Below are 143,818 nucleotides of genomic sequence, written 5' to 3' on the forward strand. Positions count from 1 at the left end.
CCTTTTCAGAGATATACTAGGTGTGTGACTGGTCAAGTCACTTAACCTTTCTCAATGTTTCCTCATTTGTAAAACAGGAATCATTATTATGATAATATAATTATATTATATAATTATTATAACAGATATCTATGTGGAATCGAATTTAGAATAAATATTACACGTGATTATATAATTATTATGGTAATATAAGCAGCCACCTCAGGATTGTGGTGAGGTTCAAGAGACATGTGTTTCATGCATATTTATAGTTATATAATGTTCAATAGTAATGAATGATAAATACGTATGTATAATTTATACTTATGTATCTATAATACAACACTTTGCCAACCTTCAAGCTCTGTAAAAATATGAAATGTTATATCCTCCTCTGGGTCTCAGTTTCCTCATTTGTAAATTGGGGAGAGGGGGGACTAAAGTAGTGCCCTCTTAACTTTTTAAATTGACCCTGCTATTGGTAAAAAAATCGAGCCCTCCTCCCAATATGTGTATATTTATCACTTATAAATCACATATGTGAACTAAAGAACTAGTAAATATGTACATTATAAAAGGATAAGATAAAGATGAAATAATATCGATTCAAGAGCCATTAGAGTTTACTGAGTAGGGGAGTGACATGATTAGATCTGCCACTTAGGAAAATTGCTTTGGCATCTGTGGATGGGTTGGAGAGGTGAGACTTGGCATAAGGAAATCAATTAAGAGCCTATTGCAGTGGTCCATGGGAGAGGCGATGAAGAACAAAACTGAGATATTAAAGAGCTACAAGGGGCGTTTTGGCCATTGATTGGGTGCGTGGGGTGAGGGAGAAAGAAGAGTACAGAATAACTGCAAGGCTGTCGTAAGGACGACAGTACCTTCAAAAGACAGGGAAGTTTGGAAGAGGGGTGTATTTGGGGGAAAGGTAATGAAATGGAAAAGATAATTCAAGGCTCATCCCGGCCATAAAGAGTGAAATAGGGGGCTCACTCACTGGCAACACTCTCAGAATGGAAGAGTCCTCTGTTGAGGGGTGCCTGATGCAGCCACAAGGTGCCAGCTTGAGCAGTGGGCAAAGTGTGGAAACCGTGGGAAGGTGGAGGGACCAGGGGAATTTCGCCTGCCGTTGCAGATATTTAGATCACCAGTGAGTCAACTAATATTTATTAGATTCACGCCTAGTGTGTGTTTAACGCTAGGGATGCCAAGGAAGAAAAAAGACGGTCCCTGCTCTCCAGAAGTTCACAGTCAAATGGGAGAGATAACATGAAAACACCTATAGACAAACAAGATAAAAGATAAACTAGAGATGACCTTCAGAGGAATGGCACTAGCATTAAGGTGCATGGGAAAGGATATTTGCAGAAGGTAGAACTTGGAACTGAAATATGAAAGGTTCTCATCCTATTTAGAAAACATATATGTATGTGTATGTACATATGCACCTAAATAAACAGCTTCAACACAATTGGGTTTTTTTGTAATTCTGTTTATTTTCTGCATTTAAAACTTTGTTCAGAGAAGGGGCCCATAGGTTTCATCAGACTGCCGAAAGGGTCCTTGACACAGCCTCTGCAGTAGATTCTAACAGCCCTAAGGAGCCCACGCCCCAAGAACCCAGGAATGTCTGTGGTTGGAGGGGGGTGGAGTGGGGAATTATTTAAGAGGATGGCGTGGTTGTGTGGCCCAGCTCAATATCTTCTAAGAGGTGTGGGGAGGCTGGGATTTGAATCATCTTCCCGCTCTCCCATTGGTTGATTACAGACCCCTGGGGGTGGTGTCAATCCAGGCACTTCTGGATTTATTCTACCGCCTCCCACTTTGGAAACCATTGGACCATAAGACTCCAAGGTTCCTTCCATATTCAAACCTCTGAGACCTGGATGCCAGGTATGTGACTACTTACTGGCCTCACTGTAATGAAATGCCAAACTTTATGGTATAACACTCACTTAAACTATGTCAAAAGAAGCCAATATCGAACAGTAGCGAAAGGAATAATAAATACAAGGGACAACATTGGTACTACTTTTACAAAAATGAATGTGTCTCTGTGACTTTTATTCAGCAATAAATAGCAGAAGGATATAGTTGCAACCTTTTTTTAAGGTTGTGCTAATTTGTTTTGGGGCTTTGGGATTTTTGTTTTATGTTGTTTATAATTAGTTTTGTTGGAGGAAAAGGTAGTAAAATTTTAAAAAATGTACGGCATGTATGGTACAATGGAAACTGCACTGGCTCTGGACTCTTAGGACATGGGTCAGCTGTTCGTTTAAACATTTACCAGTACCCCTACTCCCCCCTCCGCCTGAATTCCCCACTCCCCTTTTATTTGCATGCTGCTTCTCAGGTAGTAGATGCTGAATAAATAGTTGTTGAATTAATTAATACTGGCTGGGAAATATTGGGAAAGGTTATACTGAGGTGGAGGTGGGGCTTTCTTCTAGATTGAAAGACAGGTAAGGTTCGGATAGCTAGAAAGGAGGAAGAAGGTCACAGAAGCAAGAATGAGCACTCCATGTAGAGGAGTCAGAAAAAATATGGGAGAGTAGTAGTTTAGATAGTTAAGATGCAGGTTGTAGAGAGCCTTGAATGTTAGTCCTGGGTGGGTGGGTGGGGGTGTCATTTTGGATTCTTGAGAGGGCTGGGGTAATATACTTTCAATTTAGTATAGGCTGTTTTGAAGTTGCCCATTATAAAATAATGAATATACATGGGTAAGAAGTTTCAGCAGCTAGGTGACACAGTAGATAGAGCATCTGTCTTGGAATCAGAAAAACCTGAGTTCAAATCCAGTCTCAGACACTTGAGACCCTGCGCAAGTCACTTAACCTCTGTTTGCCTCAGTTTCCTTGTCTGTAAAATGGGGATAATAATAGCACTTATCTCCCATGGTTGTTGTGAGGAACAGCTTAGCAACAGTGCCTCGAACATAGTAAGTGCTATACTTCCTTGTGTTGATTATCTCCAGTTTATCCTATATAATCTTGTTTGTACGTTGTTGTTTGCATGTTGTGTTCTCTTAGACTGTGAGCCCCTTGTGAGCAGGCACTTTTTGCCTTGTACCTTCCAGTGCTGTTGTTGTTCAGTTGTGTTCAACTCTTCCGGTTGGTGTCTTCTTGGTGAAGATACTGAAGTGGTTTGCCATTTCCTTCTCCAGCTTGTTTTTACAGATAAGGAAACTGAGGCAAACAGGGTAAAGTGACTTGCTCAGGGTCACACAGCTGTTAAGTGTCTGGGGTCAGATTTGAACTCAGGAAAATGAGTCTTCCTGACTCCAGGCCCAATACTCTATCTACTTTGCTACCTAGCTGCTCACACCTAGTACATAGCAGGTACTTAGGTGCTTATTGACTGACCAACAAAGCAAACTTTTGCCACACCGTGGGAATCCTTCAGGATACATTTATTGATCTGCTCCTTCTCTGAACTGAGCTTCAAGCACTTAGGAATATATTTGTGGTAGTGAAAAGGGGACCAGACAGGCTTTCCCCCCACCATGAATGTAACTAATGATGTTGGTCATACTGTGAAAGAGGTCTTAAAATGGATTTTTGCCCTTTTTTGTGTCTTGGAAACTTCTGATTTTTGGTAAAACAAAACAAAACTTTAGGTAAAATCCATGGACCCCCTTCTCAGTCAGTCAATAAGCATTTCTTAAGTGCTTACTAAATGCTAAGCACATATTAGAGAAAACTGGTAGTCCAGTGGATTGAGCACTGGGCTTGGAGTCAGGAGGACTTGAGTTCAAATGCAGCCTCTGACTTGTCCTAGCTCTGTGACTCTGGGCAAGTCTCTTAACCTCTGTCTGCTTCAGTTTCCCCAACTGTAAAATACAGATTATAACAATAAGTGTTTAGCATAGTGCCTGGTACACTGTAGACATATAAATGCTTATCCCTTCTCTAAGACCCTCTCTTCCCCCTCCTTCCTCTCCAAGTGCTGGGGCACAAAGAATGGCAAAAACATAGTGTCCGCCCTCAAGGAGCTTACCTTCTAATTCTCAGAACAACGTTTTTTGCCTACTTTCATAACGAAAGGAAATGCATATTTCAGTTAGAGGTTAGTAAAAATGAAGATGTGGTTTTTTTTTCCCCATCCAAGTTCAATGACCTCAGGTTCAGTAACTCTGCCTTAACAATATAATCTCATTATTACAATCAAGAAAATTTTCTTGGTGCCATTACTGTATTGCGTTATTGAATTTTTTTGGTCTTCCTTGATTCATTATCTTTTTTTGTTCATTCATGTGAAAAGACTTTTAATCTGCAGCCAGAGGTCACTCACATTCCTTTTCAAGGTTAGTCACACATGTGGCCTCAGGTAAATTATTTGACCTCTGTGTCTTATCTGCACTTTAAAGTCCCAGTCACCTCAAGCTCCATTTATAGACTCTTCTGCTGGTTAACTTTAGATTCCAAAATGTTCCTGAGATCAGGCCTCTGTTTTTGCTGGAAACTTGTCAATGGTTCCTACTGCTATTGATAGGGGTGGGAAGGTTTGCTAGTGTTGACTATCTCAGTACTGTGGATGGTTGGGATTGGGAGAAGGGTTAACTGCTGAATATAGCCCTGTCCTGGGATCAAGAATAATAGCTAATAATCTGTCACTCAACTAGCATTCATTAAACAATTACTGTGTAACAGGCACTGTGTTAAGTGCTGGGGATACAAAGCAAAACAAAACAAAACAAAATGAACCAAAACAACACAACAACCCAGTCCTTGGTTGCTACTCATTTATGCAGCCTTTAAGTTTTGCAAGTTGCTTTACATATCTGATCCCTTCCCATCCTCACTACAACCCAATAAAGTGCTATTATTATCACTCTGGTTTTGCAGAGGAGGTCCCTGAAACTGGGAGCTATTAAGTGACTTGCTCAGGGTCACAGAGCTAGTTAATAGTATTAAAATCGAGGTCTTCCGGGACTCCAAATTCTGTGCTCTAGCTACTATTCTATCTACTAGTCTAAATACAAACTTGGCTTTAAAGCCCTCCTTTTATTTAAGGATTATTCATGGACTTCGTGGGGGAGGTGGGGGTGGGGGAATGATTCCAAACCCAGGTAAGCACATTTTACTCCTCTCTTAGTAACTTCCACTGACTTCCCCCTGCTGCAGGGCAATCCCTAGGTTTATCTCGGCATTCCTCAAATGGTGCTTCCGTGTTTTTTTTCTCTAACCTTCCTATCTAATCTCTAGGCTCCAACTAGGTTCCTACTATTCGCGGCTGCTGTGGGCATGCCCCCACCCGCACCCTCCGCCCGGCTGCACACAGTAGGTAGTTAAAAATGTTTAACTGATAATTTTGACTAGTCTCGCAAACATGCCACGCACATTCTCACTTTCGTTATCTTTCTTTACCTTTGTGATTGTCCTACTTGGAATGTCCCCTCCTGCTGCGCTCTCATAAATCCCATTTTCCTAGGCTCATTTCAGTTCTTATCTCCATGAAGCCTTATTTAATTACTCAGGATTGCAGTGCTCTGTCCTTCCCCTGAATTCCTATGGAACTTATTGTATGTTCATTTGGCATGTGTTGCATGCTATTTGATTTTCCAGTAGATGGTTTTACTTACATCCTGGTTTGCCAAATGGATTGTAATCTCCTTGAGGGCAGGTACAATAAATAAATTAATTCATTTCTGTACACAGTCCCTAGAAAATAGTCCCTGCTCAATAAACATTTGTTTTTAAGGCTAATGGCACAGGTTCTCAAAGATCCATTAAACGGAGTAAACAGGAGGTGAAGGAGAGGGGCCCCTTACCACAGTAAAATACTACAAATAGGTAGGATTCCAAGGATGGTGGCCCTTTTGTCCTAACAGTTAAACATGGTAATTAGACTGAAAAGCTTTTGCTTTTCAGAGCCACACCCAGACTGCGACAACCTTCCGAAAGGGGGAGGAGTGTGCAACCGGAGACTGGTAGAAGAGCTTTAACTGCCCGCTGACCCTAAGAAATAAGAGAACCTAGTGGGCGCTAGGACCTAGCGAGCTGGCCTGCTTTTGGCGAATGGAAGCATACCCCTTAGGCACTTTTATGCATGCTTATTTTAATGTGCAAGTTTGCCCACTTACGCGAGCTTGTCTTAAAGCGTATTCAATTTACTAGGGCATAGTTTATTCGCCCCCCCCCCCCCAACTCCCAGTTGCAGGTCTCTAGAAGACAGGAACCTATCCTAATTTAGCATTGTATCTTCCCGGAGTTCATCCCTTCGAGATGCTTTATATCCGTTCGGTACACGAATGAAAGAAGTTTTTCTTCTTGAAGCATCGCTGCATAGAGGCTGGGAGGCAGGGGTTCTAATCCTGACGCTTGTCTCTAACGTGGACCTCTGTTTCCCCAGCTGTCAATTGAGGGGTTGGATTCTGACCTTCTCCACCAGGCAGTTTGCTAGCCTTAGCTCATTAGGGCCACTTCCAGGCCCTCCTCCAAAAATGACCCCGGGACCCAGAGGTAAGGAATAAGGTAACTCCGGGTGTCGGGCTCCTAAGGGGAAGCGCGCCGACCGCGTCCCGAGGAGCTGCAAGTTGGTGCTTCGTCAGGGTCCCGGGGGGCGCGCGTGTGCGCGTGTGCACGAGTGCCTGGGTCCGTGTCCGGAGGGGCGGGGGGCTGGCTCGCGGCCCGGGAGGGAGCGCGCGCGGCCGTCGGAGTGTGCGCAGCCGGGCCTGGCTCCCCAGCGTCCCCGGCGGCGGCGGCGGCTGCTGGCCGGGGCTAGGGCCGGGGCAAGGCGGAGCAGGGCGCGGCGCCGTGCAGTGCGGCGGGGCGGCCGGGCCCAAGCGGGCAGGGCCGGGCCGGGCCACGGCATGGAGAGGCCGGGGCCCAGGCCGGGGGCGGCCCCTGCGCGGCTGAGCAGACGCCGGGCGGCCGGGAGCCCCGGTTGGGAGTGGGCGGCCCGCCCGCCCGCCGGCCTGCCTCCCTGCTGCCCTTCATCTCCCCTCCTCCCGCTCAACGTCCCTCCCCGCCGGGCCGCCCCAGCCAGGGCCCGCCGCCCGTCCGGCTCCCGCCCCCGCTCCGCCCCCGGAGCCGCAGCCCCGCCCGCCACCGCCGTCGCCATGTTGTGGCTCCCGCTGCCGGCGCTGGGGACTTAGTGAGCGGCCGAGCCCGGGCCTGACGCCGCTGCCGCCGCCGCCGCCAGGGTAAGTGGCCGCGGGCCGGGGGGCCGGGCGCGGGGAGGGGGAGAGGAGCACGCCGCCGCCGTCACCGCCGCCCCGGGTCCGGCCCCGCCGGGGAGCCCGCCGAGGCGCGGCGCTGCGCCGCGGCCCGCCCCGCCAGCAGGACCGATCCCGCTCGGCCGTCTTCCCCGCCGGCGGGCCTGATGCCCGACCGAGCCGCCCCCGGTCCGCCGGCAGCCCCGTGCTGCCCCCGAGCCCGCGCGCCGCCGCTGCGGGCATGCCCGCCGACCAGCCCCTTCCCTAGCCCCCACAGCACCTCTGCGGGCGCCCCGCGGGCGGCACGGAGCGCCCGCACACCGACCCTGCCCACATGGACCCCGGGGGGCGCCCAGCCGGGCAGCGTGCGTCCGGGGCAGCCTGGCATCGGGGGGCCCCGAGGGGTGCACGGCCCTGCTGGGCTGGGAGGAAGTCACCGCCTCCGGGGGCTCTTCTGCTAGACCTGGGATAGACCGACAGACAGACTGCTCCTAGGGTGACTTCGGGAAAGGCAGCGCTGTGTCAGGTAAATCACATCCTGTTTCCAGATGCCAGTGCTGCTCGATCCGGGTGGGCCCAAGAGTGGGGAAGTGAGTGGTGGGGCGGTGCATGTCTGCCTGCCTGCCTGTCTGTCTGTCTGTCCGACCGTCTGTCGGGGTGGGGGGCACTCTTTCAGTTTGGAATATTGGCTGCAGACCCAGCCTGACCTGACGGAGGTCATCGCAGAGGCTCCTCTTCACACACAGATTTGGCCATTTCTGGGGCTGCTTATGGGGGTTGGAACAATTCTTGGGTAGGCCAGAGGGGGCACCAGATTTCTGGACAAAAAACCCTAAATCTCCACCAACTACCTAGAGAAGGAAACCAGACCAGCTTCCTTAGGGCCAGGCCCGAAGGTCATGGTCCTTGGGCAGTGGGGTTTTGACTTTGTCCCAGGTTGCATTCACTTCCATTTGGGGCTCCTGTGGGCTAGGAGTACTGTTTCCTAATCCTCGAGTCAGTCCACTTAAGCACATAGCCTGTCACGATAGCTGGAGTTTCATCACAGTCCTTTACAACCTTTCACCAGAAAGTAGAGGTTTGAGGTGATGGTGAAGGGCGTGTATCGATGTCCATAAAATGTGGGTCATACATGAACATCAGTACAAGCTCATGGCAGCATCTTGGATTGGAAGAGGTAAGGTGAATGACCACCTACTCTACTCTATCTCTTGTGGACTTGCTTCCTCACCCAACTCTCAGGATCCAAACTCTATTGGTAGAGTGTCCATCTTCAGTGGGCTTTTTGACTGGTCTGATTATTTGGATTGTCTTATTGCCCCTCCCTAAGGTGACAATGTGCAGCATACAGAGATCTGGGGGAGTGGAGCATGATCTTGTGGCAGGACAACCAAGGTTTAGGGAATTTTAGTATGAACTCTTTCTAGGAGCTAGTGTACATTGAGGCCCATTCACTTCTAGCTGGGATTGGATTGGGCAGGTGCAGGTCAGTGTTGAGAGGAGGTATTTAGAGCTTAGAGAGCTTGGGTCAGTGGCCTAGCGAGTTAGAATTTTAGGGGGCTATCCAATTCTACAGACTTAGTGAATCTTGGTTTTGTGGAAGTGTTTTTGTTGGGGGAGGAGGGATTTGGTCGCTTTTTTTTTTTTTGGCTCATGTTGGGAGCCAAATCTTCAGTGGATGTGAAGAAATGGTTGGAGGGTTTGGTAGTGTAATTAGCGCTAATGTAGAAGGGGATTGGACTTTATTAAAATAAATTCAATGAAAACGTTTATTTACAGGCTTTTGTATGCAAGGCTCTTTAAGATTGATTTGATGCAGGTATTTGAAATCTTTGGTTTTGGGATGTGATTTAGGTGATAGACCATAATTGAAGGACCAGCTTAGCTAAGGCTGCAGAGGCTTATTGGTAGAAAGTTGACAGGTAAATAACTTATTTTGGTAACAGTAACTTATTTCTATGATTCTCTATAGGTTTCTATCCTGGTTCTCCTCTTACCTGTCTAAGTGACTCTTCCCTGTTTCCTTTGCTAGATTTTTGTCCAGGTCATGTTGGCTCACGGCAGGTGTCAGTCCCCTGGCCTCTGCCCTGGGACCCCTTCTCTTCTCCCTTTATACCATTTCACTTGGTGGTCTTGTTAGCTTCAGGTGATTCAATTTTCATTCACTTGCTGATGATTCTTTTTTGGGGGGGCGGGGTTTGGCAGGGCAATTGGGGTTAAGTGACTTGCCCAAGGTCACACAGCTAGTACATGTGTCAAGTGTCTGAGGCTGGATTTGAACTCAGGTCCTCCTGACTCCAGGGCCTGTGCTCTACTCTCTGCACCACCTAGTTGCCCCTTGGTGATTCTTAATCTGCAAATCTACATATCCATTCCTAACCTCCCTCCTAATATCCAGTCTCACATCTCAGACCCTCTCTCTGTTTATTGGACTAACGGAACTGGAACTAGATGTCATATAGACATCTTAAGCTTTAACATATCTAAAATGGAACCCTTTTCTTCCATGCCCTCCTTCTCATGTCTTCTGAACTTCTCTGTTACTGTTGAGGACACTACTGTCCTACCATTCACCTGGATCACAACCTAAGTGTCATCCTCAATCTCAACCTACTCCCCTCCCCCCCATCTTTTGGTTTTATCTTTGTTATATCTTTACTATATATGCCCCCTTCTGTCTTCTAACTACTGCCACTCTGGTGCATGCCCTTATCACCTCACACCTGGACTATTGCAGTAGCCTTTTGGTTGGTCTTCCTGTCTCATGTCTCTTCACTTGAGTCAGTAAGTAAAGATTTATAAGTATCTATGTGCCAGCTATTGTGCTCAGAGGTGGAGATGTAATGAAAGGCAAAAGACAGCTGCTACTCTCAAGGTGCTCTAATGGGGGAGACAACATGTGTAAACATCTATGTACAAACAAGATACAGGCATGCCTTTGAGATACTTTGTATTCAGTTCTAGACCATTGCAATAAAGCGAATCCCACAAATATGTTGGTTTCTCAGTACATATAAAAGTTACGTTTATACTATACTATAGCCTAAATCTGTAATAGTAGTATGTCTAAAAAAATGTACCTACCTTAATTTAAAAATACTTTATTACTGAAAAATGCTGACCATAATCTGAGACTTTATCGAGTCGTTATCTTTTTGCTTGTGGAGAGTCTTTCCTCGATGTTGATGGGGAGTGGTTTTTGCTAAAGGTTGGAGTGACTGACAATTTCTTAAAATAAGAAAACAATAGAGTTTGCCTCATCGATTGACTCCTTTCACTTGAACACTTAGAGACCATTGTAGGGTTATTAATTAGTCTAATATCAATATTGTTGTGTCTCAGGGAAAAGGGAGGCCCCAGAAGAGGGAGATAGACAGGGATGGCCAGTAGGTGGAGAAGTCAGAACACACATAACATTTATTAAGTTTGCATCTTATATGGGCATGCTTTGTGGTACCCCAAAACAATTAGTTGTTTTCATTTTGTCTTCCCTATTAGATCTTCAGCTCCTTGGGGATGGGGACTGTCTTCTGTCTTTCTTGTATCTCCATCGCTTGGCACAGTGCCTGCCACATAGTTGGTGCCTAATAAATTCTTGTTGATTGACTTATCAGAGAATTTTAGGATTGGAAAAGATTTAAAATATATAAACCTTTTAATGTTTAAACCTTTTTTGCATCATGGACCCCTTTGACAGTCTGGTAAAGTCTGCAGACCCCCTTATTGGAATTATGTTTTTAAATACACAAGATTTCAAGAGAAACCAATTCTGTTGAAATAAAGATGTACTTTTTTTTTTCCTATCTAATTTCATGGAACCCCTGGAATCCATCCACAGACATCTTGGGGGTTAAGGACCTTATTCTGTTTGTATCTCCTCATTTGACAGATGAGATCCAGATTTGCCCATGGTCTTGGACAGACAGAGAGAGATAAGACCAAAAATCCAGACATCTTGCCTCTTAGTCCCTACTTTGTTTTCTGTACCAACCTGTAATGATACTGTTTGGGATTGAAATAAATGAATGGTTAAGTGGTTGTGAGTACATGTGTTGTGGAAGAGGTTGTTCAGAGATCAGTGACATCGGGGACAACTGGAGAAACTTAGAACTGGAACTTGGGAAAAAAGATTAGTTTGAAGCAGATAGCTTCATAAATAAATACTTCAGAATATCTATGATCTACTGATGGCAGAAGCACCACTCTTCCATGCCTTAGTGCATTATAGACTACAACTCATAAATGAATTGCTTTGGCTAGAATAAATTACTAGACAGGGAAACATGTGGTAATAAGCTATTCCCCTTAGTTAGACATATCCTTGGTTGACAGTTCCTCACCAGGCCCATATTGGAAGCCATCCCAGTTTGGTAACATCTGGCATAGCTTCTCTGCTGGTGTGATGTTTGATTCCTCACTGTGGTGTGGAGGTGAACGCAGGTTCTTATAGTGAGACACTGGAGGCATAAATAAGCACAAGATATTTTCCTTCTGGAGAGACTGGAGGAATCTAATACATGGCATGAATCTACATCTTTACTCACTCTTGGCAGCTGCCCTCGGCAAGACCCTAATAGCGTACATGGAGCTTGAAACCAGGAGGCAAGAATTGGATTCTGTGAGTGACAGCGCCTGGAGAACCTGGTGGAGCTGAGCTGGAGAGAAAGTCCTTAGGTTTGAATGGGGCCTGAGAACCTATAGCAGCTGGGTGAGTCCTAGATAGAGATCTTGTTAATGTTAATCCATATTCCTTGAAGTGGGTTAAGCATTGTAATGTTCTAGATGAAGTTATTCCAGTTTCCTTGTTTTCCATATTAACAAGTAATTCATTATGACTGTTTTCATGTAGAAAATTCATCTACAAAATTGCAAATAGTCATTTTAGAATCATGCAATTTGTCGTTATTTGGGGATTTTTAAAAAATTTCTCTTTTGCCTTCCTCTTTATTTTCCTGTGTCTCCGTTATTCTTTCTTACTCTCTGTAGTGTAGTGGAAAGAGCAATGGGCCAGGTTTCAAGATTCAGGTACTATTCTAAGCTCTGCCACAGAATAGCTGTATAATTCTGAGCAAGTTGGTTTCCTTTTCTATGTCTGTTTCTTCCTGTGTAGATGATCTCTCAGGTCCCTTTCCAGATCTAAAGCTCTCTTATTTTTAGTAAGTTCTGAACCTTGCTTAAGAGCAAAAATCTTTTTTTTTTTTTTTTGGGTTGAGTAGAATCCTCTTTTGCATGTAGGCTGGCAGTACTTGGCCTTCTAAAATGTGTGCTTTCAGAACTTTTAACTATGGGCATTATTTGTGTTGGAGTTTGGTCCTATTCTGCCTTTAGATCCTTTGGGTTAGATCTATTATGAGGTCCTTAATAAAACAGTGACTTCTATATTCTAGGCCCTATTTCTCATTTTGTCATGCAGGGTTTGGTGTTTATCTTTTTATAGCAAAAGGAAAAGCTCAGCAGTCCAATTTTTGACAGATACATGAATGTTGATGTTTCTCTTTGTGTGCGATATGTGAATTACAGCATTTGAAAAGGCCACTTGTTCTGTATGGGTTTCTATTTGGGGGTATCTTGTACATTGTTTTGCCATACTGCTTGCAATAAATATGCATTTTGTGATATTTATTAATTAATTTATTTTGAGGAATATTTTCAGCAGAACAGTAGTACCATCCAGCCATGTGTTGGCTTTATTTGAGAATGGGGAAGTAGTGTTGGTGAGGCAGAGGAAATAGATTTCAGAGTTGCCGTGAGCAAACAAGTAAAATACCATAGATAGTGGTCAGGTTAGAGGAGTTACACTCCCATCCTATCACCTGACTCTTCCATCACATTTTGGCCTATTAACTGTCTCCCAGATGTAAAGATAGAGGCAGTTTCATTTGTCATTTTGATGTCAGTTGCCTGGCATTTAAAAATAAAATAGAATAAGAGCTTACTTGCCTAAGAGAAACTGGGAATAAGGACGCCCCCTGACTCTCAGAGAGATGATCGCTTGTTTAGAATTGCAATATTTGGGAATGCCCATAGATAGCCATGGTTTTAGAATGTGTCACTTTGTTGTGATGTTTCTGTTTAGCTGGTATTTGTTTAGTTGGTGGATTTGGAAGTCTTTGGGAAATAAGGGTTCCCATTCAAAGGCCATATAGTTTTCTATGTGATTTCCTTGATTGGTGACTAATCAGGACAGATACTACAGGTTACTTTAGGAAGGAGTCACCACTTTATAATGCTTTGTTCCCTTGGCACCTGAATACTCTTAGACTAGACAAGGCTTTTCAGCTAGGGTGTGGATACAAGGCCAAAGTCTTTTCTGGACCAGGTAAGTGGGTCTGAAATCCTCTTTCCTTTTCTTCATAGTTTTCGGCTGAGAATCTAGCATCCAAACTGCTGCCTGCTCTGTCTGAAGGTACTCCCTTAGAAAACCTTTTTTCTCAGTTGACATTGATTGCTGCCAAAAGTCAGGTTTTAAGGTTTGAGGGAGAGGGTGCATCATCAGCTGCAAACCATCTCCCTTGGGATGCTTGCTGAGTCATGGGATCACTGCTGGACAGGATTTGAACATTTTTAAAGAAGAAAAGGAAATGGTGATGATATGAAGTACTTTGACCCATCTCACTTTAAAGCCTCTTGAAGTTTTGGCAGGGCCAGGCAACAGCTATCTCTGGGTTATGGATACTCTGCATTCTCACCTTGCCATATATACCTTTCAGACTTTTAACCAAGCTAAGTTTGGTCATCAAAGTTGTTTCCTTGCCTAAATACATCGTTAAGGCTATTTATAAGCCCTAAAATATGTGTTTGATTAGTATGGTAGTTATCTTTAGCTAGAATCCTTGATTATTTTAAAAATCACTCATAGCACAACTACTTGAAACTGCTACTTATCAATCAGTTCATTAGTTATTTATTCAGTACTTGCCATATATATAGATTCCCAGCTTTGTGCTGGTAGATGTTAGAAAGAGGGAGCTTATAGGATGAGGGATCTTGCCCGTAAGGACCTTGTTTGGGGAAACAAAATTAACTCTTAGAAACTAGAGAGCAATTAAGTGCTAAACTGGGGTTTTCTTCTTTTTTTTTTTTTTTACTTCCTGAGAGAGAGAGAGAGAGAGAGAGAGAGAGAGAGAGAAAGAGAGAGAGTGTGTATGTGTGTGTGTGTGTGTGTGTGTGTGTGTGTGTGTGTGTGTATGGATGGATGGATGGATGGATGGATGGCTGGGCGGTGCAGTGAATGGGATGGTAATCGTAGTACCTACCCATAAATTTATACCTGATTCCACCTCCACCAAACCCTTCCTTTTACTCCTTAGTTTTTGAGGTTTGAGGCAGCTTTCTTAGATTGCACTCCCCCATTCTCCTGTCTTTGGCATAGTTTCATGATCCTACTGGTCCTTCAGTCTCCAAAAGGGATGTGTAGTTCTCTCAGAGAGATATGGCAGAAATTCACCCCAGGAATTAATTGGCAGTCAGCTAAGGACATGCTTGGGATTCAGTATAGCCCTTTCTATGGTGGTTTTGGTGGCAGTAGGGGCAGTGACAGAAGAGAGGAAAGTAGCTTTAATTGGGGGATGTTGGGAGGCACCAAAGACAAACTTTAATAATTTTGCCTAGGACTTACTCTGGCTGTACCATCTTATTTCAAAGATGATATATTTTGTTGCTGCCAAATTGTGGTACTAACTAAAAGTGCTTACAGGCTCTTTACTGGTGGTGTGAGGTGAGCAACAGGCTACTCTGAAACATTCAGAAGGAAAACAAGTAGAACTTAGTGCTATGATGTTCCCTCAATTCTACTATTTTTCATGCCTGGTTGGAGCTGTCTGTTTTTCAGCTTCGTAAGGTTAAAGTAGTTTTCTTTGTAACACACTTGAAAATAAATAGTGTTTGTTGATGAATTTTTTGTTTAGCAGAGTACCAAAAATTTGTAGCGTTCTGATCTCTTTCAAACAAGGTGATATCCCGTAGTTAGTAGCGTAAATCAGGGATACTTTCTTCTTGGCCTGCAATGAATTTTTACCTATCCTATATGAGTGATTCTGTACAGTTATCAGTACCCTCTGGAATTCTTTTGAATAGAAACCAAATCTCATATCAGAAATCTATTGCTTGAGATCACTTTATAGAATTTTATCCTTTTTCTTTCTCCATCATCTTATCTACAACAGAACAAAATTCTTTAGCATCACACACCTATTTGTAATTTGATTTACTGACAATAAACATTTTCTCCAATGGTTTGCTGTTTCACTAGCTTGATTCTGAAAGAGGTTTTTGCCAAGACAGAGTTGGAGAAGCATCTCTGATATAGTCAGCAACTTTTTTTTGGGATTCTTTGGCTGGTATCTCTTTGAATTTTTCTTCATATCTGGTTGAAAGGAGAGAAATATTCTTCTGCCCCAAGAAGTCTGGGGAGAGCTGAGGTTTCTGAGACCTCAGAGGAGAATGGCTGGAAGGAGCCAGTCCTGATGTCTTAGTTGCCTGGTAGTTGCGAATAGGAGAATCATTGAAACTTCTGCAATGTACCCTGAATTTCTGTGCTGCTGCTGCCCTGCCCTGCTCACTGTGTTGAGAGACAAGGTTTATGGAGGTTTTGATGAGGTTTGAGGGAGACTTTCTGGAACTCCTCAAGGACTGAAGGAGAGACTAGTCTGGAATGAATTCATGGACTCAAGCATTCTTTAAGTGAAGGTGGCAAAGATTTATTGTTACACTTTTCAATGGGCAAGAGTATTTAAGGAACCTGCAACTTAACAGGAATGATGCTAAAGCTTATATAGGAAAAGTAGTGGATTATCTGGCAGATATGCTAATTAGGTGATAACTTACAACCTTAGTCACAGGCATCATTCACTACTAGAAACCAGGGGGAGGGATTTCTCGGGTGTACTTTTGGTCTGTTATGTCAGTAGTGAGAAAGCTTTGAGAGTTGACGTGGATAGCTTGACCTCAGGATTGAATATGACGGCTTTGGAAATCAATACATGATAATTCTGTGGTTACAAGATAGTCTTGTTTTTGCAGGAAAATTTCTTCAGAGGTCAGCTTGTTCTTGTCATGGGGAAAAATAGTTTATTTTACTGGGGACCTGCTTATGAGTTATTGGGAGAAAAGGTAGTTTGTCTTACTGGAGCCCACTCATGAGTTATTGCTAGGCATAGTGTCCTTGGGCTGGGGAGAAAACTGTCAGGGATTGTGTTTTGAGGCTAGGGAGAAATGTGATGTTTTTAAAAACTGAGGTCGAAGCACAAGCACCCAAGCACCCCATCAGTTTCAAACTCCGTGATTTCTTCAGCAGCACAGGAGAAGGGAGAGCATGAACAGAGATTGGTCTCCATAACAGGAGGTGGGGAGATGGTGATTTGTGGTCAGAGTGAAAATTCAAGGACAGAGAAATCAATGAGGAGGTGACTAGCTTTCCTTCCCTGTCCAGGGGCAATCCTGACCTTGGGAAGGATGTTGTGTCTGCTGTAGTTGATGCTACCTCTCCTGGCTGCAGCTACATGTCTTCCCTTAATCCTCCAGTGCCAGTCTTGTCCTTAGGAAGGATATTGTGTCTACTGTAGTTTATACTTTGTGGGCCACCTGCTTGCAGTTCTCATTCTTTTTAAGATTAAACCATTTTGCTTATTATGAATAAAAAGTAAGGGTCCAAAGCAGTCAATAAATATATATGGAGCACCACTGTAACTTGCACTGTGCTATATTCTGTGGGAGAAACAAAGAAGCAATGGTTATTTTTAAAAAGGAGCTTAGTTGGGGGAATGAAAGACTAACAAGCATACTAAGAACTAAATACTAACATGATGTTTGGAGGCTGTATGTGTGTTTGCATGTGAGCAGCTGTGGTTTCTAAAGCCTAGGGAAGACCACCGGAGCATATTTGAACCTTGGAGTAGAAGTATGACCTAGAATGCTCAAATCTGAGATCCTTACATGAGCAGATTTATGTATGGGCTAAGGGTTATTTTATTTTCCCCACATAATAGTATTTTATTTTTTTCCAATTACATGTAAAGATAATTTTTAATATTCACTTTTATAAGATTTTGAGTTCCAAATTTTTTTCCCTCTCTTTTTTCCTTCCCCCTTCCCCAAGACAGCAAGTAATCTGATATAGGCTATACACTTAAAATCATATTAAACATATTTCCATGTTAGTCATGTTGTAAAAGAAGAATCAGAACAAAAGGGAAAGCCCATGAGAAAGAAAAAAACAAAAAAAAAGAGAGAAAATAGTAAGCTTCAATCTGCATTCAGACTCTATAGTTCTTTCTCCGGATGTGGATAGCATTTTCCATCTTGAGTCTTTTGGAATTGTCTTAGATCATTGCTTTGCTGAGAAGAGTTAAATCTGTCATAGATGATCATTGCACAATGTTGCTGTTACTGTGTACGATGTTCTCCTGGTTCTGCTCACTTCACTCAGCATCAGTTCATGTAAGTCTTTCCAGGTTTTTCTCAAATCTGCCTGCTCTTCATTTCATATAGCACAATAGTATTCCATTATATTCATATGCCACAACTTGTTCAGCCATTCCCAAATCGAAGGGCATCCCTTTAGTTTCCAGTTCTTTGCCACCACAAAAAGAGCTGCTATAAATATTTTTGTACATGTGGGTCCTTTTCCCTTTTTATGATCTCTTTGCGATATAGACCTAGTAGTGGTATTGCTGGATCAAAGGGTATGCACAGTTGTATAGCCCTTTGGGCTTAGTTCCAGATTGCTTTCCAGAATGGGTGGCTTAGTTCACAACTTTACCACCAATGCATTAGTGTTCCAATTTTCCAACATCTTCTCCAACATTTATCATTTTCCTTTTCTGTCATATTAGCCAATTTGATAGGTATGAGGTGGTAACTCAGAGTTGTTTTAATTTGAATTTCTCTAATCTATAGGGATTTAGAGCATTTTTTCATATGACTATATAGATAGCTTTAATTTTTTCATCTGAAAACTGCCTGTTCATATCCTTTGACCACTTAACTATTGGGGAATGACTTGTATTCTTATAAATTTGACTCAGTTCTCTATATATTTTAGAAGTGAGGCCTTTATCAGAAACACTGACAGTAAAAATTGTTTCCCAGCTTTCTGCTTTCCTTCTAATCTTGGTTGCATTGGCTTTGTGCAAAAACTTTTTAATTTAAAGTAAACAGAATTATTCATTTTGCATCCATTTTGCATTTTACAATGTTCTCTATCTTTTGTTTGGGCATAAATTCTTCCTTTTCCTTTTCTTCTCCATAGATCTGACAGGTAAACTATTCCTTGCTTTCCTGATTTGCTTATGGGATCACTAGGTTATTTTATGGAGAGAGGCTAGAGTTGGCAGTTTAGGAATGGGTTAATTCCACCCCCTAGGTTAAATAGGCTTTGCTTAGCCTTGGCAAGTCACTTAACCTATCTGAGCCTCAGATTTCTCTTTTGCAGTAAAAACAAAAGGGTTGGACTAGATGACGTTGAAGTTCATGCAGGAGGGAACAGTGGAAAGGGCTCTCTGGGTTTGGAATTAAGGGCTGTCAAATCCCAGCCCTGCCATTGCTACCTTTCTGGCTGTGGCAAGTCCCTTAACTTCTCTGGGCTTCAGTTGCCTAGTCAGTAATTTGAGGGAATTGGACTAGATGGCCTCTAAGATCCCTCCTGACTATAAATTTGTGGTCCCTTTATAGCTCTGAAATCTAGGATTTTCCTAAAACTGGGGTTATAGCAGTCTTAACATCATAGTGGTGTTCCATATATTTAAGAGACTCGTTACTTAAGTCTGTTTTCTGGTTCCAAACTTGTTTTTGTGATATCCCAGGTTTGCAGTATTATCTCAAGGAGTATCATAAAATTGTTCAAGCTAATTTTAATTTTTGTATTTATTGTCTAGCACTCTCTTGAATTATAAAAAAACTGAAAAGTAAAATCCTCGTGACAGATACACAGTCCAACAAATCAAAATTCTACATTGGCCATGTCCAAAAATGTATGTTTCATCTTCAGTTCTCTGGACTTATAGTTTGTCATTGTATTGATCAGAGTTCTGAAGTCTTTTAAAATTGTTTTTCTCTATAATGTCATTATTTAAATTGTTCATCTAGTTCTCACTTCACTTGGCATCAGTTCATAGAGATCTTCCCAATTTTCTCTGAAACTCCATTTTTTTAAACACAGTAATATTTTATTAATTCATATACCATAATTTGTTTAACCAGTCCCCAGGTGGATGGTACTCCCCTTAGTTTTTAGCTACTATGAAAATAACTGCTTTTTTTTTAATTTTTATTTTTCTCTTTGGGAGATAGGCCTACTAGTAAATGTATAGCTGGGCCAAATGATATGCATAGTGTAGGAGATTTGGGGGCACAGTTCCAAATTCCTTTCCAGAATGGCTGGGCCAATTTATAGCTCTACCAACAGGGCATTGGCCTACCTGTTTCCCCCCATCCCCTCCAGCAGTAGATGTTTTCTTATTTTGTCATCTTTGTCAATCTGATGGGTGTGTGTGGGGGGAATGATTTTAAAGTTACTTTAACTTGCATTTCTATAATTATTCATGATTTGGAACATTTTTTAATGTAGTTGTTGATAGTTTGGATTTCTTCTTTTGAAAAGTGCCTTCTCATATCCTTTGACCATTAGTCCATTGGGGAATGACTCTTATAAATTTAAATCAATTCTGTATGAATTTTGGATATGAGCCATTATCAGAGAAACTTTCTGCAAAAAAAAATTTTCCCACTTAATGGTTTCCCTTCTGATTTTAACTATATTAGATTTGTTTGTGCAAAAATTTTTAAATTTTATATTTTCAAAATTGCCCAGTTTATTTTTTGTGATGCCATCTATCCCTTGTTTAGTCATCAACTCTTCACTTATTTATAGATCTGAAAGGTAATTTCTTCCTTGCACCTCTAATTTGTTTATGATTCACCCTCATGTGAGGGAGCTTATCTTCATATACTGTGTGAAATATTGGTCAATATTTAACTTTTGCCGAAAAGCTTTCCAGTTTTCCTAGCAGTTTTTATCTAGTTACTGGGGTCTTTGGGCTTTTCAGACGCTATGTTTCTTTATGTTATGTAACTAATCTGTTGTACTGATTGACCTCTTTTTTAAACAGTATCAAATTGTTTTTAAGGATTATTACTTTGTTATATAGTTAGGTATGTTACAGATAGACACTTTTTCTTTCTAACTTTTTTCATTATACTTTTGCAATTTTTGACTTTTTCTTCCTCTGCATAAATTTTTTCTGGTTCTATAAAAATAATCTTTTGGTAGTTTGTTGTGACGTTGAGTAAGCTAACTTAGATAATCCGTTTTGTCATTTTCTATATTGGTTCTACACCCTAAACAATTAATATTTCACAATTTTTTTGGTCTGTACTTTTGCAAAGAGTGTATTTATAGTTGAATTAATATCATTTCTGAGTGTATCTTGATAGGTACACATCCAAATATTTTATTGCTTCTCCAGCTACTCTGAATGGGATTTCTCTTTCTAGCTTTTCCTGTTGAGTTTTGTTAGTAATATACCGAAATACTGATGATTTCTGTGGATTTATTTTATATTCTGCAACTTTGTTAAACTTATTTAAATTTTAGTTGATTTTTTTTAGACATGTCTCAGTAATCATTATTATCTGCAAAAAGCAAGAATTTTGTATCTTCTTTGCTTCTGTTTATTCCTTTGATTTTTTTCCTCCTTGTATTATTGCTACAATTTATTACATTTCTACATTTCTACTGCTCTACTATTGTACTACTACTATTTCTGCTACAATACAATTTCTAGGACTATGTACTAGTATTAGTGATAATGAGCATCATTGCTTTACCCATGAGCTTAGTAGAATGAGTGCGCGCACGCGTGTGTGTGTGTGTGTGTGTGTGTGTGTGTGTACGTGTACTGATGTATTCTTGTGTCTCTATCAAATCCATCTCAAAGATGGATTCTTTGATTATTTATTCTCTCTCTCTCTCACACACACGCACACACATAACTTGTTCAACTATTCCCCAGTTTAGGGACACCCCTCCCCCCTTTGGATTCCTATTTTTTGCCACTTCATAAACAGCTATAAATATATTTTTAAACATTCTTAAAATTTGTTTTGCTTAAGACTGATCCCTCCCTTAATCTCCCTTCTGTCTAATTCCCCATACTCCCTTTTTCCCCTTTCCCTCTTATTTCCCTGTTGAGTCAAATATATTTCTGTACAAACCTGTGTGTGTATTTTTCTTTTGACCAGTTCAGTTGACAGTGATGTTCATATATCAGCTGCTCCTTCCTTCTTGTGTACTCTGATTGTGTTAGGTGATATTCTTTAAACCTTTTTTTCCCTTCCCGAGTATTCCTCTTTCCATTCTTTTCTTAAGATCATCAAGACATAACCACTCCCATAACCACTGATGATGATAGGATTCAGAGGGAACATGTATCATTTCCCATATTTGAACGTCAGCAGTTTATCATTGTTTATTGTGGTTACCATTTTATGTACTCCTGTGTTGAAACTTAAAAGTTTCTCTGCAACTCTGTTCTTTTCATCAGGATTGCTTGGAAGTCCTCTTTGTCATTAAAGGTCCATTTTTACCCTTCTGTAGCATAGTACCCTGTTTTGCTGGTTAAGTTATTCTTGGCTATGAGCCCATAACCTTTGCCTTCCAGAATATCATATTCAAAATTCTCAGATTCTTTATAGTGATGGCTGCTAAATTATGTGTGGTCCTGACTGTGGCTCCTTGATATTTCAGTTCTTTCTTTCTGACTGCTTATAATATTTTCCTTAATCTGGATATTCTGATTTTGGCTGTCATATTCTTGAAAGTTTTCATTTTGGGGCTTATTTCAAGTAGATTTTTTTCTGTTTCTGATTTGCTCCCTGACTCTTAAGAGATCTGGGCAGTTTTCTTTTAAGAGTGTTTGAAATATGATGTCTAGGTTCTTTTTTGATCATGGCAGTAGTATAGTCCAATTCTTAAATTTTTTCTTCTCTATTTGTTTTCCAGGTCACTTGTTTTTGCTATGAGATACCTTATATTTCCTTCTATTTTTTCAGCTTTTTGACTTTGTCTTTATTGTTGCCTCATAAAGTTGTTGGCTTCTGTTTGGTCCATCTTAGTTTTCAGTGTTTTTGTTGCTTGGGCAAGGTTTTGTATGTTTTGTGCCAACCTGTTAATTCCCTTTCCAATTCATTGTTCAATAACTCTTATTTCATTTCTTATTTTTTCCTCAAGCACTCATTAAATTAATAAAAACATTTTAAACTCATGCTTAATTTCTTCCAGGAATTGTAGTCTTTTAAGCCCAAGCTGTGTTTTTCCTTTGAAGTATTGCTTCATGTTTTGGAGTAGTCATTTTTTTCTGTTTGTGTCTTGAGCTTCCCTTCCACCATAATAGCTCATTATAGTGGGGTTCTTTTTTTGTTGTTCATTTTTCCATCCTACTTCCTGACTTCCAACTTGATGTTAGGGCTGGGCTTTGCAGCACTTCTAGAGGGAAGGTCTGGTCCTGTTGCTGCTATCTTGGGGTATTGAGTATAGTATTATTTCACAATTTCAGGGACAGACGTCAAGCTTTCAGTGCTCCCAAAGTGGTTTGATCCAGGGCAAAATCTGATTGCTTAGCCACTGTTTTAGGCTCTCTCTGACCTGAGTTTTGGTCTGATTGAGACTTGCTAAACTCTGCCCATATGAGTCAGTTGGAAAGCTCTCTTGGTTCAGAGTGGCAGAAGTATAGGCTTCCCTTTGGTCTGGGATTCCTACTCTGGTTATTCCTTTGCAGATTGGGCCAGATGCTTTAAATGAAACCCTGCACTCAGCTTGGGGTCTGAGCCACACTGCTGCTGCTGCTGACAACTTGTGAACTTCCCCCTTTTTCTGTACAGTCTAATAAGACTTCCCTAACTGGGGACCCCATTCCCCTGGTCAAGTTTCCTTCTCTATCCTAGCATTTGGTAATGGGTGACATAGTTGCCAGTTGGCACCTATCCTTGTTGCAGTGCCTCTGTATGGGTCTAGCAGTGCTACATATGAGTCTGGATTCTCCTGTAGCCTGGTACACAGCCTCTCTTGACAATGCAGTCCTCTCTACATATAGTGCACTTCTGGCCTGACCTGTTGCCACTGTCTGCAGACTACCTTTTCTGATTCTCTATACTAAGCTGGGCTAGACAAAGGACCCACTACAACTTTTTCTGGATTTCCCTATCAAGATTCTGTCTGGTACATTTTCTAGATTTTTTGGGAAGAATTTTGTGGAAGGGATCTTGCTGCCCTGCTTTTTTTTTTTTTTAACCACTTGGCCATCTTGGCTTCTTTGATCTGAATTCTTTATCCTCACTTCCTGGTTGCTTCCCAGTCCACTTCCCTCTGATGCTTAATTCATTTTAATTCAGCAAATATTTCTCCAGGTCTTACTATGTGCAAGATATTATTGGGGGGAGAGGATATGAAAAGATTGATCATTGAATCAAGCATTTATTAAGCACCTACCATGTTCTGACGTTATGCTGGGTGCTGGAGACTTAAAAAAAAGGAACAATTCTTACCCCCAAGAATTTACATTTTAATAGGAAAGACAAAGAGTGCATGTGACTAAATCGATACATATGAACTAAATATATAAATACATATACAAAGGGGTTAAATACAAGATGGCTTGGGAGGGAGGACAGTAGCAATTGGGAAAAGCTTCATGAAAAAAGATGGTGCTTGAGTACTATCTTAGAGTGACTCTAAGGTAGAGGGAATGCATTCTACTTTTGGGGGATGGCCAGTGCAAAGGAGTAAAGATGGGAGATAGGGTATCACGTATAAGGAAGAGAGATGCCAGTTTGGTTGACTTGAATGGGGGAAGGGGAATAATGTGAGTGAATTTGGAAAGATAGTTTAGGGCAAGGGTGTGTGTGTGTGTGTGTGTGTGTAGGTAGAGTTTTTAAAGCTGAGGAATTTGTGTTTTATCCTAGAGGCATTAGGAAGCCACTGGAGGTGACATAGTAGAGAACTCACATAATCAGAGCTCTGTTTAAGGAAAATTACTTTGGCAGCAGTGTGTAGGAGAGATTGGAGGAACTCGAGGCAGGGAGACTAATTAGGAGGCTGTTGCAATAATTGAGGTGAGAGGTGATGAATGCCTGTCCTAAAGTGGTTGCTAGTGAGAGAAGAGGTCAAACTTGAGAAATGTGAATGAACTAGATACTGCATTCCTTCCATCAACGAGTTTATAAGAGGGGATAAGACAAATACACAAATAACAATACAAAGCAGAATGTGGTAAGTACCTCAGGAGAGATATACAATTATATGACAGTTTATAAGAGGGATCACATCTAATTGTTGGGGAGGGAAGGATCAAGGAAGGCTATGAAAGAAGTAGTGTTTGAATTGGACTTTGAAGGATAGATGCAGTTGGAATGAGTTGGGAGTTGGTGAGTATATTTGAGGTAGAAGGAACAGTATGAGCAGAGGAGTGTTTAAGTGTTTAGCTTGATATTCAAGGCCATCCATGTTCTAGACCCAGACTCCCTTTCTATCTTCTGTTTTCTCTTTTTTTTTCTCTATTTTCTGTTTTCTCCGAATGTAGTTTATTTCCATTACTGAACTATATGCTTGGATTTCCCAAATTAGAAGATGAAATATGGTTGTTTTGAGGGTTTCAGTCACTAAAGTTCTTTGTGGTCTTCTATCTGCCATGCATTTTGCTGTAACTTTTTTCCTTTAGAGAGATATTTTGAGTAGTCAGCCAACTGGTGTGTCAGTCACCAAACAAAAGAACTGTTCCTAATTAAGTCTTGGCTCTTTTTGAAATTGGTGGTCTAATGGGAGAGAACAACAGGGGGAAGGGGGAAAGATAATAAATCTGTATGTCTTTGCTCATATTGGGAGCCTGCTTTAGTTTTTTTTGTTTGTTTGTTTGTTTAAGGATTGTTCTCCATGACAGGCTATAATACTTGGAACATGTTTACTATTTTCTCTCTCCCCCCTTTCCATCCCTTGCTTTAATCTTTCTCCTTCAGGTTTGCTAAAAGTATATATTTTTCTTTTTTTTTCTTTTCCCTAGGAGATATTTATAAACTAGATGATGTGCCTGGGTAGACATTTTTACTTGGTTTGCTGCTTCATACCTCCAGCTGTGCTCACTAAATCCTTCCTCTTATGAGAGCCTCACTAAGGTATGCTATTTGGCCTAAAATGAACTGTTCCTATATTTACCTGGGAATGTTTTTATGTAGACAGACCTAGTGTCTGGTACTTGACCAAGAAATCCAGTTCTGTGTAGAATGAACCTATTCCCTTTTTTCTTCTGTTACTCAGATGTTTTAAGTATGATTATCTGGGGGCCATTGTTTGAGATCTATTTTATGGCCTTTTTGGATCAGTCTCTTGTACAGGTGGGAAACTTGGTATAGAGAAATTGTGACTTACTCATAGTACTGAAAGGTGTCTTTGTTCAGGCTGTCCTTTTCCACCATCACTTCCCCAAACTCCTACCTCTAACAAGGAGTAGATATTTTTGCTGTGGATTGTCTGAGGGAAAATATGGCGTAAACATTTTAGGATCATCTTTTTAAAATTCCTCTTTGAATATGGTTAGAATTATAAATGAGAAGATTGGATAGTTTTCATGTTTTTTAGGTTGAATATATACACATGATGACAAAGCTCCTTTGCTCAATTACCATCTCAGTGCAGAGAATTCCCAAATTTGCAGCCTCATTCCCTTTGCTGAGCTCCATTTTCATTTCTGAAACGGTCTATTGGTCATTTCCAATTGCATGAGATATAGGCATTTCAAACTCTGCATGTCCAAAAGAGGACTCACTGTCTACCCCGCCCCTCTCGTCCCGTCCTGTCCCGTGTCCCCGTGTCCGTGTCCCCCCTCCCTCCCCCCCCCCCCCCCCCCCCCCGCCCTTGCCGTCTCTCTTCCAAACTTTCCTACCTCTGTCAAGGATGTTGTTGTTCATTCGTTCAGCTGTGTCCAACTCTTCATGACCCATGGACCATAATAGCATCATCCTTTCATCATCCATGTTTGTAGCCTCAGTTACCCTTGATGCTTCGCTCTCTCTTAGCCCCTCTCCACTCCCTCCCAGAGTTACCTACTCTTATTGATTTTAACTACACATCTTTCACATTTTTTCCTCTATACCCACACAGCCCCCTGCTCTGTTCCAGCCCCTCATTACCTCTCATCTGGACTACTGCAATGCTTTTCTACTTGGTCTTTGGTCTTTTCATTTTCTAAGCCAAGAGTGGGGTCTAGGAACTTAGAAATATTTTAAATACCTATATTCCAATTTAATTGGTTTCCTTTGTAATCTTAGATATTTTGCTTTATTTATTTCAAAACATTCTTAGAAGGGGCTTATGCGCTCACTGAACTGTCAGAGGGATCCATGTGCCAAAAAAAGTTTAAGGACCTCTTCCATACTCCTTGTAGCTGTCAAAGCAATATTCTTAAAGTACATGTCTTACACTCCATGACACTCAAGAAGTTCCAGTTACTTGCTTTTGCTTCTAGGATCAAATGCACACTCCTTTGTTTAGTCTTTAGAACTTTCCTTTCCAGGGGAACCTCCCCTCCCCTCTAAGCTCTAGCCAAACTGGCCTTGTTTTTTCTCATGTGTGACATTCTATCTCCTATCTTTGTGCCTTTGCAAAGGTTATCTCCCATGTTTAGAACTTAGAACGAACTCCCTCCTCATCTCTGACTCTTAGAATCCTTTGATTTCTTCAAGTACTACCTATTTCATGAGGTCTGTTCTGATTTCCTGATAGTGCCTAGCATCACTTTTATCAAAATTTCCTTGCATTCATTTTATTAAGTACTACATCTTTGTATAGCTCTCTATCTTTATATAATTCAGCTGACATAATGCCCTCCTTGAGGGCAGGAACTGTTTTATTCTTTTTTTTAAAATTTTTTTTTTATTTTTAGTTTACAACACTCGGTTCTACATAATTTTGAGTTCCAGATTTTCTTCCCTCCCTCCTCCCCTTCCTCCCCAAGACAGCATGGAATCCCATATAACTTCCACGTATAACTTCGCATTGAATTAGTTTACACACTAGTCAAGTTATGGAGAAGAATTGTGATCAATGAAATGAATCATGAGAAAGAAGAAACAGGACCAAAAAAAAAAACTAACCCCAAAACAAAAAACAAAAGAGATAAAAAGAAAAAAAAAGGGGGGGGAAAGGCTAGCATGAAGTGTGCCTCAATCTGCATTCATACTTCATAGTTCTTTCTCTGGATGTAGATAGCATTCTCCATTGTGAGTCCTTTGGAGTTGTCTTTGTACCTTGTGTTGCTGAGAAGAGCAAAGTCTGTCAGGGTTGGTCCTCACAGAATCCATATATCTGTGGTTGTGTATAATGTTCTCCTGGCTCTGCTCTACTCACTCAGCATTATGTTGTGTAGGTTTTTCCAGGTTGTTATGAAGTCCGTATCATCCCCATTTCTTATAGCACAATAGTATTCCATTACCTTCATATACCACAGCTTGTTCAGCCATTCCCCAGTTGATGGGCATCCCTTTGATTTCCAATTCTTAGCTACCACAAAAAGAGCTGCTATAAATATTTTTGTACATATGGGTCCTTTTCCCACTTGTGTGATCTTTTTGGGATACAACCCTAGAAGTGATATTGCTGGGTCAAAGGGTATAAACATTTTTATAGAGGAACTGTTTTATTCTTGTCTTTGTTTTCCCAGGGCCTCACATAGTGCTTGGCATTTAAAAAAATGCTTGTTGATTAATTGGTTATGGGTCCCACACTTATACACAAAAAAAGATTGCTATGGAGTCTGTATTGCTTATGAGAGATTATTCTGACTGCGTTTTAAAGGTTCATCATAGACCTACCTCTCTGCTAAGATTTGACTGTCTACCCTTAGGCTATTCCTATAACAATCAGTCACTAAGCATTTGTTAAATGCCTACTATGTGCCAGGCACTTTTCTAAGCACTGGGGATACAAAAAGAGGTAAAAGACAGGCCCAGCTCTTAGGGAGCTTACAATCTAATGGGGGAGACAGCATACAAACAAATATGTACTACGCCGACCTATATACAAGATACATAGGAATAATTAACAGATGGTAGGTACTAGAATTAAAAGGGGTTGGTGAAGGCTTCCTGTAGAAGGTGGGATTTTAGTTGATACTTAAAGGAAGTGAGGGAGGTCAGTAGTCAGAGCAGAGGAGAGAAGAGGATTCCAGACATGGGGGCAACCTGAGAAAATGCCAGGAGTGTCTCGTTTGTAGAAAAGCCAGGAGGCTGTTGTCATTGGATTGAAGAGGTAGTATCTGAGAGTAAGGTGTAAGAAGACTGGAGAGGTAGGAGGGGACTAGGCTGTGAAGGGCTTTGAATACCAAGCAGAGGATTTTGTATTTGCCCCTGGAGGCAATAGGGAGCCACTGAAGTTTATTGAGTGCATGTGTGTTTGGGGTGGGGGTTGGGGTAGGGGTAGAGGCAGAGGTAGAGGTAAAGGTATAGGTAGAGGTAGAGGTTGTGTGTATGATGACCAGCACTTCAGGAAAATCACTTTAGTGGCTGAATGGAGGATGAATTGGAATAGGGAAAGACTTCAGACAGGCAGACCCATAAGCAACTATTGCAGTGAACCAGGTATGAGGTGATGAGGGCCTGTAGCAGGGTGGTGGCAGTGTCATAGGAGAGAAGGGGGCATATTTGAGAAATTTTGGCAGTAGCTGAGATATGGCGTTGGGGGGGTGAGAGAGAGTGCAGAATACAGGATGATCAGTAGGTTGCAAGCCTGAGAGACTAAGAGGATGGTGTTGCCCCTATAATAGTTGCCCTCTCGTAATATGGAAGGTAAAAGGGGTAGGAGGGTTGAGGGGGAAAGACAATGAGTTCTCCAGTTCTTTTAGTCAGTGACAGAGTACTTAGACTTCTGGTAAGAACATTTACTCTCACATAGCCAGCTTTGAGACTCCTGATTACTCAAGAGAAATCTTAGATTGGCTAACATTTCCCTTATGTACCCTAAGAACCTCTTAGATATTGAAATCACTGTGGTTTTAATTTGCCCTGAGAGACAAATAAAGCATATATGTGATTAGTAAGGCCAGCTTAATTCTGGGTGAGGTCACCAGATGCATGCATACCAAAGATATGGAAATGATCACAGCCCAGAATTATTCCCTTTCCTTCACTGTTGTTCCATATCTCTAGTTCCCAGGAAGCAGCAGCTTTTTTTGCTGTGGGCCTTAGGCTGCTTGGCTTCTCTCTGCATTTGCGATGTCTGTATGCCAAAAATTATGTTCCTTTTACTCACTTTTGCCTAAATATCCTTAGCTTTTTCTTACTCTTTCCATCTAATATTACAAAGACTGTTAGACTACCTTTCTGGCTTCTAATTATAATAGTACAGTGAAAATAAGTGCATCCTAAAGATAATTCTTTTGATCAAAGGTTTAGGAAAGCAGAGTGTGATTGGACTGTTGCTTGGGTATTACACTAAGGCACTTTTGACCATTCTGCTCCTCTGCCTGAATATCCTAGGCCCAGAAGCTAATCTGGCTCCAACCAAACCGGTTGATCCTTAGCTCAAGTGTTTTGGCATTAAAGTCATCTATGCTCATTGTTCTGTTCCAACAATGTTCCTGGGCTCTAGTAATTAGGCAACTGCTAGCTTTGGCCATATGATCAAGCCTCTTGCTTTGTATCCCAGTCCCAGGAACTCAGTCCCTTTTTCTTTCCTCTGTGCCAAAGGCCCTATTTTAGTACCTTGCCCAGGACCCCAGGTCTTCTCGGACTAGGATTCTGTTTATTTCTGCCAGTTTTCCAAGGGACTGGCACTCTGCCCTGAACCATAGTGCCTATGGCAAAATCCTTACTTCTTCCTGCCAGATCTCTATAGTGCTTATTGCTTGCCTTCCTGGATCTCTGCCTGTTGCTTGCTTCCAGACTACTTTGAGGGCATTTGTCTTCTGCCACTGTCTTACAGACTACCATCAGACTTTTTTGAGGCCAGTTGCTTGCCTGTTGTCATACTCTTCTATCTTTCAAACTGCTTGTTTTAGCTTTCTTCCTATGTCTGCTTCTAGGACCTTCTTAGATTAATTGTCTCACTGGAGAGAGCTCTCTAATCTCAGGGATGTAGGTAGTCACTGAAAATAGTACAGATCACAACTCGTTCATGACTTCTCATCTTGTGCACCTCTTGTCCTTGTCCTACTAAAAATCTTCCATAGGTGTTCCATCCAACGTGTTGAAGGTATTCCTCTGGCTCTCTTGACCTTAAATGCATACCAGTGGAGCATTCAGGCCTCACAGGTTGTACCTTGCTCTTAAAATATGATTGGCTCATATCCTTTTTTGGTCCATATCACTCTGACAATATCCTTTATGGTATTTGTCCATTTTTTGGTTGGTGATAATGTTGTAGCCCTTGACTACTATGTACCTCTCTAATTGCCTTTTGGGCGACCTGCACTTTTTCTTATTCAGATATTATAGTGCTCCATGACTTGCAACCGTATATCATTATTAGAAGAATTCTGATATTAAAAATGCTGGCCTTTGTTTCAGGAAGAGAGGGTGCCTTATGATTCCCAGACCTGGTCTATCTTGAACTTTTACAAGCTTGTATCATCAACTGCCTACCGGATGAAACTGGATGCCTCAGAGGCATCTCACGCTCAGCATGTCTGCAACAGGACTCATCTTTATGCCTAAACCCACTCATCTTCTGGACTTGCTTATTTCTGTTGAAGGCACTGCCATTCTTCTAGCCAGCCAGATTCACAGCTTCAACATTACCTTGATTAATCATTCTCTCTCACCTCATATATCCTGTCATTTACCAAATCTTGTTATTTCTGGCTCCACAATCTCTCTTTCATCTGTCCACTCCCCTGGTTCAGGCCCTCATTGTCCTTTACCTGAACTATTGCAGGAGCTTTCTTATTTTCTTTCTTTTCCTTAAGACTGCCTCAAGTCCCTCCCCCCCCCACCCCAGTCCATCTGAATTGTAGGTCTGTTCTGACTACATCATTTCTTCTCAATAAACTCCAGGGGCTCCCAGTTATCTTTAGGATCAAATATAAATTCCTGTTTGGTCTTTGAATACTTCACAGTCCGTCCCTAACTTCTTGTTTCAGACTTGCTAAGCCTTGGCTGTGCTCTAGTCAGACTGGCCTCATTACTCTTCCTCATATGTGGTATTCCCATTTCCTACCTCCCTGTTCTCCGTGCCTGCAATATACTCCCTCCTCTCTCTTAGAGTCTCTAGGCTCCTTCAAGGATGTAGCTGCAGCAGCACTTTCTACCTTCTGCAGGAAGCCATTCCTGATCTCAGCTGCTGTCATTCTGTCAAACTCCCTTGATAGAATGTAAATTCCTTAAAGGCAGACACTGTTTAACTTTTGAGTTTCCAGTGCCCTGCACAATGCCTGGCACACAGTATGTGTTTAATAAATTACTGCATTGGTTTTAGGGAGCTACCTGTGTGGAATCTCCTACCAATATAGATGTGTAACTGTTGCAGCTTATGGACTTAGTCCTGGGACACAGAGAGATTCAGTGAATGAACCTAGTCACACAGCTATGCCTCAGTGTTAAGGATTGTTAAGGGATCCCCTGAACTATTTTTTTTTTGAGTTGCTATATTTTCCAGAAACACTGGATCCAGAGCATGCATGAGGCCCCAAATGAGTTAAGGATAAACCGCCTTCCAGCTGACAAAATTTGTTGCTCGCATCCTGAACTGGACTGGGTATGTTCTTCGGAGTCAAGATAGGCACCAGACAGTTTGCACTAGGCTTGTGCAGCTGGGACCCTCGCGCATAAGGAGACCATCATATCTTAATGGTCTAGCAGTTCCCAAGGGAAAAGAATGTGCTGTTGGCTTCTTTTGCTGTTGCTGTTGCCTTCTTTCTCCCCTTCAGGAGGGGTTTTGTCTTTTTCACACCTTCATGGCATCTTTCCCCTCACATGCCATACCCCTTTAGGTGGAGATCTGGTATTTCCTCCTTCCTTTATCCTGGTGTTATGAAAATGCAAACTTTTGTATGAAAATGCAAAGTTCTGTGAACTCTTTGGGTTCCACATGCATGTTCATTTCTCTTGTAATAAACCTACTTTTCACATAAGTTTCGTAAAGTTGTGATTGCCTATTGACATAAGACAAGACCTAAACCCAGTTCGTCTTGACTTTGAGACCAGCTCTCTCTGCATAGTGCCCTGCTGTCTTTCTTGCAATCTTCTCTAGACTACCAGGAAGGGTTCTTCTTTTGATGCCATTTCCCAAGACAATCGTAAAAGTTATGTCCACCTTTTATAACATATCTCTTAAGTATAGAGGGCACATCTGCCCTTCTGTTTCTGCACTGTTCCCCCCAACAGCATGCTAAGTTAGAATAGTGCTCAAACCTGTTTACCATTGGTGAAAGGGAGTGAAGGGAAGTAGCCGACAAACTGTTGGTGCATGTCTAAGTTCTTTATCCTGTGTGAGTTGTGTTGGTAAGTTTCTGGTCATGCTCACTTGGTCCTCTTTTAGCTGAGTGTTAATACCAGTTTCAGTCATAATTGTGACCTCCTTCTTTACTAATCTGTCTGCCTGGATACCCCATCACACCCTTTTTCTTTCTCCCTGGTGTCTGAGCCAACTTCTCTTGAGTTGGTTGTGCTAGACAAATTTTCACAGGTTTAACTCTTGCAAACAAGATTATCTTTCTGCAAGGACTATGGTTGCTAACTAGACATTCCTGCTTTTTACTCTGGTAAGATTAACTTAATATATGTTTGCATGGGAGAGAATGAAATTCTTGTCATCCTTATTCCCCTTCTCCCTTCTCTTTTCTCCCAAACCCAATTGGAAAAGGCATGCCACTAAAAAGATGGAAGCTATATAACTGTGACCTTATGGATAATTTTAGAATCCATGATTTCTCCCTGCCCCCCTCCAGCAACAACAATAACAATGCTACTTGCAGCTGCTGTGGAGGTGTAAGACCAATAACACCAGCACACAGGAGGGCTGCTAGCACAGGTTCTTTGATCCGCTTTTCTAAAGGTGTCAACAATTTTACTTTAATTGAATATATTTATCATTCACTTAGTTCAGGGGAAAAAGTCAGCACCCTGAACTTCAGAGAAAATACAAATTACAAGCAGAAATTACAAACAGAAATAAAGACCAACAGACAGGGTGTGTTGGTAAACAAAATGGGCTCTTAGCACTCAGTTCAACCAAGTGCCCTTGAAGAGTTTGGCCTTTGTTTCCTTGATTAGATTTTGGAGTCCTTGATGACCTCCTTGCCTCAGGGGAGGGCCTAGTTTACACATGAGTTTGAGTGACCACGTGGGTTTAGGTCACCTCTTTGTGACGTTTCTAGGTCACATGGGTGAGTCGAATGTGTGACTCACCCTTGACCCTGGAAAAGATATAAAACTAGGGGTTGGCTTTCTATTTTTTGAGCTCTTAGCCACAGCAGTGGTGGTGAGCATGACTCTGGGCTAGCCCTTGTTATGAGCTCCTGGGCTGAACCTAGATGTTGGTAACTATGAATTGTATTGGGTCTGTCTGTCAATGTTTGTAATTTGTTTGTATTTGTTCCGAAGTTCAGGGTGCTGGCTTTTTCCCCTGAACTAAGTGAATGGTATGATGTATGCTGGATTAAAGTAAACTTGTCAACCCTTTAACGTTGCTTTCCTTAGTGAAGCAGATAAAAATAACCTGGGCTTTTGCAGCATACTGGTAGCGTTCTTGTTGTTGGGCTTGTGTTGGTTTTTCACCCCCACAACAGCTGCTAGCCAAATTGTTGAAACACAGGGCTTCTAACTGTCTGAAAAATTAGCACAGATCAACAGACATATCCAACTGTCTGACCATACATACATAGTTACCAGAGAGAGAAACACCAACATCTGAGTTTTCAAAGTCGGTACTCCTTAACAGCTAACCAGAGTCTCACCTGGCCAAATCACAGGAACGCTCTTCCAATAAGTGAGCCTCGAAGCAAAATGCTAACCTCAGAATACACTTCAAAAGTACACACTTGACCCAGTACCTGATTAGAAATTAGCCAAAGGTGTGGGCCTTCCTACAAAACAAGCTTCCCTTAGTGGGCTCTACATGAGGCCTGTTAATGGACGGGGAAGATCTTCAATTACACTAACATTAAACCCCCCCCCCTCCTCATGATTTCTTTGTTAGGGGTGTTTTTTTCTGCCATTGAAGATCATTACCCTTCTATGCTTAGAATCTTTGTGAGTTGCTATGGCCAAAAAATGAGTCATTTTGTGGTTATCCTTTTATTGATAAGCTTCTCCAAACTTAGTTAATGTGGTCCTTGGGCAGCAAAATGAGTTGATGATATAAATGAAGATTTGGCTTATTATAGGAAGTCTTTCCATCTGGGTAGGACCTGCCAAAGCTTATGCCCCCTTCACATAGGTTTCAACAACTCAGGGTCACTTCCATGATATAATGAGACATACAAAACTGTAGTGGAGGCTTTCTCTTCTCACCCTTTGAAAATCTGTTAATATCTCCAAACATTCCTAGGTTCTGAAACAAATATTTTGTTAATTGTTTTGACTTTGCAATGGAAAGTGGTAACATATCCTTGCTCTCCTAACCTTAACTGGTGTTGCAAATGCGTTTAAGTGGTCATGACAGGGCCTTGCCACAGTTTTCTTGTTACTCTGGAGCCCCAGGGAGGATAGAGTGTTGTTTCTAACCTGGGTCAGTTGAATTCTTCTGTTGTGTTTTGCCTGCATTCAGCCTCTGCTCTAATATTTCTCAACTCTTTTCATCCTGTAACATTTTTAGATGTCTAAAATTTCCATAATGTCTTATGGGCTATGGTTGGTGGTAGTCACCTGAAAAAAATGTGTTTTGTCTGCTAGCTGCTGCAGAGAATAGCAAATTGGGAAAATAAATAAAGTAATGGAGAGAAAGGAAGGTCTACTAGGATGGAGAAAATAAGACCAAGGAAGAAATATTATAACAGTACCAAATTCTATTAAACCAGTGAGCCATTCATGCTAGTATTCTTTCTCTTGATTATGGTAGCAGGGAACATATTATGAGAGGATTGGTTGGTAGACTGTCAGTCTAGGTTTAGGAGCATGCGATGGCTAGATTCCTTTTGCTGTAATTACTAGAGCTCTTGAGACTTATCTCCTGCACCTCCTCAGTAGCAATTTGTCCACAGTAGCATCTTCTCAGGCTACATATTATTAATGGTTGCTTTACCCCAGGTAGGATAATATAAAAAGGATTAAAAACTACAGTCAAATTCAGTTACTGGGGGGATTCTCTTGCCACTTGCACGTGATGCCCCTTGAAAATGCATAACTGAAGGCGTTAAGTCTGTGGTGGTTCTGTGTGGTTTCAGGCAGTAATTTATGGGCATCTCTTTGCTGGGTTTTAAGAGAGAGGAAGAGGATGGGGTATCAAAAGGTAGGAGGATACCTTGGGCAGTCTCTGCCATTTCCCTACTCCAAGAGAATGGAGAAGGATTGTGGTCGTAGAATGTTTAAGCTGGAAGAGTCAAAGACCCTAATACGAATAGTTTTTTGTCATAGCAAACAGAGACTCGAAGAGGAGAATCCACTTACCCTAGGCTGCAACTAGTTGGTGGTAGAACTGGGATGAGACAGTTCTGCTGACCCCTGCTCTACTGCTTTTTCAGCCCAGGGACAGTAAAAATGCCTGTTCTGTTTATAATTCCTTGTTTACTATAATAATGCAATGTTCAAGTCTTTTAAACAAAAATCAACTTTTGCTTTGTTTTGATTCATTATAAAAGATGTTCCTTTGAAATGATTCTTCTCTCTGGAAAACGGGACCCAAGAGGGAGAGTAGGAACCCTATGGTCCACCAAAGAATTTTAGTCCTGATATGAAATGTTAGGGCAGCAGTTTTTGAAGACCCTGATTAAGTTAGGGGCAGGCCTCTTGTTAAAAAATATTTCCTGTGCATACACTACCAATTAGATACTTGTTGGGCTAACAAACTTCATTTAAAATGCATACGACAAAGGGGATTACAAAAAGAAGCAATACATTTGGAAATGAATGTGATGTTAAAAGGCATCAGCAAAAGCCAGAAAACATTTTAAAAATACATATATCTCCATGGGGGTGATTAAGTTCAAAAACTAAAAGCTCTTCTGGAATGGGAGTTTTGGCTAGTAACATTTGGGAGGGAAGAAAAAAGGTATAGAGAGGTAATTTTGGAGTATGAAGCATTTAAGAGGTTTGTTGACTTGTACGTAGTGGAAGGTTTGGGATCAGAAGACAGTAGAAGGGTGTTGGGTGTCTAGGTACTAGAGAATGAGCACTGGTAGAAGAGAGAGAAGTTCATAAAGCTTGATGGGAAGTAGCCAAATGTTTTGGACTTAGCATTTTGCCTATAGGGTGTTGTGTCACTCCTTGATTGTACACCATGAAAAATGGCACCTTGGTGTAGTTTTCAGATGCTTGAAATACAATAGAAATGTGAAACTGTATCTTGTGAATTGAGTCATGGAACACACTACACTGCAAAGTGCCTATGTGTGTATGAATTAAAAGAAATTTTAATTGGGTGGTCTGACCATATGGGGAGGGAATTAACTATTGATATTATAAGGTTAGAAATTGGTTCAGCTTTGTCCAGCTTCGGAAACAAACCTTATATATTTCATCTGGATACGTCTCTGTCCATTTACTGTATCTAGTCAGTTCCCAGACCAGGTCTTTTCTTGGTGTTCCCAACATACCTTTGTCTTCTCTCTCTTGATACAACTAGGATAAGAAAGAGTATTCAACTGGGAAAAATCTTTGGATCAGATATTTCTTTTAACAAACAATTCCAAAAAAATTGAAAATGTATTAACAATATGTGAAAGAATGCTAGTAGTTATTAATGAGAATGAAAATCAAAACAGCTCTGGGGTTTTACCTCACACCCAGCAAATTAGCAAATGTGATAAAAGTTGGCAATCATTAATGTAGGAGGGGTTTTGGGAAAATAGTCACACAAATGCACTGTTGATGGAGCTGTGCATTGGTCCAGTCCTTCTAGAATGCAATTTGGAATTGTTTGTTTTTCTTTAAAATAGTTTAGAATCTTAGAATTTTAGAGCCGGAAAAAAACTTTGAGGACATATGACAGTAGAGCTAGGTGGGGCTTTAATCAAAATCTAAATAACCTTCTGAGTTTACAGATGAAGAAACTATGCGCCCAAGGTTACATAGTAAGTTGGTGCCAGAGCCAAGGCTAGAGCCCAGATCTTCCAACTGCTAGTCCAGTGCTCTTTGCTCAATACTGTGCTGTATAGTGCTTGAATTTTAAAGTTAATTACTTATTCCCCTGCCTAAAACATTAAGTATTGATGTAAGCTCATTATTAATGAATATAAGTTATTATACTGGGGTTATGTGACTTTTAGGATCCTACACCATTCCAGTTTTGGAAGTATTGAAGGGCTTAGCTTGTGCTCTTTTAATGCAGATTCTTTCCTTCACTCTTACTGTCATCTGTCACTTAGTGTGTTGGTTCTCCCACAGGCCTCTCACATGCACTCTCGCTATAACTAGCAACAGCTAAATGTTGCCAGACAAACCAGATAATCACCCAAACTTATTAAATCAGTAAGCTAAGATTTACATAAAATTCAAAATCAGTAGACTGGCTCAAGTTAGAAAATGCATGGATTTTGTGATTCCCCCCTCCCCCTTTATCATTTAGAATCCTTTTTTATTTACTTCTGATTTCAAGGTAGTGGATCATGAGTACATTTATATTGTTAGCCTTGATTACTTCTTGGGGCAACAAGTTCCATAAATTTGCTGCCAAGATTGCAAAATTATGCTTTTATTTGTTAAAAGACAACAATTTATTTCCATCCTCTAAGAATGTGTTCCTTTTCAAATGTTTTGGCATTTGTTGAACAAGTTCATGTTTTTTCCTTTTTGGCTTTTCTAGAATATCTTATAGATGGTTGTGTTTTTGGTTTCGTTTGCTTTTTTTTTTAAAGTTTTTCTTAAAATAAAGTCTCTTATCTCCTTGATCATTTTAGTTCCCTTTCTCTGGACTTCTTCAAAATCTGGTATATCTAAAGGTTGTAGAATTATAGAAATTTAAAGCCGAAGGGAACTTTAAGAGACCATCTAGTCCAATTTCCGTTATCTTAAAGATGATGAATCCAAGACTGAGAGAGGATGTCATTTTTCCAAGATCTCAGAGTTAAGTGGTGAAGCTGGGGATTAAGAGCCCAGGTTTAATTGTACTTAGTTAAGGGTATCTGTAATATAGTGAAAAGACCTGGGTTCAAATGAAGACTTTGTCCCTTTCTAGCTAATATGATCTTAGGCAAATAGCAAAAGATTTCTGACCATCTCTTTCCATATCTGTAAAGGAGAATAATGATACACAAGACACAAGGGCTGATTGTGGAACTCTCATACTGGTCCATTCAACCCACAAAGAGTCAGAAGCCATCCTGTGATCAACATTGCCTATTCACAAATACACCAGAAAAACGAAGGACTCCATCTTGTTATACCACTTTTAAAATATAAATTAATAGCTCCTGAACTATTGTAAAGAATTAGTTGTGTTCTGGTATCTCCTTTTCGTTTCTGATTGTAATTTTTGCATAACTTAAGTGGTTTCATTGATTTTCATGATTTGTTACTTCTCTTTATGAGAAATGTTTTTTAAAATGTTGGCTAGTTCCCAGTGGGTTATTTACTTTTCTTTGTTATGGTTGTTTTTCATTTCCCTTCAATTTTGCTCCCTTCACTAATTTACATGATGGATTTCTTTTGTTTCTTCACTCCTGGCAGAATGTAGAATTTAGTTGTGTTCTTCCACTGTTTGGCTTCATTTAAAAAGTTTAGATTTATAAGTTCAGTTTTATAAATGTTGAATGTTTCTCACGAGTTTGGATGACATGAAATATACTTGCATAGTTAGACAGGCTAACTCTAGGTAGACATGCTTAACTGGAAGGAAAAAGGTATGTAGCCCAGATCTACTTAATTATGCTTTTTAAAAATAAAAATATAACTTTATGTAAGATAGTATAGATATTGATTTCTAGTTTCTACTTTTAAACAACATGATACGCAATTTAGAGAAAGTTTAAACATGTAGTTACTAGGTATTTTACTTGCTTAAATCTAACGGTTATTAATTACTGCTTAGTTTAACTCTGGTTTTTCTTAGTGGGTTCTTAGTAGGTCCAAGTAGAAAATTTTTGCTCACTCTGACTTTGTTTCTTAGAACTTGAAGCCACCGAGTGTTTTTGTCCAGCCTAAGCTCATGCCCTGGATACTAGGTATCAGCTCTGCAATTAAAAATCCTTACAATGCTTTCTACTGTTTAATAGCCAAGATTGTCCTGCTCTTCCGTTTAATTTCCGTAGTAACTGATCATTATCTCTAATTGTTCTCTGCTTATCCTAGGAACTTCAAGTCTCTGTATCATCTTTGCAGCAAGAAAGTTGCCTTTCTCCGTATAGCTTTGTTCTTCTTTCTAGCCCTCTATTTTCTTGTGTCTTAGAGAAAATTAGGGGAAAAATAGACACATAGCTCACTAGCACATGGCTCCCCAAGATGGTCTTTTCCCAAGATTATTATATGATGTACTTCTGGAGTTTCCCAGTTGGAAGATTATTTTCCTACATTCCATAAGAGTTGCTGAGCAAGAGATTAATTCTTCTTTAAATTTAAATGTGTTCTTTAAAACCTGAAGGAAAAAAATCTGTCAGTATCATAGGATTGGCATTATATAAATCTTCCCTTGGCCTTACTCTCTTCATAGCCCCTGCCCCACTTTATTCTCCCTAATTCAAGTAGATTTTTTCATCTTAAATTTGGTCTTAAAATATATGAACTCATAAGGACCTTATGATACTGAAATGAATGTAGGAAAAAAAAGACAGAACAGGTAATGAGATGGCTTTTTTTTTTAACTGCTGCATATTTGAGCCAGCTGGTTTTGTGGTTCGTGTAAATGTGGATCATAGTCATTTGTCTTCTTGGGACAAAGGTTCCCTCCATATGAACAGTTCAACAGCTTCTCTTTTTCATTTTTAACGTTATTATTAATGCTTTTCTCTTTTTATATATACATGTATATATCTCTGTCACTTCCTACTGACTCCTCCCTCTTTGCGCAATAGAACATTCCCCTGCAATAAATAAGTACGGTGAAGCAAAACAAATAAACACATGGGTCATACCTGAAAAATCTCTTCCTGTAATTCACCACTTCACTGTCAAGAAGCAGGACCTGCACTGAAGAACTGATTTCTTACTGTGTTGATCTCTTCTGAAGTCTATCAGTGTTGTCTTATTTTGTTGTGGTCATTGTGTAAATCCTTCTCTTAGTTCTACATCAGTTCATACAGGTCTTGCCAAGTTTTGTCCTTTCTTTTAGTGCAAAAGTACTCTGTTCTGTTCACATAGGCTACTTTGTTTATTCACTTTGTTTATAGTTCTTTCATAGCTTTTCTTAAAATCATGCTAAAACAGACACAGTTTCTTTCATTGGAGAGATTTTAAAAACTTAATTTTGTTTTTTTTTCATTTAACAAAAATTATTTTCTATTTCTTTCGCTTCTCTTCCCCCCCCCAATAAAAAAAGACAAAAACTAAACCTTTATAACAAATATGCACAGCCAAGTAAAACATTTTCCCTCATTGGCTGTGTCCAAAAATTTGATATTCTGCATCGAGTCTGTTACCTCTGTGTCAGGAGGGTAGGCATCATGCTTCATCATTGGTCCTCAGGAATCCTACTTGGTCATTGGTTTGGTGAGAGTTCTTAAGTGCTTCAGAATTATTTGTCTTTACAATGTTGTCATTGTACACATTATTCTGGTTCTGCACATTTCAACCTCGAGGTGGTATGGTGGATAGAGGACTGGGCCTGGGTTCAGGAAGTTTTGAATTCAAATTTAGCTTTAGACATTAGCTAGCTGTATGACCTTGGGTGAGTCACTTAACCTCAGTTTTCTCATCTATAAAATGGGGATAATAATAGTATCTACCTCTTAGGGTTGTTTTGATGATCAAATGAGGTAATATTTGTAATATGCTTTTAGCACAGTGCCTGGTACATAGTTAGTATTATATAAAAGCTGACCATTATTATTATTAGAAAGTAGGTGCTTAATAAATGTTTAGTGACTGATACACAGGAGTTCCTAGGTTTCTTTGAACCATTTTACCATTTCTTTGAGTGCAATGGTATTGTTTTACATTCATATACCATGATTTGTTCAGCCTTTCCCCAGTTAATTTGTTTTCAGCTCTTTGCCACCACAAAAAGAACTGCTATAGATCTTTTTGTCCGTGCGTGTCAATTTCTTTTTCCTTTGTTCTCTTTAGAGTATAGGTATGGTGATAGGATATGATTATTGTTAAGTAACTTTTGGATCAGAATTCCAAATTGCTTTCCAGAGAAGCTGGACCAATACACAACTCTACTAACAGTGTGCTTAATGTGCCTGTTTCCCCGCAGCTCTTCCAATATTTATCATTTTCCTCTTTTGTCAACTTTACTAATATTGTGTGCTAGGGGGACTTTCAAAGTTGCTTTAATTTTCATTTTTCTAATTATTGGTGATTTGAAATACTTTTTCACATAGTTATCGTTAGCTTGGATTTCTTCTTAGAAATCTATCTGTTCATGTCTTTTGACATTTATCCATTGAGGAATGCTTCTTAAAATTTTGAATCAGAAAATGAGCCCTTTATCAAAAAAAATTTGCTGCAGAGATTTTTTTCCTCAGCTGTTTCCCTTCAAATTTTAGCTTAGCTACATTGATTTTATTTATTCAAAAACTTAGATTTTATGTCCTCAGAATTTTCCATTTTATTTTCTTTAATGCTCTCTATACCTGTTTAGTCATAAACTTTTCCTCATCCATATATCTGAAATGCAGTTTCTACCTTGCTCCCTTAATTCGTTTATGATGTCACCCTTTATATCTAAATTATGTATCCATTTGGAACTTACCTTGATATAAGGTATGAGATGCTAGTCCATGCCTAGTTCCTGCCACACTACTTCCCAGTTTTCCCAGCATTTTTTGTTGAATAGTGAGTTTTTAGCCCCAATAGCTGGGGTCTTTGGGTTTATCAAATTCTAGACTACTGAGTGTGAACAAATTCTTAAAAGTCCAAGTCTAGGATCAAAGACTTAGAATTAAAAGGTATTATCTAGTCTAATTCCTTCATTTTATTGGTTAGAAAAATGAGGTTTAGAAGGAAAGAGACTTGTTACATAGGTAGCATAACTGAGACTTGACACTAGTACCTATAAACTACAAATATAGTATTCTTCTATATTATAATGCCTCTCAAGTCTTTTTGAGACGTTTATATTTTGATTAGTCCTGAAAACTGTGTGTGTGTGTGTGTGTGTGTGTGTGTAAGTATACACACATATGTGTATGTGTGTGTGAGTATACATACATACAAATGCATATAGATATATACACATATAGCCACTTTGCTACTTATTTCTGTAACCTTTTACCTATAAAACATTTTGAGTGAAACCAGAGAGATTGAAAATTTCTACTTAGCGGGATTAAAAAGTACCCCAGAATGTGCTACTGTGAAGGTGATTTGTTGAATAAGAATAGCAAATTACATTAAATACTTTTAGTATTGAATTTGGGTGATAATGTAATAAGCCATGTAATTTTTTTGGTTGGGTCCTCCGATTTCATTGGTATTTAGAGTTGTTCTGAAGAAAACACACTCTCCCAATGCAGATCTGCAACTGCAGTCACAAAGTCTGGTAGTTTTGTAAAGTGAAGTAATTTGCCTGGGTCTTACAGCCAGTGTGTGTCTGAGACAGGACTTTAAACCCAGATCATTCTGACTTGAAGCCAAGTTCTTATCCACTATGTCATGTTGTACTTCTACTGATATAATTAATAAGAATAAATTAGCATGTGATAGCAATAACTAGTTTTAAAATAAGAACTAGACTTTTTCCTGAGAAGAGAAGGTGCCAAATCATAACTTTTTCTTAAGGGTGGAGTCATGTACATCTTTGGAGTGAATGGTTTATTTCATATTGGAATTTGGGTCTCCTTGAGAGAACAGGAAAATATAGTATGAGCACCCTTCAGTCTCACGCTTAACAACCTCCCCTTTGGATTCAGGATCCGTTTTAAAAGTAAATATATTTTCCCCAGCTCCTCTTTTCCTAGGAAGCTCATAAAAATGGAATTACTGTGTTTTATTACTCAGTCTTGATGAGTGGTTGTTTGCTAGTTTGTTTTAGATAGATATTCTAGTGTCAGTATCTAAGTTATCCTGACTGCTGAAGCAAACACTAACTTCATTCTTTGTTTATGTTATAGCTGGCATCCAGCATCCAGTCATGGGGGACATGAAAACCCCAGATTTTGATGACCTTTTGGCCGCCTTTGACATCCCAGACCCAACCAGCCTTGATGCCAAAGAGGCAATCCAGGCCACCAGTGAGGAGAATGAGAGTCCTCTGAAACCAGCAGGAATGTGTATGGATGAAAGTGTGTCCTTGACCCATTCAGGGTCAGCTCCTGATGCCCCAGCTGTGAGTGTCATTGTTAAGAATACCAGTCGTCAAGAATCATTTGAAGCAGAGAAAGGCCACGTTAGCCCCAGCCTTTTACATAATGGATTCCGGGGCCCTGAACTTCCCCCGGATCCCCATGGCCTGGGACACAACTATGGGAAATTTGATTCTAGTTTTATGAATGGAGATAATGGTAGGAGTTACTCTGACAAGTTGGACCCACCCAAGTCAGAGCCTTTACCAACATTTAGTCAGTTCAGTCCAATCTCCAGTCCAGAGCCGGATGATGCTCTCAAAGACAATGGATTTGGAGAGAAACAGAAGCATTCTGAAAGCCCTTACTTCCCCCCACCATCTGTATACATCTCCACAGGGACTTCAGCCCTAGAGGTGCTTGGGAAGTTTCCTGTTCCAGAACTGAGTATGTTTGATCACTATTGCAAGAAAGAAGAAAAGATGGAACTCCAGGACCACCAGGAAAGTGATCTGGTTGCTAGTGAGAAGGAACATGATCAAACCATTGAGAAAGTGGTAGAATGTAAGAAGGAATTGGTAGATGAAGATGAGTTCTTTGGAGAAGCTCTGGCATTTAATAATGTCCCTGGCAATAAAACTGGGGACTCCAAAGGTCTTGTCCCTGAGCTCAGTACTTGCTCATCAGTTCCTCCACGACAGCGCCTTAAACCAGCTCATTCTAAGTTGTCCTCTTGTGTTGCAGCTTTGGTGGCCCTTCAGGCCAAAAAAGTGGCTGGTATTTCAAAGGACGATAAGGCTAGTATTACAAAAGAATATTTAGGGTCTATTAGAGAAGGCTCTAAGGGTAGCCCCAAAATGCCTAAATCACCAAAGAGTCCCAGAAGCCCAACAGAGACCACAAAAAAAAGTATCAAGCCTCCGGACAGCCCTGGGAGTATCTGTAGTGACAGCAGTGGCAAAGGATCCCCATCTGTGGCAGCCAGCTCCCCACCAGCAATTCCCAAAGTGAGAATCAAAACCATTAAGACATCATCAGGGGAAATTAAGAGAACTGTCACCAGCATCTTGCCAGACCCAGATGACCTGAGTAAGTCTCCAGTTGGGTCCCCCATGGGCAGTGCCGCTGCAGAGGAGACCAGTGTTAGATTCTCTCCATTAGTGGCACCAAGGGACTTGCCAGAGTGTGAGACCTGTAGTATCTCTACCCAGACTGCAGATGATCTTTTGTCAGGGTCTGTTCTGGATGCAAAGAGCCCCCAGGATGATGGGAAAGGAGATGAAAGCATGAGCAAGCCCAACGAAACTTTATCACCTTGCCTCAACTCCAGTAGTAGAGTTACAAAGGTGACACCTGTGGTCTCTCAGCCGAGCAAGAAGCAGCAGCAGCAAAACCTGACAGTGCCGGCATCTCCTGTGGCCCCTGCCAACCTCCTCCCCAAAGCTGTGCATCTGGCAAACCTGAACTTGGTCCCCCATAGTGTTGCTGCATCTGTTACTGCCAAGTCCTCTGTGCAGAGGCGGAGCCAGTCTCAGCTAACACAGATGTCAGTGTCTCTTGTACACCAGGTGAAAAAGGCTGCTCCTGTGGTGGTGGAGGTCTTTAATAAAGTTCTCCATGGTGCCAACCCTGTGCCCATATATGCCCCAAACCTCAGCCCCCCTGCTGACAGCAAGATTCGATTGCCATCCAGTGGTTATTCCTGCCTGGAGTGTGGGGATGCATTTGCCTTAGAGAAGAGCCTGAGCCAGCACTATGGCCGGCGTAGTGTCCACATTGAGGTTCTGTGTACCCAGTGTTCTAAGACCCTGCTCTTCTACAACAGGTGCAGCCTGTTAAAACATGCCCGTGACCATAAGAGCAAGGGACTTGTTATGCAGTGCTCCCAGCTGCTTATGAAACCTATCTCTGCAGACCAAATGTTTTCACAGCCCCCTGCAAACTCCCCAGCACCAGCACCCCAGCCTCTCCCTGCCTCTCCTAAATCCAGTCCAGTTCCTGGGAACATCAACCCTGCTGCCCCTGTGATGCCGCTCTACCCAGACCCACTAAGACTTGTCCGGTATGGGGTCAAATGTCTTGAATGTAACAAGCAAGTACAGGATTATACAGCCCTGGCTTCTCATTACCAGAGGACGGCCGAGGAGACTGAGGGTCTGGTAAGTGAGCTCTACAAATTGGGCTTCCTGGCTCATCTGCAATAAGTGTGTGAATAAAGGCTGCAGTAATAAGCAGCTGGACATGTAATCTTGGTTTATGAACCCCTGGGGAAAACATCAAGGCTTTAGAATGATGGGTCCTAATGTGGTTGGCTTTTCTTGGGAAAAGTCACCTCTGTGTGATTAAGGAACATCCCTGGAGTAAATTACAAGTACAGGTTGGTTGATTGTTTCTATCTATTTAATTAAGATTAGTAGTTCTGCTCCAATCCAGGACAGTTTTTGATGTGACAGGAACAGTATCTTGGGCACTGCCTCACTTGCCAAGAACCAGCATGGAGCTTCTTCGCTGTAGGGACGACCTGTCTCACCTTAGCTGCATTCACTGCATTTCCCACCTCAGCTCATAATTGCAATAACCTTTCAGCATAATAATGAAAATCTCATTCTTTTGTCTTCCAGCTTTGTAGTGGATGTGCCTATTTTTCAAGAAGGGAGCACCTTAGTCTAATGTGAATGCTGATAGAATTTGTGTAAATAACCTGTTGCCTTCTGAGTTCTGAGGCAAAGGCTTTTTCAGGCTGCTCTTCTTCACTGTGGTCTGAGCAAATTATCTTCTCATGTCACCCACAGAAGCAATGCTCTGTCACCTTTTTTCCCATTCTTAGTTGTCGTTGATTTGATCTGGGGAAGAAGCTCTTTGAATGACAATGAGTTCATTACTGTGATATCCTATCACAGGCTTCTCTGTGAAGCAGGGTTCTGGATTGACCATCTGAGGGCACTTGAATGTGAATCATTGTGTGTGTAGGTAATCAGCCATTTGTATTTTTTTTTCCTTTATCCCTTCTCACTAGGGCATGGTTCCCCTCCATTCCTTATCTAGGAATGGACCACATTCTGAGCTGAGGTTCGTGTATCCCAGGAGCAAAGATAAGATAAAGCTATTTCTTCTTCATCCCATAGGAATCTGTTCCAAATTCTTAGTAAACTTTTCTGGTTCTTCTAGTGGAACTGAAGTTTTGTGAGACAGGCAGTACAAAGTGTGTATGTTGAGGGGGAGGGCAAAGGAAGGTAAAGCCATATTGATCTTGTATCTAGATCTTTCATTTCTTCCGCTCTTTTCCTCTCCCAGATATTTAGTAGACATATTTCTTGTCTCCCAATGTAACAGCACATACTCATTTACTATTTATTTAGTTCCAGGCACGTTGCATACAGAGACAAAAATAAAACAGTTCCTGCCCTCAAGGAGTTTACAGTCTGCTGGGAAGTTATATAGCCCATATATGATAAGCATAGTATAAAGAAAATGTAGGAAGGAGTGAGCATAGTAACTAGGGAGATCTGGGAAGGTCCTATAGAAGGGACACTTGAATTGAACCTTGAAGGGAGAGGTGGACATTCAGGATTTCATTCCAGCTGTGGGGAATAGTTTGTGTGAGTGCCCCCAGGAAATCTCTGCTAGAGGGTTTTTCCAGCCTGGTACTTACTGTACATACTCTCCCTCCTCTGCTCATCATTGACTTTTCTATATTCAAAGGAAGGGAAGATTCCATCTCGGGAACTGAAGGCTGAAGCTGATAGCTGTTGGCTTTGGGTTTTGTGAGAGAGTGTCTCAGTTCTCGATTAGAGTATTTAGGTAGAGATTCAGGCCCAGCATTAGAGGCAGGAATGGATTGGTACCTCTTTCTTCCATTCTGGGGGCTTCCAGATGATGAGAAGGTAACTCCTGGAATGAATCCATTAGTGATCTCTGTCGGTTTTTATGTTTCCCCTAAAACTCAAAGGCACCTATGTTGAACAGGGATATTAGTAAATTAGTTTCCCAGTCTTCTTGTATGCTAGGAATAGGTTGATCCTTTGCTGGTTCGATTAGTTTCTCTTCAGTGATTCTTCTACCTGGAAGGATAGAGAGTAGGACAATCACACTGGCCCAGCAACTTCAGTGAGTTGTCTGTAGGTCTTTGTGGTTGAATTGGGTAGCTTCTAGATGTTCTGACTTTCTTCAAGCTTGTGTGAGGAAATCAGATTCAGGGAACCTTCAGGGGGAGAAATGGTACTTAAACAATGGAAACTAGAAAGGCTCTTGGATTTAGAAGAGGCTAATAGAGAAATCTGGAGAGAGGGAATAAGTCAAGCAGTAAATATATTGATTGTCTACTCTGTGTCTGTGTTAAGTATTATGGACCAGAAGCTGCCCTGAAGGTCAGGCCAGACCAGGAGCTTGAGGGATGGAACATGAGGGCGCTAAGGTCTAAAGAATCATTTTCCCTTTAAGTAGGGAGATCACAGAATTTCATAGTTGGAAGGGATTTCAATAGCTATCTCATCCAAACCATATGTGAAAAAAAAATGCCCAGTACAAGACATCGAACAAATTGTCCTCCAGTCATTGTTGAGAGCCTCTTTGACTCTGAGGTGTTCAAATTGTTCGAAAACTTTTTCCTGACATCAGACCTAAATTTACCTCTTTGCTCCTGGTTCTGGGGAATTCTGAGGCTAAGGAGAAGTTACATTTCTCTTACACGTGGGTCTTTCCAGGCCTTGAAGCCAGCTAGCATGTCCTCCCTGAGTCTTTTCTTTAGGCAAAATATCCCCATTTTCCCTCAGCTGTTCCTCATGCGATACGGACTTGAGTTTCTTCAGTATTCCAGCTGCTACCCTTCGTATATATTTTAGCTTATCAGGGTAGTGTCTAGAGCGGAACACAGTGCTCTACATCAGTGGTATCAATCTCAAATAGAAACAAGGGCCACCTATTGACTTAGAAAACCGCAAGTTAACGTTATCTGTGCCTTACTGAATTTTTAATTTGTTAAACATTTTCTGATTACATTTTAACTTAGTTAGGGCCACTTGGGAGTGTGGTGGGCCTGGTGTTTGACCCCTCTGCTGTAGATACTGTCTGACCTGGGCAGAATACTCTGGGACTTTCGCTTTCTTTTTCTTATGGCTTTCAATATAGTCTTAGATTGAAATAGATTTTTGGTATGGCACAGCACACTGTTGACTTATTGAATAATGATGATGATGATGATGATAGCTGACATTTACATAGTGCTTAATACGTCCCAGGCATTGTACTAAGGGCTTTACAGATATTTTCTTGATCCTTACAACAACCCAGGGAGGTAGGTACCATTATTATTTCCCTTGGACAGATGAAGAACTTGAGGCAGACAGATGTTAAGTGACTTGCTTAGGGTCACACAGCTAGCGTCTGAGGTTGGATTTGAACTCAGGCCCACTGCTCTTTCCACTGTACCACCTAACTGCCCAGCTTGCTTTTTTTCTGACAGATTGCTGTCTAACCAGGCTTTCTCATCTTGTGCTTTTGAAATCAGTCTGCCTTACGTGTGATCCTATGGAAGCTCTTCTCCTAGATTCAGCCCCGTGTCCCAGCCTGTCATGGTCTTCTGGGATCCTAACTCTGTTATCCACTGGGTTAGGTATCTGATAAATTTACTGTCCATGCCTTTATCGAAGACACTGCTAAAAATGGTTTTAAAAAACACAGGACTGAGCACAGATCTCTGGGACACTATGCTGTTAGCCTGCTCCCAGGCTATGACTGTTGTTTGAGTCCAGACATTCAGCCAGTTCCAAATGTGTCCAAATGGACTATCACTTAGCACACATCTCTTCATCTTTCTCACAAGAATAGCATGAAATGTTTTATCGAGTGCTTAGCTAAAATATCCACAATGTTCTCTTGCTCTACCAATTTAGTGTGTGTTCAGTGGCTGATAGTTAGGTCTTAAGTTCAGCACAGTGCCTCAGATCTTTATGAAATCCAACAGAAAAAAGGAGAAGTTTAGGAATGGCTTTTCCCTGTGCTAAGTGGGAAGAGAATCTTGCTCTACAAAAGTCCAGGCTACTCTTTTACGTTTTTAAAAATTAATTTTATTGGTATCTTTTGTTTTTACATTATCTTTATTCAACTACTCTTAAGGGAAGTGCAATCTAGTTTTATCCCTGATTTTGATCAGTAAATCAGGGAGAGCCACAATTAGAAGACAAGAGAAGAAATTTTGAGCTTGGCATCAGAGTGGTGAATCCAGGCAGACTGATTTATATTTTGTTACTTTGTCTCAGATGGTGTTGAAGCCCACTCATTCAGACTGGAACACAAACTCTCTACAGATGCCTGACTTTTGTGATCTCCTCTCTTTTCTTTCCAGACTTGTCAGGTGTGTCAGATGATGCTGCCCAACCAGTGTAGTTTCTGTGCCCACCAGCGCATCCATGCACACAAATCTCCTTACTGCTGTCCAGAATGTGGAGCCCTCTGCCGCTTGGCCTATTTCCAGACCCATGTGAAGGAGAACTGTCTGCACTATGCCCGAAAAGTGGGCTTCCGGTAGGTGCTGCTGGACTTTGACAGCTCCTTAACTTTGTTACTGTAGCTTCTTTCTAAATGTGGGCCACCTTTCACCTTTCTGGGACCTGGATTTGAGAGATGCATTAGGGTCTGACTCTAGAGATGTTGCATTGCAGGTGCCTTCATGTTTGGCTGATGAATGACATCTGATGGGAGGGAGGGATCTGGAGCTAGGGACAGACTTTTTTCTTGGAAGAGAGGGTGGTATGTGAGGGAGCTCTTCTGCCCAGTGTAGTTGGGATATGCAGCCACTTATACTGGAGAATGAGGTTTCTACATATAACTGACTTAATTACCTAAGACTCTGCCTTCGATAATCCCCCTCTGGACTGGGCATACTCTGCAATAGTAAAACATTTTTATTTTCTCAAGAGGAGGAAGGAAAACAAAGAGGAGGGAGATGGGTATATGTGGAAATATTTTAGCCTTAAAGGACATTTGTTGGGAATATTGAAATACATAACAATACTTTGAAATTTGCTCTTATATATCTAAAGTCACTTTGTTGCTTTACGTCGATGCATTGCGTACAACTTAGTTTGCTTATAAAATTATGTTTGACGTGTAATAGTTTTAAGTACAGTCTATCAGAGCTCTTTTAGGTCTTCTGACAACTAGCCCAGTGTTCCTTCCAATATATTGTGCTGCATTCCAAGATAGCCTTTTATAGTAACAATTCATTGTGTGGCAATAATGATTCTGACAATAGTCACAAGTCTATTAATGTAAATGGAATTGTAAGCTACTGAACGCTAAGGGCCCTAGTGTCAATTTTTGCCACTTTATCAGAAGTGAGCAAAATTCTGAATAGAAGAAAATCCACATTCTCTAATAAAACAAAACTGCCTTGGTTTTTTTAATTCCATTTTCTCACATGTTGATAGTGGTCTGCCATGAAGGAAAGCAGATACAGATGCAGTAGTATTCATAGGCCTTTTAGAAGAGCTTAAGTATGTGTTAAGCCACAGAATGAGCTGAGGCTAGTGAGGAGGGCAGCATTTGACAGCTAGGAGATATACTAGATAGACCAGTGGACCTGAAAGCTGGGAAGACCTAAGTTCAAATCCAGCCTCAGATACCTACTAGCTACGTGACCCCAGGCAAGTCATTTTGCTTCTGTCTGCCTCAGCTTTCTCATCTGTAAAATGAGGATGATAACACCCATCTCTCTGAGTTGTTGTGAAGCTAAAGCGAGATAATATTTTTAAAGTGCTTTGCAAACCTTAAGGCTATATATAAATTCTAGCCATTGTCTCTTATTAGCATAACAAAATTACCTGGTTTTTTTTTTTTTCCTTGAAAGCTCTATCAGGGAAAAAAAAGAAGAGTTAGGAGGCATGCTTGAGGTAGATTGGTGATGATAAATCTAAAGAAGTCAGAGCTGCACAGCTCTTTTTTTTTTTGTCTTATATTTTCTTTACCAAGGAAAGTATGGTCTTAGGACTGGAAAGAACAGAACAAAAGTGATTATTAAGGAATTCATATCCAAAATAAGTAAGGAGATAGTTAAAGAGCTTCTAGCTTTCCTTGATGAGTTCATATCAGCAGGTCCTGAAATCAGCTACATCACAGGGTACTGAAAGAACCTTTGGATGTGATTCTGAACCATTGTCAATGATCTTTAAAAGATTGTAGTATCATCAACAGCTGTCATCTATTAAATGCTTACTGTATACTGGGCACAGTGCCAAGTACTGAAGATACAAAGACAAAAATGACATTGTCTCTGCCCTTTAAGAGCTTGAATTCTGTTCAGGGGAGAAAGCATGTTCTTCTGAGAGTAATTGTATACAAAATAAATACAAAGTTGTATATGGAGAATAGGATAAGAGAAAGAAGAATTTTTGCCCTGATTTTCAAACAAAGGAAATGGATGGAGTCTGTAAGCTACAGCCCCTTGAATATGATTTTGATTCCTAAAAAGTTTTAGAATGTATTTCAAGGGATGGCAAGGGAAAGCAGTGATCACAAAGAGTGGGCATGGCCTTATTGAAAACAGGTCCTGTCAGACTAACCTTGTCTTAAAAAAATTTTTTTTTCAACTTAACAAAAAAATTTTCTTTTCCCCCCATCTCCCTCCTACCCCATTGAAAACAAAGAAAACCAAAACCCTTGTAATAAATATGCTTAGCCTTGTAAAACAAATTCCCTCATTGGCCATGTCTAAAAAAATGTCACTCTCACCTTAGTGCATCAGCTCTTTGTTAGGAGGTAGATAGCATGCTTCATCATTGGTCATTGCATTGAATAAAGCTCTTAAAGTCTTTTAAAATTGTTTGCCTTTGAAGTGTTTTTGTTATTGTATACATTTTTCTGATTCTACTCACTTAACTCTGCATCAGTTCCTATGTCTTCCTAGGATTTCTTGAAGCCTTTCACCATTTCTTAAGAGTTTAGTAGTATTCCATTACATTCATATACCATAATTTGTTCAGCTATTCCCCAATTAATAGGCACTCCCTTGGTTTTCAGTTCTTTGCCATCACAGAATGAGCTGCTTTAAGGTTTTTTGTTCATATTTGTCAGTTTTTTTTCCTTTGATTTCTTTTGGGTATAGACCTAGTGATGGTATTGCTGAGTCAAAAAGTATCATGACTGCTTAGTAATTTTGGGAGCAGAGCTCCAAATTTATTTCCAGAAAGACTGAGTGAATATACAGCTCTACCAACAGTGCACTGATGTGCCTGTTTTCCCTCAGCACTTCCAATATTTGTCATTTTTCTCTTTTTGTCAGCTTTACCGATCTGATGGGTATGATGTAGACCTTCAAAGTTACTTTAATTTTTATTTCTCAAATTATTGGTAATTTGAAGCACTTTTTCATATGGCTATGGATAGCTTAGATATCTTTTTTAGAAAACTACTTGTTCGTATCTTTTGGCCATTTATTCATTGGGAATGCCTCTTATTCTTATAAATTTGAATCAGTTCCTTACATATCTTGGAAATGAGCCCTTTGTCAGAGTAGTTTGCTGTAGGGATTTCCCCCCCAGTTAACTGTTTACCTTTAAATTTAGTTTAGCTACATTGATTTTATCTGTGTAAAAACTTTTAAGTTTTATATCATCATAATTTTCCATTTTCTGTGATGCTCTCCATTCCTTATTTAGTCATGAACTCTTCCTCTAATTTCTACCTTACTTAAAGAAAGGTAATTTCTTTATGATGTCTCCCTTTATGTCTTAATCTATCCATTTGAGGCTTATCTTTAACCTTATTTTCTTTTTTGACAGGGTTGCTAGACTAGTAGATGAGAAATGCTTTAAATTTACTTTATCTAGATTTTAGCAATGCATTTATCATAGTCTCTTAAGCTTTTCTTGTGGAGAAGATGTAGAAAAGTGGGCTACACAGTAGTACAATTAGGTGAAATTTGAATTGGTTAACAGGAAGACCTAAATGGTAATCATTTGTGTAGAAGGAGAGCTATACATGGAGTTATCTTCCCACCACCACCACCCTCTCCACCCCCCACCCTCCCAATAGCTGGACTTAGCCTTGGGTAGCTTGCTTACCTTTTGATTAATCAGTGACTTGGATGAAGGCAGAGATTGCATGCCTATCAGATTTGCAGGTGATACAAAGCTAGAACAAAAAGTCAGAATCCAAAAAGTTCTTGATAGAAGTGAACATTGGGCTGAAGCTAATATAGTGAAATAAAATAGGGATAAATATAAAATTTTACACTTGTATCTTTAAAAAACTGAACTTCACAAGTGCAAGATGAAGGAGGCTTAGCTAAGCAACTATTTGATCTGAATAAAATCTTAGATCTTTAGTGGTCTGTAAGTTCCATATTAACCAATAGCCTAACGTGACAGGCAAGAAAACTAATGCAAGCTGCATGGAAAAGTGCGTTATGCAGTAGTCTTGCTTTACTTGCTCTTGTCCAAACACTTTGGGAGTATCATGTTCAGTTCTGGATTCTACCTTTTAGGTAGGTTTTTAATATGCTAGAGAGGACTAATATCCAGAGATGTTGAAAGGCCTTGATTTCTGCTATTTGATGGAAGGAACCAGGAATATTTTACCTGGGAAAGGGAAGACTTAGGAGTGTGAAGAAATGGTAACTTCAGATATTTGGAGTGCCATTACGTGGAACAATGACTCTGACCTCTTAGGCAAGATCTCAGAACAGTGGGTAGCAGTTGCAAAGAGGCAAATTCAGTTTTGATATAAGAGAAAACTTTCTAACAAATTGTACTGTTTAAAGGTGGAATATATTGTCTTGGAAGGTAGTGCCCCTTAACCTCATTGGAGATTTTCAAACAAAGACTTGAATGATTTTTTCTGTGGTGTGTCATAAAAGAGGAGGTTTTTTTCAGGGACGGTTTGGACTTGATGAACTTGGAGACCATTCCAATTCTAAGATTCTGTGATAATGACAGCTAAATCAAAGGACATGTTGACAATTCTCCTTGAAAGAATTAAGAAGTTGGCAGAGTTGGTTTTGTTTTCTGCCCAAAGGCAACAAGAAGAAGTTTGATTTCATGGGGTATTTGATTATCTTGCCAAACCAGAACCTTCAGAGAACATTTGCACATACCATTGGAAGGGCAATCATAAATACAAAAGGACAGCCTAGATTTTTAAAATCAGTCTCTTTTGACTGATTATGACGGTAAGTTTGTATATCTGCACCGAACAACAGAGTACCTCATGTACTTTGTAAGGAAGCAGTGAAAGCATTTAAGAAGATGAAGCTGGAGTATGGCTGGGCCTGATATGTAGAAGTGATCTGTACTAGAGGCGACACCAATTTAAAGGCATGCAGGGGTGTTATTCTAAAATATCTCAAACTGGAGAAGATTATAAAAGAAAGGAAAAAAATCACAGGTGGTGGTTCCGCTGAAAAATCTCAAACAAGATGACACTAGCAACTTCCAACCCATATGTCTACTGTCTCGTTTCTCTAAAATATTTATGATAAATAACTTATGCATGATCAAGGGGTATCCTTGAGAACATAAGACAAACAAACAAGTTTTCATAGACAGTTTTCTGTAGTAGAGAAAACATTTTAAGAAGCTGCATGGAGTAATGGTTATTTTTGGACATGCTGTCTAACAGACTTCCTCCCTTAGCCTCTGTTTCCTCATCTGTAACAAGAGGGCATTAGATTTCTTGGCCTCTGAGTTCACTTAGAACTCTGAACTGATGATCTGTCATCTTCCGAGTTGTATTCAAATCTCATGTCAGGCATCTATCTGCTCCGAGATCAAACAGCTTAACCCAAGAAGTTCAGCTTGCTTTTCTGTAACATGGGGCAGTGGTGAGGACAGCCCTTTGCAAACTTTAGAATATCATATAGATGTGAAGGATTACTTATTAGCTTCATAAAACTTTCTGAGAAGTCTATAAGTCTGCAGTCCATTTATTTATTCATTTATTTGTTTGTTTTTTAACATTTGCCTAACACAAAGTAGAGAGTCTATGTGGTTTTCATATCTATGTTCAGTCTATACTATGACAGATGCCCCTTTTAGTAATTTTGTTCACTGATTTGTCAGGGGTTGAAATCAAGACCATTGTAAAGCAGGGGGAACATGTGCTCACCCGTTTTTTTTGTCAGTTTCATGGTAGATATCCTGTACAGAAACCAAACAAAGGAAGGGATTTCCTGTCGATGGCGAGATTCTCTAAATGGACCAGTTGATACATGGCCCTAGAACAATTATATTAAACCCTGGGACTCAACACCTTCACATTGTAATGTGAAATAGATCATTTTAACCATCTACACTGCAAAATGATGGATAAAAAATGCCTGTTGCCCAGACTATGACATACATTTGGGTGGGCAACCTGTTAAGAGAGAAGAGAGTTATGTATGCGCATTCATCTGTATAAAATCTTGGACAAGTGCTACAGATGGACAGTGAACTGGATCTGGAAATCAGTAGGAAAGGAAGAGAAAGGAAGGCCCTTGGGAAATTTTACACTGCTTTTAATGATCCCAAACTTCTCATTGTAGCAAAATCCTCTCTTCAACACCAGTTACTCTCTCAAGGATGCATATTGCTGAATCATGGAACACATGATCTTGGAAGAATCAGAATGAAAAATATCCCAAAGAGCAAGACAAGGCATGTTGCCTAGGATAAGTGGTTTAAAAGATTTCATTGAGGACCTTAACTTCCTCATCTGTAAGTGCCTTTCCAGGTCTAACATTCTGTGAGTTTTATGTGGCTATATGTATCTACTTGATAGGAAAAGGAGGTAGGCTGGTTACAGAGGACAAGAGAAAACAAATAGCCCAAGCACTGCTTTGGTACCTGGAGAGATTAAGAGGACTGAGAAGGGCTTCCAACATACTGGGGTGGATCCCCTTTAGGGCATGTAGGGATATAAAGGTGAGAAGATGGGAAACAGTTGTGATCTGCATGTGTGGAGGGCATACTCACCCAGATAAAATTGTGGATTTATCAGTTTTTAGTTGTGTGACTTTGCACCATGAGGCAGCTTGATTGTGGATAGAGCACCGGGCCTGAAGTCAGAAGGACCTGAGTTCAGTGGGCCTCACCCACTTAATAGCTGTGTGACCCTGGGCAAATCACTTAGCCTCTGTTTGCTTTGATCCACTGGAGAAGGAAATGGTAAACCATTCCAGGATGTTTGTCAAAAAAACTCCACGGACAGTACTGGTGTGCTGTGGTCCAAGGGGTCGCGAACAGTTGGACATGACTGAACAACAACAAAGTTTGCACTATATCCTTAGTACTTTTAGGCCTAATCAGGAGAACAGGAATGTATTCCCTAGCCCCTAGATCAAAAGATTACCAGAGGAAACAACAAAAGAAAAAATGACTGAATACGTGTTCCCTCTTTTCCAAATGTCCATTCCTCTGGAAGTAAAATTAATATTTTGTTGAGAGGTAATATGATATAGTGCAGAGAACACTGGACTTAGACACAGGAAAAGCCTGGGTTGGAATCTTGCCTCCAGTACTTAATAGTTGTGGTGATGGAGGAGACATTTACTTTTTGAGCATACCTGTGGTATGCACTTACTTAGAGAAGGCAGCATGACAGTGGATCAAGAACTCACCTTGAATAGTTATATGAGATTCCAGGCCGTCTTGGGGAGGGAGGGGAGAAAATCTGGAACTCAAAATTATGTAGAACCGTGTGTGGTAAACTAAAAATAAATAAATAAATTAAAAAAAAAACTCACCTTGAAGTAAAGAGTCTGTCCTGCACTGGACATGTACTAGTGATATGACCATGTGACTAACTAGTCTTGTGCCTGAGACAGAAGACAAAAATTACCAACCTTCTTTGGAGAAGGAAGTTTGTACACCATGGAGTTCCTCATTCTGATAAAACTACAGATCCAAACCTCCTTGCCTATATCTATATCTATATCTATATCTATATCTATATCTATATCTATATCTATATCTATTTTACGAGGTTCTCATGAGGGTAATATGTGTAAAACATTTCAGAAATCTTAAAATACTATTTCAGCTGTCATTATTTGAGTCATTTTTGTGGGCTGAGGACAAACAGTACAGGAATTTAATTGATTTGATACAGTAGTTTAACATAAAGGGTTTTTTTTTGATACTATAATTAATTATTGGGCCAATGCTGATCCAGTCTGATAGTCATCCAAAGAGTGGTTATAGTTTGAACCACTCTTGAGGTAAAGCCTGTTCTAGGCTCCCAAGACAGTGACTGGAATCCCTGGAATTGAAATAAATTGAAGCTAGTTTGCTGTTTTGCTATCCTGTACTGGCCCCACCCCTTCAGACCTCCAGGGGAACTAAGAACTTGAATGTTATTGTGTTTGTCCTTCATTCTTGAAGAGGACCGTGGCATCAGGGAAATGACGGCATGACTTGCAGTTGACTTTGATTTGAGTGAGGGAGGGCTGTGCAAGGTCACGAGCCTTCTGGGTCCAGGGGCCTGATATTCATCAGGATGACTGGAGGTGGCCCAGGATGCAGTGGGAGACCCTGGCCCTTTTAGGCAAAGGCCTCTTCAGGTACTCATTTAGAGTGAGGTAACACCCATTCAGTGCTGGCCTAGAGCATTTACTAAGCAATTACTGTGTCCCAGGCACTGTGCTCAGCACTAGGAATGCAAACACAAGCGAGCCAGCTTGCCCCTGCTCCAGAGAAGCTTGCATTCTAAAGGAAGAAAACAAAACCCAAAGGGAAGCTAGAAAGGGAGTGGGAGAGGGCACTCACAAGGGGGCAACGCAGCTATCAAAAGAGAAGTTCAGAGAGTTGAGTGGGGAGTGAAGAGGAGCAAGGCTGGGACCTACTGTGAAATAGCAACAGCGTGCAAGGTAGGCAGTCACCAGTCAAGAAAGAGAGCTCTGCACTTCACAAGGTTGAATCTCTCAATGACCTCATGATGTTGGCAGGGCAAGTATTAGCTGAACTTAGAGCTGTAGAAACCAAGAGCAGGAGTCATTAAGTAACCTGGCAGAAGTCATACATAGCTAGTCAGTGCCTCAAATAGGGCTTCAATCCAGATGTTCTGACAGACACTTCAGTCAGTACCCTTTCCACTAACACCCCATACTGCCTCTAAGAAGGCATTTGTCTCCAGAGATCTCAGATTCCTCTGTAAGCAGCTATTGTATATACCTTCTGTTAAAGGGGACTTCACAGTGTCAATTAGTTATTCTGAATTTCAGTTGATTTACTGAGTGAATCGAACCAAGCAACAAACATTTATTAAACTTCTACTTTGTGTTTGTGTTTTAAGTAGGAACCAGATCAAATTATCTCTGTATGCATTCCTTTACTCATAAATAAGACCCAAGTATGTATATTATCAGTCAACAAACAATAACCAACAAATATTTATTGAGCACTTTTTTTTTCTATAGCCCCATATTTTATTATTTATGTAGAAAATGGAAAATTGGTAAGATTGCCATGTGACCTGTTATTTTGTGGAGCCCCATTCTCTAATGGTGGCTTACCAGTGATTGGGGGAACAGTTATTTAAAGAGAAGGTGATATTGCTAACTGTCAAGTAAAAGATTGGAAGTTGTTCTTATGCACACAAACCTCAGCACCCTCCCCTAAGAGAGATAGAGGAATAGAAGAACTCTTTCCCACTCTTACAAACACTCACCGCTCAAGGCTGACCTTGTTGGGGGTTAGGGTGGGGCTGTCAATTTAGTATGATCCTGGGTTCTACATGCCCTCAGTGCTGACCTTCTATGGAGATTTTAAAAAAAGAATTGAGTAAATAGTTCTTTTATGGTCTCTTTAGGAAGACTAGATGTGGTACACATCAAAAGATAGCAATATGGTAGGCTTCAGATGAATGGCATAGATAATTGAGTACAGTAAACATTTATCAAAAGATCTACTGTTTGTAAAACATTGTGATAGGCACTAGGAGATAAAAAGAGAAATGAGATAGTTCCTATAAAGAACAAGCAACTTATTGGTAGAGAGCTCATATGTCTACAAAACTACAATATTAAGTTAGAACATAATAAGTACATAAAAGTTTAAAATGCTTTAAAGAATTCTGAGGAAGGAAAACCCTATTTCCAACTGAGAAAATGGGGTGACTAAATAAATGGGTATCAATATGTATCATTTTTTAAAAATTCAATTTTATTTTATTTTCGGTTCTGTATTCTCTCCACTCCTCTCCCTTTCTCACCTATTGGGAAAGAAAAAAAAAAACTAAACCCCATTACAATTATGTGTAATCAAGCAAAGCAAATGCCCAAATTAGGAATGTGGTGAGGAACTCCCCCCACCCCAGTATTCTTCGGTATACACTCCTGAGTTCATTGCCTCTCTTTCTGGAGGTGAGTAGCCTGTTTTCATCACGAGTCCTCTAGAGCTGTTGGTCAGAGTTTTTAAATCATTCACAGTTGTTTGTCTTTACAGTAATATTGTTATTATATAAATTGTTCTCTATACTTCACTTAGTATGTATCACTTTCTGCTCTGCCTGGAGAATAGTAGGCCCCTTCACCTTATTTTCTTAAGATATGGCCATCTGGAATTCCATTTCTCATTCCTTTATTCCTTTTTACAGCTTCTGGAGAAACATAGAGGCCTCAGGAGGGGCTCATCAAGTCAGCACATGAGGTGCAAATTCTGAGGCCTGTGTCCTGAACTGTCTTTGCATACTTTGAGACTTCAAAATAGACCTCATCCATCCACGTATCTCCTCCAGAAACACAAATCACAATCTGACAACACTCTTTGTGCACCTCTTTTTTTTTATTAAGATATTTTATTTTTAGTTTACAACACTCAGTTCGTCGTCATTCTGAGTTCCAGATTTTCTTCCCCCCTCCCCCTCTCCAAGATGGCATGGAATCCGGTATATCTTCTACATATAACTTCACAGTGAACTTATTTACACAGTAGTCAAGTTGTAAAGAAGAATCATTACCAATGGAATGAATTGTGAGAAAGAAGAAACAAAACAAAAAAAAAAAAACAAAAGAAAAAAAAAGGAGAGCAGTTTGCCTCAATCTGCATTTAGTCTCCATAGTTCTTCTTCTGGATGTAGATAGCTCTCTCCCTCGTGAGTCCTTTGGAGTTGTCTTTGAACATTGTATTGTCGAGAAGAGCGAGGTCTATTAGGGTTAGTCATCACAGAATCCATATATCTGTGGTTGTGTGTAATGTTCTCTTAGTTCTGCTGTGCTCACTCAGCATTATATCATGTAGGTTTTTCCAGGTTATTATGAAGTCCAGATCCTCCCCATTTCTTATAGTACTCCATTACATTCATATACTACAACTTGTTCGGCCATTCCCCAATTGATGGGCTTGCCCTTGATTTCCAATTGTTTGCTGCTACAAAAAGAGCCGCTATAAATATTTTTGTACATACAGGAACTTTTCCCACTTGTATGATCTCTTTGGGATACAACCCTAGAAGTGGTATTGCTGGGTCAAAGGGTATGAACATTTTTATAGCCCTTTGGGCATAGTTTCAAATTGCTCTCCAGAATGGCTGGATCAGTTCACAACTCCACCAGCAATGTAACAGTGTTCCAATTTTCCCACATCCTCTCCAGCATTTCCCATTTTCCTGTTTTGTCATTTTGGCCAATCTGACAGGAGAGATGTGGTACCTAAGAGTTGTTTTGATTTGCATTTCTCTAATCAGTAGTGATTTACAGCATTTTTTCATATGCCTATAGATATCTTTAATTTCTTCCTCTGAAAACTGCCTGTTCATATCCTTTGACCATTTCTCAATTGGGGAATGACTTGTATTCCTATAAATTTGGCTCAGTTCCCTGTATATTTTAGAGATGAGGCCTTTATCAGAGACACTAGTTGTAAAGATTTTCTCCCAATTTTCTGCTTCCCCCCATCTTTGTTGCATTGGCTTTTTTTTATACAAAATGTTTTCAGTTTAACATAATCAAAATTATCCATTTTGCATTTTGTAGTGCTCTCTATCTGTTGTGTCATGAATTCTTTGCTTTTCCATAAATCTGATAGGTAAGGTATTCCTTGCTCTCCCAAATTGCTTATAGTATCAGCCTTTATTCCTAAATCATGAACCCATTTTGACTTTATTTTGGTATATGTTGTAAGATATTGGTCTATGTCCAGTTTCTGCCCTACCATTTTCCGATTTTGCCAGCAGTTTTTGTGAAAAAGTGAATTCTTAGCCAAGAAGCTGGATTCTTTGGGTCTATCAAAGAGTAGATTGCTATAGTCGTTGACTACAGCGTCTTGTGTACCTGACCTATTCCACTGATCTATGACTCTGTTTCTTAGCCAGTACCAGGTAGTTTTGATGGCTGCTGCTTTACAGTACAGTTTAATATCTGGTATGGCTAGGCTACCTTCCCTAGCATTTCTTTTCATTAATTCCCTAGATATTCTAGACCTCTTGTTCTTCCAGATGAATTTTGTTATTATTTTATCCAGCTCTGTAAAATAATTTTTTGGTAGTTCTCTGGATATGGTGCTGAATAAATAAATTAATTTGGGTAAAATTGTCATTTTTATTATATTAGCTCAGCCTAACCATGAGCAACTGATATTTTTCCACTTATTTAGATCTGACTTTATTTGTGTGAAAAGTGTTTCATAATTGTATTCATATAGGCCCTGTGTCTGTCTTGGCAGGTAGATTCCTAAATATTTTATAGTGTCTACAGTAACTTTTAATGGAATTTCTCTTTCTATCTCTTGCTGTTGGGCTTTGTTAGTAATGTATAGGAATGCTGAGGATTTATGTGGGTTTATTTTATATCCTGCAACTTTGCTAAAGTTGTTTATTATTTCAAATAGTTTTTTACTTGATTCTCTAGGATTTTCTAAGTAAATCATCATATAATCTGCAAAAGGTGATAATTTAGTTTCTTCTTTGCGTCTTCTAATTCCTTCAATTTCTTTTTCTTCTCTTATTGCTACAGCTAACATTTCTAGTACCAAATTGAATAATAGGGGTGATAATGGACATCCTTGTTTCACCCTGGATCTTATAGGGAATGCATCTAGCTTATCCGCATTACATGTAACTCTTGCTGATGGTTTTAGGTAGATGCTATTTATAATTTTAAGGAAGGCTCCGTTTATTCTTGTGCTTTCTAGTGTTTTTAATAGGAATGGGTGTTGTATTTTATCAGAGGCTTTTTCTGCATCTATTGAGATGATCATATGGTTTCTGCTAGTTTTGTTGTTGATATGATCAATTATGCTGATAGTTTTCCTAATATTGAGCCAGCCTTGCATTCCTGGAATAAATCCTACCTGGTCATAGTGTATTATTCTCGTGATAAGTTGCTGCAGTCTTTTTGCTAATATTTTATTTAAATTTTTTGCATCAATATTCATTAGGGAAATTGGTCTATAATTTTCTTTCTCTGTTTTGACTCTTCCTGGTTTATGTATTAGTACCATATTTGTGTCATAAAAAGAATTTGGTAGGACTCCTTCACCCTTTTCCCCAAATAGTCTGTAAAGTATAGGAATTAATTGTTCTTTGAATGTTTGATAAAATTCACATGTAAAACCATCTGGCCCTGAAGATTTTTTCCTAGGGAGTTCATTGGTGGCTTATTCAATTTCTTTTTCTGAGATGGGGTTATTAAGGTATTTTACTTCCTCTTCTATTAACTTGGGCAATTTATATTTTTGTAGATATTCATCCATATCCCTAAGGTTGCCAAATTTATGGGCATACAATTGGGCAAAATAATTCTTAATTATTAATTTCCTCTTCATTGGAGGTGAATTCACCCTTTTCGTTTTTGATACTGGTGATTTGATTTTCTTCTTTCTTTTTTTAAATTGGTTTTATTTATTAATTTAATAGTTTTCTTGATTTCAATTTTATTAATCTCTATTCAGTATTTCTAATTTGGCATTTAATTGGGGACTTTCAGTTTGTTCTTTTTCTAGCTTTTTCAGTTGCATGCTTAATTCATTGATCTCCTTTTTCTCTATTTTATTCATGTAAGCATTTACAGATATAACACTTCCCCTAAGAACTGCTTTTGCTGCATCCCATAAGTTTTGGTATGTTGTCTCATTATTGTCATTCTCTTGAATGAAGTTATTAATTGTTTCTAGGATTTGTTCTTTGGCCCACTCATTCTTTAGAATTAGATTATTTAGTTTCTAATTAATTTTTAGCTTATTTTTCCATGGTTCTTTGTTACAAATAATTTTTATTGCATCATGATCTGAAAAGAATGCTTTGACTACTTCTGCCTTTCTGCACTGAATTTTGAGGTTTTTATGCCTTAGTACATGGTCAGTTTTTGAGGATATGCCATGTACCACTGAGAAAAAACTATATTTCTTTTTATCCCCATTCAGTTTTCTCCAGAGGTCTATCATATCTGCCTTTTCTAAAATTCTGTTCACTTCCTTAAATTCTTTCCTGTTTATTTTGAGGTTGGAGTTATCAAGTTCAGAGATGGAGAGGTTGAGGTCCCCCACTAGTATGGTTTTGCTGTCTGTTTCTTCCTGTAACTCCCTTAACTTCTCCTCTGAGAATTTGCTTGCTATACCACTTGGTACATGTATGTTAAATAATGATATTGCTTCATTGTTTACAGTACCTTTTAGCATGATGTAGTGTCCTTCCTTATCTCTTTTAATTAGATCTATCTTTGCTTTTGCTTTGTCTGAGCTTAGGATTGCTACCCCTGCTTTTTTTTACTTTAGCTGAAGCACAATATATTCTACTCCAGCCTTTTACCTTTACCCTGTGTGTATCCCCCTGTTTCAGATGTGTTTCTTGTAAACAGCATATTGTAGAATTATGGATTTTAATCCATTCTGCTATCTGCTTCCATTTTATAGGAGAGTTCATCCCATTCACATTCATAGTTATGATTACAATCTGTGTCTTTTTCTCCATCCTATTTCCCCTGTTTATGCTTTTGTTTCTCCCTTTCCCCTTCCACTCCTCAACAGAGTTTTGCTTTTGACTGATGCCTTCCTCCGTTTACCCTCCCTCTTGATTCCCCTATCTTATCTTACCATTTTCCCCTTGCTACTTCTTCCCTCCCTTCTGACCACCCCCCTCCCTTTTTCCGCTTTCCCTTCCTACTGCCTGTAGAACAAGTTAGATTTCTATACTTATCAGGGTATGTTATTCCCTTCTTGAACCAAATTTGATGAGAATAAAGCTCAGATACTGCTTTTCTCACTCCCTTCTTTCCCTCTACTACAATATATTTTGTGCCTCTTCATGTGATGTATTTTATTCTTTTCTACTACCTCCTTACCTCTTCTACCAGAACCATCCCTTTATATCTCTTAATTATATTTTTATCATTATATCGGTTATTTTATACTGATACCCACGGTCTATGAATATCCTTTTCAGTTGTCATAATAAGTAAACTATTCTTAAGATTGACATACATATAAAACATATAAAACCAAAATAATCCAATATCAGGATGTAACGAATTAGCCTTATTGATTAACTAGGAGTTTTTTTCCCCCATTTACCTTTTTGTGTCTTTCTAGAGTTTTGTATTTGGAGATCAAATTTTCCATTGAGCTCTGGCCTTTTCATCAGGAAGGTCTGGAATTCCCTTATTTCACTGAATGTCCATCTCCTTGCCTGGAAAATTATGCTTGGTTTTGCTGGGTAGTTGATCCTTGGTTGTAGTCCAAGCTCCTTTGCCTTTCAGAATATCATATTCCAGTTTCTCCTGTCATGTAAAGTAGAAGCCGAAAGATCCTGTGTGATCCTGACTGTAGTGCCGTGATATTTGAATTGTTTTTCTCTAGCTGCTTGCAATATTTTCTCTTTGACCTGGTAGTTCTGGAATTTGGCTATAATATTTCTCAGAGTCTTCAATTTGGGATCTTTTTCAGGGGGTGATCGATGGATTCTTTCGATGACAATTTTACCCTCTGGTTCTAGGACCTCTGGGCAATTTTCCTTAAGGATTTCATGGAAGATACTGACCAGGCTCTTTTTTTCATCATAGCTTTCAGGTAGACCAATAATTCTTAGATTGTCTCTCCTGGATCTGTTTTCCAGGTCAGTTGTTTTTCCAATCAGATATTTCACATTTTCTTCTACTTTTTCATTCTTTAGATTTTGTTTGACTGATTCTTTTTTTTTCTTTTTTTTCCTTTTTTTTAAATTTATTTAATGTATTTAGTTTTCAGCATTGATTTTCACAAAAGTTTGAATTACAAATTTTTTCCCCATTTCTACCCTCCCCCCACTCCAAGATGGCATATATTCTAGTTGCCCCGTTCCCCAGTCAGCCCTCCCATCTGTCACTCCACTCCCCTCCCATCCCCCTTTCCCTTCTTCTCTTGTAGGGCAAGATAAATTTCTGTGCCCCATTGCCTTTGTATCTTATTTCCTAGTTGCATGCAAAAACTTTTTTTTGTTGTTGTGTTGTTTTTGAACGTCTGTTTTTAAAACTTTGAGTTCCAAATTCTCTCCCCTCTCCCCTCCCCATGCACCCTCCCTAAGAAGGCAAGCAATTCAACATAGGCCACATGCATATCATTATGTAAAACCCTTCCACAATACTCATGTTGTGAAAGATTGACTATGTTTTGCTCCTTCCTAACCTATCCCCCTTTATTGAATTTTCTCCCTTGACCCTGTCCCTTTTCGAAAGTGTTTGTTTTTGATTACCTCCTCCCCCCATCTGCCCTCCCTTCTATCATCCCCCCTTTTTTATCTTCTTCCCACTTCTTTCCTTTGGGGTAAGATACCCAATTGAGTGTGTGTGCTATTGCCTCCTCAGGTCAAAGCCAATGAGAGCAAGATTTACTCATTCCCCCTCACCTGCCCCCTCTTCCCTTTCTGCAGAACCACTTTTTCTTGCCACTTTTATGCAAGATAATTTACCCCATCCTATCTCTCCCTATCTCCCTCTCTCAATATATTCCTCTCTTATCCTTTAAATTGATTTTATTTTTTTAGATGTCATCCCTTCATATTCAACTCACCCTGTGCCCTTTGTGTGCGTATATATATACCTACATATATACATACATAGACACACACATATGTATATATATGTATACACACATATATATGCATATTCCTTTCAGCTACTATGATATTGAGGTCTCATGAATCATACACATCATCTTTCTATGTAGGAATGTAAACAAAACAGTTCAACTTTAGTAAGTCCCTTATGATTTCTCTTTCTTGTTTACCTTTTCATGCTTCTTTTGATTCTTGTGTTTGAAAGTCACATTTTCTATTCAACTCTGGTCTTTTCACTGAGAAAGCTTGAAAGTCTATTTTATTGAAAGTCCATATTTTGCCTTGGAGCATGATACTCAGTTTTGCTGGGTAGGTGATTCGAGGTTTTAATCCTAGCTCCATTGACCTCCGGAATATCATATTCCAAGCCCTTCGGTCCCTTAATGTGGAAGCTGCCACAATATTCAAATTGTTTGTTTCTAGCTGCTTGCAGTATTTTCTCCTTGACCTGGGAGCTCTGGAATTTGGCGACAATGTTCCTAGGAGTTTTCTTTTTGGGATCTATTTGATGAGGCGATCTGTGGATTCTTTCAGTTTCTGTTTTACCCTCTGGCTCTAGAATATCAGGGCAATTCTCCTTGATAATTTCTTGAAAGATGATATCTAGGCTCTTTTTTTGATCATGGCTTTCAGGTAGTCCAATAATTTTTAAATCATCTATTTTCTAGGTCAGTGGTTTTTCCAATGAGATATTTGACATTGTCTTCCATTTTTTTTCATTCCTTCGGATCTGTTTTATAATATCTTGATTTCTCATCAAGTCACTAGCTTCCACTTGCTCCAGTCTCATTTTTAAGGTAGTATTTTCTTCAGTGGTCTTTTGGACCTCCTTGTCCATTTGGCTAATTCTGCCTTTCAAGGCATTCTTCTCCTCCTTGGTTTTTTGGAGCTCTTTTGCCATTTGAGTTAGTCTATTTTTTAAAGTGTTGTTTTCTTCAGTATTTTTTTCAGCATTTTTTGGGTCTCCTTTAACAAGTCATTGACTTGTTTTTCATGGTTTTCTTGCATCATTCTCATTTCTCGTCCCAGTTTTTCCTCTACTTCTCTAACTTGCTTTTCCAACTCCTTTTTGAGCTCTTCCATGGCCTGAGACCAATTCATGTTTTTCTTGGAGGCTTTTGGTGTAGGCTCTTGCACTTTGTTGACTTCTTCAGGCCGTATGTTTTGGTCTTCTTTGTCACTAAAGAAAGATTCCAAAGTCTGAGACTGAATCTGGGTGTGTTTTCTCTGCCTGTCCATGTTCCTAGCCAACTAACTTGACCCTTGAGTTTTTCGTGGGGGTATGACTGCTTGTAGAGCAAAGAGTACTTTGTTCCAAGCTTGAGGGGATGCGCCGTTGATTTCAGAGCTATTTCTATATAGCCAGCTCTGCCACTCCAGCACTGCTCCTTCCTCAAGAACCACCAACCCGGACCTGACACAAATATTCAGCAGGCTCTTCACTCCTGCTCTGATCTGCCACTTAATTCCTCCCACCACATGGGCTTGGGGCCGGAAGTAACTGCAGCTGTAGTTCTGTAGCTGCACCTCCCCCGCTGCCCCTGGGGCAGTGGCCCAACCGTGAACTCTGTCCCCAGCAGCTTTTCCCACTAACCTTCTCTGTTGTCTTTGGTGTTTGTGGGTTGAGAAGTCTGGTAACTGCCACAGCTCACTGATTCAGGGTGCTAGGGCCTGTCCTGTCCGGCTCCTCATCTGGCTGGTCCTGCTGCCTCCCACGCTGAGCTCTGCTCCCCTCCACTCTGTGCATGATAGACCTCATCCAGAGACCATCCAGGCTGTCCTAGGCTGGTTCCCTGCTTCCCCCTGCTATTTTGTGGGTTCTGCAGTTCTAGAATTTGTTCAGAGCCATTTTTTATAGGTTTTTGGAGGGATATGGTGGGGAGCTCATGCAAGTTCCTGCTTTCCAGCTGCCATCTTGGCTCCACCCCCCACCCCCATCTGTTTGACTGATTCTTGATGTCTCATAGAGTCATTAAGTTCTACTTGCCCAATTGTAATTTTTAATGTTTTGTTTTCTTCCTTTATCTTCTTGATCTCCTTTTCCATTTGGTTGATTTTACTTTTCAGCAAGTCATTTTCTCCATTTATATTCTGATTTTCCTTAACCATTTCCACGATTTTACCTTTTAAAAATTTGTTTTCCTCATTGAATTTTTTAAATTTTTTCTTTTACCTCCTTAATTTGGTTTTTAAAGTCCTCCTTGAAGTTCTTCCAGGAATGCTTTTGGTCTGGAGACCAGTTCACTTTCCCTTTTGAGGTTTCAGATGTGGGTGTAGTGCCCATGCTGGCCTCTTCTGAATTGGTATTTTGGTCTTCCCTGTCTTCATAATATGAATCAATCATCTTTGACTTCTTAGCATGTTTTTTCATGGTGTTTTTTTTTTCCTCTTGGCTTCTAAAGTGGATCTCTGTTTTTGAGGCTCAGGGGGCCTCTGTCCCAAGTCTCTTGTGTTGGAATCTGTGGGTGTGCTCACTGGCTTTATATTCTATGGCCTCTGATTTCATGAGTTGTGGGAGAGGGGTGATCTGGGTGCTAGGGGGTCTCCTCTTCCCCAGGACTGTTCTACAGAATAGGTAGTCTCAGCTCTTGTCTGTGTTGGTGTCCGCGACTTCCCCTGGCTGTGCAAAGCCAAGTCTGGGGTCCTGGCATTGATGTTAGTTAGCTCCACCCCCTGGGGCTCAGTTACTCTTGTTGTTCTGTTGAGGTTAGGGCTGCTGGGACACCTCTCTTCCTGTACTAGTTTCCTTCCACCACCACAGGAAGTGCCCTCTCCCCCACTTCTCTCGCTACTGAAGCCCTCCTTTTGGCTCCTCTGTTTCTCCTGAGGTATTATTCTCTCGGTTTATTCAAGGGAGGGACAAGAGCCATTTTACCTGCACAACATGCGTCCCGGAAGTTCAAGAAGGAGAGTTTCAAACCTTTAGACTGTGGGTTGGAGGCCTCCGGGTTAGGTGTTTCTGTGGGTGCAGGCTCTGCACTCTGACAGACTCCTGTCCTAGGCTGAGAGGCCTGGGGCTGGATCGCTGCGGGCCGTAGCCAGTACTTCCACCCTGGGCCAGTTCCTGCTCCAGTGTTTCGCTCGCCCAGTGCTCTCCCAGACCCGCATGCTGGCTGGATTCCTCTGCTGTTCCCTTTTGGTTTGGTCTGGTGCTGCTCGCCTGGCACTCCTACCCCTCTCCGTCTACTAGTGGCTTCCAACTCTCTCAAATCTGCTCAGATTCACTTTTTTAGATGTATCTGACAGAATTTGTGAGAGAGCTCCAGTAGTTCCTTCCTTTCACAGTGCCATCTTGGCTCCTCCTCCCTCTTTGTGCAGCTCTTATTCATGTCCTTCCAGATTTCCTCCATTCGATATGCTGATATTCCGGAGCCCATCATCTAGATCTCTTGACATTGGGGGGGGGGGGCGGTAAAAATAGTACCCTGTGGTTGTCTACCTGTAATCCGTCACTCTTAGTAAATAACCAGCTGCCTCCTCTTCCAGCCTTAGTTTAGTTTTTATACCATTCCTTCTAACTAACTCTTCATTATGACTACTTGTATCCCCTTTTCTCTTCTTTCCTGTCTAAAGATTTTTCTCCTTCTCTGAGAAAACAGAAGCAGCAGAAGCAATTCTGCATTCTCTCCATCAGCATTTATCATCATCCTGCCTGCCCTGCACAGATGCCTTGCCCCTATGTTGATTCTCCTCTTCTCAGAAGAGATTTGTTTTTAAATCCCTTTTTTCCAGCCTAGCTAGCTCATTCTAAGCTTCAGAACTTCTGACATGGTTCTTAAAGGACAATGGAGTGCTATTTGTATTCATCTGCTATTACCTATCCTTGCTTTCATCTTCTTTATGTAACTTTTAAAAACTTGGATTGGTTAGTGAGTGCCCTGGGCCACATGAACAACTACCCTTTTTCCTCTCCTCTAGAATTGTTTCTTCTCTTTGTATCTTCAGAATTTCATTCTGAGAGCTTCTCATCCCTCCTGGGGTTATTTCTCTGATAGAATTTTAGTTCAAAGGATCCTGCCTCTGTTTTCTTTAAATCCTAAAAAGTTGTTCTCCCAAAATGTCAGGTCATGCCATATCTGGATTTCTCCGTTAAAAGGATTGAAGGGACCTGGATGGCCCAATGAAATTTTCTTTATCACAAATTCTGAGATGGAGTAGGTGCTCTTCTCCCTAACCCTGCCCAGGCTGTCTTCCCCGCCTCGTCCATTCAGAGCCCATTTTATTGTCTATGCATCCTTAAGTTATATGTAATGGTGCTCTGGCTCTACACACTGACCCTCCAATTGCATGTCATAGTCTAGAAAATAGACATTCTTTACCTCCTTGATTTTTTTTGTGAGGTTAAGTAGGCTGAACTCTTTTGAGTGATTACAGATCTCATTTAGGAAATTTTGCAATGTTGCACAATGCCATCTGCAAACAGGAACATCTGGAGGTCTTCAGCTTTGATAGAGAATCCCTCTTCTATTTGGACTTTTCTTTAAACACCCTTTGCCTGTGGTAAATACCTTCATCTCTTTTTCTTTCCTGGTTATAATCAGTCATCAAACAATTGTTGCTTCTTGTCGATCTTTCATGGAATTTTGTTTAATTTTCCTTTTGCTTCATGCATGGGATTCACTTTTTTGAAGGAGAACCTTTAAGGTAGTGTTTTGCTATACCAAATCCATTTTTTATAGTTAACAAACAGTAAGTCCAGTAAAATCTTGCATTTTCTTCATATTTCATTCGTGTGTCTATAAAGATGTCCTTTGTAGCATATTGCTTTTGAAAGCCCACCTGTTTTTGTAATTCATGCTTTCCAAATGGGTAAAGATTATTCTCATAAAATTCTTATAGAAATGGGAAAGTAGAGTAGGCATGTAGTTTGGTAGTTATCAATGTTTTCATAGTTGCCTTTTTTCTTTTTTACAGTTAAATTGCCAGTTAAAGAAAAAAAAGATGGATATCATCCCTTCTTTGAGATAGTTGAGAGTTGGTCCCTCACACCCTCAAAATTGTGACACCTCCTTTGTGCCTACAAGTCATGCAGCCTGTCAGGAGCTGAAATGTTGTTGTTTGTTGTTCGATTGCTTCTTAGCCATATCTGACACTATTTGGGGTTCCCTTGGCAAAGATACTGGAGCGGTTTTGCCATTGCCTTCTCCAGCTCATTTTTCAGATGAGGAAAATGAGACAAACAGGGTTAAGTGACTTTGCCCAGGGTCACCCAGCTAGTAAGTTTCTGATGTCAGATTTTAATTTAGATCTTCCTGACTCCAGGCCTGGCACTCTATCCACTGTGCCACCTAACTGAAATATTAAGAATACAAACATGGTGAGCTCTGTTGTCATTAATAGGGAAAATGGTGTGAGAAAACTGCTGAGTTTTTGTTTTTGAATACCTAATGCGGAGCACAATGCCATTCACATAGCAGGTGTTTAATAAATGCTTGTTGATTGATTGATCACATAGAAATCGAGAAAATCTTTTCCATTTTTCATTTGTTGTCCTCATAGAGTCATCGTTAATTGCTTTTCATTGATCTGGCTTAATTGGATCTCTTTACCAGGTTTTATCTATAAACTAACAAATTTAGTTATTTCTTAATATTGAGCCATATCGTCCAACATTTTTTTTGCTGTCCTTTTCTATATATTGTTGACTTAGTTTGGAGGCTTTATGAAATATTTTAAAGAACATCTATACTTCATCTGCAACAGAAGGAGGGAAAGTCTCTTTATAGATTCTAATAATGGGTACTATAGTTATCAAGTGTCTCATGAAATTGTGTTTGTTGCTTTCAAAAAAGTAATGAAGCCAACTTGCCAACACCTTTATTTGCCTCTTCAAGGAAGAGCTGTGAGCCACTCTTCTATCTAACTTTGTTTTCCTTTTTTCTTTTGGTGTCATTTATAATGAAAATATCAGCATTGATATATTTAGTTCCTCTAATAGTGTTCATTCTTTGTTCAGTGAACAAGAATCTCACATTTAGAATTATATTCAGTAGTGGTTTAAAATATGTAATTCTTAGCACTCTGTTCTGCTCTTTCACCATTCTGTTACTGGTGCAGCAGTTGCATAGTGCGCAGGACTGATGGTAATGTTGTATTTTTCTTTGTCTAATGAGTTGCTGGGGTCAAGGAATTACCATCTAAATTCTCTATTTTCATTTACAAATACTTACAAAGTGCCTGCTCTGTCCAGTTCAGCGAAGTTGATAAAGTGGCTTCAAATCCAGCCCCAGACTCTTAGTAGTAAAATGGGGATCAGTGCTGTTGTGAAGCATGTGCAAAGCCATCGGCAAACCTTAAAGTGATACAAACATACATAGACACACATGTACATGTGTGTGTGTGTGTACTGCAGTTACTGCTGTAACTACTACTACGATGATTACTACTTCTGCTGCCACCACTAATAGAGCAGTAACACACCACCTCCTACTGCTGCTGTTGCTGCTGCTACACTTGTGACTATGACTCTACAACTATGATGTGCTTGGGGCTGCAGCTCTGTTGCCGGGCAGAGGAGATAGGACGTACACACAGATAACTTTAGTGTGAGCCACCATGTTGTTGGTGCCGCTTGTGTAGAACAGACCACAGGAAGCACCGTGGAGGCCGGAGGCTGGAGAGACGGAGCAAACCACGTGCTGTTGACACCGGCCGATCCCTGGGACTATTTTTTTTTATTTGTTCTGATTTCTACCAAGTCCATTGTCCTTCAGTATCTTCTCCATTGCCAGTCCCGTTTCTCCCCCCCCACCCCCTGCCAATGTGGACTCAGTTCCTAAGCTCCATCTGAAAAAGCATTTGGATTAGGTGTAGAGAGCTGGGAAATCAGAACTGTGGCCTGCTGATGAGTGTTCTTGACCTCGCCCTTTGATGTCAGAATTTCGCTGTGAATGTGGCTGGTGGCTGGAGAGCTCATGCTCTTGATGCTTTAGTTGGGGGAGGGAGGAGAAGGTATTCAGCAAAGTTCTGGGCCTTTTCTCATCTCTGCTTCTGCACATCCTCTGGGCCTGACTGCTCTTGTCTTTGCTACCCAGGTGCATCCACTGTGGAGTCGTCTTCGTGACCTTAGCCTTGCTGAAGAGGCACATCCAAGAGCGGCACTGCCAGGTTTTCCACAAGTGTGCATTTTGCCCTATGGCCTTCAAATCCGCTAGTGGCACTGCTGCCCACAGTGCTGCCCAGCACCCTGCCCAGCCACACAAAGCCTCTCAGTAAGTGCATATCCCTGGTAGGGGGAGGCATGGCCAAAGTACCATGTGGGACAGGGGGTCATTCTGGGTGGAAGTGTCTGGAGCCTTGGGAGAGGATGGGGAGAACCATATAGGGGCCAGGGGCATTTGCAGGTATGAAAAGAATTTAGAGGGAAGAGGTTTTTATCCCCAAATGTCCTTCTGGTTCTCACATGGCCCTGAGGTAACCTGTACCTAAATTCTCCTACCAGCTGTTACGTAATCCTTCCTTTGATATAAGTAGTTCATGCTTTGTGCCTTTTGGGCCTCTCAGGGTCCTGCAGTCCTTTACGTAGAGAAACGTCATCCTCCTGGTTTTGTTCTCATTCCCCTAGACTGATCTATAAGTGTTCTTGTGAAACTGTCTTCAACAAAAAGAAGCTGATGCAGCAGCACTTTTATCAGAACACCAACAAATTGCTGGTGGGAGTTTTCAAGTGCCCTGAGTGTCAGCTCGTGTTCACGCAGAAGCAGCTGCTGATGCAACATGTCAAGGTGGGTCAGGAGACCTGGGTGGGGAGGTTCACAGAGAGCCAATGCAAGCATGGTACCCTGCATCCATCTCCTCGCTCAGTCAGTAATCACCCTCCCCATCCCTAGAATGTCCACGGTGTCCCACGAAATGTGGAAGAGCTGCCCGGCCTACGGTCTACGACCGAGACACCCTCTGGCCGTCCAGGCCCCGGGAGCCCCGCCGAGCCATCGGCCACTAGTACTGCTGGGCAGAGTGGTGCCCGGACCTCAGTCCGCCGGGATAGGCCTGGGGAACGCCGTGCTGAAGCCCAGAACGAGGCTGAGATGAGGCCCAAATTGAGGAGCACCGGCTGGACTTGCCAAGATTGCCATGAATGGCTCCCTGATCGTGAGAGCTATGTATCTCATATGAAGAAGAGCCATGGCCGGGTAAGTGTCCTGCAGCTAGGTTTGGGGGCCCGGAGAAGTGTGATCAAGTCCCATCTGTGCTGAAATACAGCTTCATAACAACAGATATACCTGAGTTCCTTTAATGGGTTGAGAGAACAGGGAGCCTAGAGAGCAGAATATTCTGTCGTTCTTAGTTCTCGAGCTCCTTTGGTAGTAGAAGGTCCCAAGGAGAGTCAGAGGGATTCTGATGCCCAGACCCAAGCCTTGACTACCAGGTCCTGAATTCCACACAGTCCTCAGTTTCAGCAGCTTGTTTCTGTATAGTCAGAGCCCCTTCAAATCCTTCACAGTGTCAGCTTTGTGTCCCGTGGATGAGTCCTCTCCTTCTGGGCTGGGTTGGATCCTCAGATATATGAGGGTCTTAGAATACACAGGGGTCACTGGGTCTAGAAAAAGCACACTTGTCTTCTCTCCCTCTCCTTCCTCCTTTTAAAAACAAATCTTCATCAGCTCTCCGGGCTCTGATGCTTTGTGTCCTGCTTCCTCTATTCAGATAGTGAAGCGCTTTCCATGTCGGCAGTGCGAATGCTCCTTCCATACCGCCATTAACCTTCGACGACATAGCCGAAACAACCATGACACAACCAAGAAGGTTTACACTTGTTGGTGAGTTCCCTGTCAGGTAGCTCTTGGCTAGCGGCCATGGTTAGAGGATTCCACGAGTTGAAAGAAACTATGTTGATGGCATATAGGGACCTGTTGTGAGAGAGCCCAGCGGTTCAGAGCACCTTGGAGAGGGCAGAGAAGAAACCCCTGATTGTGCCATAAAAGAGAACTGGGCGTCTCTGTTCTCTCCCCCAGCATGGTCCATAGTTCCTAAGCTTTGCTAAAGCCTGTTACTGGATGCTTGTTTGCTATTTCTTAGGAAGTCCCTTGCCCATTCAAAGTGACGCACTTGGATATTCTTTTAGCTCTCAGAGCATCCCTGGTTTTTCCTCTGAAAACTACCATCACCCCTCCTCCTGGGCATCCAGTGGCCAGGAGCAGCTGGAGCCTGGAGAAGAACAAGACTCGCTCTTCAGTGTGCAGTCCGCTATGAGACTGAGTGTTGGCCTGGTTGATGTTGCTATGATGCTTTGGCAGAATCACTTTCATCTGCTAGGGCTTTTTGAGTGCTTCTTTGTATTGTAGTGGCAAACCCTCGGGCTGGGCGTGGCTTCTGTTTGCATCTCCTTTTCCACTCACCATCGGGTTCTTCTTCTCTCCTGGTCTGGTTTTTGAAGGTATTGCACAGAGGACAGGCCCAGCTTCCCTCAGCTCTCCCTGCTGGAGAACCATGTCAGCCTTATGCATGGCATCAAAAATCTAGACTTGAGCCAGACGTCCAAAGCCAGACCTCCTGCTGGAGAGTCCTCCCGGGTGAGTTTGCCATACCTGACAGCTTCCCGGGTGGAGTTTGTATACTGAGTATGGGTCCATGTAGGCAAATGGAGATTGTTGGAAGACATAGGCAGCCTTTCAAGCTAACTGAGCATGGGTGGAACAGAAGCATCACACAGGGTGTTACTGCCTTGTTGGAAGGGAGAGAAGTTCTAAGGCTGGAGCTTGATTTGTTGCCACAGTTCTCTTTAGGGACAATAATCCCCTGCTCCATGTTCACCACCACAACTACTTCCTGTCCTCTCCTGTCCTTTCCCACCACCCCCAGCACATGCACAACACACACCTGGGGTCCTGTTTACAGAAATGGGAGTCTGCACAGAGATAAGAGACAGTCTGGAAGGCCTTGAAAGTTGCTTAGAGCTCCATGGTTCTGGAGGTAATCATGTGGGCCTGGTTTAGGGTAATTAATTCTGTGCCCTTAAGAGGGCTACCAGTGATAACTGGGGTTATTCCATAGTGACCTTCTCCCCTGGACTCTCTTCATTTTGTCTTTTTTTTTTTTTAGGTGAAAGCTCTGAAGAGACCAGCTGCTGAAGTTGAAGGTGCCCTAGGCTCCACCAATGGAGCAGCTGTCCCCACCACCAAAAGACTCAAGGCCCTATACCAGTGTGCAAAGTGCAGCTTTGCCACAGACTCAGGGCCAGAATTTCAGAGCCACATACCTCAGCACCAGGCAGACAGCTCCACAGCCCAGTGTCTGCTCTGTGGCTTGTGTTACACCTCATCAAGCTCCCTCAACCGACACCTCTTCATTGTTCACAAAGTGAGAGACCCAGAGGAGGCAGAAGAGCTGGAACGAGAAGGGCCTGGGGAAGGAGCTTCCCTGGAAACAAATGAGAATGGGTGTGAGGACTATCACAGGGAGCCTGCCTTGGCTGGGTTGGAGGAAAGCCAATGGAAGAAGGGTCAGGCCTCCAAGGAGGACTGTGAGCAGGACACAGCAGGCCATCTACAGGCCACTCAGGACCAGAATAGCCACATGACATCTCCTCGGGTGTAACAAGTGGTTTTGAAATGTGGGAGGGCAAAGGAGGGCCATGCTGTCCTAGTACCTGCCTTGTGGAGAAGACAAATAAAAAAAAGCTGTGCCCCATTTTTTTTTTGTATGTGTGTGTGTGGCTGTGGCTGTGGCTGTGCTCCCAAAGTAGTGTCTGTTCTGGCCTGGAGAATCGCTGGGTGCCTTAGACTCCAAGGGGGTTAATAGGTAGCTGCTCGGAGCCCCACTTGGGCTCCCAGGATATCCCCTCCCCCACTTCCTAGCTCTGAGACTTCTCTTCAGTCTTAGAATGTCATACTCTTAGGCCTGATACATTTTCTGCCTCATCTTCTGCTCCAAGTTCATGGGCTTTGGAGAAGTGGTATGTGGTGAGAATGCTGGATGGAATTAGGAGAGATTCAGGTTTGAATTCCAGCACCAATGCCTCTTACTAAGGTGTGACTGTGAGCAAGCCAACCTCATGAATGGAAATGATGCTGCTTGAAGGACTTTTCTTACAGAGTTGTAAGGGAAATGCCTTTTGCAATCCCTCAAACAAATGTGCATTATTATATGAATTCCCAGGCCTATTAAATTGCATGGTTGAAACCTGCAGCTTGATAACTTTCAGGCTACTGTTTGCTCTACTTCTCTGAACAGCCTTCCTCACCTCTCTGAACATGGGGCCTCAGCATGTTCCTTTCTCAGCCTGCCTGCCTCAGGTCTAAGACCTCATCTGAGGGGAGAGAGAAGCAGCTAATCTTCAGGCAAGAAGTTCCTTTTTCCACCAAGAGGGTGGGAATCAGAGACATGATGATCAAGGCAGGTGGTGGTTAGGTCGGAAGTCTGAAACCCATTTTCTGAGAGTTCTGCCCAGTCCGGTCTCTAGTGTCATACTTGCTGTATTGTTGCCTCTCATCTCTCTCCCTGCTTCCCTATAAATTACTCTGGAGAAGTAAACAGACACATTGAATTGACTACATATCCATCCATTCAACCAATACCTAATGAGCCCCTGCTATATTGGAGGGACTGTAATAGTTCCTCTGGGAGATGGGCAAATAAAGAAGTCAGGGTTTCGGCTGTCAGAGAGGTTACAGTCTGATAAATATAATGCACATAAATACAATGCAAATTAGGGTCCGATAAGGAAAGTACGAAGAACCATGAGAACAGATGAGGAGGAATTCCTGTGCCACCTTGTGGGCAGGGAAGAACTGTCCCCACCGGTCTTTCCTCTCTTGTCTGTAGCCAGAGCTGGTTAGGAGGTTCGGCCTAATGTAGGCTTTGACCACAATATTTGTGGGCTGTCTCTCTTGCCCCTCCCCACCAGGGGAAGGTTTTTTGGGTAACCTTTGGAATAGACTTGGTACTCTTGCCACCCAGAAGGCATGAGGCGGGGGCGGGGGCACAATCCACCCCCCTTCTTTTGGCAGTGCACTTGTTAACTGGGTAAATATTTCAAATAAAAACTTCTTACATTGCTGGAGGTAGGCTCCCTCATTCTTTCTTAGCCCAGACCTGCTGAAGAAGGCTTTTTCAGGGTTCCTTTCACTTTGATATCTTCCAGGAGCTGTGAAAGAATGAGGCCTCCATAGATGTTTGCTCCTAGACATTTCCCCCAAAATCCTACAAGAAAGAGCAGAGTTTTTTGACTTTGGTTCAGAGTTTTTTCCTGGGCTAGCCTATGCAGTTTCCCAGAATGTAGGAAGTCCATTACATTGCTCCTATGGAAGCACCAAATCCTTCATTTGCTGGGGGAATAAACATTTCACCAAATCCTTTGGCCTATGTGTGTATCATGGACCCCTTCTCAGAATAATGTATTTAAATAACATATGTAGGATTACAATGAAACCATTTATGTTAAAGTACAGTTATAAAAAATTTTTTTTAAAGTTCACATACCCCAGGTTAAAAACCCTCTATAATAGGGGAAGTAGAAGAAGTGGCATTCAAACTTTCCTTTATACAAAAGAAAAGATTTGAGATTGTCATTTTAAAGTATAATCTTGGATCTAGCAAAAGGGGAAATACAAGGCCATAAATTTATAGCTAAAGGTGAATTTAGAGCTAATCCATCTAATCCAACTCCTCATTTTACAGATGTGGAACCTGGGACCCAGAGAGGTTAGGGGTCCCTGTTCACACAGGTGGTAAGGCAGCAGGGCTGGGGTTCAGATATCATAGGACTTCTTGTTCCAAATCAGCACTATTCATCACACAGAGTACTTAACATGCTATACAAATGATCCCGGGGTGGGAGGGAGGGGTTCCCAGATTTTTTCTTTCCACTGATGGGGGATCAAGATCTTGAGACAACCGAGTTGATGTAGTAGATAGAGTGCCAAATTTAGAGTTAGGAAGACCTGAGTTCAAATCCTGCCTTCTCTTAGTAACTGTGTGATTCTGGGCAAGTCATTAACCTCAGCCTCATTTTTCTTACCTGTAAAATGAAGAGAAAGCACCTATCTCACAGGGGTGTTGGAAGCATCAAATGTAAATGTGAGCTATCATTGAGATGTATGGCCCCTCCCCAGCAACAAGATTTACAAGAAAGGACTTAATGGGAAGGAGCTGTCAGTGGTGGGGCGTGTGGAGGGGGCGGTGGAAAGATAGCCTGTGTAGAGATGGTCTCTGGATCCAAAACATCAGTTTGGAAGGGAGAATATAAGCTGTGTGTGTTGGAGTTGGAGGGGAACAGGACCCAAGACTGCCTTTCTTATGAGTGCTAATCACGTTTTGAGAGGTGGCTTTTCTGGGGAGGAATTGAATAGCAATTACAAAATATTAACTCAGATAAATGTGCTTGACCTTTCCAGATTCAAAGGGAATAGATTTTGAAACCTCATCAAGTGCCACAAATTTCAGGGAAAATGCTAATGGCAGTGGGAAAGGTTAGTGCTTGCAACAGTTGCAGAGAGGTTGCTTTTGTTTATACTTTTAAACATTATTGCTGTCTGGAAAAAGCTTTGACCTCTCTCCTTGCTGGGTCTAGCAGCAGACACAAGCTAAGAGTCTGATACTCGCTTCCACCGAAGCCAGACAGCCTGAGAAGTGGCTTTCTTGAGCTGTAAGCATTCAAAAAGCTCTCTAGTGAGCTCTGATTCTCTCCATCCATAGATAAGGAAATCAGCTGGCCCAAAGTTTAGGGTGAGGAAAGAAAGTCAGACTCTCCTTGAGCAGGTAACCTGCTAGGACTGAGCCCTGAGGTCCTTGCCAATAATTAACCACAAAAGTTGAGTACTAATGGAAGGGAGTGGAGCAAGCATTTAAAAAAGCACTGGTGGTTTCACAGCAGCTGATTAGCAAGAGCTAGCAGAAAGAACATCAATGTACCCAGATGGGTAAACATGCACAGGAAGTCCCCTTGTAGATACAGCACTGAGACCTTTTAACAATCAAGATCCTGTTTTACCCATATCAGTCCTTCATCAGTGTCCTCTTCATGAGAAGAGATCCTGGAGGAGGTGGGCTCTGAAGAGGAAGGCTTTATTAGAATGGGTGACTGAACCCTATGATATCTGTCACTACTTGACAACCATGACTGGTTGTAAGATGTTACACAAAAAGAGGTTGTCGGGTCAGTCTGAAGGCAGATTTGAATTTCCTTTCTGGGTTGATCTACTGAATAGAAAGGTTTGGACAGTAGTCTGCTTGGTTTGCACTGGGACCTAGAATACAAACGAGTAATTCCTAATCAAAAGACATTTACCTCAAGTGACCACCCCACCTCTAAAAAAAAATGGTGGGAGTTTCCTAAAATCCTTGAGGAGACTTTGATGGTACCTTACTTCACATGGGAATGGAAAGGCATATCAGTCCAAGGTGCTCCTTGGGATGAATTCAGGCCCACTTGCTCCTAGTAGACACCTATTCTCTGATTCCAAAGTGGATTTTTGAATGGAAGAATGCCTTGTATTTCACATTTGGGTTCTGTTTCTCTGAATTGTGTCTTCCTTAATCTGACTTTCCTTCAGTTAGAGGTCTTGAATTTATCTTATTTCTAATTGTAGGCTGCTGAGTTTTGGTGTACTTCACACTCCCAAACTGAGTAATACATCTAAATGGAAGCTAATTTCAGATGTGTGTGCTATACTGCTTACTGGCCATGTGACCTCAGGCAAAATAGTTTCCTTTTCTGAGTCTCAGGTCCTCATCTATAAAATGAGGTTAGCCTAGAGCAGTTCTTAACCTGGGATCCATGGATCTGTGTCCAATGGATAAGGGTCCATGAACTTGAATAGGGGGAAAAATTACATCTTTTATTTTCACTAATCTCTAACTGAATTTAGCATTTCTTTCCATCATAGATTAAAAAAAAATATTCTAAGAAAGGGTCCATGGGCTTCACAAGACTAATAACAGTGGTCCATGGCACGAAAAAAGTTAAGAACCCCAGGCCTAGTACTTAGCATAGATCTAGAGTTGGAATGTACTTCAGAGGTTATCTGATCCAACCCGTTCATTTTAAAAATGAAAAAACTGAGGCCCAGAGAGATGTAAGTGGCTTTTCTGAGGTTGCATGAACTTTAAGGTCCCTTGGGACACATTTTATTACTCTTGAGTCCCTGAGTGTCTTAAATCTGTCCAGCTATTATTTACTTGTCTTATAGTTCATAGATGTAGAAGGGACCTTGGAGATAATTTAATCCAAATCCTTTACAAATGAAGAAACTGAGGCTCAGAGAGTTAAGTATAACAAAATAAGAGTCCTTTCTGAAGACAAATATAATTGTATATCATATATACATATGTGTGTGTATGTGTGTGTGTGTGTGTGAGAGAGAAGTAAATAGATACATTTTCAAAATATTCCTAGCCCACTTCTTGACTATCCACTCTCTGTCTGATTTTTTTTTGACGTTTTCAAGCCTTTCACAGCTTTGAAATGCCTGGCCAATACCTGGTTTTTTTTGTTTGTTTGTTTGTTTGTTTTTGTCAAGCCTGTCTGTTTCCTGGGCCTTTTCAGTACAATGGAGTATCTGGGTCAGGTTGACCTCTTGTTCCTTCAAAATCAAACATCATTTTCTATATTGGCCTCATCTTGTGCTGTTCCCAGATTTTTGCCAGTTCCTGTAATTTGCAATTGAATTCTTACAACATGATTGCTAAGAAACAACAAATACTCCCAGGATAATCACTCGTTGCAGACTCTGATAGTTTAATGTTCCTTAGTAAATTATTGATCCATAGACTGCAATACCTAAGAAGGTTTGGTAAATGCAAGGTATCCATCCTTTATCCCAACAGCCAGCATTTGCTGAGGACTTACTATTTTTTGGGAGGATTGAGAAAGAAGAAGCGTTTTTATCCCAGGGCTGGAATCTAGGGGAGAATGAAGTAAATGGGTCCAGGGGCTTGGGCAGGGTGTACTGATAAAAGTAGAAGAGTATTACGTGGGAAGCCAAAATGCCTTCCTCAGGTGGGCCCTTCATCTCTACCCTCAGTCTGTGCCATCTGAGTAGGGCATCGCATGACCTTGAGGAAAGAAGGAGCAGGGTACTCTGGGCCTTCCAAATTAATCTAGTAAACATTTATTAGAGTATCTGCTGTGTTCAAGGCACCATGCTAGGTGCTAAGGATGCAAATAAAAACAGTCCCTGTCCTCAAGGAACATATATCCCATTGGGGTGGGGATGGGGGATACAATATGTAAACAGATTAGTCTATACCTGACCATTTGCGAAGGAGGAAAACATTAACAATTAGGGAGATCAAAAAGGCTTCCTGTAGGAGGTGGCCCTGGAGAGCTGAGTTTTGAAGGAATTTGGGGGTTCTAAGAGATGTAGATGAGTAGGAAAGGAGCATGTCTCAGACATGGGGGACCTGCCTGTATAGAACCACAGGATAAAATACTAACAGGTGGGAGAATGCTAGATTTGGGGGGAAAGCAAATAGGCCCTGTGTAGTGGAATGTAGAGTGTATAAAGAGTAATAATGTGAAATAGTCCTGGAAAGGAAAGCTGAAGCCAGATTGTGAAGTGCCTTAAAGTGAGTCAAAGAGTTTGGGTTTTTTTGTTTTTTTTTCCTAGAAGGTTTTTGAACACATGGGTGACATGGTCAGACTTGAAGTTTAGGAGGATTATTTTAGCAGCTGTGAGAAGGATGGACCAATGAGACTAGAAGCTGGGAATTCTATTAGAAGGCTGTTGAAATAGTCCAGGAGACAGTTGATAAGGCCTGAACTCCAGTTATACCTGTGGGAATGAAAAGTTTGTGAAGGTAGAATCAGTAAGCTGTGTGACCCTGGGCAAGTCACTTAACCCTGTTTGTCTCGGTTCCTCTTCTGTAAAATGAGCCGTAGAAGGAAATGGCAAACCGCTCCAGTATCTCTGCCAAGAAACTCCAGCTGGAGTCATAGAGAGTTGGACATGACTGAACAACAACAAAGAATCAGTTAGACTTGGCAACCGATTGGCTATGAGAGAGTGAAGGAATGGGAGAAATTAAGAATGACTCAGAGGTTGGAAACCTCAGTGACAGAAAGAAACTGATTAGAGGTTGAGGAGAGGCTGAAAATGGAAGCGTATGATAAGCTTGTAGAGGCATAGGCCTTGTGCTGTATGAAGACAAGTTGAAGAATCTGGGGTTATTTACCCTGGAGAAGAGTAGATTTCAGAAGACCATGCTAGCTGTCTTCGTGTGTTTGGAAGGTTTAACAGAGAAAAGGGAGGGAAGAGGGAATAAGCATTTATTAAGTACCTACTGTGTGCCAAGTGCTGCGCTAAGTGCCTTAAAAAAAAAACAAAAAAAAAACCCCAAATATTTGAGAAGGGAAGAGAGATTAGACTTATTCCTCTTGCCCTCAGAGGGCAGGACTGGGAACAGTGGGTCAGAGTTTTAGAGAAGCAAATTTATGTAAGGAAAAACTTCCTGACAGTGAGAACATTCAGAAAATGGAAGAGGCCCCCCAAATTACCTTGACTGGGCTCCCCATCACTAAAAGTCTACAAAGAGGTGGTTGTGATCCTTGCCTAGGCTGTTTCTGAAGGCATTATTTTTTGGATTATAGGTTCTATCAGATGAGACCTCTGAAGCCCCTTTTAAACTCTGAGATCTTGTGATTTTGGGAGAGGTGAGTAGGGAGTTTTGAATCTGGGGAAGAAGGGATCTCATTTGGAGCATGCTGGAGCAAGAGAGAAGCTGAGGTTGAAGGTCATTGTCACTAGGGATCATAGACTTAGAGCTGGAATGAACCTTAGAGGTCACCTAGTCTAAACTCTTATTTTAGAGATGAGGTCACAGGCCTGGGGGAGGGGGGTTAAGTGTTCCCAAGGCCACATATATTACAAGTGGTGGACAGCCAGGTTTTGAGCTCAGGCTCTTCAAGTACAATTTGGATAGCGTGCCGTGTGTACTGGAAAGGTCATATGAAGATGACAGTTGTTTTCATTATTTTGCATACATTAACAACTCAATCACCTTGACTCCTGGGTTGACATTGTCAGCAGCCTGGCCTCCAGCGCTTTGGGTGTGGCATCTGGCATATGTGCCCTGGTAAGCAGACTGTATGAAATGCTGCTCCTCACTTAGGGAGATCAAAGTGACAGCCAGTGCTATTAATAACTGGCAGGTTTCCCTCATTGCTGGTTATTGCCCTGCTGAGATCAGCTTCCAGGTTGAGCATAGACCATAGGATCATAGATTGAGAGCTGGAAGGGATCCTTGGGCAGCTGGGTTACTCTAGTATAGATTATAGTGATAGTAGTAACTGGTGCCCTCCGATCCGCTGGCTTCCTTACTACTAGCAAGTCAATGTTTGGCTCTTTTTTTTCTAGATGATTGGCACCAACTTCGGGCAGTTTCTTTATCATTAGCTAGAAGAGTGGGCTTCCTCCTGGGGGCCTCATATGTCTGTTCCTACTGGGAGGTTATATGGTTGGGAGTTATCTAGGGAAGTGATCACAGAAACAACCACAGGAGGCCCATGAAGAGACTCACACCTGAACTTGGTGTGAGGTTTTAACTGGAAAGTAATTTAACATAGGTATTAATCATGTGGTAGCTCACCATGACAGATTTTGAAATTGCCTATATGATTAGGATATAATTATATATTAATCTTCACTAGTACTCTCCCAAGAGTGGCCTCAGAAGGCACTGATCCCTTGTTCCTGGGCAGTCTCAGAATCCATCTAGGATGCTTGGGTGGTGGGAATATTCACCACTATTTGAGGCATCCTTCCTCCCTGTATTCCCTCTTTACTTTTCATTCTGTGCCTCCCCCTACCCCCTTACCGGACTTCTCAGAGAACTTGGATGAGATGGAAGTCAATCAGCTCCATTCCTTACAATACAGTGGAGGACAACCAGGATATACCATATGCCACTGCCTTCTAAGGTCCTGCAGGCATTGCCATCCGCCTTGCCTCTGAACCTTGCAGTCCTCTGACACTCTCATCTGAGCTATTTAAGGACTAATATCACTGCATGCTTAGCATTCCTGGGCCCTTCCATTTACCCTACAGCTGAATTTTCTACTTTAAATGTTCTCTCCCAACTAGCGTGTGAGTTCTTGAGAGCAGGGATTGTCTCCATTTTTCTATTTGTATGCCACAGTGCTTAGCCCAATAAGCATAGTTCTGGAGACATAGTAAACACTTACCATTCATTCATTCATTTGTTAATTCATTCATTCATAGCTTCTGTTGACTCTAAAGGTGCCAATTCCAGAAGGGATGGATGATTCACTGCCCACCTTCTTCCCTTTCTCTCATAGATGCTTAACACCACAAGAAAACCTATTTTCAGAAGAATGAAACACTGGTTTGGTTATCACTAACAAGTTTATTGGGGTTTTTCTTTCTTAAGAACAATGTTCCCTAACATGTACCTCCTTTCCTGGAGAAGGCTTTCAAGTTTCCCCTTGCACTTTCTGGTACTAGTGAATGTGTCCTCTGTTGCAGAGCCTTAGAATGGCATACAAGAATGTTCTTGTTCATGTCCTGAAAAATTAGTGATTCTCTTTTCTTTTTTAGGAAAAAAAAGAAAAGATAATGATAGCCTAGGTTAGCACATTAAATTTTCCCATTGGCATGATATCTTCCAGTCCATGGAGACTTACCATTAATATTTATTACAGGAGTAAGAAGATTACTTGAAGATCCTGAAGAAGGACAGACTTAACTATGATCTGAAGTGAGCTGGAACATGCACATATACCCAGGGAAGATTTCACAACATATAACCCATATCCTGCCTGGAGGTAGCATCCTCTGGTTCCTAGAAAAGGAGGATTTTTTAAAAATTTATTTTTTATTTTTAGTTTACAACACTCAGTTCCACCAGTTTTTGAGCTCCAAATTTTCTCCCCCTCCCTCTCCTCTTCCCTACCCCCTCCCCAAGACAGCATGCAATCCGATATAGGTTCTACATACACTACCTTCACACTAAACTTATTTTCACGATAGTCAAGTTGTAAAGAAGAATTATAACCAATGAAATGAACCATGAGAAAGAAGAAACAAAAGACTTATATGATCTGATTCTGAGTGAGGGGAGCAGACCAGGAGAACATTATAATGATTACAGACACACGGTATCTATGATGACTAACTTTGATAGACTTGGCTCTTCTCAGCAATGCAAGGTTCTAAGACAGCCCCATAAGACTCGTGATGGAGAAAGCTATCCACATCCAGAGAAAGAATTAGGGAGTCTGAATGCAGATTGAGACAAACTATTGACTAATTTTTTTTGGTTTTGTTTCTTCTTTCTCATGGAAAAGGAGGATTTACTCTTACTAAGACATCGAAGTAGACAATTGTTGGAAAATGCCAGGCCCTTAGCCTGCTTTGAAGGAAGGAATGCCTACCACCCTTTGATGCATCAGAAGGCTATTGTAGTTTGCTCAGAGAGCAGGACCTCTCTATGCCTTAAATACACTTTTAAAGGGATGAATCAATGTCATTTCTGTTTGTAACTACTCTCTTATGAATAAGTAGGACAAGCCTTTTCTTCCTGTTATTCCTGCCTGCTTGCCTGTGATGTTACTGCTGTGTAGAGGATAAGCAGTGCACACTTCATATGTGGTTGTGGATGAACCCAAGGTCTCTGTGAACTCAGCATTTTGTACACATTTCAAAATACATCTCTGTATGGGAACAGCATGCTTGAGGGCATTTTAAATAGCCTTCCTTATTCAACCAGGCATTGTTTAGTGGTAAAAACAGGACTCTCCACCACTGAAGCTTCCTCCTTACAGGCAGTCTTGTTTACATCACACAAAAGGTGTCTAACTGCTAAGGTGTGACTGCTTCCTCATCCAAAAACTGAATCTGCATGTAGAAATATTGCAGCTACTGCAAACAGGACCTCAAAATTGCATTTGGAAAAGTGTGCCTCACATTCCCTGAGTAATCATACATCTAAATGAAGGCCATTTTTGGATGCAAGTAGGAGGAAGACTAAAAAACCCTTCAACTATGTGCTGTAGCTTTGTCCCCCTCTTTTTCCTCTTAGACTCTAGTGTTGATTTCTAACCATTGTCTTGGCCTACGTACTCAGCGTACCTCATCCTGTACTTCTTGAAAGGTTTCATCCTGTTTTTCTTCCTTCAAGAAACAAGGACAGATGGTTACAGTCTTGGCATCTCTTATCAAGGGCATCTCTTTGCTTTGTAGTGTCAAGGGCAAAAACGAGATAAAAATCTCTTTCCTTAAAAGAGCCATATTTACCAGTTGGCAGAAATTAGATATAGACTAGTAACTTACACTATATACCACAATAAGCTCCAGATGGATACATAGTCTAAATAGAAAGAGTTATATCATTTAAAAAAAATAGAAAATTCTAGAGGGAGGGACCTTTTACAACTGGTTAGGGGGAGAATTATTATCTAAACAGATGATAGAGGTATTCATAAAAGAGAAATTGAACAATTTTGCTAGCATAAAACTAAAAACCTTCTAAAAATCAAAATCAGTTCAGTTAGAATAACAAGAAACTATTGAATGGGCAAAGAGCCATATTTGTAGCTGGCAGGACACAATTTTGATTTAAAAAAAAGCACCTTTCAAACAATATTTTTTTTTCCATGTAAGCTGTCCCGAAACTAGAACTTATACTAGGGAGAAGAGACTATTCAATCTCCTTTTTAGCATAGGCGCTGGTTGGCTAACCTGTCAACCAGTGTCAATCCAGCCATTGATAGTTATTACACCACAAATGACCCTCCTAATTTTAACTAAAAGTTCAACCACACAGTAACAGTCGTTATAATGATGTGGGAGACAATGGGTAGATCCTTCTCATCCTCACCTCTGTTTATTCAATATAACAATGTCCTGAGTATGTTTAAGGGTTGCAAGATGTATGCCAGGCTCTGAGCAGTATCAGATACTACCAAATCTATAGACTGCTAGCCAGTGTTTCCACCATTTTATAATTAACTGTAGGGGAGGAATTTTCCAAATGCCTCAGTTGTGATTACAGCCCTAGAGGTATAATAGTAATGAAACAGGCAGAGCTGGGTGTATGACAGGAAGATAAGAGCAAGTTAAGGGGAGAGAGAATCAGAATCATAGAATATAGATACCATCATAGAATGTTGCTGATAAGAAAGGCTCTTAATATAGTCATTTACTAAGCTCCAGCCTCCCAGCCAGTGCAGGAATCTCCTGTCTGTATTTGGCATTCCTGATGGATGATCAGGATGCCCAAAGTAAAAGATTAATGTGGGGAGAATATTTAGATATTTATTTTTTTTTGTTTTTTCCCAAATTTTATTGAATATGAAACATATCTCTACAGTTTCTATTGAGGAGGTTGACCACGTCCACGACCAAATCCACCTCTAAATTGGAATTCTGTTGCTGACCCAGCCCCGGCCTCAGCCTTCTTGTCAGCACCAGGAGGAGCAGCACTTCGTCTGTATGCGTCTCTGTCAGCTTCACCCCGAGTAAGCCGGGCAGGTCGCTCGCCCTCCAGACCTTTGGGCCTTGGCCTTCCTGTCTCAGGACGACTTCTTCGGAGTGTGGCAGGCACAATCTCAGGGGGCAGGTGAAGGTAATCCCGGAGGTACTGAATGCCCTCATTGGTGAGGTACCAGTAGAAATGCCTCCATGCAAACTGCTCCCTAACATAGCCACGAGACTTTAGAGACTGCATGGCCTTCATGACATGGAGATTGGGCACATTCTTGTCTGCCAGCTCAGGGTGCTTTGGCATGTGGACATCCTTCTTGGCTACCATCACTCCCTCCTTAAAAAGGAGTTTATAGATGGCAATTCGGTTCTTCTTGGGCATCAACATCTCGGCGGTGCGGCGGGTGCTGCTCTAGACGGAGCCCGGGCTAGAAAGGGCTATTTAGATATTTAGATTAGATTTAGAGAGTATTTAGATATTTAATATTTAGATAGTCCTTCGATAAAAGATGATACAAGGAGTCCTGAACCTGGAGAAGGCTGGAACAATCACTTATATTAAAAAAAGAAGTTTGAGTCTGGGTAGCACAGTGAATAGAGTGCCGGATGTAGAGTCAGGAAGACCCAAGTTCACATCTAGCCCCAGATACTGACTAGCTGTGTGACCCTGGCCAAGTCACTTAACTCCTATCTGCCTCACTTTCCTCAACTGCAACATGAAGATTGTAATAGCATCTACCTCACAGAGTTATGAGGATAAAATAAGATAATATTTATAAAACAGCACAGTGACTGGTGCATAAATGCTAGCTACCAATGCAGCCAGATAGAATAGTGAATAGAATGCTGGGACTAGAGTCAGGAAGACCCAAATTAAAATCTGGTCTCAAACACTTAGTTGCTGTGTGACCTTGGGCAAGTGATTGAACCTGTGTTTGCCTCAGTTTCCTCCATGTGTAATGAGGATAATAATAGCACCTACCTCTGAGGGTTGTTGTGGGAATCAAATGATATAATAATTGTAAAGTACATGGCACAGTGCCTGGCATGTAGTAGAAAGAGGAATATTAGCAGCTAATGTCATTATTATTATTATTATTATTAGTAGTAGTAGTAGGAGTAGTAGTAGTAGTAGTAGTAGTAGTTGTAGTAGTAGTAGTCCCCTGGCTGGACTAAGCACACAAGTTTGCATCCTGGTCATAACTAAATGCTTTATTCTGCCTTAGGTCTCATAGTTTCCAACCTCCTATCTCCTTTTGTAGAGTCTTTATGATACGGTGTTGGACTTGAAGGCAGGAAGACCTGGGTTCAAATCCCCTCTGACATTTATTAGACATGGCATGGGACAGTGGTCACCATGGGCATGTCACTCGCTGAACCTCAAGCAACGTCCTAGAATTTATCAATTAAATTATAAACAGCTTGTTATCTGCTTTGGAGGAAGGAATTTCCATCCCAGAAATGCCCCATATTGAAAAAAATCACAAATCATTTATGTCTTTTACAGGGAAAATCAGTCTAGAAGGGTTGGAAAGCTCTCAAAAATGAAACTCTGAACATATAAAGACCAAAATACTCTCAATGAAGGGGAAAAAAGACAGGTTGCCTGAACAGACCCTATATGGATACATGGGGAACTCATCAACCCATTTAGATTTTTTTAAAACAAGAATAAAAATAGTCCCAAGTTATATAGCCCTTTGAGGTTTGCAAAATACTTTGAAATATATTCTCTCATTTTATTCTTACAATAGCCCCATGAAAGGCACTATCATTCTCATTTTACAAATAAGAAAACAGAATCAAAGAATGAGTAACAGCAAATGAATGCAGAAGTTTTGCATTGGCTTATAAGAGTCACTCCAGGAGTCCTGAAACAAAGAATGACTTGAGACTGGCAAGGAAATCCAAGGACAACAAGAGGGATATTTTATTTATTATTATATGTTATGTTTATTTATATTATTGAGAAATAGAAATGCATCAAAGAAGGGATGGGACCACTTCTTAGGACAGATGGGACAAGAACTACTCAGTTCTCTTTTTTTTTTTTTGCTTTGGATTTCTCTGCCAATGATAAGGATCTTTAGATTAGGAAAAGATAGCACGAAGTTGACTAATGAGGAGGTGATACCCCCAAATAATGAAATAGAAAGTACTTAACTCCTCTTTATGAATTCAAGTCACTTTTCCTAGATGAACTACATTCTCTTTTATTGAAAAAAAGTTGCAAACATAATAGCGGAGCCACTGCCATATTTGGAAGATTATATAGAATGAGAGAGGAACTATAGGACTGATAAGGACAAATGTCCTAATTTCTGACAAAGGAATAGAATTGAATGTGTGAACTCTAGGCCAGCGAGCTCTAATTCAATTCCTATCAAGATTCTAGGATGTACAGTGTGTCCCAACCCCTTGTATAATTAAAGAAATGGTTAGTGATCATCTAAGGAAGGAAGCAGTGATCCCAGAGAATTATCATGGCTTCATCAAGAACAGGTCATGTCAGGCTAATCTGCTATCCTTTTTTGAGGGTGTCACTAAACTAGTAGACCAGGGGAAGGCTAGAGTTTACCTGGATTTGATTTGATCTTTTCCACTTAATAGTATTTTAGTTTTTTCCAATTACATATAAAGATAGTTTTCAACATTCACTTTTATAAGACATTTGATTTGATTTTATCAGGAAGGGTATAACTGCCGATTTTAATTTTTACGTCAAGGTCATTCCCACCTAGATTCTGCCCCTACCTACTGAATCTTCCCTTATAACAAAGAAAAAAAATAAGTCAAAACAACCAACTCAGTGACCACGTATGCGACATTCTTCAACCAGTCCTCCCTCTATGCCCCCAATGAAACAGAGGGGAAAGGTTATCTAGATTTCAGGGAAGCATTCAACAAAGTGCTTCATGTTATTCTTGAGGAAACCATGGAGAGATATGGGCTACATGAGAATACAATGAGATGTTTTCAAAACTGGTTGAAGGGCCTGACTCAGAATAATAAGTAATGGTTAGGTATCTGCTTGGAAGGATGTTTCCAATGGTATGCCCTGGGGATCCATACTTGGCCCTCTGTTATTATCGGAGACTTGGATAAAGCATGGAGAACCTGCTTATTAGATTCACAGATGACACACAACTGGGAAGGTTAGAAAGCAAATATGGTGGACGATAAAGTCAAGATCTGAAAAGATCTTGATAAACTGCAACATTAGACTGAACTAATTAAGATGATGTTTATTATTGTCATCAATGATAATAGCTAGCATTTATACAGTGCTTTAAGGTTTGCAAAGTGGTTTATACATGTTAACTCATTTGATCTTCAACAACTCTGAGAGGTAGGTGTTACTGTTTATTCCCATTTTACAGATGAGGAAACCGAGGCAGACAGAGGTTAAGTGACTTACCCAGGGTCACACAGCTAGTAAGTGTTGTAGGTCAGATTTGAACTCAGGTCTTCTGATTCAGTGTCCATCATGCTATCCACTAGTGGTATTTATTACCTCTCTTTTCTTGGTGAAAAGTGATGTCATTTAATAGCAATAAATTTAAAGTCTGATATTTGGGTTCAGAAGTCAATTTCACAAGTACAAGATAGGGAAAGCATGGTTAGGTTAAAAAAAATGGTTAGATTTGAAAAAAAATCTGGTGATTTAGTGCACTACAAATTAAACGTGAGCTAATAGTGTAAAGCCTCCAAAAAAGCTTTTTTTGGTGGTGGTGTTCAGCTGTATCCAACTCTTCCTGACCCCATTTGGAGATTTCTTGGCAAAGATACTACAGTGGTTTGTTATTTTCTTCTCCAGCTCATTTTCTAGATGAGGAAACTGAGGCAAACAGAGTTAAAAGACTTGCCCAGGGTCACACAGCTAGTAAGTATTTGAGGCCAGATTTGAAATCAGAAATATGAGTCTTTTTGGCTGCAGGCCCAACACTCTATCCACTGTGCTACCTGGCTGCCCCTTAGGGGAAATGAAGAGACATAATGAATAGCTTCTAGGGATAGGGAGGCACCAGTCCCATTGTACTATTCCCTGGTCAGACCACCCCTGGAGTGTTATGTTCAGTTTTGGATACCACGTTTTAGTAAGGCCATTGACAAGCAAGTAAGTATGAGTAGATGGCAGCCAGGATGGTGGAGGGTCTCTGTTTCATGCTGTATGAGGCTCATTTGAAGAGACAGAGGCAGTTAAATGTGAACAAGAATACTCAAGTGAAGTGCGATCACTGTCTTCAAAGGCTCGAAGGGCTATTGTGTGGAAGAAGAATCTGATTGAATGCTATGTGCCCCTAATGGCAGAACTGGGAGAAAGGGGTGGAAGTTGTAGCAGCAAATTTAGATGACACCAAAAGACAAACTTCCTAACCATTAAAGGAAAGGGCTGCTTCAGAGGGAGTAGGATCCCTCTTATATTGGCCATCTTCCATCAAAGGCTCAGGGTTGAGGGTGTTGTACACAGGGTTGCTTGTAGATGTGGATGGCAGAAGATGGCCTCTGAGGTCCTTTTCAACTTTGAAATGTGTGATTTGTGATTCTGTTTTCTTTAGGACACTACATTTGTGGCAGGACCTCGAGTGGAATCAGGGCAGAAGGATTGTATGGGGAACCAAGCTATGACAAATTAGTTGTTAATTCTTAAATCCCAGAAGTCTCTGCTCAGGCAGCTAGGTGGCACAGTGGATGGAGCACTAGCCCTATAGATGGGAAAACCTGAGTTCAAATCCAGCCTTAAACACTTAGAAGCTGTGTGACCCTGGGCAAGTCACACACTCTGCCTGCCTTAGTTTCCTCTAAGTGCTCTGTCTAATAAGGCACCTATCTTCCAGGGTTGTTGTGAAGATCAAATGAAAAAGTGCTTAGTATGGTTCCTGGCATATAGGAGGAGCTTAATACATGATGATGATATACTCAGCTCCTATTAGACCATCAGGAGGCTCTGTGGGTTCAGAAAAAATGAATTGCAAGCCCTACTTTGTTCTGGGATTCCTGACCTGGCTCTTCCACGGAAGATTTCAACCTGGTCTGGAGGCTAGAAGTGAGCCTCTGCTCTGCTCAGCTACTGTTTGTTTCTGAATTTGTTCCTTGCTAAGTTTGTAGCCAGGGCCCATGACCATGACCACTCCTAGGTGTAGGGACCTTCCTTAGTTCACCTTGGATCTGTGGCCTACAACTGGGTAGTGGACAACAGAGGTGGCAGGTGGTCCCTGCTCCTGTACCTGTCCTGGGATCTCTTCCTGCCCCAGACCTTCCTTCCTGGGTTCCCAGTCTCATTTCTTTTTCAGTCCTTGGGCACTGGCACATTCCATGGGTGGTGTGTTTCTGGCCATAGCCCATCCCCAGTATCTGCAAACCTCTGTCTGTCTCCATAAACTGACTTGAGCTGGAAAAATTTCTCACTTTCATTTTTTTCTTGGATTTCCCAATTAAAATTAGGCCTGGAACATTTTCTAGAGCTTTGTGGAGGAGGTTTGGTGGGGGAACTAGGCCATGCTTCTTTCTGCTTCCCTGCCATCTTGTCTCCACTTATACATATCCATTTTCCATCAATCGACACTTATTTTGCACCTACTATGTTCCAGGTGCTATGCTAGACATTGGTCGTACAGAATTAAGAATAAAACAAATCCCTTCCTTCAAGGAACTTATATTCTACATCCAATGTATCACCTACAGAGATTTAAATTAGATTTGCTTTCAGTTTGAAAAGATCTTTTTTCCACTCTTTTCTTATTTCCTTTTTGTGTGTTCTTTTATTCTTTATATTCACATATTATTCATATTTACATGTGATTACAAGTACAGTTATCCCTCCCACATTGTGGTGCCACCACAATCTGGAAAATCCAAGTAAAATTTTTTGGCCCTCCCTTTGTACCAGAGAAGTCTGATTTTTTTCTTTTTATTTTATGGGGTGTTTACAATACCTTACTGTGAAATTTGGGTTAAGTATTTGGTAATAGGCTATATGTAGGTCAATGTTAAGTAAAAATACCTTTTTTGTGTCATCTGCTGACCTTTGAGTGTCTTCAGCTTCTGCAAAACTTCTTCCAAATTCCCATTTAATTTCTTATGTTGACCCACAATATATCAAAACTGCGATGGGGAAAATTTCGATGTGGAAGGGATAACTGTACGTGGTATGTTAGGAAAGAGGAAAGGTAGAGACAATGGAATAAAAAATAACAATCCCTAAGTAGATTAGATTTTTTTTTGGAAGCAATCAGGGTTAAGTGACTTGCCCAGAGTCACACAGTATCTGAGGCTGGATTGAACTCAGGTCCTCCTGACTCCAGGGTCAGTGCTCTATCCACTGCATCACCTAGCTGCCTCTAAGTCAGATTAAAAGTAGAAAGATATAATGGGGTTTTTAAAAATAGTATTTTATTTTTTCCAATTACATGTAAAGATAGTTTTCAACATTCATCCTTTATAAAATTTTGAGTTCCAAATTTTTTCTCTCTCCCTCTCTCTCATCACCCCTCCCCAAGCCAGCAAGCAATCTGATATAGGTTATGGATGTACAATCATGTAAACATATTTCCACATTAGTCGTGTTGTGAAAGAAGAAACAGAACAAAAGGAAAAAGCCACAAAAAACCAAACACGTAAAAATGTCTTGATCTGCATTCCGACTCCGTAGTTCTTTCTCCAGATGTGGACAGCATTTTCCATCGTGAATCTTTTAGAATTGTTTTGGATCATTGCATTGCTAAGAAGAGCTAAGTCAATCATAGTTGATCATTGAGCAACGTTGTTTCTATGTACAATGTTCTCCTGGTCCTGCTCACTTTACTCAGCATCAGTTCATGTAAGTCTTTCCAGGTTTTTCTGAAATCTGCCTGTTCATCATTTCTTATAGCACAATAGTATTCTGTCGCATTCATATACAACAACTTATTCAGCCATTCTCTAGTTGATGGGCATCCCCTCAATTTCCAATCCTTTGCCACCATGTAAAGAGCTGCTATAAGTATTTTTGTCCATGTAGATCCTTTTCCCTTTTTTATGATCTCTTTGGGATACAGACCTAGTAGTGGTATTGCTGGATCAAAGGGTATGCACGGTTTGATTGTCCTTTGGATTCCAAATTTTTCTCCAGAATGATTGGATAAATTCACAACTCCACCAACAATGCATTAGTTTCCCAATTGTCCTACATCTTCTCCAACATTTATCATCTTCCTTTTCTGTCATATTAGCCAATCTGATAGGTGTGAGGTGGTTCCTCAGAGTTGTTTCGATTGACAGTTCTCTAATCAGTAGTGATTTAGAACATTTTTCCATCTGACTATAGATAGCTTTAATTTTTTTATCTGAAAACTTCCTGTTCATCTCCTTTGACCACTTATCAATTGGGGAATGACTTGTAGTCTTATAAATTTGACTCCATTCTCTCTATATTTGAGAAATGAGGCCTTTATCAGAAGTACTCACTATAAAAATTGTTTCCCATATTTCTGCTTTCCTTCTAATCTTGGTTGCATTGGTTTTGTTTGTGCAAAATCTTAATGTAATCAAAATTATCCATTTTGCATTTCATGAACTCCTTTATTTATTGTTCCCTTCTGCATAGACCTGCTAGGTAAACTATTCCTTGCTTTCCTAATTTGCTTATGGTATCAACTTTATGTCTAAATCATGTACCCATTTTGACCTCATCTTGGTATATGGCATGAGATGTTGTTCTGTGCCTAGTTTCTGTCATACTATTTTCCAGTTTTCCAAGCAGTTCTTGTCAAATAGTGAATTCTTATCCCAGAAACTAGAGTCTTTGGGTTTCTCAAACAGTAGACTACTGTAGTCATTTATTAATGTGTCTTGTGTACCTAATCTATTCCACTGATCCACCACTATGTTTCTTAGCCAGTACCAAATAGTTTTTGATGATTGCTGCTTTATAATACAGTTTTAGATCTGGTTTGGCCAGGCCACCTTCCTTTGCAATTTTTTTTTCATTTATTCCCTTGATGTTCTATTATCTTTTCTATTGCTATTATCTTTTCTAGCTCTATGATGTAACTTTTTTGGCAGTTTGATTGGTATGGCACTGAATAAGTAAATTAATTTAGGTAGAATTGTCATTTTTATTATAGTAGCTTGGCCTAGTGTATTGTGGATCAAGATGGGCTCTTAGCACTTATTCAACCAAGTGCCCTTGAAGAGTTTGGCCTTTGTTTCCTTTGATTAATTCAGTGTCTTTGATGGAGTCTTACTAGGTGCTAAGCTCCAGGCCCAAACCCCTATCTATTAGGTGCTAAGCCTATGTGGGTGTGAATTGGTAACTAAGGTGGGGCTCCAGGTGGGGCCAATGAAGGGAGGTGCTAAGACCAGAGCCAACAGTAAGAGCTTAAGTTCTGGTCTCCCAGATGACGTCTGATGATGGCTAAAGAGTGCATAAAAAGGGAAGACAGAGCTATTTGCTTGGGGCTCTCACTCTCGTCAGGTGCACTGATGTGGAGACTCTGGGCAGCTGTAGTTAAGAGCCTTCCAGCTTGTAAACCCGGATGTTTGGACTTTGTTAAACTCTGGTAACTATGCATGGAGATTTGAATCAGACAAGGTCTGTCTGCTGATGTTTGTAATGTGTTTGTATTTGCTCTGAAGTTCAGGATGCTGGCTTTTTCCCCTCAACAAAGCAAATGATATTTGTATGCTGGATTAAAGTAAGATTGTTAACCCCTTAATGTTGCTTTCCTTAGTAAAGCAGATCAAAAGAACCTGGGCTTGTAGTGTTCTGTGAGCTGGTTGTTGTTGGTTTTACGCCCCCACAGCAGCTGCTAGCCGGATTGTTGAAACACCTACCCATGGTCAATTGATATTTTTGCAATTGTTTAGATCTGACTTTATTTATGTGAAAAGTGTTTTTTAATTACGTTCATATAGTTACTGGATTTGTTTTAGCAAGAAGACCTCCAAATATTTTATATTGTCTACAGTTATTTTAAATGGAATTTCTCTATCTCTTGCTGATGGGCTTTGTTGGTAATATATAGAAATGCTGGTTTATGTGGGCTTATTTTATATCCTGCAACTTTGCTAAAGCTGTTTATTATTTCAAGCAGTTTTTTAGTTGATACTCTAGGATTCTCTAAATATAACATCATATCATCTGCAAAGAGTGATAGTTTTGTTTCCTCATTGCCTACTCTAATTCCTTCATTTTCTTTTTCTTCTCTTATTACTAAAGCTCACATTTCTAGTACAATATGGGATAATAGAGATGATAATGGACATCCTTGTTACACCTCTTATTGTACTGGGAAGGCTTCTAACTTATCTCCGTTACAGATAATGCTTGCTGATAGTTTTGGATAGATACTACTGTAACAACAATGTTACTAGCAGCTGCTGTGGAGGTATAAGGCCAACACTTTATTCCAGCATGCAGGAGGGCTGTTTAGCAGAGGTTCTTTGATCTTCTTTTCTAAGAAAAGCAACTTTAAGGGGTTTACAATCTCACTTTAATTAAGCATACATATATCATTCACTTAGTTCAGGAGAAAAAGTCAGCACTCTGAATTTCAGAGAAAACACAAACAGAAATTACAAGCAGAAATTATATAAACAGAGCAAATAACACAAATCAACAGACAGGGCTTCTATCTGTCCGTAGCAATACATACATAGTTACCAGAGAAGAAGCACCAACATTTGGGTTTTCAAAGCTGGGGGGCTCCTTAACAGCTGCCTCGGAGTATATATACACTTCTTCAGGGTTAGCCCACAGAGGGTGTCACAACCATATGACTCAAACTCATGTGACTTAAGCTTTCTTGTGATTTAAGCAGGTCATCAAAGATTCTTGATTCAATCAAAAACTTTTCATTCAAACAAAGGCAAGATTCAATCAAAGGCCTTAGTGCTGAGAAGCACTTGAAAAGAAAAAACAGCAAAAAGTCCCACTTTGCTTGCCATTACAACTACTTATCATTTTAAGGAAAGCTCCATTTATGCCTGTGCTCTCTAGTGTTTTTTTTTTTAATAGGAATGGGTGCTGAATTTTAAGCTTTTTCAGGATATAGATTGAAATCCTGCCTTTTCCACTTTTACTATTTGCCTGTGTGATCTTGGGCCGGTCACAATCCTCTAGTTCTCTGTTTCCTCATCTGTAAAATGAAAAGCTAAGGGTCTTTCCAGCTCTAGATCTATGGTATAAGTTGCTTGGTATTTTTTTTTTTTGACTTTGTCTCCCTAGTGCCTAGTCCAATGCTTTGCAATCAATAGGCACCTACTTACTCAGTTGAATTTCTTTGATCTGATTAATCTCATCATCTGCTTTTCCCTGTTTCTGTTTCCCAGTTAAAAAGCATTACTGGAGAACATTACAGAATTGCACTGATTTAGTCTCCTACCAATTCATACTATCTAATTTCACCTGGGCACTTAGCTGCCACTTAACTGTCCTATTATTCAGCCCCTATTGATTGCCTAGCACATTCTCTAGGATGGATAGTGATTCCAAACCTTCTCATCCCTCCTCAAGCTGCTTCTCCTTCACTCTTGATTTGCTTTACTGAGAAATTTGAGGCCTTGGAGCACTCTCATTGGCCCTATCCACTTCAGCATATCTGTCTCTTCATCTATCCTCTCCTCTTGTCTCAGAGGAAATATCTCCCAGTATTTCCAGGGCTGACCCTTCTACTTGTGCCTTGACTCCAACCCCTCCTCTTTCCTCCAGGAAATAATAATATAATTATTAAGATAGTATAAAATAAATAGTATATAATATAATATAATATGTTGTATTATTATATAATATGTTATACAATAAACAACATATATTATGTTATAATAATATAATAAAATAAATACTAGAATATAATATATAATAATAGTATAATAATAATAGTATAATAATAATAGCTCTAATAGTAATCATTTCCCTCTTAAGTTCTTCCCTATGTTTGTGAATCTACTCAGGTTTCCTCTGGAAATAAAATGCAATCTGTATTGGACTCTGCCCTAACCTTTAGCTTTGTTCAGTAGAGTCTGACTCTTTGTGATCCCATTTGAGGTTTTCTTGGTAAAGATACTGAAGTGGTTTGCCATTTCCTTCTCCAGCTCATTTTACAGATGGGGAAACTGAGGCAAACAGGGTTTAAGTGACCAAGGTCACCTGGTTAGTCCTTGTCTGTGGCCAGATTTGAAGTCGGGTACTCTATCCATTGTGCTCCCTAGCTGCCCTTTAGCTACTATCTTATTTACCTCCTTTTTATAGCCACAGTTCTCTACCAGCATTCAGTCAATCAACTAGCATTTAAGTGCTTACCCTGTGCTAGGCACAGTGCTAACGGCTGGAGATAGAAACAAAGGTGACAAAGAGTCCCTGCTCTCAAGGAGCTCATTGTCACTGAACTGTTTCTACTTCCTGTCTTCCCTGCTTTCCATCCGCCATCTTCTCAAGCCCCTGAAGTCTGGAATCCATTCCTTTCTACCCTACTGAAGTTCTTTTCAAGGTTGACAGTGACCTGCCAGATGCAGTGATTTTCTTTAATCCACACCCCTCTTATCTGCTGAATTTGGCACTGTTGAATGCTGATTCTTGAAACTTTCTCCTTCATTTCTGTATCACTACATTCTCAGGCTTATTTTTCTATCCTTTTTGTCTCATTTCTGACTAGTTTTCCTCTTCTGCTCCCTTTCTCTGCTCTCTCCCTAATGACAATATTAGCTAATATTTATGTAACACCTACTATGTGCCAAGCATTGTGCTAAATGCTTTACAAATATCTCTTTTTGGGAGATAGGTGCTATTGTTAGCCTGATCAAAGTGGGAGAAATGAAGAATGAGATGAGGAAACTGAGGTTAAATGACTTCTCCAGGGTCACACAATCAGTAGAGAGATCAAATTCAAACTCAGGTCTTCCTGACTCTTAAGTTCAGCCATCTAATGAAGATTCAAGTGCTTTACTAACTTTAAAACACTTCCAGTTATTACTTATGTCAATGACCCCCAGATATGTCTTCAACCTTGACCTCCCTCCCAGATTCTAGTTCTACTTTTTTGGGGGAGAAAAGGAGCCAATTGGGGTTAAGCCCAGGGTCACAACACAGTTAGTAAGTGTCTGAGGCAGGATTCGAACTCAGGTCCTCCTGACTCCAGGGCCAGTGCTCTATCCACTGTACCATGTAGCTGCCCCTACTCCTAATTCCTAATTCCCTGTGTCACTTTGACCACAACAACTTCCACTCACCCTCCAAACATCTCAGGTTCCTGAGCCCAAGAGCCCCTGGAAATAGCAGTGCTCTCCCATCCAAATTCCCAGCTCTGCTTTTAGGCTGGGTCCTGTAGCCATCAGTGAGGGGAGCAACCCCAGGGGATGATTCCTCACCACTACCGGCTGCTCAGACCAACTACCACCAGCAGGCAAGAAGCCTTGGGCAGAGCAGCAGCTCTCTGCACCACTGTTCTTCCTTGCAGCTTAGGTTTGGAAGTCATTATTGTTTCTGGGAGGCAATTCTGGTGGAGATGGGACCTGGCAAATGCTTCTGAGGAACCTCAGCAGCCAAAGCTATTGAAGACCCAGAAAAGACAATTCTCCACACCAAAGTCCTTGGCGCTATCATATGGTTCAACATTAGAACAGATAAGACTTTATCAATGGAAATTACACCAAAGAAGATGCAGGACGATCTATTTTGCCACAGTACCCTAAGGGCCACTGGGCTTTTCTAACTGTGAGCTCTTTGAGAGCCAGAACTGTTTTCTTTGTGCTTAGAAAAGTCCTTTGTACATTGTAAATGCTTAATAAATGCTCATTCATTCATTCTTGGACTATTGTAGTAGCTTCTTAACTGGTCCCCTTTGCTTCTAGCCTTTTCCTATTCTAATCTGTCCTACAAACCCATCACCAGATTAATCTTCCTAAAGCACTGTTTTGGAGTCTTTTTGGGGAAAGGTTAGTTTTTTATTTTATTTAGTAATAAAAGGCGCTAAAATGTCTAATAATATTACAAAATATTTACTACTACAGAATTTTAGGTCACAGTTTCTAGAATTTAAGTTACTTTCTTGCCCATATGTCTATGCTCCTTTTCAAAAATCCTCAACAGCATCCCCTTGCCTACAGGATGAAGTCCAAACTATTTCAACTGGCAGACAAAGGCTCTCCACAGTCTGTCCCCAACTCCTCTTCCTAAATGTTCATTGCACTACTCTGGACTTGAGTACCATACTCCTGCCAAATTGTAACACCAATTTTTCTCCTTGAGCCCACCTTGTGCTTTCCTGATTCTCTTTTCTCATTCTATCTATTCCTTCTCCTGAAATGTCTTCACCCCCCCCCCACCTTTTCTATTTGAAGAAATTTTACCTATCCTTCAAAGCCCAACTCAAATGCCAACTCCTGTATCAAGTCTTCCCTGATTCCCCCAGCCAGAAATCATCTCTTTTCCCTCTGAATTTCTACATTTTTATTTGTACCATTGATATGACACTGTTCTGTATTATATTTATTTGTATGCTCATCTTTCTTTCCTTCTGAAAGGAAGCCTGGGTAGCAGCAAGAGCATTAGCTGTTAAGTGTAGGGGACCTGGGTTCAAATGCTGCCTAGACACTTTAAGTAGCTGTGTGGCCATAAGCAAACCACTTAACCTCTGGGAGCCTCAGTCGCCTTGTCTGTAAAATGGGGATCATAATATACTACCTATCTTACAGGATTGCTGTGAAAAAAGTGATTTCGCAAACCTCCTAGCATTATAGAAACTTGACTTACTTTTCATATCTGGATTGTGAGCTTCTTGAGAACTTTGTATCTTGTATTTGTTTCTCTCCACCTCCCACGCTGGTAGTTGTGTATATAATATATATTCAATAAATGTTGCCTGACTGGCTGGCTGGATGAAGTGGATTTCTGGGAGGTAACAGCTACTTTTCTGGCTAATTGGGTAGATGGCTAGGTTCATTCATTCCACTTTTATTTCAAGAAATCTTAACTAGGCTTTAAGGAGAGATACTTTGGACAAGACTTCCGACCCTTTGCTCCAGCTTTTGGCACAGTTGGAGACATAAACTAGCTAAGTAACAAGGCAGGACAATATGAGACTAATTAGCCCAGCTGGGTTAAACAGTAGGCAATGTCTGAATGAGATCTCAAGTGGAGAAAAGGGCGCAGCCCTAGGGTCCATATCTGTTCCTGGCTTGCTGGGGGAGTGGGGGTGGTGGTGGTGTTAGTACAGAATGGGGCAAGGGTGAGCATAGGGAAATGAGCTGAGGAAGGGTGGAGTGAAGAGAGAGGGACAGTGAAAGGAGGGAGAGTGTGGGGGTGATCCAGTACCTCACTCCAGGATCTGTCTCCCTGGGTTTGTGGCAGAGAGGAGGCACCCCCAGATCTCTAAGCTGAGGTTTCTCTGGGCAGCTCGGGTCTTTTTTATGCGGGGCCCAGGCTGGGGCCGGGAGGGGGAGGGACAGCGGCAGGTGACGGGAGCCCACGGGGCTATAAATAGGGGTAAAAGCGTCACTTGGCCGGCCCGGAGAGGGACAGGGGCTGGACAGGGGCTGCGGGCGCAGACACTGGGCAGGGCGGGGCAGGGCAGGGCAGGGCAGGGCAGCGCAGAGAGGAGGGAGCCGTCGGGAGCCAGAGCTAGAACCAGAGCCGTCGGGGAGCCGTGATGGGGTCCCACAGGCCACCGAGCCGTTTGTGGAGCTCAGGCCTCCGGGGTGGGGTGGGCGCTGACGGCGAGGACGACGGGCCAGTGTGGACCCCCAGCCCGACCAGTCGCAACTACCTGCTCAGCTTGAGGCCCGAGATCAGGTGCGAGCCGAGGCCTTTGGGCTCAGGGTGGTGGGGGCAGGGAGGAGGGTGGGACTGAGGAGAGGGAACCGGGAGGGGGTTCCCTCGGTTCGCAGTCCCAGGCGGGCCCGAGGAGGGATCCACTGTCACTGGAAGGCAGGGCGGGGTTTGTCGGGGCGGGGACGAGGGAGAAGGGACAGTTTGCTCCTAGAGAGCCTTTGGGTGCTGGGTGGGACAGGGGCTAAAGGAGTGCCTACGAGGGGAGGGTGAGGGCGGTGAGGAGGACGATGACCCTACTGCATCCCTCTTCCCCCAGGGAAAGGGAAAGGGAAGGAAAGAGAGGAGGGAAAAGAATTGGGCAATGGAAACTTGTAAGGTGTTGGCGCCCAGGGGTGCAGAGCTGGGGCTTGTGGTAACCCGTCAGAAGGCAGAAAGGGCCCCCAATCTGATCTCAGCCCAGGGGAATCAGGGAGGGAAAGGGAGAGGTGGGTGCGAGGAGGAAGACACTGAAGAATCCCATTCTGTTGAGGGACTTGAGGGACCTCGAGGGCTCTAGAAGAACCCGACTCCCAGAATCTGCTGTAGCCAGCCTTTAGGGTCCCAGAAAGAATCTGAGCCCCCCCTTCCCCCCCCCCCCCCAAGCGTCTTGATCCTGGTATGGATCCTTAGTTCTCGGTGAAAATAAGTCCATTCACTGGGAGAATGGGACAGGGTGGGGGTGGGGGTGGGGTGGGGTGCTTGCTTTAGAATGATTTCAGGGGAGGGGCTGGAAGCAACGAGCTTGGTGCCTTAAATTCCTTTTGCCAAGAACCAAAGCTCTTCATTCCACAGAGACAGAGCTTCCAGAGCTGGGGGGGAGAGAGGTCAGCCCTGACTGCCATTCACACTAAGGCTAAAGGAGTGGTCATTTCTGGAGAGCAAATTTTTACTCATGGGAAAGGGGAGAGGGCTAGAGACACTGCATCTGTATTGGGGGACGGAATGAGGCACGTCAACGAAGGGGAATGGGCGTCCAAATATCTGGGGACTGGACTTGGGTTTTTTAGTATGATTTCTCGAGGGGAACCTTAGCTCAGGCTAAGCAGCAGTCCATAGCCAGCTAATGCTGTTCCTGTTTTGTCTGGAAACTTTCTCCAGGAAAGACAAATCTACCTGAGACAGGAGACACCCCCAGAGCTGCTTTGAGAGGCTGGGGCAAAATTTAGGGTTAAATAGGAGTAACCCCTGGCTGATGGGGCAATGAGTGGCCAGGACGGAGGCTCCCTTTTGGGGGTCGAGGATTAATTGCTCTGTTAGAAACAATCTGTCTTGTTTAATGTGGAAGGGAGGGGAGAGAGAGGTCCTACTGACCAGCCTTACTTCTTCCCTCTCCCTGTGATCCCCCAGTCTTTTGAGCAAACTCAATTCTTGGGATATTATTGGCTGTTTAGCTGGAGCAGCTGCACCAAGAAAAGTCTAAGAAACACAGGAGTTGCATATACAGATGGAGAAACCTACAGATAGGGAAACAGCAACACAAACACATTATGATAGAGACATATAGGCATGTGTCCCTTCTAAAAAGATCCCTCCCTCCCCTAACTCTGGAGCAGATTTTTCAGAAAGAAATTAGACTGGGCATGGAATTAGGCTAGCTATTTTGACTCTGGAATTGGGCCTGTTTTAGGCCTACGAGACCCGGTGGATTGTAGAGGAGACAACACCATCACTAGGAAATTCTTTTGGGACATATCGTCCCCTGAAAACAGAACAAGGGAAGCAGGTTCTGGGCAACAGGGACATTCAAGAAAAAGTCCACTATGTTTCCCATTTGACTGGATCAGTAGTATTGACCTTGGCGCTGGAGAAGTTCAGATGTAACCGGAACCAGTTTCTGTACAAAACCTGACGAATGGTGTCACATGTCAGAGTACGGCGTTGAGAGTTGGTGTTTGGGACGAAGTTAGATATGACTGAGCCCTGCCTGCCAAGACAAACTCCCCGCTCCCTCCTGCCCACTGGCTTTCAGGAAAAACTGGAGTCAAATTTGGATGCTCATTACAGACCCTGGTGGAGCTGGCTCTTTTGCAAACCCAGAGCCTGACATTCTTGTCCTGGTGACCTGTCTGGGTTCTGACTGGATGCTCTGGCTTTTGTCAGAGCCAGTAAGAAAAGGGAGCAGATGATGACAACAACAACAAACACTATAGCAGCTAGCATTTGTATAGTGTTTTAAGATTTGGACAGCACTTTACATTGTCATTTGATCCTCACAACAACAATCCTGGGTGGTGGGTGCCATTTTATAGATGTGGAAACTGAGGCTCGGAAAGGTTAAGTGACTTACCCAGTGTCACACAGCCAGCAAGTGTCTCGGAAAAGATTTGAGCTCGGGTCTTCCTGACTCCAAGTCTAACACTGCAGCACATGTAATATAGAACAGTTTACAAACTCAGACTAGGGAGACCAGAGGAGGTAAGGGAAAGGAGTAGGAGTATCAGTGTAATTACTGGAGGGAATGTTTTTCATGGGAGTAGGAGAACAGTTTTTTGCACCTTCCTAGCTGGTATCTCTAGCCTTCCTGCTCCCTTCCCCCACACCCTTCCCTGTAATGTGACCCTGTTTTTTTCCTCTAGTTCTGTTAGTTTTACAAAAGGCAATGTCTGGTTATTCAGAGCAGCACTAGACTATGAGGTAGAGGAGTAGCTGCTGGTTAATCTGAGACAACCAGCAGTCGTTCAGTGAGTAACTATTTATTGAATATCTACATGTACAAGGTAGTGGGCTTGTAACAGCTGGAATGTACAGAAGAGGGAAGCAGGAGGACAGGGACAGTCCTATGGAGATTTACAGTGGCCATCCGCTGGGCGTTTGTTCAGTCTCACTCTGGTATTCAGAGAGAGGAAGCTCTTTAACTTTTAAAATTAAAAAAAAAGTTTTTAGACAGCTTTTTAAAAAATGAACTTTTTATTCAGTTACATGTAAAAACAATTTTTATCATTTGTTTTTAAACTTTGAGTTCCAAATTCTTTCCCTTCCCTCCTTCCCATTGAGAAGACAAGTAATTCGATATAGGTTATACATGTGTAGTGATGCAAAACATTTCCATAATAGTCATGTTGTGAAAGAAAACATAGGCAAAAAAAAGAAACCTCAAGCAAAATAAAGAAGGTAAAAAAAGTATGCTTCAATCTGTATTCAGGCACCATCAGTTCTTTCTCTGGGGATGGATAGCATTTTTCATCATAAGTCCTTCAGAATTGTCTTGGATCACTGTATTGCTGGGAATAGTTAAGCCATTCACAGCTGATTTCTTACATTATTTCACTTTGCATCAACTCATGTAAGTTAAAGACAACTTGTCAAAGTCAATATTCATATCCTAAACTTGGAGTATGGACACTCAGAATACTAAGGAGCCTTTTCCTTTTAAAAAATATTTTAACATATTTAACTATTTTTTAAATAAAGTTTTATTTCTTCTCTCTCTCTCCTACCTCCATTAAAAAAAGAAAAACAAAACTCTTGTAACCAGTATGTACAGTCAAGGAAAATAAATTCCTGCATTTGCCATGTGCAAAAATATGTCTCATTCTGCACCTTGAGCCCATTACCTCTTCAAAGAGGCTTTTCTAGCACAGGTCTCTTATCCAGGGCTCCTGCCTAGCCTCTGTTTCCTGCCTGTTTAACCTCCAATTGTCCTGAGGGGCAGTGATAGGCATGGAAAATATCAAGGCTCAGTCTGGAAAATATCAGGAACCTTCAGGGCTCAGTGAAGAGGAAGGCTTTAGATAAAGTAGTTCTTAACCTTTTTGTGTGTCGTGGAGCCCATCTGGCAGTCTGGTGAAGCCTGTGTACCCCTCCTCAGACTAATGTTTTCAAATACATGAAAGATAATACCCAGAGTTACAGAGGAAATCAAAATTTGATGAAAATAGACATGTAATTTCTTTCCCATCCAAGTTCATGGATCCACTGAAATGTACCATGGACCCCAGTTTAGATAATCCAAACACTTGACTCAAGAAATAGTTCACAGGGTCTGGTTCTGTGATATTCAGGTGAGGCATTCCAAACCATCTCTGAGAAGGGTCTGACCTGGGGAAGAGTTTGACCTATAGTTTGCATGGACGGGGGCAAGGTAAGGGATTGTAGTGGGAGACTTTTTCCTTTGCCTGTGGGGGAGGGAGATGAGGGAAAAGGGAAGGGAGGCTCTTACCCAAGAGAGTCTATCTGAGGACAGTTGCTGACGCAGTACCCAGTCCTAGCTAAGGGGTCCGGCTGTTGTCAGGTAATGGAACATCTGAGTTGATTGTCTTTACAAGAACGCTGAGAATCCTAGGGCCATTACTGGCAGGCTGGCTTGGGCCTAGTTCCCTGTCCTCCCTGTCAGCCGACTGCATTTTTCTCTTTATGGCCATTCTTGGAACTCTTGGGGCTTAGTGAAGAATTACTCCCGCTGGCTATTCTGGGGATGGGCTGCCTTTGGGAACCAGAGGAGACAGAGGCTGGGTTCAAGCACCTGGTACAGGAGTCACAGGGAACCAGAAGCTTCCACTAGGGCACAGACTCTGCCCCTTTCTGCTATAGTGGTTTCTAGTCACACAGCTACCCTAGGGTGTATTTCTAAAAACCAACCGAAGAGGACTGTCACAGAGTTGCAGTGGCCACAATAACAGGGTTGGAGTCAGGAAGACCTGAGTTTGAATTCTGCCTCAGACACTAGCTGTGGGGCAAGTCACAGGATCTCTCTCAGTTGTGATTTTCTCATTTGTGAAATGATAATAATAATGGCGCTTACCTCATGGGGTTGTTGTGAGGACCCAGTGAGGGTCTTTGCAAATATGTAAGGGTGTATGCAATATATATACGGCTCTTTGCAAACATTGAAGCACTATGTACATGTTAGCTATTATATTTCACTAATCCAACAGACATATATGGCTTCACAGCTCATCATTAGGTTGCCCTATATGTAGGTAGAAATACAAACCAAGCCTTATAGCCCTAGGAGTACATAGACCATCCCAGGCTGCACACCCATTCTAGCCCCCTATGTGTGATGTAGCAGGAGAAAAATGACAACCTGGATTTGAAGTTAGAGAACTTAGATTGGATTGTGGCTCTATTTCCTACTTATTGGTATGATCTGGGGCGGGTCATTTACTGCTCTGGGCCTCGGTTTCCTTATCTGTAAAATGAGGGAATCTGACTAGATCATCCCTAGAGTCACTTCCCAGTCTTATGATCTTATTACTTTCGATAAAAATGAAGGTGGATGAAGCAGATGTTGCTTAGAATTGGGAGGTGGGCTAAAGGGAACAGGTACCAAGCAGGACAGGATGGAGATGCCTAAGGACAATGAGATTGCCTGAGCTCCTGGACCCCACTCCTCATGTCCTAGGTCGCTCTGCACACACAGCTTCTTTAGAATGGATTTCTGAACTCTCAGGGCTAAGAGTCAAGCCTGAAGTGAGTTGTCAATCCCTGGTTACTTCCTGCCTTCTCAACTCAGGTGCTTCCTCATACCAAGGGGACATCTTCCTCCTTCCCTCTTTTATTTTTGGCAATAGAAGCCACTACCCATGTGAGTGACTCCACGTTCTGTCCCTGGCTTGCAGCTAAGTCTGAGTGGTACATCTTTCTGGTAAATCTTGCTTTCATTCAGTCAATACAGAAATATATATGGATTACCCCCTGTAGGCCCAACACTAGATGCTGTGGGAGACACAAAGGAGCTAGGCCTTGAAGGTTGTATAGGATCTGAATAAGTAGAAAGGAGAAAGAAGAGAGACATAAACACGGAGGAGGAAATCAGTAGGAGAAATTCCTGAGGGAGTACAGAGATCTGATTGGCTAGAGCATAAGTATATTTTAGAGAGTCATGGGAAATAAGGTTAGATTAGTGTGGCACCAAATCACAGAACTCCTCAAGAGCCAGGAAGAGGAGGTTAGGGGCAAAAAACAGTGTTAACAACAGGTACTGTAAGTTTTCTGAACAGAGCTACGACATGATGATAGTAGTAAGTCTGATTATGTTGGTTGGGTTAGGAGGAGGACAGACCAGCTTGAGACAGTAAAGATACTGCTTCACAGGTCTTGTTAGGAAGAGATGAAGGCCTGGTAGTGGTGGTAGTCATTGGGAGTGGAGAAAAAGGATGACTAAAAAAGAAATTTAGATGAAAGGCTGGGTAGGATTAGGTGATTGTAGATGATGAAGGAGAAGCATGAGTCATAAAGGAGTTCATGGTTTTTTGTACGACTAAAACTTTAGGAAGGGGCAGCTAGGTGTTGTAGTGGATTGAGTGGCCTGGAGTCAGGAAGACTCATCTTCATTAGTTCAAATCTGGTCTCAGACGCTCGCCGTGTGACCCTGGGCTAATCACTTCACCCTGTTTGCCTCAGTTTCTTCATCTGTAAAATCATCTGGAGAAGGAAGTAACAAACCACTCCAGTATCTTTCCCAAGAAATCCCCAAATGGGGTCACAAAAATTTGGATATGACTGGACAACAATAACAACAAAACTTAGGCTGAATGGGAGAATTAACCAACATAGGGACATTAAATAGGATGATCTATGTTTGCAAGAAAGATGAACTTGGTTTTAGACTTGAATTGATGGCAAAAATGGAACAACTATCCTAGAGACATGGACCCAGAGCTTGAGTGGGAGGTTTGGGATAAGAGATGAGATGTGGGAATTACCTTCCAGGTGTGTGTGTCATTGTTAAAGGGAGTAGCTGTAGAAAAAATTAGAAGGCTAAAGATTGGGCCTTGGTGAATCCTGTAAGTTAGAGGGTAGAAGAGAAAGATAAGCAAGTGAGAGAAACATAAGTTAAATGGGACTGAGTATAGAATCAGGGAAGCCAAGTGAGGAAGCTTGTGTGTGTGTGTGTGCGCGAGTGCGCGAGAGTGCGAGGTAAGGTGGGGGGCGGATAATCAAATGGTATCAAATGCAGTAGGAGGTTCAAGTAGAATGAGGATTGAGAAAAATCGTGATTGAGTTTATTAAGAAGGTCATTTGTGAGCTTCTTGAGAACAGTTTTATTGGTGGTGGGTATAGAAGACAAGTTTACAGGAGGCAAGTGTTGACAAATTGGAGGCAGCCAATTTAGACTGCTCATAGAGAAATTTGCAAATGTAAAAGAAAGAAACAGAATGGTAGCCAGCAAGGTCAAGAAAAACAGTTTTTTTTAAAAGATAAAGAAGACCTATTTATGTTTTAGGACAGAAAGGATGGTATTTCAGGAGAGAAATGAAAGACTTTGGAGAGAGAGGAAGCAAGAGTGGGAACAAGGTCCCTTAGGAATTGAGGAGGGATAGGATTTTTTTGGACGTCACTCAGACTTTCTGGAATGTAGTTTCCTCATTTGCAAGGTGAGGAAGTTGGAGTAGATGGTTTCTAAGATCTTTTCTGGTTCTAACTCTATGATCCTATGACACAGGGCACAAGTGAGACACACATCTTCCTATGTGATTGGAGGATGAGACAAAAGGATGTGGACAGGGACAAAAGTGGTGAGATAATGGTAGCTGAGAGAACTTTGACCTGGGAGCCTTGATCCTTTCGATAAAGTTGAAGATCTGAGATCATTTGCTTTTATTCTTCCTTAGGTCTCTGGGATACCCAGAGACCTAGCCTATTTCTACTTCTCACCTTTTCTGAATTCTCCTTTGGCTTCTTTGGGAAGGAAAGTTTCTGGTGGCTAGCCAGAATCACTGGAGAGAAGGGATCCATCTGGTGCAAGGTTAACATTGATGGAGCAGGGCATCTCGAGGTTCCTGCTGGATTAACTGCTTTCACTTTTTCCTATTCTCCAACCCTCCCAGCTGGTTTGTGTTGTGCCACCTCTTTAACCATTTAACATGTTAATATAATGGGTGTTCTCAAAGCCAGCCTGCCCCTTGTTCTTAGGGAATGGTATGGAAGCTTTCTCTTGGGGGCCTGTCTCTGGTTGGGTGCCGCTTCCATAGCAGGGACCTTGGGTAGATAGAGTGGGGTTTCCATTCTACATATCAAGGATGTACATGAACTAATCACACATCCCTTACAGTTCTGGAGGGTGGGGGGATGCTGGATCCAGTGGGATATGTCTATCTCAAGCGGTGTCCCCTAAGTGGATTCCTGCCTAACCTCATTTCCTGGATTCTGCTGCTAACGAGCTCTTGGTTTCAGGGATGTTGCTGTCGGGCAATGGGGCTGCTTGCTAACTCAAGCAAGCCGACTAAGACAGCTGGACCCTTTTAATAGAAAGCCTGTCCAGTGCCAGATGGCGGGTGATTAATACTCTCGACCGTTGTTGACTTCACCTTCTCTCTATGCTTTTCTGCCTAATGGTTCTGTTTGCTGTTTCTGCTTAGCTTATCAAGCAACCGGTTGTCTCACCCCAGCTCTGGAAGGTAAACTCATATTGCATTAAATTTCTCTGACCACCCCTTTTCTTGGGCCTATGCACTGGAGTTGCCTCTGGGTGAATGCTTGGACACTAACTAAACTGCATGGGGTGGGGAAGGAGGGATGCTTGGGGAGGGAAAGAAAGGAAATAGGGTGGGGGGAGGGTACTCACATGAGCCTGGCTCTTCTTGTAGGGTCCAGATTTGGCCCTTGCATGACTTACCTTAAAAGGGGTGGAGGGACCAAGGATCAAGCTGACCACAGATGAGTCCTTAAGATGGTTGGAGCAGTCTATTTGTCCTTTAAGGGCAAGGGAGATTTCCTTCTAGAGATACCTTGGAAAAAGAATGGGGACCACCAGCCAAATGATCCAATTATTTTCCCTGTCATCCTAGGTTTTTATAGCTGGAAAGCAACTACTTGTTCCCCTAGATCTGTCTTTTCATGCTCCCTCTCTGCTTCATGTCTTCTCTCCCAAGTCTGAGATCTCTCCTTCTGATCTGGTTGAGCTACTTGGTATGGTCAGAGATGAGAATCTTTCCTGTCCTCTTCCCACCTCTTGGGTACAATCCCAGACTGGAAGATTTATGAAGAGCTAGTCAAAGCCCCTTTACTGAATGAAAGTTTTTTTGGACAGATAATAAAAGAAGGGTTTAAAATATATATATATGTATATGTACCCTAAACATATACCATGACACAGTGAGTGCGTGGTTTTGCAAGACCTGAATTCAAATCCCAGCTTTATCATTTGTATCCTTGTCACTTAAAAGTTCCTTAACCTCCCTGGGCCTCAGTTTCCTCATCCATAGTAGGAGGAGATTAAACTAAATGTCCTCAAAGTTTCTCCTAGCTCGCAATTGACCTAGGTGGTAAAGGTGGTAAAGGACTAGGGTTCTGCACAAGGATTCAGGAAGACCTGAATTCAAATTTGACCTCAGATACTTTACAGCTGTGTGGTCCTAGGCAAGTCACTTAATCTCCTGTCAGTTTCCTTAAATGTACACTGGGGATAGTAATAGCACCTACCTCCCAAGGCTGTTTTTTTTTTTTAAGAATTTTTATTTTGTTTGTTTTTTTGAAGAGGAGAAGGCAGGGCAATTGGGATTAAGTGACTTGCCCAAGGTCACACAGCTAGTAAGTGTGTCAAGTGTCTGAGGATGGATTTGAACTCAGGTCCTTCTGACTCCAGGGCCGGTGCTCTACTCTCTTTGTGGTCTAGCTGCCCCCAAGGCTGTTTTGAGGATAAAATTGACGGTATTTGTCAAAGTATTTTGCAAACTTCAAAATGCTAAATTAATAAAATAAATTAATCAATTAATTAAATCAATCAATTAATAAATTAATCAAAATGCTAAATAAATGCTAATTACTATTATTATCATGATCTGTGATCTTGATAATAGTAACAGCTTAAATAAATTACATATATATATATATATATAAAATAAGTAACAGCTTAAAAGACCTGAATTGGAACATCACCATAAAATGTGTGATTCCGTTTCTTTTTGATTTGAAGATTTTCCCCAACTGTTCTTACTGCCGATGAGGAGACAATTGTCATCCTTACCTAGTTACTCACCGTATATTAAGGATCTTTCCAAATGTTTGCTTATGAGTATTAATATGGAGCATGAGTATGCTTTCTATCTGTTTCTGGGTGGTTTTGGAGGCGAGGGAATGAAATTTGAGACAGAGTAGAAGTAGCCTGAAGGAGCAGAGTGATGATATTTGGTCTAAGAAAATGCCTCAGGTGTTTCTCCGCCCCTGCCCCAATTAACAAATACAGATCCCAAGAAGAGCTCCATGTGTCATCAAAGCTGATTCACTTCCGATTTTTCCATCTTAAACTTTTCATTCCTCCAAACCTAACCCGTACCTGACCTTCAGTCCTGGACCCCAGGTTTGGAAGACTGAGCCATAGATTTTGAGCAAAGGCAATCAAAACGACAGATATTCATTAAGTATCTACAGTAAACCACCCTACAAGGTGCTGTGAATATACTTTGATTTTTTTCAGACCTCTTCTTCTCTTGGTCCAGAGAACTCTGAGTATAGAAACTCCCTCTACAAATTTAAATCTTCCGTTCTTTTGCAACTTGGAACCTTAGAGAATCGTCTCAGGGCCCTGAGAAAGGTTAAACGACCCCTCCAGGGTCACCTGGCTGGTATATGTCAGAAGAGGGCCTTGAACTAAGGTCTCTCTCCTGACCTTGCAGTCTACTCTGTCCATGGTGCCGTGCTATCTCTTGATTAACTTTGAAATCCTGAAGTCTTCATGACTGTTTTTTTCTCTCTTTATGTTCAACCAAACTTGAAGAGGGAAATTGGACCAGTGACTAGAGAAACAGGCTTGAAGCCAGGAGGATCTGGGTTTGAATCCTACCCTTGCCACATACTAGCTGTGGGATTTTGAGTAAGTCACTCAACCTCTAGGCGCTCTGGCCAGCTGTCTAAGTTGCAGAGAAGATGCCAGCCTGGATTGGTAGGGGGACTTACCTCCCGTGGAAATTCCCTACACAAAGGAAATCAAGCCTCAGTCCCTATCAACCCTCTTATCCATGGCTGAGAAATCTTCCTCAGACTTTTAACTGAACAGTTCTGGTCTCAGAAGACTAGGATGAGGCTTGGAGAGAAGATATTTAAGGTTTGAATTGTGATTATAGTGGAATGTAGGATATAAGTGTCAGGGTTGGGCTTTTGATGAGGTCATGGAACTGCCCAACACAGGTCTCTTTTTACAATAGAAGTGTACCCTGCTTGTGTCTTCAGTGAGGAGAGGATCAGCCTGTTAGATCTTCCCTCAAGTTATGGTGGTTAGGCAGTTTGGGGAAATGAGCATTTTCTGGCATAGTGAGTCATCATAGATCACACCCAGAATTGTTACTAGGAATTTTTGCTCTTGGGGCAAGCACTAGAAACTGTACCCAGGAAAAGTGGCACAAATTTGAGTTAGGGTGGGTGGAGTAGGGCAGTGGGGTTGTGGGTAGAGAGAGAAGCTCACCCCGGCACCATCTGTTAGCTTCCTGGTTGAACTAATGATTTTTGCTAACTAGGTTCTAATTTCTTGTTTCTATGTTGCTGAAAGGCTATGGGTGCTATCAGTATTTGTTTCAGACAAAGCCCAAGCTGCCTAATCCTATTTATACACATACCTGAGTACATTCCATATTTAAGTGACTTTGGAGGAAGAAGAGAAGATTATTGAGGCCAGTGAGGCTTATTGAGAAAGATTTGGAAGAAGTTTGAGGAGCTACAGGGCCAGCATAGTTTCATCGAATCTGAGGCATGGAGGACTGTGAACAGGAAAGCCTCCCTTGTCTATTATTAACTTTGTGCTATCACTGTGGGAAAGGTTCCTACGTGGGGAGAAAACAGGGCTAAGTCAGGGCACCTACCTCACCGTGAGCTCAGAAGTCTTGATTTTTCCATAGAGATTCTTCCAGAACTTTGTCCCTCCCTCCTTTGTTTTTAGTGACATCTAACCCAAATCTACACTGGCCTTGAGAATGAATGGAAAATATTCATAAATTCCCAATAAAACATGGATATGTGGTTCTTGTTTGTGGCCTCCTTCCCTCCATCTGCACTAGAAAGGGTGATCATGTGAACAGGAAGACATTTCCCCAGGCCCCCCAGTTTCCCCTTCCTAAGAATTTCACCCCCGAGAGTAAGCCACTCTCAGTGACTCATCTCCCACATGACTGTTACTTTTGCTCTTCCAATGATGGTCCTTGCACTTCGAAGAAATTATGGGGGGAGGGTATGGGAGGCACAGCGTGTTCAGATCACATCACTGGTGTGTGTGTGCTTCACGAGTGGGAACGCACTTATTTGTTGATCTGTGAAACATGAATGTGTCTGTGGAGTTGTGTAGAAAGGAGGGGCATCTCTGCCCTTGGTTACTCTTGGTGTAGTGAAGTGCCTGTGAACTTGGACAGACACATCAGAACTGTCCATAGGGAACCAAATCTCTCATCTTTGACAGGGGAAGAATTCTTTTACTGGAAACTTCCAGCTCCCAACATACATTTGATTTTTACAGTCCTAATACTCCCATGAGTTTCGAGTCCTGTTTATGTTTTGCAATGGGTGGCACTGAGCCGCAGAGTATTCACTGGGAATCAATTATCTGCAATTACATAGACTTGTAAGCTCTGGAAGGGATTTGCATATCCTCTGGCTTGGTAAATATTTGCCGAATTGAATTCCCACCCCAGCTTTGTGGCCCTGCCTGGGCTCAAGAGCAATTAAAATAAATCTCTCTTCTGGATGCTGTAATTCCAGAGGAACTAACGAATATTCTGCTTGCTGTCCAATTGTGGGGGCCTATAGCCTTGCTGCTTGGCAGATTTGGCCTCTCCTCCAGCTGAGTGTCTACTGCCCCCAAAGGCAAGGGCTTCTGGAGCTGGCCTAAGAGCTGGTAAGCAGCATCAGTGTCATAAGAAGGGCAGCAGGCAACCTTCCTGGAAGATGATTTGTAGGTATGGTGACCCTCTTTTCCAGACCCCGACTTAGGACTCATGGTCTGATGAAGGATTTTTTTTTAAATTAAGACTGCCTCATAAAATCTAGGCCCTTTGATTATAATAGGCAGTGGCTAAATAGAAGGCCAAATATCCCTGTGATGCTTTTAGTTAAGAAAATGAACCTGAAGTCTGTGAAGTAGGAAACCCAGGGCTTCCTGAGGCTGCTTTGCCTGGCTTTCTCCCAGGGATAATGACTTGAGGTCCAGAGATTGCTCTGTTTTGGGAAATGTGAGCCCCCTGACCACTGTATCTACACTTCTTGTGGACTGGTGGTTAAGCTTTAAAGGCCCAGAGATGGAGCATTGGAAGGGAAGGGGAAGTTCCACCTCTCCTTCTCTCAGGCCTCCTCTGAGGGCTGTCCAATATTTCTGTATGTGTCTTGTCCTCTCCTCTGCATGAGCTTCCTGGACCATCCTCTTCTCTGGAGGCTGTACCAAGAGGTTGACGTGAAGACCACCAGTGGGGGGGTGGGTAGAGGGGTCTGAGGCCAGCCCCAATAGTGCCAGATTTTATATTGAAATCTTAGACCTCCTGGTTATCTGCCAGATGTTTGTGGTGTACAGAATAACCACTCAGAAAGCGTCTGATGGCCAACCAGGAGCTGAGTCAGCTTCCAGGGCATCCTATGCTCCCAGAGGGCTAGTGGCCTGCAGGGTGTTATTTGGGAGGAATGTCACAGGAGCAGAGATTGAATCTGTAGGAGCTTTTTCTATATTCCAGCTCATAGGCAGGGAGTGACGTGTTCTCTGGGGAGAGGAGGGAGGAGCTGCTCTCACGACTTCTTTGCCTTCCCAGGAGCACCTTCTGCTCCATCATTGCCCAGCTGACCGAGGAGACGCAGCCTCTGTTTGAGACCACCCTCAAGTCCAGGGCTGTGTCTGCGGACTGTGATGCCAGGTTCACTTGCATTGTCACAGGTAAGGATGCTTTTTGGGAGCATCTGGCGCCGATCACCAGAGACTTAGGTTAGAGATGAAGGTTGGTGTGACCTTTGGTGACAGGTGACAAGTAGATGCTTATGTCAGCTTACTCGGCCCATGCTTGCCAAAAGGATGAAGTCTGCTTTCACCGGTGACTCCAGCTTCCCCCATTTTTTTTTGCCTTTTTTTCCCCTCCATGGTGTACCTTCCTTTTCTCCCTTTAGGGCTCAGGACCCCAGTAGTCCCACCTTCTTTGCAAACCTGTCCTCAAGCAGGAGAGGGTAGGAGAACCATAATAACAATGACAGCTTACATTCATATGGCAATTTTTGGAGGTGGAGACTTTTCACATACTTTCCCCCCACATACTTCACATTTGAGTCAGGGCAGGTATTATGCTATCCACTTTACAGATTATCCATTTACAGAACCTCAGAAAGGCAAGAGGCATCGCTAATAAGCGGCACACGTAGCCACAGTTTAGACTCCACCAGCCAGTGCCCTTCTTTCCATTCCACACTGCTTCCCTCATTCGTAGGATGGTAGAACTGGAAGGGACCTTGGAATGACCACCTCGTCCGCACCATTCGCTTTCCAAATCAGGCAACTGAAGCTTAGTATGTCCTTGATCTTAAGAAGGATAACATTTGCACAATTTATATTTATGTAGCACTTTAAGGTTCTCAAAGCGCCCTACCTGCATCGTCTCATTTGATCCTCCCATCAACCCCTTGAGACAAATAGCACAGCTATTTTAATCCCCATTTTATAGCTGAGGAAACTGAGTCTCAGGAAGGTTGTGACACGCCACACCAAATCACATTGGAGACCCGATTTAAATCCAGTTCATTTCTGACTCTGCATCTAGCACTTTCCCCTTGCACCGTGCTGCCTTTTTCCTGGTTGTATTTATATTTTAACAAGTCATAAGCCAAAGGAATGAATCTCTACTTGTGGAATTTCAAACATCAGGAAGCTAATGGGAGAAATATTTGTAGAGTAAAGGAGTATTTTCGGGTATTCTTGAAATCATATTACGGGGGTGGCTGCTTACTCCCCTTGTGCTTAAGACTAGCTTGTTCTGTGCATATGTCTATGTGGGACCCCCTGTGCCAAAATTCCTGTTTTCACATGCCTGTGTCCTGGTTTTCTGTTCCCAATTGTCAGCGGCTTTTGTACAGGTGGTAGTTGGTTCAGTGTGTGTGTGTGTGTGTGTGTGTGTGTGTGTGTGTGTGTGTGTGTGTGTGTTTGGCTTTACAGAAGAATTCCAGCATTTGCTCAGCGCTAGTATCATTGTTGTATTGAGGATCATATATTGTTATGATGGTATGTTCAGGTTGGTGAGGATCTAGATGGGATTCAATTTGACAAACATTTTGTCAGAGCCTACTAAGTACAGGGCACTGTGCTAGACTCCAGGTCTATAATGAGAAAAAAACCAAAACAGTTTCTGCCCTTAGGAAGCTTATGTTCTATTATATACAACAAAGCTGTAAATAAATGAAGGACAAAGAAAATGGACAGGGAGAAAGTGCCAACCACTGAGGTGGGGCAGGAACCCTGGATGGCTTAGCAGCAGAAGGCACTAGAGTTGAGTCTTGAGGGAAGGTTTCTGAGAGGCAGAGATAAGGTGGGAGGTAGTTACAGGAGTAGAAATGGTTTGTACCAATGCACAGAGATGAAGGATGGAATGGTCAAGTAGGAGAACAGCTAGTAGTCCAATTTGTCTGGAATGCCAATGAACTCAGATAATTTCTCAGGGATTGTTAATTCAGAGTGCAGGTCTAGGGAGAGCTCTCTTCCTATATCAAGCTCCCAGATGGAGTAGGTTGGGCTCCTTGATGGACAGGACAGGCTAGAGAGAACTGCATGCTGGAACCTGGAACACTGTTCTAAATAGGCCTCTTTAGAGAGCTAACCACTGCCCTTTAGTCACTGGAGCCTATTTGCTCCCCAAAAGAATACTATGTGCATCAGTGAAGGCTACACCACATAGGATTCAGGACCCTAATGTCCACTGGAATTTCACCCTCCTACTTGGGTAGTCACTGTTTAGAGCCGGACATAGAGCTAGAAAGAAATCTGGGCAGCGGATTTAACAAAGATCTGAAAAGAGAGGCTGTCTCTGTTCCATTCTTCTTAGGGGAGCTTCTTGCTTGAGTAGACAGGCTTAGCTAGTAGGAAGGACTGATCAGGGCATCGTCCAAGAAAGGTTTTGAGAATCGTAGCCCTGGATTTTCCAGTCCCAGAGCCTATCCTGTTCATCCCACAAGGGGCATCCTACAGCAGACCTAGAGTTAAATCTCCATGGCCTTCCTTCCATCAGCCGCACCCCTCAAGTGAGGGTGCTGTGAGATAATGTATGGAGAATTTTGTTGCAAAATAGGCAACTTTCTCATGGGTTCCATGCAGGGGGAAGAGGAATAGGGAGAACAAGGAGGCATGTATTACTTTTTATACTTGCGAATATTTTTAATGCCAGAAAATAGAATGGTCTGTGGAAATAGGTATTTATTCAATGAAAAGTCAAGTTGCATATGTTGCTTCCAGTAGACACAATTTTCAAATGTTGCCTGGGGCACAAAAATGTCATTTCCTGGAACTAGTCACAGCGATGATCCAGCAAGTGCCACAGCCACAGGTGCTTAGAAGGACACAACTTATCCCCCACATAATTTCTTTCATTATCATGAGCACCGGCTTGTTTGGTGGATTGAGGTCACTGTTATTTAGGCTTCCTGTGGCTTTCACTCCCTTTCCTGTTTATTTGACGGAAACTCACAATGTTTTGGTCTTCTCTTTTTGGGACCCTCCTGGAATAGATTGGGGACTCCATCAAAAGTGATCCTATACATGCCGCTGCATCCTATCTGCACATCTTGGGGAGGCCACTCAGAAATAGGGAAGCAGAGTCTAGAAAAGCCTGGTCTGGAGCAAGCTTGGGAAAGCAAGAGCATTCCAAAAGGCCTTAGGTCTTCAGCTCAGATGGTCCTGAACCAAACAAGACTTCCAGGCTCACCCTAGAGCAGACCTAGACTTAAATCTTCATGGCCTTCCTTCCATCAGCCCCATTCCTTTGAGGGTCTCCAAACCAAGGATGGCCAAAACACAGCTGGATCTCAGCTTGCTACTCCTTGCCAATCTCATTTTTCTTCTGTTCAGTAGGTTTACAACCCCAAAACTCCAAAGCCCTGTGTGAATATATGCATGGGTATTTTCTATCTGTGAAGCAGGAGCCCTACAATCTGAGTTACAAAGCAGTTCAGAGGTCATCTAGTCCCACCTCCTGTTCTGTGCAAGAATCTGGCCTTTGCTTGAATGTCCTTAGTATCCAAATTTATAAATTTTAGTATCCAAATTATCCAAATATCTAAATTTGCTTTCCCGTGAGTTTCCATAATTGGCCCCACTTCTGCCCTACCCTGTTAAGAATATAAGTTCTAAAAAAAAAAAAAAAAAGAATACAAGTTCCTTGGAGGTAGGGGCTGTTTTGTTTGTGTCCTTGTATCCTCAGTGCCTAGGACTGTGCCTGGCTCATTATAACAGATGTTTATTAATTGATTGATTCCAGCTTAAATCCTGGAATTTCTACAGGAAGCCTTTTCCAAACAATTCTGTTGATCATTTCCTGTAAATATTGCTTGTTTGGACATAGCTGTTTGCATGTTGCCTCCCCCATTAGAGAGGGAGCCCCTTGAGGGCAGGGAATGTTTTTTTTGCCTTTCTTTGTACCCCCAGCAGCTAGCACAGTGCCTGACAAATAGTAGGGACTTAGGAAATGTTTACTGACTGCCTGAATGGAGAAAAACAAACCAAGCCTAATCTCTTTTCCACAAGGCAGTCCCTCAGATATTTGAAGATATCATGTCCCTCCTAAGCCAAGGCGGTAACACGGAGAGATGAAATAGATAGTCTGTGCCACTGGAGGCTGATCTGCTCGGGGTGGTATGAGTGCCCATGAGGGTACAGCTAAATGAATCCATATCTTGGGTGAGTGCATGTCTTCTTCCTTGGCAGAGTTGAAAATAACTCGGTGATTAAGTCAAATTTCTTTCTGGGAGAACATTTCCTCAAGTCCTTGAGTTGTTTTGCAGCTCTGAGCCGCTGACCTTTCCCTGCCTGTTTGCATAAGCACCACAGTATGGTATCCAGGCTCTGAGACTGGCAGGTTCTAAGTTCCCTGAACTTCCTGCTTCTGAGAGCTTCCTCCAGCTGTCAGGCCACTCAGCTGATCCCTGTGGGAATCCGGGTTGGGAGGCACATCATGGGACAGGGAGGCTTGGAACCAGCCCCTCACAGTGGTGAGATCATTCCACAGAACGGCTGAGGACATTTGTGGTCCCTGGCATTTATCAGATGCACACAGATGCAGTGATGTAACCTGGGGCTTTTAGCTCAGTGGAAACATGGAGCTCACTTTACGGCTGGGGTTGGATGGGAAGAGTGCCAGGGTTGTTCTAGATCCATTTTTATCTCCCAGTCCTGCCCTAGTTAGACCCCAGTGTCCCCTAGTCAATTTAACTCAACATTTACCGGGTGCCTACCATGTGCCAGGCACAGGTTCCTAAAACACGCTTTATGCTTCTTGCCTCTGTACCTTTGTTCATGCTGTTCCCTCCACCTGGCATGCCGTCTTCCTCATCTCATTTTGTTGAAATTCCACCCATCTTTAAAGGGCTGTCTTAAATGCCTTCTCCTCTCTGAAATTTACCCTGATTCACCATGACACCCTGTCCCCCAACTCCCAAGCTGGAAAACTTCTCTTCTTTAAACCAGGAAAGCACTTTGTTTTTAGGTCTCACAGCATGTATTGGTACTGCCATGTAATTCAGTTACTTGCATCTTTGTCTTATCTGCCTTGTTGTAAGCTTTTTCAGGACAGATGTGGTATTTACATATTCATTTTTGAATCTTCCCTAGCACCTAGGACTGTTTCTTGCATATTTAACTCAATAAACATTTATTAGATATTTATAGGAGAAATTATTATGTTAATGTTTATGACCTCCAAAAGACACCTCTTAGGTAGGAAGTGTGTTATAGTCGCTGGAGAATAAGGGTAGTGACTGAGTAAGACTGTATCTCTGAGGACAGAGCCAGAGCCCAAACAGTAGGAACGATTGGTATTTGGAAACATAGAATTAGCTGGGTTTGGTGGCACACACTTCTCATGCCACATACTAGAGAGGCTGAGGTTGGTGGATCTCTTGAACACAGGAACACAGGAATTCTGAGCTGCAGTGGGCAGGGCAAGCAGCACCAGGCTACTAAAGGAGGGGCAGCCATAAATATCAGAAACAACCTGCTGCCATGTTGATCAGTGATGGGATTGGGTCTGTGAGAAGCCCTCATACTTCCAGCCTGGAAGAAAGGGATGCAGAAATAATTTCTTATGTAATCTTGGTCAAGTTATGTAAAAGAACAAAATAAAACCTTCTTGGGCCTGAGCTTTCTCATCTGTAAAATTAGTTGGGTAGAACTGATGATCACTTAGGTCCTTCTCAGCTCTGTGAGTCCATGATTAGACAGAACAGGATAGACAGAAAGATAGTAAACTGCGAGTCAGGAGACACACTGGTTCCCCTGATTTGTTGAGATCTTGAGTAGGTCACTTTGTCCCTCTGGGCCTCATTTCTTCATCTGTAAAATAAGGGGGTCAGGCTTGAAGACCTCCAATATCTCTCCCCTTTCTGATATTCCATTTTACTTTGATCCTGTGATTGACCCACTCCACTCTTGCCAGTTTATAGAATATTCAGGTACTGGGGGAAAAGGCTAGGTATCAGTGGTTAGCTGTCTCTGAGTCCTTCCAGGCTCTCCTGCCTGGAGGTCTGGGAGTTTCCTTCTTAGAGGCAGCTAGGTGACATAGGAAGACCTGAGTTCAAATCTTGCCTCAGAGCCTACCTGTGTCATTCTGGACAAGTCACGTGATCTCTGTCTGCCCCAGTATCTTCACCTATAACATGAGAATTATAATAGCATCCTACCTCTTAGCGTTGTTGTGAAATAATATTTGTAAAGTACTCTGCAAACCTTAAAGTGCTAAATAAAAGCCAGCTACTGTTATTATTAAGGCCTCTCTGCCTTAGCAAGACTGAGTTTCTAAACAACAGCATGGTTCAGTAGTGCTTGGGGCCTGTCACTGGGAGTCTTCTTCCTTGCTCCCAGATGATTTGGAATTGCTGTCTCTACAATGCTGTCCTACTTCCTCCTCAGGATACCCGGAGCCCGAGGTGACGTGGTACAAAGATGATGAGGAGCTGGACCGCTACTGTGGCCTGCCAAAATATGAGATTTCTCAGCAGGGGAATCGGCACACCCTACAGCTGTACAAGTGAGTGGGAGTGGGAGTGTGTGGGCCGCTCCCTTCACAGATGCAGGGGAGGGGAGTGAAGGCATCTGTGTTGGGATGGATGTGGTGAGAGGTGGCTTTGTGTCAGTCACTGAAGGGGAAATACTCAGTGACATTTGAGTCCAATGGAAGTTGGAGGAAGCTATAGATCTGCTCTTCTCAGGGAAGAGTGGAATGGAGACGGACTGAGAGGTCTTATTACACCCTGACCCTCATGAAGGCAATTCTCTTGGGGCCCCTCCAGCCTGTAGGAGAGAGAAGACTGACTGTCCAAAGCAATAGGGGAGGCGACCCACTAGATTAGTGCCATTCATTTAGCCAGGACCCATCTCTGCCTGGGGAGTCAAGAATCCTGACTGCTTTGGTGCTAAGACTAAGTCTTTCCCTCCTCCCCCAGGCCCTGGTACAAAAGCTTATAGGACTTAGGTCTACTAGGGGTCTTAAAGATCATCTGGTCTAACCCTCTCATTTTTCAGATGGGGAAACTGAGACCTAGGGAGACTATATGACTTCACAGAATCTTAGAGTTGGAAGGGAGTTCAAGGTTTATATATAGCATAGTCTGTACTTGACTAAGAATTTCCCCTACAGTATTCTTGACAAATGATCTTCCAGCCTTTGCTGGAAGATCTCTAGGGAGGGAGAACCCACTACTTTCTGAGATAGTCCATTGCCTTTTTTTGGAATCATTCTGATTATAAGGAAATTTTTCCTTCCATCAAACATAAATCTGCCTTTCTGCAACTTCTGCAACTGTCTCATTCTGCATCTTGAACCCATCATTATTTTATCATGATGTGGCTAGCATGCAATAGCGTGCTGATAATGTTTAATAGCCGGCTCTCCAGGAGGAAAATATATTCATGACAAACTTTTAAGTTTAATCTGCATATTAACATTTTCTCTGTCACTTTCTTAAGTCTAGATACTCAATAAAAGAGTAAATCAAGCCTTGATATGTAGTATTGTCTGATTTCCAAGGTAAAAGTGTGCACACTGAGAATTTAACCTCACTGTCTATCCTCTGGAATTGTGGCTGATCATTGTGTTGACCAGAGCTCCTAAGTCTTTAAAAGTTACTCATCTTTAGAATGCTGTGGGTATTATATAAATCATTCTCCCAGTTCTGCTTGCTTTACTCTCCATCAGTTCAAAATGTCTTCTGAGGTTTCTCTGAACTATATTTATAGGCATTTCAGTTTCTAATTCTTTGCCACTATCGGAAGGGTTGCCATAAATATTTTTGTTCATAAAAATCCTTTGGGGTATGAGCCTGTTAATGGTATTGCTGCCGCCTCTTTATTTTACAGAGGAGGGAGTCAAGGCCCAGAATGGTTAAGTGCTTTGGCCAAGGTTATATAACTAGTAAATGAATAAGCCAGGACAAGGACCCAAGAGTCCTGATGCCCAGTCTAGGACTTTGCCCATTGCACCATACTGTCTGGTTTTTGTCATGTTCTATACCAGAGATGGGGAACTTGCAGCCTCAGGGCCACATGTGGCTCTCTAGGTCCTCAAGTGTAGCCCTTTGAATCCAAACTTCACAATAAAAGGATTTGTTCTGTAAAACTTGGGCTCAGTCAAAAGGCTGCTTCCAAGGACCTAGAAGGCCACAGGTTCCCCACCCCTGTTCTATACTGTATTTCAGAGTTTTACAGATACACAGACCAGAAGCCCTATTGTTCCTGTAACCCACTTCTGAGCATTAGGTAGTCCATGTTTCAGAGACTCCTTCCTACCTGTTCTCATGTCACGGTGACCTGAGGACGGGTATTCTTAGAGCTGCTGTGGTTCCTGGGAATGGAAGAATGATGTGGCCTAACTCAGCTTGGAAGGACTTTGTTCCAGGGAAGAGAGTAGAGCTGAGCCCCTCAGAATGAGGGAGGTGCTAATCCTATACCCCAGGATTTGTAGTTGTAGCTATAGTGACTATAAGGGGTTCTGACCCTTTGGAAATACCCATCTGTAAGTCTTCTTCCCCCAGAGCTTCTGTGATGCCATCTGCTCCTGTTGGGGACTCTCCTGAACCCCGCTTGATTGTGGTTATGTGTTCAATCACTTGCCTTCCTTGGGTTTTAGTTTCTTTATCTATGTGGTGGGAGAATTAAAATGTAATTAAAATGTAACAATTGTCCAGTACTCTTACTGGACTTGGAGTCAGGAAAACCTCAGTTCAACTACTGCCTCAATCAAAGAAACGCATTAGCTGGCCCTGGGTCAGTCACTTAATGTCTCTGTGTCTCAGTTTCTTCATCTGTAAGTTGGGAGTAATGGTAGCACCCACCTCCATAGGGTTGTTATAAGGATCAAGTGAGTGTAAAGTGCTTTGCAAACTTTAAAAAGCTTTGTGAATCAGACAACAAGAATCTACTATGTTCCAGGCACCGTATTAAATGATGGGGAGACATGAAAAGACAAAAGACAGTTCTTGTTCTCAAAGAACTTACAGTCCAATGGGGAGACAACTATGTACAAACAAGATATGTAGAGGAGAAATTGCAAGGTATCTAGCGGATCTGGAGTCAGGAGGGCCTGAGTTCAAATGTGGACTCAGATACTTATTAGCTACGTGACCCTGGGTAAGGTGCTTAACTCCCTCCTCCTCCCCCCAAAAATGAATGAATGAATGAATTGGAGATACTCCACAGAGGGCAGGCATTAGCATTAAATGGGGATTGAGATAAGTTTTTTACAGAAGTGGGACTTTAGTGAAGACTTTCAGGAAGCCAGGGAGTCAGAGATGAGGATAGAGTTAGTTCCAGGCATGGGAGCACCCAGTGAGAGTGCCCAGAGCTTGGAGGTGGAGTGTCTAGTACAGGGAACATTGGTGTGAGGAATGCTGGCTTTTTCTACCAGGCTGAGTTATGCCAGTGTGAATAAAGGCTTTTTCCAATGTGCAGGGTGGGGGGGTGGTGGAACCTGGTGCTTGGGTGGGTTCTCAATCTGCCAGGATCAGGGTACTGCTTCCTCACCTGACTGTTTGTGCCTCTAGGTGCCAAGAAGAAGATGCTGCTATCTACCAGGCATCTGCTCGAAATGCCAAGGGCATTGTGTCCTGCTCAGGAGTCTTGGAAGTGGGGACCATGACTGAGTACAAGATTCACCAGCGATGGTTTGCAAAGCTGAAGAGGAAGGCAGAGGCAAAGATGCGGGAGATTGAGCAGAGCAGGAAGTATGGGAAGATGGTGTCGGAGGTTGACACAGTACGTAAACTCAGTCCAGATCGATTTCAGCGGAAGCGGCGGCTGAGTGGGGCAAGGGAGCAAGGTCCTTCTGCTTCTTGTAAGGACCTTGAGGATGGAGCCCTGGAGCCTGAGCTTGAAGGAGAGACCAATGAGCCACCGTGGAGCCCAGCCATTGGTCTGGCCAATAGCTTTACAGGGGGCGAGGTCACCAGTAATGGTGATGCCACCTTGGAGAGCAGTGAGGAGAGTGGAGATGGCATTCTGTCTTACATCTGTGAAGCTGTGGAGCTCATCTCCCAGAGACCACCCACCAAGGAGTCTGTGGCCAAGAAGAAGAAGAAAGAAGAGGGGCCAAGCCGCAAGGGGACAAGGACAAGTGAGCAAAAACCTGAAGGAACAAGAACATCTGAAAATCCCACCCTAACCACTGCAGAATCAGACTCCAGCTGGCCACGTGGTCACATGGAGGTGAAGAATACCCCACTTGCTCAAAGAGAGAGTTCTTCAAAGGCCACAAAGCTGGACAGGACAGATGGGACCCTGGAATCAACTTCTCCTGTGGCACAGGAGGCTAGAAACTCAAGCAAAATTGGGGTCAAGACTGGCAAGGGCCCAAGAGCCCCTACCCCAGAGGGCAATGTTTATTTCTCCTTAAAGGACATGTACCTGGAGAACACCCAGTCTACTGCCACTGAGAAAAGACTCCAGACCCCAAGTGGAAGTTCCCAAAGTGGTATCCCTTTGGGGGCCTTACCAGGGAGAGAGACAGGAGGAGAGAAGTTGCCTCCTGGCCAGTCAGTGCCCCCCTCTGCCCAACAGCCTCCCAGGGTATTTAATAGAAAAAGATTTGCCCCTCCTAAACCAAAATGTGACCTCAACAGTGATTCCCAGCCTTCTGCCTCTGTGGGTACCCCCTCAGGAGTTTTGGGCCCTTCTCCCCAGCAAGGGGCCCAGACCTTGGAAATTTCCCCTGAGCCAGCAGCCACTGTCCCAACGCCCCCAGCCCGGCGAAAGCACAAGACCCGGGAGAGCCCTGCTCAGAAGCCGATGGCCCACAGGACCCCTTGTGAGGTAAGAGTGACGTGACAGCTTTTTTGAGAGTCTGACTTCATGGAAAATGTTTCCAAAGCAGTCTGGCAGCCAGAGTGCTCAGAGTTATTTATGGAAAGGGAGTGGGGAGGAGACACAGTGCCAGGCAGGGCCAGGGGACATTTGCTGCAACCCCATACCCAGGGCCCATCACCTAATTCCAAATCTACAGGGATGACAAAACCTGTCTGTGGGCTGCCTGAGCCCATTTGCCCTCAAAATACAGGAAAATCTCTTCCTCTAGTGTCCTACTGTCTGAGGAGGAGATCCACTGTGACCAAGGGCAGTTTTTAAAGGCTTCAGGGGCTAGAGTGGCTTTCCCTGGGGAATTGGAAGCCTAATTCACCCCAAGGACAGGGGCATTGACAGTACAGTCATGCCCTGAGTCTATGACTGCATCTGTTCCTGACCATCTCTTTTACTCTGTGTGTCTAGTTTGGTCATTTAATCGGTGTTTCCAGGAGCTGCTGGGCTTGTGGGAACCTTGTCGATATCCCTGTTATCCTGCCCAATGTGAAGGCATATCCCTCTGCCAGCTAATGAGGAGGCAGGGCTGTGGGACCAGATGGCCATTTCAGGGTGGTGGAGATGAACTACAGGGGATGGACAAAGTGGATTTTCTACCAACCAGGATCCCTCATGTTCCAGAAATTCCCTTAAGACACTTGAAAACGATGCCAACTTGGTGGCACAGTGGATAGAGTAAGGGAGATCTTACTTTGAATCCTGACTCAGACACTTACTAGCTGTGGTCAAGACACTTTACCTCTTGGTCTCAGTTTCCTCATCTGTAAAAAGAAGATAGTAATAGCCACCTTATAGTGTAGTTGTAAGGATCAAGTATGATAATGTTTTTAAAATGTTTTGCAAGCTTTAAAACTCTCTTTATAAATGCTAGCTGTCTCTGGGCAGCTCCTCAACCGTGACTCTCTTAATACCAACCCTTGGATTAGATCTGTGATTACCCTTCCCATGTTAGATAGTACTCTAGCAAGGGATGGTTCAGTGCAGAAGCTGGGGTATAGTGGGACTCTCTGGGACTTCTTTCATCCTACCTGACCACTGGAGAGATCATTGCAGCATCTGAACAGCTCTACTGAAAATGTCGGTTCTATAGGACAATGTGTGCTGTCCACTTAGCTTCCTTATCTGTAAAATGGGGAAAATTATGCTAGTAACCTTACGGGGTTGTGGTGGGGCTCAAATGAGGGAGCGTATGTAAAGGGCTTTGAAAACTTTAAAGTATCCCATTAATATCAATGATAATGACAATGGCTTCTTTACAGTGATTGGATCTGGATTTAGAGTGCTCGGGTTCCAATGTTGATTCTGCCATTTATTCTTTGGTAATAATTACCTTTGGTAATTCACCTTGGGCAGATGATCTTTCCCGATCTATAAAATGAGGAAGTTGGAACTGATGACTTCTAAGGTTTCTTTTTGCTCTAAATCTATGAGATGCATATGCTCTTTGACTGTATTCTCTGTAAAGGCAAAGAACAACCCTGTTATAATAAAGGGCCAGACTTTTTATTTTGGAGAATATAGATATTCACTTGTATATCCATCAGCAGGCATTTTGGGGACATTGACTTGGTGCCCAGTCCTTCAGAGAGACAAAGGAGGAAGACAGGGCCCCTTGTCCTTGAGGAGCTCACAGACTAGTTAAGGAGACAGATGGACACTCATGAAGCAGGAAAAGGACAATTTAGGGCCCAGCTGGGTGATACTGATAGGATGTCGGCAGGGAGGAATTCCGCAAAGAGAGGGAGATCAGGGTGAGTGTCCTTGAAGAAATTGCCAGGCCCTATCAGGAGCTTCCTGCAGCCCCCCACCCTGTGGCTATTATCTGGCAGCAGTGGAGGCTTTTAGATTTTAGTCTTCCTGGGAACAAAGAGGGTAGCTATATCTGGAGACCCGGAGCCTGAGCTGCTGAAATCTGGAAATGTGGAGCCTAAGGGCTCTGGGGGTGGGGGTAGGGAAGTGGGGGAAGGGTGAGCATCTTCTCAAGCAGAGAGAGCTGGGGATTGTGGATCAGAAGCAGTTATCAAGTTGGTGAGGGGTTTGATAAAGACGTGGGCTCCTGAGTTTCTGGTAACACAAAGTGTGCTATGTTAGGTGAAGTGTCCAAGACTTATACCTCAGGTGTTGTTGTTGTGTTTGTTCTTCGTTTTCGAAGAGGACCATGACATCAGGGAAGTGATGACATGACTTGCACTTGACTTTGATTTGAGTGAGGGTGGGCCGTGCAAGGTCACCAGCCTCACTTTCTCCTCCAGATCCATCTGGGTCCAGTGGCCTGATATTCATGGCCCAGGATGCATTAGGAGACCCTAGCCCTTCCAGGCTGAGATCTTTTCAGGTTCTCACTTTGAGTGAGGTAATGCCTATTAGTGAATAGGCCTCTTTAAGAAGTTAGTCAAGGAATGGCCCCTTTAATCAAAAACTCAAAAAGAAAAAAAAATTCAAACTGGGAGGGGAAGACCCTCAGGGTTCCTGGCCAACAGAGAAACAGTTACTATTTAGTATTTACATTCACTCTGTGCTAGGAGGGCAGGGTCCTATAGTCCAATTTATGAGCTCCAGAGTACCCCAGGTCTAGGGATTGTAGGAACATACATTACATGGAAGGAACTGACCCATTCAGAACACTGCCTGTGTTTCTTCCTGCCCACCCAAGAGAAGGGAAGTGTTGGTGTGATCTGCTGAGGGCAGAGGCCCCAAAGGGACAGGATCTGGGACTTCACATCATCCTGAGGAACTGGTAGACATAAGGTGGAGAAGCAGGCTTAGGGAAATCTTTAGAGAGAACAGCTCTTAATCCAGCCCGCCTGGGAGAATAGGATGCTCCAAAGTTGTCCGTGACTCTTTCCTTCTCTCCTCTTGGTTCTGTTCTCAGCCCAACAAAGACCATAAATCCAGTGCCAAGTCTTCCTGCAGAGTGTCATGCTATAGACCTCAGATCAGGTGGAAAGGAATTCTGATGCTCTAGAATTGAGGGAAGCACCAGGCTTTGCCTGTGGCCAAATCCTTCCCACCTAGCCTCAGTTTCTAGTGGGAAGCCCAATACAGTAGGGCATGAGACAGACAGATGGTAAGGTTCCCATTAGTACTGTCCTGGTAAGGACAGAGCAAGGCTTCAGTGAGGCTAGTAGTCTGGCTGCAAAGGAATCACAGAACAGGCATAATAGGTATGATAGATAGCAAGGACCTGTGCGGTTTAGAGGAAAGAACACTGGATCCGGGGCCAGGAGAGACCTAAGTTCTAGTACCAACTGACATTGGCTAGCCACGTCCCTCTACAAAATGGAGTTAATAGTATTTACTTCACTGAGAAGCTGTGTAGGATAGTGGATAGAGAGGTCATCTCGGATCTAGAAAGACCTGAGTTCAAGTTCTGCTTCTGACACGTACTAGTTCTGGGACCCTAACTTCCCAGTACTCTAGGCAATTCTTTAAGACTGTAAGTTGTAGAGAAGGGGCAGACCTGGATTGGTAGAGGGAATTTTCTCATCCAAGCCTCCTCCATACCAGTGAAATCACTGCTCTGGTCTCTATCCTTGTTTACCTCCCAGTATCAATTGGGGACCAAGTGATACAATGCATGTAAACAGCTTTGCAAACTTTAGCAACACAAACACCACCGTCTTATTTCTTACTCTCTCCCTGTTCTCAGGCCCTGGAGACCCAGGTGGTCCGAGCTCCTGCAACATCTGCTGACAGCAGTTCTGCTGCAGAGTGTCTCAGCCACAACCGTGAAGGAAAACAGGGGAGCAGTGAGCCCATGGATGTGGAGACCCAGGAAGAAGAGAGGACAAAGAGGGATGGAAAGAAGCCAATGGATGTTAGTGCCCAGATGGAGAGTGCACAGGAAGGTGTGAGGACACAGGAGGACTCGAGGACACGTGCTGATTTGAGGACACAGGCATATGTGAACCGACAGGTGGTTGGGAGAACCCATGTGGATCGCACAGAGAGAGATGAGAGGACACAGGTGGTCACAGTAACACGGCCAGAGAGGGAGAGTAGCCATGACCTGCAGCCTGGGTTCCAGACAACAGGGGCTCCTCAGAGACCTAGCCACTTCAAGAGGCTGCCCGTGGAATCCTCCCATCCTTCACAGGGCAGGTCTGAGGAGACACAGATTCCAGCCCTTGGGAACCCACAAGGGAGCCTCCCAGGCCCTCTTGGGCCAGAAGCTGGGGGGAGGTCAGTGGACAGAAAGGAAAGCAGAAGGCTAGGGGAACCAGGCTCTATCAAAGTTGACAAAGTTGTTCGACAGCCCCAGGTGGGGTTGCCTCTGCCCACTGAGGAGCCAATAAACACTGACTATGAGGCCTGTATGAAAGGGTCTGACCCTGTGGTAGGGACAACCTTGGGCCTTGCCTCTGACTCCCATCCAACTTCTCCCAAAAGCACCAAGGCCCCCAGCACTCCTAGCCTGAAGGCAGTCTGCCTCCCAAAGAATATGCAGGAAAAACAAGTCCAAGGAGGGCCTTCTGAGGTGGCTGTGATGCCTCATCCAGAAGCAGCCTGGGCCTCAGGGCGCTCTGAGCCAGAGCCTCCCTGTGAAGCCTTGCCCAGAGTGGGAACCCCCAGCCAGGGTCATCGTGCAGATACTGAGGCTGCGATGAGTGAAGGGAATGATCTTGGTGCTCATGGGGTGTCTGAACCTGAGATTCCAGGAGCTGGGCTGAGGGCTCCCAGCCCCGTAGCCCCTGACAGTGGCCTCATTGATTCCTTGAAGAATTATTTACTTCTGCTCTTGAAGCTTTCCAGTGCAGACACAGACCGGAGTGAAACTGAAGCCAGAGGGAGACCAGAGGGCCAGCAGCCCCCTGCAGGGGGACCCGGTCCCCCAGACACTCTGGCACCGACAGTGGAGATCGCTGGCTTGAGCCCCCGGACATCTCGGAAGATCCTAGAGCGAGTGGAGAACAACCACCTCATTCAGAGTGCACAGAGCTTGCAACTGAGCCCCTGTACCTCCCGCCGGCTCACCGGCCTCATTGACCAGGAGGTACAGTCTGGCCACAAGGCCCTGGCAGCAGGGAAGCCACTGGGAAGATACCCCAGTCCACTGACTGTCCCTACCATTGTGGTGGGGGAGGAGACCCAGGAGCAAGGCCCAGAGAAAAGTAACAAGGGGACTTCTGAGGAAATTAGGACTGGGCCCAAGGAAAGCAGAATGGGGGAGTCCCTTTGGGTCAGTGGGGATCAAGGGTCCCTCAGGATGGGGGAGCCTCTTGGGGAGAACAAGACAGAGGAGCCCTTCAGGGATGCAGAGCTCTCAGGAGATAATGGAGGGAGTCTCCCAGGTGCAACCCCAGAGGAGCTGGCCTTGGGAGCTCGGAGAAAGAGATTTCTCCCAAAGGCCAAAGTGGCTGGGGAGGGGGAAGCACCTGCTCCTGAAGATAGAGAAAGCCCCACAGTTTCTCCTCGTGGGTCCAGGAAGAGCCTGGCACCTGGATCCCCACTGACTCCCCCGAAGGAGAGACATTCCCCTTCTCAGAGCAGAAAGATGCTTGAGGTGCCTCGTCCAGATGAAGACTTTGCAGACCTGGGTAGTGGGCCAGATATGGAGTTGGCCCCTGAAGACAGCAAACAGGAGGAGACAGCCAAGCCCAGAAAAACCAAAGACCTTTTCAAGGGTGAGAGCTGGCTTGGGAAAGGAGGGTAGAAAGTTCGTGGGAGAGAACTGGACACAGGGCCTTGGTACCTCATGTAGTGAAGAGAGGATGTCTAAAGAGGTGTGTTTTAGGGGGAGCTGGTTAAAGGGGGCCCAGGTTTTGCCGAGGGGCCTGGGATTTAAATTTATGCTCTTGTTCTTGCCCCTTCTATAGGGAAGACTCCTGTGTTCTTATTTACCTGACCCCTTCCTTTGGTCCCTCTTTAAACCCTGGTGTGGGGACCAGTTGCCCCAAGAAGTAGCATTTGGAAACAGTGGTTAAAACCTATTGCAGACGGGCATGGGGTCAGGGCCAAGCAGGGCTCTTGAAATCAGGAAGGCTCTAGAACTCCTAATGCCAGTCTGTTGCCTAGGAACCCTTTCTGTTTTTTCTCTATGCCAGGGCTCAGACTGTCCCCTCAGGCCTCACTTGGGATTCAATTAAATAGCAATTCAGTTTAACAGACACTTGTTAAGGGACTGCTCCAGGCAGCACCCTGTACTTGGGAGGATAGATACAACATTTAGATAAGATAAATACCCTGCTTTCTCATAGTTTATAGTCTAATGGGGAACAGTAGCACTCACGAGTAACTATCTTATAAAATAGTATGTGGAAATGCATAATAAGGATGTAAAGTATTATGTGAGGTTGGGGCGTGGGTGGATGAAGGCTGTAATGACTGGGGGATCGGGGGATGGGGGAGAACCAATGAAAAGAATGCTGTCTCTGGAGTCTCAGGTTCAAATCCCATGTCTGATGCTTCCTACCTGTATTACCTTGGGCAGGACAGTTAACTTCTTTGAGTCTTGGTTTGCCCGTCTACAAACTGAGAGATTGGATTTAATGGACTGTCTGTTCTCTTCCGTCTCTACCCCTATGATCCTATGGATCAGGCTTCAGAGGATGGATGAACAGGTGGAGAGAGCGAAAGCATGGGCATTTCAGGGAGAAGCTAGATCAGTATCGCAAAGGTGACCTGGCACTGTAATTCCTCACCTTTTCAACTCTTTCCTCAAGTACCAGTTTGTACCACTGCACCAAAATGGCAGCTCAGAGAGTGAAAAACTTAGCCAGAGTGACAGCGAATCCTCAGCAGGGTTATACTGCAAAGCCAGACATCCTGATTTCCAGCTTTCCACGTGTCCCTAGACTTGTATACAAATAAAAGCAAAGGGAAGAAGTTAATTCATTGAATGTTGAGCTAGAAGGAACCTTAGAGATCATCTTTTCCAAAGTCTTTTTCTATTTTGCCAATGAGGAAACAGCATCCATGGGTTAAGTGAATTGGCTGAGGTCACACAGTTTGAACTCAGGTGTCCTGACTCCAGATCCAGTGCCCTTCTTACTGCCACCCTGGAGAAGACTTGGGGAAGATCCAGTTCTCCTAAGAAAGAGAGGGGCTTTCACCAGACTTATAGAGTTCCATTTCCCCATCAGCCCCCCAGGTCATACGGAAGATCCGAGTGGAACAGTTTCCTGATGCTTCTGGAAGCCTGAAGCTGTGGTGTCAGTTCTTCAACATCCTCAGTGACTCGATATTGACCTGGGCCAAGGACCAGCTCCCTGTGGCAGAGGTAGAGCGGAGGTAAGGGGCCTGGCTGCTTTGGCCAGAGCCTGGTGCTTTCAGAGCCTGGGTTCTCCACACCCAGTGGTCCTGAGAGCTGAGAGGGCTCAACAATAACGTGCTGGAGTCTCTACTATCCCTGGAACTCACTGGGGAGCCAGCTTTTGTTTTGTTAGGAACACCTTGTGTTGTCGCCTTTTCCTACTTCTTTTGGTCAGAGTGAGGGTTCCGGTGGGCCCTTGTGAGCCCGAAGTTCTGCAGTCCAGGTCACATTCCCACATTCTGGATTCTGTTTTTTGTTTGCAGTGCGGGAGATGAAGGGCCGGCGGCCTTAGCGATTGTTCAGGCTTCACCTCGGGACTGTGGTGTCTATCAGTGTACCATCCGAAATGAGCACGGCACAGACTCTACTAACTTTTGTCTCAGCCCTGAGGGTGAGTGAAGATCTTGTTTAGCCCCTGTCCACTGCCCTGGGACCCACAACACATATAACTGTTCAATAAAGCTCTTAGGCACATTCTCCAAACAGGAAAACAGGGTGAGTCAGCCAACGACTCACTCAGCAAGCCTTTGCCCTAAGCTTACTGTGTGTGTGTGCCTGGCATTGGCCTGAACATTGGAGATACAAACCAATGATAATGATGATGATAATAATAAACAACCCAGCAACTCCCAAACAAACAAAATACAGTCTATGCTCTCAAGGAGGGTGTATTCTAGTAGAGGAGATAACATGTAAATATCCAGGTACATACAAGATATATAGATGTATTTGAAGGTAATATGAGACCCAGAGGAAGCCAAGGAGACTGAAAGGGTGGGGGGTGGGTGGGGAGGGACAGGGATGTCAGGGGAGTGTGTCTTGGGGGGGGGGCGGTAGAAATGCCTAACAGAGGAATTTATGTTTGGTCCTGGAGGTTATTGGTTAGTGGAAATCATCTTTCCCAGTCTGGGCAGGGGGACCCAGAACACTCCCTCACCATTTCCCTTTGTCCCATTCAGTGTTGTCAGGATTCATCTCCAGAGAAGAAGTTGAAGGTAGAGTGTGCCCCTTGGGAAGTAGCTGATGGGTCTTCATAGCCATCCCTACTGTCTACAGGGATGACTGCCTGCACGGGTTTGGAATTTCTGTTCTAGTTTGGAATCTTCCTCCCCCCCCACCCCCAAAATGTGCACTAACCCTTTTCCCTGCAGCCTAGAGTCAATATTTTTCCTCAGAGGGGTGTGGGAGGGAGAGGCTGAAGAGGGCTAGCCTAGAAGGGGTTCCTTCCATCATGTCCCCTTGGTCTCTCCTGCGAGTCTGTGATCTGTCCTTTGCTGGGTATACAAGAGGAACTGATGGGGGGGGGACGGTGGGCCCAGAGTTGCGAGGCATTTCTTAAATGTTGCCCCTCCCCTCACATGAGGGATGAGGACGGCATTACTGCAGATTGGGACCTTGAGCCCAGGGGAGGATGGAGAGGGGTGGTCTCAAGATCACTTCTTTTGGCTCTCATCAGCCACGCCTCCTATACAACCCAGGGATGTGACTCTCTGAGTAAGGGGTAGGCTAGGGCTTATGCCTAGGGGACCACCTCCCACATTTCTCATATCCTTATCCAGTTGGAGAAGAGATTGAGATGACACCCATGGTGTTTGCCAAGGGTCTTGCGGACTCAGGCTGCTGGGGGGACAAACTTTTTGGCCGACTGGTGAGTGGAGAGCTCCGTGGAAGAGGGCACGGACGTGGTCTTCGCAAGGCCTCCCAAGCCAAGGTCATCTATGGACTGGAGCCCATCTTTGAGTCAGGCCGAACTTGTGTCATCAAGGTCCCCAACCTACTTGTGTTTGGGTCCAGCAGTGAGAACGCTCTACTGGGGAGGAATTATGATGTCACCATCCAGGTACTAGGCCCCTTTGTTGCTGCTTCACAGTCCTAGGTCCTTAGCTGGTCTCCTCCCCATTCCCCAGCCCATCTTTCCACTGAGTTTGGGAGCTGCATAAGAAGGCTATGCTCCTAGAAAGAAATAGGGGAACAGTCTCAGCTTTTTGGGGGGGCATCCAAAGGCTTTTAGGATAGAGGTTGGGGAAAGTCATTGATGCATAAGATCTCCGAGATCGTGGGGGAACTTAGAAATTCATGTTGTCTAGTCTCCTGCCCAGTGTGCAAGTCTGCCATATTATATCCCCCAAAGATGGTGATCCACGTCATTGACATCTACCTCCCTCTGCCTGGCATCTTGCTTCGGGCTCTGGAGCTGGGCAAGTTTATCTCCAGGGCTTTGGTCATTTTTTTTCCTCTAGGGATGTAAGATCCAAAACATGACACGAGAGTACTGCAAGATCTTTGCGGCCGAGGCCCGAGCTGTCCCTGGTTTTGGGGAGGTTCCTGAGTAAGTTCTTCCCTTCTTTCTCTGCCTCTTGCTTCCTAGACCTTAGGATGCTCCTGAGGTCTAGGGATGTTGATTTACTTCTTAGTGATAGGCAGGTGTCCATATGATCTCATATGGTCAGAGTCCCCGTAAGGTAGAGATGAGCAAAGAACGTGGTTAGTTCTGTACAAAGTACTGTCTCGCATGCACCCATAGTAGAGCCTGAGTGTGTGCACTTATATGCACATGCATGATTCTGGCTTTGATTTTTCCTTCTGTCCCTTGATCCTCCCTTCTCCTCCCCCCATCACTTTGTCGCTCCCAATACCTCAAATAACAGATTAAAAAATTTAGGCATGGCAAGGTAAAGGGGCCTTGAAATAGGTTAGGGATGAGAACCCAGGAGGCTTCAGGTCCCATTTCCCAAATGCCCCATGGTTTCTCCTGCTTTGGATGTCATCATACAAAGGGTTTCTGCATGGAGGCCAGATTTAATGTTTCTACTCCCCTCATGTGTGGGTTTTAGATGGTATAACTCAATTTTAAGGTCAGCAGGGTGTGCCTAGCGCTGAGTTACATTCTAACCTAGTCAGGGGTCTCTTCTATCTTGCCTGTTACTCTCCTGTCTTGGTCCTTCACTGTAGTAACTGCGCATGGCCACAGAAGGTACCCAGGTCACCCAGTCCAGACTCTAATGAGCAACTACCAAAAAAACTCCTCATCTGGCTGGTCTGGGTGATCTGAGCTAACTGTGTCCATCATCACCCCCGTCTCCAGCTTCAAATTTCTGGAACTCTCCAGCAATAATAATAATAGTGCCTGTAACAGCAGCATTTATGTAATGCTTCAAGATTTGCAACAGATTTTGTAAACATTATCTCATTTTATCATCACAATAACCCTGGGAAGTAGGTAAGTTTATTAGCCCCATTTTACAGATGAGGAGACTGAGACAAATGGGAAGTTAAGTAACTCGCTCAGGGTCACATTGCTAGTGATTGTCAAGTCTTCCTGACTCCAGTTTCAGCACTCTGTCTATAGCTGTCTTCTTCATAGATTGGCCAGAAAATGGGGGGGAACATGGTTTATGCATGGGGGGCATTCTGACTGGAGTTATTTAGGGACCTGTGGTAGCCAGTGAGTTCCCTCTCCCAGAAAGTTCCCCATCTATAAGTTTCTGGAATCCTAGAAGGAACTTCTTTGTAAGGTCCCAGAATCAAGGCAGGGCTAGGTAGAGTTGGGGGCTTTCTTGGGCTTGAGTGCCATGCTCATGGGCAAGGTGGGACTGTGTTTAGGATCATCCCACTGTACTTGATCTACCGGCCAGCAAACAGCATCCCATATGCCACTCTGGAGGAGTATCTGGGGAGGCCCTTGGAGCCGTACTGTACTCGTGATTGGGAGAGCGGCGGCACCCAGGCAGCCCCTGTCACCTCTGAGGCTGCCCAGAAGTGTCGGACCTTCCAGCACTGGTTATATCAGTGGACAAATGGCAGCTTTCTGGTCACAGACCTTGCAGGTATGAGGGCTTGGGGGATGGGGGAGTGGCAGGGGACTGAAGAGGCCCAAATGGGATCATGTTTGTCCTCATGGGGGATTCTGGGAGGTAGTGAGGCTTCCTGTAGGAGGTTGTACTTGAGATGAACTTTGAAAGGACTCTAAGTGGTAAAGGGGAAGAAGGAGTGCTTTTTAGGTATGGGAGATAGCCAGTGCAAAAGCATGGAGACGAGAGATAGAGGAACATTAAAAAGGGTAGGCTGGTTTGGCTGGAAGTTGGAATTATGTCAGTCAGTCAACAAGTATTTATTAAATACTTATTATGGGTCAACTCTGTGCTGAGTGCTGGGGATACAAGGAAAGAAAAAAAAAACATGCTCCCTTTAATGTGAAATAAGCCTGGAACCAGGCTGTGAAAAGGGCTTTTCATACTAAGCTGAAGAGTTTGTGTCTTATACCAGAGGCACATGGGAGCCATTGAAGCTTCTTGAGCAGGAGGGATGTTGAAGGCAGGCTTGTCCTTTAGAGATTCACTAGTTGTCCATTACAAAGATAAGTTCCTTGAATCAATTTCCCAAAGTACTGTGGCATTGGCTTCCTTTATCCTTGGTAACCATTATAGCGATTTATGAAGTTCAAGAAAAAGGTATATATTATGTCAGTTGTTAGACTGTATTATTGTGCGGAAAAGAATTTCTGACTTTCCGAGAGGTTCATAGGGTCACCTTGGCATTTCCCCATGTAACCGACATGGGTGTGTGGGACAGGAATCAATTAATCCATAAACATTTATTAATGCCAGGTGCTTTGCTAAGTGCTGGGGATACAAATGGAGGCAAAAGACAGTCGTCATCCTTGAGGAGTTCATAATCTCACAATCTCAGCTTTATGATATATTCATTGACCTTCCTCCAGATAGTTCTCATAGCATAGTGCCCGGCACATAGTAGGTGCTTATTGACTAAACGCCTCATTGCTGTTTTCCCTCTGACTTTGTGTCTATGAATGAGCTGAACCAGCAGTAAGGAGGTGGGGAGGCTCTTGTGCCTTTTTCTCCTCTGCTTTTAAAACCAGCTCTCAGGAAAGGCTCTGATAAACTTATTATTATTAATATTACGTGACTATGCTAATGCTAATGATTCTCCCCTCTCCACTGGGACATGGAGACGACCCTGTCGTTGAGGGCCATATCAGCAGAACACAGGTGCTAGCTACCAGGCTTTCCCTCCTTATAGTGCCTCTGAACATGAGCCCCAGCATGGATTGCGTACCTGGCTTCTGTGGAGCAGTCTCATCACCAGGAGGATGATGCTGGAATGAATCGATTCCTTAGCAACAACAGCTCATAGACATAGACCTTAGATGGTAAATCTAGGGTTTGCATAGAGGAGTCGCAACCTGCATTGGTGAGGGGAGTACCTACAACCCTGATGAAATCTTGTGTCTTAGAGGTGCTGAGGTAGCAGTAATAACAACGATAATAATCAAGTTGTAGCTAACAGTTCCAGGATCTCACAGTTAGAAGGAAGGTGAGCAGTGGGGCATCTAGCCCAGCCCGTACCTGAGCAGGAACCCCCTCCCCTGTAGCTTACATTTTATGTAATACTTTACTATTGTAAGTGTTTTCATATACCTTCTGGGAGGTGGTGTGACATTGTGGGAAAAGCACTGGCCTTAGAGTCAGCGGGCCTGGGTTTGAATTCTGCCATTTAACCTGTGTGACTTTGGGCAAAGCTACTCCCACTCCCACTGTCTAAGCCCTCTCATCGTCTCAAATGAACTACAATTCAGGGGCTCTTAACTTTTCTATATGTCACAGACCCTTCGCAGGTCTGGTGAAGGTTAGAGACTCCTCCCAATGCTTTCTAAATACACAAAACAAGAAAAAATTCTATTGAAATCAAGTTCATGAACACCCGGGAAATCTATCTGCAGACTCCTTAGCTCGTTGGAAATGACTCCCCATGAATCCTCACTTAATAGAACAGCTAGCATTTATACAGGGCTGCGAGGTCTGCAAAGCACTTTACAGTGTTCATCGCCCTCGAGCCTCACAGTGGTTCTGTGAGGGATGGGATCACTCACGTTTTATCCACATTTTAGAGATGAGGACACAGGGGATAAGTTAAAATGTTCAGCATCACTTAACCGAGGGAGGATGTGAACCCAGGGCAGTAGCAGTAGTAGCGGCAGCAGCAGCAATAGTATGTATATATGTATGTGCATATGTATATGTATGTATATATGTATACACACATAGAGTCAATTCAACAAATATTTCTAGCACGGCCACTATACACAAAATCCCAGGTGAGGGAGCTTCCTCCCCCAATGCAGATCAGCACCTTGTCTTCGATTTATAATCTTAGAGAGTTGTCTGAACCCTGACAGGTTGGCTTATCCAAGTTTAAACAGCTGGTACTCATCAGAGGTGTGATTTGAACCCATGTCTTCCAGGTTTCAAAACTAGCTCTTTACTCATTGTGCCATATGGCCTCTCTTTGTGCTGTATATAGTACATATAAAAGCACTTTTAAAAAACATTTATTTAATATATTTAATTTTCAGCATTGATTTTCACAAAAGTTTGAATTACAAATTTTTTCCCCATTTCTACCCTCCCCCCACTCCAAGATGGCATATGTGCTGGTTGCCCTGTTCCCTAGTCAGCCCTCCCTTCTGTCACTCCACTCCCCTCCCATCCCCCTTTCCCTTCTTCTCTTGTAGGGCAAGATAAATTTCCATGCCTCATTGCCTGTGTATCTTATTTCTTAGTTGCATGCAAAAACTTTTTTTTTTGTTGTTGTTTTTGAACATCTGTTTTTAAAACTTCGAGTTCCAAATTCTCTCCCCTCTTCCCTCCCCATGAACCCTCCCTAAGAAGGCAAGCAATTCAACATAGGCCACATGCATATCATTATGTAAAACCCTTCCATAATACTCATGTTGTGAAAGATTAACTATATTTTGCTCCTTCCTAACCTATCCCCCTTTATTGAATTTTTTCCCTTGACCCTGTCCCTTTTCGAAAGTGTTTGTTTTTGATTACCTCCTCTCCCCATCTGCCCTCCCTTCTATCATCCCCCCTTTTTTATCTTCTTCCTCCTGCTTTCCTGTGGGGTAAGATACCCAATTGAGTGTGTATGGTATTCCCTCCTCAGGTCAAATCCAATGAGAGCAAGATTTACTCATTCCCCCTCACCTGCCCCCTCTTCCCTTCCTACAGAACCATTTTTTCTTGCCACTTTTATGTGAGATAATTTACCCCCATTCTATCTCTCCCTTTCTCCATCTCTCAATATATTCCTCTCTTATCCCTTAAATTGATTTTATTTTTTTAGATATCATCCCTTCATATTCAACTCACCCTGTGCCCTTTGTGTGCATATATATATATATATATATACATACACACATAGACACACATATATGTATATATATGTATACACGTATATATGTATGCGTATTCCTTTCAGCTACTATGATATTGAGGTCTCATGAATCATACACATCATCTTTCTATGTAGGAATGTAAACAAAACAGTTCAACTTTAGTAAGTCCCTTATGATTTCTCTTTCTTGTTTACCTTTTCATGCTTCTCTTGATTCTCGTGTTTGAAAGTCAAATTTTCTATTCAGCTCTGGTCTTTTCACTGAGAAAGCTTGAAAGTCCTCTATTTTATTGAAAATCCATGTTTTGCCTTGGAGCATGATACCCAGTTTTGCTGGGTAGGTGATTCTTGATTTTAATCCCAGCTCCATTGATCTCCGGAATATCGTATTCCAAGCCCTTCGGTCCCTTAATGTGGAAGCTGCAAGATCCTGTGTTATCCTGATTGTTTTTCCACAATATTCAAATTGTTTCTTTCTGGCTGCTTGCAGTATTTTCTCCTTGACCTGGGAGCTCTGGAATTTGGTGACAATGTTCCTAGGAGTTTTCTTTTTGGGATCTATTTGAGGAGGCGATCTGTGGATTCTTTCAATTTCTATTTTACCCTCTGGCTCTAGAATATGAGGACAATTCTCCTTGATAATTTCTTGAAAGATGATATCTAGGCTCTTTTTTTGATCATGGCTTTCAGGTAGTCCAATAATTTTTAAATTATCTCTCCTGGATCTATTTTCTAGGTCAGTGGTTTTTCCAATGAGATATTCGACATTGTCTTCCATTTTTTCATTCCTTTGGTTCTGTTTTAAAATATCTTCATTTCTCATCAAGTCACTAGCTTCCACTTGCTCCAGTCTCATTTTTAAGGTAGTATTTTCTTCAGTGGTCTTTTGGACCTCCTTGTCCATTTGGCTAATTCTGCCTTTCAAGGCATTCTTCTCCTCCTTGGCTTTTTGGAGCTCTTTTGCCATTTGAGTTAGTCTATTTTTTAAGGTGTTGTTTTCTTCAATTTTTTTTAAGTATTTTTTTTTGGTCTCCTTTAGCAAGTCATTGACTTGTTTTTCATGGTTTTCTTGCATCATTCTCATTTCTCATCCCAATTTTTCCTCTACTTCTCCAACT

At 42.4% G+C, this 143,818-nt stretch overlaps 3 protein-coding genes across 8 annotated transcripts in view; 2 read left to right on the forward strand and 1 right to left on the reverse strand.

Moving 5' to 3' along the window:
* The first annotated feature begins 7,016 nt into the window (after positions 1 to 7,016).
* On the forward strand, positions 7,017 to 77,276 carry ZNF592 (zinc finger protein 592). 5 transcript variants are annotated; one of them, XM_036735600.1, is made up of 11 exons: positions 7,017 to 7,126; positions 11,692 to 11,846; positions 25,189 to 25,300; positions 43,480 to 45,809; positions 49,994 to 50,172; positions 73,680 to 73,856; positions 74,210 to 74,369; positions 74,475 to 74,777; positions 75,292 to 75,404; positions 76,022 to 76,157; positions 76,687 to 77,276. In XM_036735600.1, the coding sequence occupies exons 4-11, from the start codon at positions 43,500 to 43,502 to the stop codon at positions 77,179 to 77,181; spliced, it is 3,873 nt and encodes a 1,290-aa protein (XP_036591495.1). In that variant the 5' UTR covers positions 7,017 to 7,126; positions 11,692 to 11,846; positions 25,189 to 25,300; positions 43,480 to 43,499; the 3' UTR covers positions 77,182 to 77,276. The 5 variants fall into 5 exon arrangements, with proteins under 5 accessions (XP_036591495.1, XP_036591498.1, XP_036591497.1 ...); XM_036735601.1 differs by lacking the exon at positions 7,017 to 7,126 and adding an exon at positions 7,648 to 7,664; XM_036735603.1 differs by lacking the exon at positions 25,189 to 25,300.
* An 11,589-nt stretch (positions 77,277 to 88,865) lies between these two features.
* On the reverse strand, positions 88,866 to 89,452 carry LOC118829252 (40S ribosomal protein S10-like). Its single transcript, XM_036736243.1, has one exon. It carries the CDS (start codon positions 89,410 to 89,412, stop codon positions 88,915 to 88,917), a length of 498 nt encoding a protein of 165 aa, XP_036592138.1. The 5' UTR covers positions 89,413 to 89,452; the 3' UTR covers positions 88,866 to 88,914.
* Positions 89,453 to 103,504: 14,052 nt separating this feature from the next.
* The window catches only part of ALPK3 (alpha kinase 3), a 45,361-nt gene continuing 5,047 nt past the window's right edge, over positions 103,505 to 143,818 (forward strand). Inside the window, exons 1-12 of one of the 2 annotated variants that reach the window (XM_036737024.1) lie at positions 103,505 to 103,791; positions 112,113 to 112,151; positions 117,474 to 117,595; positions 123,815 to 123,932; positions 126,943 to 128,206; positions 131,901 to 133,875; positions 135,334 to 135,481; positions 135,767 to 135,894; positions 136,463 to 136,498; positions 137,063 to 137,343; positions 137,744 to 137,832; positions 139,107 to 139,330. In XM_036737024.1, the coding sequence (XP_036592919.1) occupies positions 103,649 to 103,791; positions 112,113 to 112,151; positions 117,474 to 117,595; positions 123,815 to 123,932; positions 126,943 to 128,206; positions 131,901 to 133,875; positions 135,334 to 135,481; positions 135,767 to 135,894; positions 136,463 to 136,498; positions 137,063 to 137,343; positions 137,744 to 137,832; positions 139,107 to 139,330 (4,567 nt within the window). In that variant the 5' untranslated portion in view covers positions 103,505 to 103,648. The remainder of the gene's footprint in view (positions 103,792 to 112,112; positions 112,152 to 117,473; positions 117,596 to 123,814; positions 123,933 to 126,942; positions 128,207 to 131,900; positions 133,876 to 135,333; positions 135,482 to 135,766; positions 135,895 to 136,462; positions 136,499 to 137,062; positions 137,344 to 137,743; positions 137,833 to 139,106; positions 139,331 to 143,818) is intronic. The other variant, XM_036737025.1, reaches the window with a different exon arrangement.

This window comes from Trichosurus vulpecula, chromosome 8 (genome assembly GCF_011100635.1).
Source record: "Trichosurus vulpecula isolate mTriVul1 chromosome 8, mTriVul1.pri, whole genome shotgun sequence".
NCBI lineage: Eukaryota > Metazoa > Chordata > Mammalia > Diprotodontia > Phalangeridae > Trichosurus > Trichosurus vulpecula.

Coding starts and splice junctions, on each gene's coding strand:
- ZNF592 (XM_036735600.1), top strand. CDS start 43,500: ATGGGGGACATGAAAACCCCAGATTTTGATGACCTTTTGGCCGCCTTT. Junction 74,370..74,474: donor TGCTGATGCAACATGTCAAG/GTGGGTCAGGAG, acceptor CCCCATCCCTAG/AATGTCCACGGTGTCCCACG. Junction 74,778..75,291: donor TGAAGAAGAGCCATGGCCGG/GTAAGTGTCCTG, acceptor TCCTCTATTCAG/ATAGTGAAGCGCTTTCCATG.
- LOC118829252 (XM_036736243.1), bottom strand. CDS start 89,412: ATGTTGATGCCCAAGAAGAACCGAATTGCCATCTATAAACTCCTTTTT.